Source organism: Protomyctophum parallelum (assembly GCF_964188405.1).
Source record: "Protomyctophum parallelum genome assembly, chromosome: 12".
Taxonomy (NCBI): domain Eukaryota; kingdom Metazoa; phylum Chordata; class Actinopteri; order Myctophiformes; family Myctophidae; genus Protomyctophum; species Protomyctophum parallelum.
In genome coordinates, this window is record NC_139712.1 from 32,176,945 (window position 1) to 32,321,123 (window position 144,179).

The window sequence follows — 144,179 nt, forward strand, 5'->3', positions numbered from 1 at the left end:
AAGGTCATCTTCAAGCTGTGTCGACTTGTTTAGTTGTTTTATTTATTTTTATTGTTCAGTAATTGGTCTGCGTGCCAAATGTAATCCGTCTTGCACAGCTTCATTTGTGGCAAAGAATAATGATTCTCATTTCTCTCTCTCTCTTACTCTCCTGTAATTTTTTCGTCTGTAGAGTGGGAGTGGATGGAGATGACAATCCAGAGGACCACTCTTTTGATCAGGTAAAAACATACCTCTAAGCCAGTTAGTGTAGCCTGGGTTCCAGCCGGATTTGCTGTGTTCCGCTGATCTGAAATGTCACTTCGCAAGTCGAAGTGACATTTCAGATCTGGAACCCAGGGTACAGTTAGTATGCCATCTATGTAACCATAATATCAGCTGTTCCTTAATTAAAGGTAATGACAGTAAGTGTTTACTAGTAGTTTAAAGGACCACTTTACCACTTTTCAACATATCTTCATATAATTGGTCCTCACTAATGTTCATGATAAAATACCACAATTTCTTTCTTTGGTAGTTCAGAAACCTGTCCACCAGTGACATCATCATTAGGCAGATTTATTTTTAAACAACAAGAAGAACTAGATTTTTATTATCGTGAGAACGATGGCTTCCATTTTTGCATTGCAACTTTTCAGGAATAAAAAGCCTGCAGTTTCAATTAGCTTGGATTCCCCATCGATGATGTCACTGGTGGACGGGTTTCTGAACTGCCCACAGCCCTCCTATGAGACACAGACTGAGTAGAAAGAAATTGTGCAATTTTATCATGATCATTAGTGAGAATCAATTATGAATTTGAAAAGTGGTCCTTTAATGTTTATAGCTACTGTATAGATATATTAATATGAATGCCTAAATGTTTTGTATAGGCATGTTAGTGTTTACTAAAGCAGTGGTTCTAAAACCTTTCAGGGCGAGACCCAAAAGAGATTAGATGTTTGGTCCGTGGACCGTGACCCACAGATGGGTCCCGGCCCACTGATTTGGAAACAGTGTACTAAAGAACTGGAGATTCAGGGAGTCCCCTTTTACTGAATAATCACTCAACAATAGTCACTCAGCAAGTCAGCAGCAATGATCAGATTATGGAGGTATTTAACACGTATTGTCACAAAACAGCTTACTGCACCTTGTGGTACGGATTCTTGTGAACAATGGATCAGGTCAGCTGGAAATAATTAGTGGATATTAAACCTCTCATTCCTTTAATCAAGGCTGTTTGCTTTGCTGTGTTAGATAAGCGAGTGCTGATTTCGGCACCGGGTTTGCGCCAAATGGACTACTAAGCTACTATGAGTGACAAATAAGCCCCTAAAACTCTGTGAGATTGTATATTATTTTCTTATCTGTCAATAAATACATTATTCTGACAAAGCCAGTGCATTAAAGTTAATGCACTGGCTTTGTTGTTATCAGTAATTTACTGATAAAGTGTTGAGGTAATTGTTGTGTGTTGTAAATAGGGATGTTAATAGTTAATCTATGTATCGCCCTTCAGAAATTAATCAATTAACTAGATCCTGCCTCAGCGATAAGTCAGGTCCGGAAATATTTGGACAGTGACACAATTTTCATAATTTTGGCCCTGTACGGTACCACAATGGATTTGAAATGAAACACTCGAGATGCAATTGAAGTGCAGAATTCCAGCTTTAATTTGAGGGTATTTACAACAAAATTGAAAGAAGGGTTTAGGAATTGCAACAAATTTCAAACATAATCCCCTCATTTTAAAGGACCTTAAGTAATTGGACAAATGAATATAATCATAAACAAAATGTTCATTCTTAATACTTTGTTGAAAAGCCTTTGCAGGCGATGACTGCCTGAAGTCTAGAACCCATGGACATCACCAAACGCTGGGTTTCCTCCTTTTTGATGCTTTCCCAGGCCTTGACTGCAGCTGTCTTCAGTTGTTGTTTGTTTGCAGGTCTTTCTGCCTTAAGTTTTCTCTTAAGCAAGTGGAATGCATTCTCGATCGGATTCAGATCAGGTGATTGACTCGGCCATTGTAGAATTTTCCATTTCTTTGCCTTGTAAAACTGCTGGGAAGCTTTCGCAGTATGTTTTGGGTCATTGTCCATCTGTATGGTGAAGCGCCGTCCAATCAACTTTGCTGAATTTGGCTGAATCTGAGCAGACAGAATGTTCCTATAGACTTCAGAATTCATGAGGCTGCTTCCGTCTGCTGTCACATCATCAATAAACACTAGTGACCCAGTGCCATTGGAAGCCATGCATGCCCATGCCATCACATTGCCTCCACCATGTTTTACAGATGATGTGGTGTGCTTCGGATCATGAGCCGTTCCAAGCCTTCTCCATACTTTTCTCTTCCCATCATTCTGGAACAGGTTGATCTTAGTTTCATCTGTCCAAAGAATGCTGTTCCAGAATGAAAATTATGAAAATTGTGTCACTGTCCAAATATTTCCGGACCTGACTGTAACCGACTGGATGAGCGCAAACCTATTAAAACTAAACGAAAATAAAACATAGGTGCTACTGGTAGCCCCTAAGATAATTCCGACCTCAACTTCACATCCCACATCAACAAAATAACCAAAATCGCATTTCTTCATCTCAGAAATATAGCCAAGATATCATACGACCCTTCCTATCACAACTGCTGAAAAAAATCATCCACTCACTAGCCGCCTAGATTACGGCAACCCTCTATTATTCACAGGATTACCAAAAATGGATTTCATTTTTGGATTACCAAAAATTACCTGACAGACACAGACTACAACTCATACAAAACTCTGCTGCTAGATTACTAACGAAAACAAAGAAAAGAGAACACATCAAACCAGTCTTGCACATCCTCCACTAGCTTCCGGTCTCCCAGTGAATAGATTTCAAGGTACTACTCATAGTTTACAGAGCACTCAACAGCTTACCATCATACACTCCATCCACTAAGATCCTCCACAGCAGGTTTACTAGCCACAAAAAGAAAAAAGAAACCACGAAAGAAAAAGCCACCAAAATGCACCAAAATTATGGTAATACAATTCCTCAGGAAATCAGAGAGGCCAACTCCACCAACAGTTTCAAACAAAAACTAAAAACACACCTCTTTAGATTGGCCTTCTCCACCCTACCGTAGCTCTTTACTGAGGCTTCCCCAGCATTTATTTTATTATAAATAATTACCCTATGTTGCTGCCCAAATGACATCACTCATGCGACTCCTCCATGTCTCTCACTGCCACTCAAGTGACTACTGACCAATCACAGCGCGTCTTTTCCGGGACTTGCGTTACGCACGCGGAAGCTTGGCAAGCTTCCGCTCATGCTTCCACTATGTTTCGCAAGGAATCTCAGGAAGATTTTGCCCCCTTTCGTGAACACACGCCCCAGAGACGGAAGAGGCGTATACAAATATTATTAACATTGAGTGACTGGAGTTTCTTCCAGCGGTGAAATGTCCCTTTAAGCCCTATGTAATACTTGGGCTATTTGAAAATTGCTGATCTACAAGCTCACAATGTGTCACAATGCGTTGTGAGCTTGTAGATCTGGTTTGACATTTTTGGAAATATTTTTGCACTTTTTCTTTGGCACTGTGCCATGACTAAAAAAAAAAAAAAAAAAAAAAAGATTAGTTTTTCCACTGAAAATGACATATTGCCTTAAGTACAGAATGGCAGCTCGAGGCGTGACTAGTTATTATTTTCCCCATGTACAAACATGACAAGAATGTAACGTAGTTCGCCCTGCGCTGATGTTTTCTGCAAATGTGCAATCGTTTCTGCTTTTTCATCTCTGCTGTTTATTTTAACACCGCATCAAAAATAGATGCAGAGGAAATACGTTTAGCAATAATAACAGTGAGCGGTAGCCTTCTTATCATGCCACTACCACAACCCCCTATGCACACGCACACACACACACACACACACACACACACACACACACACACACACACCCTCGCCTTCCCTTCCCCTCCCCCTTTGCACAAATGCTTCCCACTGTCTCTCCATCTCTTTCTCTCCTTTATCTTTTTGTATTTGACCTGGCCGTTATCTGTGCTCTCTGTGAATGGGGGAAGGTCTGGGCATTGAGAGGCTGCTGTGGGTGGCAGTGAATGGACGGCATGGCTGGGTGAGCTTGCAGGCGAGTCCCAGTGGAGACGGTCAGGTTGGCCTGCCAGACCTTGCCCGGCTCTGTGCCTCTTTCTTATGTAAATGGTAATGGTGAGACCGTGCCCAGGGTCTGTGTGTGGGCGGGGCGGGGGGGGGGGGGGGGGAGTCGCTGCACTGAACGGTAATGCAGCGGACAGTAAAGAAGTATGTTCCGTTGCTGTCGGGCAGATAACCTCTTATCACTATATTTATATTTAACTTTTTGTGTTTTTTTTTTTGTAAAACGACGTTGAACTTCCTCGAGTGTTGTGCAAAAGCAGAAGATCCACAAGCTCGAAATACGGTGCGAAGCGATGTGTTTTGAGCTTGTCTATTTGCTACTGTTGCTATTTTTTTATTTGAATCCTGAAAAGTAACAGTTTTTGACATAGGAGGTTTGCACCCGACAGAGATTATTTACTTGAGTACATTAGGCCTAAGTAAATTATTGGAATACTTGAGTATTTGTATTTTTGGATACTTACTTACTGACGGCCAATTATATTTACTTTACTAACATACTAACATACTAACCCTAAAGCCGAAAATAGCGGACGCGCTGAGCTTGCATACACAACGCATCGCAATTCGCAATACTTTCTTGCTTTTTGGGACAGGATGTTCCATCTTTCCCACTGGAGGCCAGGGTGTCCCGTGTAAACGTATGGGTCATTGGATATACCGGTAGCCTAGCTGGCCCCCCAAGAGAGGTTCCATCGAGGCTGGGTATACGTGGCTCGGCTCAGAGGGCCTTTTGTGCATCACTGGGGTGACATGGTTTTCTCATGGGTCTACAGGTTACTACAGAGAGGCCAGGCACACAGGGAAGGCCCCCAGACACAGCAACACGAGGCCTATGGCACTGTCTGGACCACAAGTATCCTTTCACTGACACTGCTGCCTGGACGGTACGCGGTCACACGCTCAGCATGTACAGCGGCAAACGGTCTGTGGAGCAAGCAGCCTCATCCTTTGACCAGTGCAGAAATGTAGCAGAAAACTGCCATTCATGGAATCTGAAGAGCAGCACAGGTTATCTGTCTAGCTCTCTACTGAATACTGACACATCATAGCTGTCGGGGCAGAAACCTAGTTTCTCTATATTTCATCTTGTTATGTTTCTTCATGAATTAATGCCCTCATCGTACAGTGCCACACTAAAGCAGTGTAAATAGCTGATCTAATACAAGCTAACAATGCGTCACAACACGCATTGTGAGCTTTTATATCAGCTATTTTTTGCAATTTCTTAATATTTTTTTTCAAATATCTGCAAATATTTGTATTTTTACGCCCATAATGCCATGTGCAAAATAGGGATGCCAACATGAAAGTGGTTAAGTCTGTCTTTGGGTTTTATAAATATTTAACCAATGTATCTAAATAATAACTACATTGGGTGAACACAGGAAGGCAGGTTCTTTTCAATATAAATATTAACAGGATACTGTACTGTCCACCCAACAGTGACAATATTAATGCAGCTTGTGGCATACCCACCTAGAGCTGTATAGTGTATGTGTACAGTATATAAACACCTTCATGTACTGTATGTGCTCGTAGCTGTCTCCCCTTGTACATGAATGAAAGTGTGTTGGCATTTACAGTACTGTACTGTATGTGCACAGTCTGCACACATACGCTTGCTTGTGCCTGCATGCATGCATTCGTGTGTATGTGTGTTTGAAGGTGCACGTATGTATGTAAACAATTTGCTACACCAAATGCTTTATAAACAGACTGTAACCATTCACTCACTGTAGAAAGTCATGAAGAGAAGAAAATAAAACAGTGGAGTTTCATGAGCACCAAATTAGGACGAGGCAAACCTAATTTAGCCCAGTAATGGTCTCATGACCTAGCTTGTAGGGAGCAGATAGTTTTATTTTTTTACTTTAAAGGGATAGTTCACCCAAAAAAAGGATTCACCCCATGGAGACTTGAATTCATGGATATTTTCTTGTTTTTGTCGCATTGTTCCTAAGTCAATAATTGGATGACCAGCAGTGGTTCCATACGGAGACACAACCACTGGACATTTCAGGGCGTTAACTGTACCCAGAGCAGTAGTACAGTAGTAGAATCTGCCTTATTGTCACATCACAGATTTATAAGTAAAAATGTGGATGAAATTAGTTTTTGTGCATAGTTCCCAATCGTATCGTTTCTTTTCCCACAGAAAAAAGAAAGGGAATTAGAAGAAGGGAGGGCAAGGGGGAAAGGTAATAATACATCTACATGTTTAAAGTAAACAACCCTGAGATAAGATATAACGGTGCATGAGCATAGCAGCAGATGTATACTGTACATATTATGAACATTAGTTATGGTGCTAGGAAACAAATCACATTTGTGTGCAGTGTGGGGGGCTCTTATCATCATACATCATTATACATCACATTCCGTGCTCAGCCAATCAAATCATTACTATGGGTACACGGTACACACATTGCTCATGCAGCCAATCAAATCAAACACAAATCTGGCCATAGCCCTCAAAACACACACACACACACACACACACACACACACACACACACACACACACACACACACACACACACACGCACACACACACACACAGAGTATAGACACACACACAGAGTACAAATAATAACACCATTGTTGTGTCTCAACTCTAAATCCTCTCCTAAAAACAACACCAGCTCCTTTTATAATGCTGCAGTTCATTTGGCGTATGGACTTGTACGTGTATGGTGGTAACTGGGCCTGTTGGGTCATGTTATAATGGCTGTCAGGTTAGCGATCCATAACAGCAGAGCTCTAATCCACTCTTAATGGAGTTCACCTAAGGAGAAGTGTGATGTAAGGTAACATGAGGAATGTGTTCAAAGGGGAAGCACATGAATTCCGTCACGCTCATGTTTACATAGAGGTCTCAAGTCTTGTCTTATACTGTACCTCTCTGTCTACTTTCATCTATTAAACAGTCGGTGATGTAAAGTAAGGAAGTACAAGTAGGCTACTTTGATACAAATTTTAGATTTTCTGTTTTACACACCATTATAATGTTCTTATTTTGATCATAATACCCAATTACTGAATGTCTAGTCTCCAGGTTTTCTTCGGGAGATGTATAACACTGATTTAATTTGACACTATGGCACATTATGAGTCCATTAGTAGGCTACTAACTAGTGGGTCTCAAGCGTTTTATTTTCAAGGACCCCCTGAACTCTGAGAGTGTACAAATGAAACCAAATTGAACCCGTACAGTTCACTGGGTTCCATTTGTGCACTCTCAGAGTTACGGTTCTGTTATGGTCATTCAGGGCTATCTCTTTGTGTTAAAGAGCTTGGGTTGGCATGATGAGCCTCTTTGTAGTGTACCGCCATGGGATAATCAGGGTTTTCATTCCGTATTGCATATACTTGTGTTCTGCTAATCTATTTTTTAATCTGCGCTTAGTTCATCCTACATATAGTATATAAAAGCAGCCACAGTCACATTCCAATCTGTAGACAACGAAAGTCGTGTTGCAGTTGGCGAAACCTCTAATCTGACTGAAAACATCCACAAAGCTCTTTGTCTTAAAGGTATATTCACGTGATTTCACTTAATTCAAATATCACTTATTTTTTGTTTTGTTGTGATAATCCTCTCTACTATAGAGTGTGCTGACCATATAAGGAGTTCCTCCCTGTCCCCAGTTAACCCCTGGGGGTCAAAAAACCTTAGGTTTCGTTTTTGGCTCTCTATCCTGATTGGATGAAAGGCTTAGATCCCAGCCAAAAACGAAACCTAAGGTTTTTTGAGTGAATTCACTGAATATACCTTTAATTACGTTGGTGCAATAGTAACTACTAACCAACTTGTCTTTAAGGGTGGGGGCACGCCTAAAAGAAAAAGAAGGGGGGTGAGGAAAGGCAGTTTTGAGATCCGGGTCACTCTGTATAATGCTCCAGTAATTATTTATAATGTCCTTCATTTTATGTGCATTGGTACTGTCCAGGGTTGGATTCACGGGTGTTCTTCTGGAACAGATTTGTCCTTTCGTGAGATTTTGCTTTAGTGTATGCCTGTTGCAGTATGTGCTTTGTGTAGCCTCGATGAGTGAACCTGTGATTCATATATCTGTGACTTGTTGGTCCTTAATCTTTGAAACTGTTCACAGGGGATGTTGGAGATAAGACTGGAGAGATGGAAACTCTGCTCGTAGGATCGTATTACGGTCACTACTTTTTCTGTAAATGGATGTATGCAGATTGGATACGAGACTGTTCGCCCCTTTACCAACTCGCCCCCGTGATTTAAAAAAAAAGGTAGTTAACAGTTAATTTACTATTTCCCTCCCCCTCTGAAATCTGAAATTATCTTGTATACAGATTTATTTGATTGCATAGTAGTCGATCTCTATACTCTGTAAAATGTAGAAAGAACAACATGTCACAGAGACGTGGACTGCTTAATTAAGTTAAATTATGACCTTCTAGCAGTTAATTTAGTTTTATTAATCACATTTCTTCCATGTAGCCCATGTTTTGTAATGGCATCATCATGCTATTATGCCCGTGGATATACAGAGTGAACTTAACAATGATAAATTAATATGATAATACCTTTTAAATAATCACAAACATGAATTATGTTTGTTATTTACAGCTAGGTAGAGTAGTGGGGCGAGGTGGAAAAGGGGCGAGATGACCTGTTACCTGCAGATTGCCATTGTCGTCCCTCGATATCTTTAGGTCTAAAAGATTTATTTCCTTTTTACTGTATTCCAAGGACAGTCTCGGATTATCATTAGTTGAATTTATGAAATTATGAAAATCTATGAGGATCTTGTTCAGATCCTGTGTAAATCATGCATGAATCATCAATGTATCTGCCGTACCATTTGATCTTGTCCAAGAAGGGGTTGAGTTGACTATAGATGTATCCATAGTGTTCCATAGTGTTCTGTGCATGGGTCCCAGACTCCCAGGTACTTGTGAGAATAATAGTGGAGGCAGGCTGGCATGGTGAAAGTGTTTACGTGTTCATATGAATGTTCTTTTTCTTTTTTTAATGATTGAGTTGGACTCTTTTTGTGCGTTTGTGCTTTCATGGAACATTAGTTGAGCGGTAGAGCGGTATGCATCCAGGGATGCTATTGAGTGATTGAATGAAAAGTACGACTGTGTGAAAGCTACAAGTGGATGCCTACAAATGGAAGGAGATGGATAATTACGGTATGTCTCTGGTATAATGGAAAGTAAATCCACTCAAAACTAAAAACCATTAGCTGAGAGGTACGTACATCATTCAGCCCACAGTGATATTGTGTGATGGAATCAAAACAAGACCTTGTAAAAGCTACAAGAATTTTTTTTTTCTATCTCAAACATACTGTAGCTACAAATCGATGCGGCGGAGCTTGAACTTGAGGCCAGGGGGTGCGACAGCTTGGCGAGCGACTCCGATTTTTTTTAACCTTTATTTTATTATTTTAGCGTTTTTACAATGCCCAAACCCTAAAAATGAGTTATTTAGGTAGTACAGCAGCGCACACACATGCACTACAGCCGTACAGCGAGTCATCATATCGTGATAAGAGAGATGATTACAAACTACATGCAGTCAGAAGCCAGAAGTTACAACAACAACCGGCATTGACAGGACACTGTAATCCTGGACACTGCAGTTCATTGCAGAGGGGCGGGCTGGCGGGGGCATCTTTGTAATATGTCTCGAATGTCCACACAATGATTATAATCAAAATAGTAAAGTTTACTGAAAAGCTTCGGCAGGATAACAACACAGCAGCATGTACATACGGTAAGAGTCACAACTCACGTTAGTCACCCAGAGACTACCTGCTTTACAGCAGATTTGTAACCATAGTGATGCCGGTCTCTTAACGCAGGGTTTTTTCTTTTATTTTTATTTTTTTGTTGCCAGGGGGTGCAGTGCCCCCCCTGCACCCCCCCAAGCTCCGCCCATTAATTATCTCTTTGATGTGATGGACGAAGTGCACCCAAAACTATAATATACTTTGAAAATTAGTCATTTTTGACAGTCAATTTTGAAGGGGGAAAAAAACACTGTTAGTGCATAAGTAATAGATTTATAAGTTGTAATTCAAACAGGAGGCTCTGAGCAGAAAAGGGTAATGTGACTGTACATTGTGTATCTCCTCACACAAAATCGCTCTCTGAAACAGCAAAAAAAAACTAGAACATCCCTCTGCAACAACATTGGTGTATTCCTTTAAGATGACTTGTTGTGCATAATCACTCTTACGCCTCAGACAGCCTGGTCTAATCACGTTAAAGATGCTCGTCCCCGTGAGAGATGGATGCTGTGCGCCTGCCAAGAGAGCCACTGAGTCAATATCTGGGCAAACGCAAGTCTGCAACACACACACACGCACATACGCACACACAGTGGTGGAAAGTGACTAAGTAATTATTAATTTTAAACTTTTGTTTATACGTTATCATGGTTTTAAAACTTTTTTGTGCCAATGACCCCTAAATCGATTTGACTGCGGACCACCATCTAATAATGTATTGTGTCAGGGACCCTCGGATTGAGAACATTTTCGATATTGTTTCGAAAATGTGACAAAGGTGACACGCTGTGAGCTTGTTTTGCTTGCTTCTAGAGTATTTCTATGTTGTGGTATTGGTGTGGTGGTACACTGCACTTACTGTACACACGTGCACACACATCAAAATTCTGACATCTTGACACATTCATTGACCCTTTATTTGTCAGAGCATGTTATTCTGAGTTTCGTAACCATAGCGACTGCATGAAGTGTATCCGTTTTTTTAAACACAGTGCACAGTCTGTGTGTGTGTGTGTGTGTGTGTGTGTGTGTGTGTGTGTGTGTGTGTACTGCAACTGTTTTACTATGAAAACTTGCATTTCCCGTTGGTTCGTCACGCCCCCATATATGGTCATGCCTCATGACATCACGTGACATCATCAGGTATCGGGCATACTGTATGTATTAGCAACGCATAGACGACATCGCCAGGGGCCCTTCTCCATATATGGGAATGTCAATATATGGCCATATCACACCTCCATATATGGTCACACCTCGTAACATCACGCCTCCACATATGGTCACGCCTCGTGACACCTGTGACATCATGGAGACCCTTAGATCTCCATATATGGTTGTCAGTCCATCAAGCCTCGTGACATCACACGCTCCATATGTCATTCTGACATCATCAAACCCAAAAATGAAGGCCCAGCTCTACCCAGACTTTTACTTGTAACAGAGTATTTCTATATTGCAGTATTGATACTTTTACTTATGTAAAACATTTGAGTACTTTTTCCATCACTTGCAGAATATGAGAGACACATTGTGATGATCATCTTCCTGGTCCTCACAAGAGAAATTGTTGTTTTAACATAATATAGTTTTAGGGTAAAAGCCGTTTCAGATGGTGGTGCACCTTAGTAATACATTTTGCCCCTCGGGACACAGGTCTCCACCAGGATAGGAGTGTTTTTGAAAGAATGCCAAGTGGCATTTCTTCCTCAACCTAGTAGGAATATGCGTGCACAGTTTCGCCGCAAATGGACACTGTGTTAATGATTTGCAGCATTTTCTACAAAACAGGACACTCCTGAAAACATTTATTCACCCAGTGTCAATTATCTAATGTAATCCTGGGCGCTACACTTCCTTTGCCAACCTGGGGGGACAGTAGACATGCTACCTTCTATGCATGAGGACTGAGGAGTCCAAGCTGCTTCTTTTCACCTGACAGGGGAGAGTTTCCTCGGCCGGAATTAGCGGAAGGAACCCGTTATTCTGACCAGTTCCTTTCCCCTCCATCAGGTACCCCGGCTAGCCAGGGGGAGGTAGTTTAGAGACCAGAATTACTGCATGTTTTTTGTGAGGGTACCTACCCTAGGGGACACAGGGAGAACATGCAAACTCCACACAGAAAGGCCCTTTCACCAACCCCGCCTTGGGTATGGGCACTGATGACGCGGAGGAGAGAACACGCCCACAGCGGGAATCGAACCCAGGACCTTCTAGCTGTGAGGCGACAGCACTACCGACTGTGCCACCGTGCCCCCTGATGTGAACATTTTTAATTGGTATTTCTTCCTCAGCCTAGTGGGAATGTGCAATTGTGCATGCGCAATTTCCCTCAAATTGCACTCTGTGTTGAGGCATTTTGTTCAAAATGAACCAATCCTGCAAACTTTGGAAGGCAATCTTATAGCCAATGGGGATTGAATATGGGGAAGCGGACAGGTCCGTGTTGTTGATGATTATTATTGTTCAATTATGGAAAGATTCAGATTGGGGTTAGCATTAGGATTAGACATGTAGGTTGTGCCAGAAGAGAATAGGATTATGTACCTGCACCTGAAAGTTGTAGAACATTTATTCCATTTTATGTTTTATTGGACTCTGTATGATGATTTGAGGGTTCCGTTATTTGATGCATGTGTGTGTGGGTGGGTGTTCGTGTTTGCGTTCGTTCACGTGCACGTGCGAGAGATAATGTGAGATAGAGAGAGAGGGTAGGCGTCGAGCAGTGAGCCTGATATTGTCTCTATCAGGTGGAAACAAACAAAACTGTCCAGTTTTTCAAATTCAAAAAACGTTTCGCTGCTCTACAGCAATGAGATAATATAGACGAATTCAGAAACGGGTCTCATGGCTTATGTAGGCGGACTCGACGTAGCTGCGGGGTTGAAACCCTCACCAGGCGCATCTCTTCTACTACAGTGAACGGTAGAGTGACTAATGTTAGTCTGCCTCAAACGTTACTCTTTTACCTGCTTTTTACTAACACTAACATTACAAAGATGACATCGAGATGAACCTGTGTAGTTTATGGCTGCTCCAACAGTAGTGGCAACATTCCAATAAAATAAAAAACGGAATGTCAAAATATCCACCGCGGTAGCTGAGACCAAAGCCATTGAGTAATGGTTAAGACGAAGCAGTCAGAAGGTCCTGAAAGATACATAACGTCAGTCTTTCCCAATACCCAATCTTTCTGTTTTATGAACACAAGGCTGCCGTACTTTATACCTCATTCTTTAAATGCTTAGTATGAGGTATAAAGTACAGCAGCCTTGTGTTCATAAAACAGAAAGATTGGGTATTGGGTAAGACTGACGTTATGTATCGGTCACTATACCGTTCACTGTAGTAGAAGAGATGCGCCTGGTGAGGGTTTAAACCATAGACTGTAAAAAATATGGACAAAGCGTTCCCCGGGTCTAACATGAACGTAAAATGAAGCCTGTCAGTCCTTGAATTGTACATCGCCATCTTTCTAGATCCGTTTGGGCCCAGCTGGCCCATTGGCTGGCCCAGACAACGAGGCGGGACTTCCCCCCTTCTTCTTAGTTGGTTTTTATTTTGACTCGAGTGGGTGGGGAATCCCGATCATAGACTGTAACGGTAGCCACGCCCCTCAGAACATACGCGACTTTATGGTCATTTTTTTAATAAATGGGACCATAATTTTCCAAAAAGAATATTATGACATTAGAAATGAGACTTTAAACTAGTGACTGGAAGCAGAAAGTATTCATGACCATGTTTATTAAGGTAATACAGTCTAGGTGAAGTTGGGCCCAAATACATGGACTTCTATGGGGCTATGGGTTTTTTTGGGCCCAATGACAGCGCCACAACAGGCCATTATATGAACTTTCAGGAAATCCCGATTTCCTTGTGGCTTCACAAAATATCTGTCTGACTGCCCCCCTGGTTTAAACCCTGCAGCTACGTCGAGTCCGCCTACAGGAAATACATAAGCTGCGACCATGAGACCTGTTTTTGAATTAGTCTAGTATATACACACACAGTTGTGGAGTCCTGGTTGGTGTTACTTATCAACGAGAAGCAGTGCTGCAGAGGCCCCTTTCAAGTTGACCAGCCCTGGGCGTTGGCTGCCAGGTAGTAGGCTATTCTAGCTGAGCTGCAGCTTGGCCTGCCAGTTCTCAAGGCATAACGCCACATAGCTGCTTCCCTAACCAACCCTCCTTGTCATCCTGCCTTTGAGTGCAGTACTTTCATCCGACGGAGCATTGGTCCGAACGACAACCTACCTCCTCCCTCACCCTAACCCTAACCTCCCCCGGGGCAGACACCTAAACCTAACCGCAACCCTCTCCCGACCCGCAGCGCACCTCAGAGCTCTGTCGGATGATAGTATACGCCTCCCCCTGCCTTCAAGGCCCATTTAGAGGAACACTTGGCTCTCTAGGCATCGATTCTGACAGACATCAAAGTGCGTTTCATCTTCCCAGTTCCCAGGTGAAGTGGTTTACAGCCGGTGGTTTGCCCCAGGGAGTGGGGTGGGCTGGGCTGGGGGGGGGGGGGGGGGGCTGGGGATATTGTTGGCAACTGCCAGCCTTTGTTTGGAATCTGTCACAGGGCCACCTGTGTTTAAAATACTGAGGCTGACTCTGTTAGTTGGCTGGGCTGGCTGGCTCTGCTGATGGATCTTCCCCTGTGGCTTGGGGAGATTAACTTTAATCTCTGGGTAGTACTGCCTACATTTGTGCTACCCTGTAATATATGCTGCCAAAATTCCAATTCAAGATCCCCAAAATCAAACACTTGCGCATGAGCAGCTGACATTTAGTTTTGTAATTGCATTGGAGTGGACTTCCGATTGCCCATGATAATGACAGGTTTGCTCACGTATGTGTGCATTATGCAAGTGTAGGAGGATGCAGAGGAAATTACTAAGAAGATGGCAGAAGCAGTAGTTAGGCTGCCATGCACCCCCAGGCACCTGCCCACCACAACTTCTCCACACTGTGTGTGTGTGTGTGTGTGTGTGTGTGTGTGTGTGTGTGTGTGTGTGTGTGTGTGTGTGTGTGTGTGTGTGTGTGTGTGTGTGTGTGTGTGTGTGTGTGTGTGTGTGTGTGTGTGTGTGTCCCACATGCATGTGTGGGACACATGTTCTCACTTCTCACTTTAGTCACTTCACATCCTCTCAGTTACATTGTGTAAACGGCCATGCAGATAGCTTAGCCTAGTGTTATTCTGACGAGTGAGTAGTGACGACCCACCGAAGAAGACATGCGTCGAGACTCCACTCACTCCAGAGGAAACATTGTTTCGTGCCTAAACCTGTGCTCGAGTCCCAGCTGTTGGGAGTTATTTTTTATTTTTCTGGAAACTGGAATTATGCATATAATCCTTACAAATGTGAGTTTACATGATCTACCAATAAATAGACCATATGGGGGAAAAAAGGATATATCGGTTCATCGTGGCTATCATTGCGCTAGTGTTGCATTTTCTGTTATTATAGTGACTTAAGTGAAATAACGTTTAGTTTAGTTTTTTCGATCATCAACAGAATTCATAAACATTATACATCCAAATTTCTTTCTGGTTGATCGAAATGGCTTAGGTCCATCCTAAGCCTTAGGATGAAGCTCAAAGCTTTGATGCCTATCCTACATGTTGGTTTATTTACAAAAGTTTAATTTCCATTTAGCCTACTGTTCATTTACTAAAAATACTATAGGGCCAGTGCATAGGGAGAAGTTTCACTCAGGACAGGTTATTCTGGTTGCCATTTTCCTGCCTACCAGTAGGCTAGTAGGCTATAGTAGTAGGCTGCAAGGCTACATTTTCCAGCCTCACTGTGGAGACATATACAGTGTCAGATGACAAAATGATCCACAACAGTAATGGGTCTGCTGTCCGTTTTTATACCCTAACTTGTCCATTCCAAATTTCCACCGCGGGCCGTCAATGCTACAATGGAATAATTAAATACACGCTGTATGGTTTCTTTGATTTGGGTGTCAGCTGACAAAATATAACCTTCACCAACATTCCAAAACACATGTATGCTCTGCTCTCTACCTGTCCTCAAACGAGCATGACAGTGTAATCAAAATAATAATGGTCAGATCGCACAGACGGATTATTTATTTACTGCAGAGAGAACACATGTTTGACTGATCACTCTCGTGGTGTTTTTCCCCTAGCTCTCCCTGGTTCCATAAGGATGTGTCCACATGTCTTCTCCTCAAGTAAGATGTAAACATTAAGAACTGTTTTGACGTGCGGGGAGAACACCCGAACATTTTCTAACGACAAATAATAATACCACCGTCGATCCAGAGCCATAGAGTAGAAGAGTTATGACAAGTCAAAGATAGTAGAGAGATGGAAGATGGTGTACTGCAGTGACAGTAACAGTAGTATACACATCAACGTCACTGACAAGCAAACTTACGAACTACAGACTGGCAGCCAAGTAGCCTAGCATCCTACTAGCCTACATGTAGGCAGGAAGATGGCGCCCAAAAAAGCCTCAAAACCTGAAACTCACATGGTTCAGTCAGACAACTCAAGGAGGATGTAATATATATATTTATTGAATATAAGATAATCAATGCAATATATTTATTATGGTTTGGCGATGTATTGGATCTGCTTTTCAGGTACTCAGGTCAAGCGCATCAGTCCCGACCATAGGGACTCTGAATCCCCCGTACCTAAACAGTAGATCCAAAACGACAGGTGGTAGCTGGGGTGGAGGTGGGTGAGCACTTTGTATACAGCAGCACGCAGTATACAAAAAGGCAGCAGCAGCAGAATTGAGCGCAGGATGTATGACAGCAGCACGCTGATACAACAGCAGTAGGCAAGCAGAATTGAGCGCAGGTTGTATGACAGCAGCACGCTGATACAACAGCAGTAAGCAAGCAGAATTGAGCGCAGGTTGTATGACAGCAGCACGCTGATACAACAGCAGTAAGCAAGCAAGAAGGCAGAGGAATGCAAACCTCTGGTTCAAGTAGCCGGTATGAGAGATTGGGTGAGCGTGTGATTGGCTGAGTGAATCATGTGGATGAGAGCCTGATGCTGCGGTGGCCCAATTGACGGCCGGCGCGCTGACTGAGGTTCCCTGACTGAACTTGCTCTGCGCATGTCTACGACAGGCGCAAATGCTCATTTCAGTCAGACAACTCAAGGAGGATGTAATATATATATTTATTGAATATAAGATAATCAATGCAATATATTTATTATGGTTTGGCGATGTATTGGATCTGCTTTTCAGGTACTCAGGTCAAGCGCATCAGTCCCGACCATAGGGACTCTGAATCCCCCAACAGCGCAAAACATCCGAAACCCCCAAAAAGCAGATCATCACCAACCCTAAGCTATACATGTGTACAACAGAGCACCTGTTGTTTCCTGAAACAGGAAGACCATACCGATATCCATTCCGCGCAGAGACATGGGTCATAGGACATGGATTCAGACATAGGTCATGCTAGCATTATGTGATGACTAGTCAATGTGTTCGACAGTACAGCGCCTGTTAAACAGTACAGCGCCTGTTCTAGCATTATGTGATGACTAGGTCAATGTGTTCAACAGTACAGCGCCTGTTGATCCCTGAAATCCAGGAGTCCTAAACGGTGTCCTGGTTCGCTGCGCGCTGCAAAACCAACATGACCCACTGCAAAAATAACCCAACCCAACCAGGATCACCGAAAGGGACATTCTATCATTATCATTAATATCTGAAATCAGTACCCAGTAGTCTACCACCTGGAGCTTCAAATTTTAGCTTGCAACATGATCGCATGCATGATCATGATGCGGCAACGCTGCAATGCGGCAAGTTCTGCAACAGTTAAACGCAAAATACGGTTTTAAGAATGAATTGTACTTCTGTAGTAAGTAAGAAAAAACAGTAACAAATAACACACTATTCACGACTAGTTAGTATTTGAGCCTGTAAAATATCTTTCAAGACTAGTCTAACATAGCTTTCGTAAGCAGCAGAGACCACCGGCCTAAGAAACAGAAAGATCATGCAGAAAAACAGTTAAGAGTATTAATAATATCCTGCAGCATAAGGAGCAAAATAATGAAAATATGTAGCAGCAGCAACGTAACCAACATAATTCAGAGCTCATTAGTTCTGAGCCTGAAAAAAGCATCCGAGTTTAGCAGAGCATAGCTTTCATCAGCTGCAGAAACCACCAGCCCAAAGCTTGTAGCATTTGGAACTTTTGGTGTTGCTGCCGATCCTAAAGAGTGTGACGTGTAGCGATTAGGAGGCAGCCCACAGCCTTGACACAGAAGAAGCAGCTTTTGCAGGACCAGCCATGGCTTCCCGGAATCCATCATGAATAGGGGCTCATGACATTGCGGATGGACATCATGGCAGAAAACGAGGCATGGAAGAGAAAGGACAAAGACCAGTGTTAGTTGCTGTCAAAGATATACCTTAATGAAATTAGTTGTTTTGAGTGATTTAATGGTGGGCATCCAAGCAAAGTCAGAAGTGGAAATATCATGCATAGGATTCACCACATAGAAAGTATAAAAAATAATATATATATATTATAGGATGCCAGTAGATTACTCACTGAAGATCTGGAGTAAAGCTGAATGCCAGTTATAATGCCTTTGAGATTTAAAACAATTAACTAAAAGCACTACTATGATAGGATACACAGAAAGCAACTTGGAAAGATGAATAGGACCCTGCAACATACTGTAACCTCATGAGCTTGCAGCTGCATTAAGAGAAGGCAGGAATAATTTACCATGGTTTGATTTAAGGTTACCAGGCAGCTTCGAAACCATCAGCATGGCCTCTGAGCTAGAACATGAAATTAAACAGGACAAGCATCTCTATGTTGACAAACCTGGAATTAGAACAGCTCTTAGAATGAAATAATCCATGACACAGGTCCAAGTTATACCACTGAGTAACGTGTCGATAGATGGAACAGAGGAGCGTCCTTATTGATGGGTGATGCTGATTCCTTCATTATGACTGATCCGTTTCCCATTCCAGGTTTTATCCGACCAAAAGCATGCTACCGCTGCTTATAAGGTAGCCCAAATAACACGGAAGACTTGCATCTGCCGGCAAGTATTAAATTCAGCCATTTATCTGCAACCCATCTCCCTTCATACTCTTCCCCCAAGACCGTAGATGGAGCTGCGTCCATGTAAACATATCAAGGATACAGATGTTTCAACCGAAAACTACTTAGGTGGCTGAGCGACTGCATGTGAATATAGAATTAATAGAACAAAAAGCAGCCTAGGTGAAGATGCGGATTGATTAACTGATGACCTGCCTCATGGTTTCAGTAGCAGCAGATCCACGTATACCACCAATGTGAGCCTATCCGATAATGGCTGCAGCTGCGATGAAGACTGTATGCGGCAACCCACAGGGAGGACCTTCCCAGCATCCAAGGTTCATCTCATCAGTATAAAGGGCTGTCGCTCAGGAAATGGAGACAGAAGCAGCATGAGAACAGCTATGAATCGCTTTAAAATTACATGGATATAGCTAAAGTTGACGTTAAGGCAAATTAGCTTCAGTCACAGTGTAGCATCATCTAAGCTGTAACGCTGATAGAATTCAAATCAATCATTTAGCAGCAGTGTTAGCAGCGTGGTAACGCCATACCTCTTTTCCTGGCTGAGCATAGGAAAAACACCACGCCTCTGTTCCTGGGCTAAGCATAGCAGAAATGTTAGCAATGAGCCAATTCCTGTCTTTAAAGACAGACTGTGCGTTTTATTTAATGTTAAACACTTCCCTGGCGCACCATAAGTACTTACCTGTAAAACAGACCCATAGAGTAAGACAGAGTTACGAAACTCAGTTCACTTCATGGGGCCAGTTCAATGGCGCGGCTCTTCTTCTACAAATGGGTAGAAGGACAGAAGTAGGCAGAAATGCCTGACCCAGGCAACAGCCCAGCTTTAGTATTCTTAAATCCCTTATTTTAGATTGTTTGTAGTAATCGTATGACAAACACATTACAGAGACTTTAGTCGTCCTGAATAATATGTGCATGTTGCACACATGCCTAAATAGCTTCTTATTTGCACTGCCCTCGTTGAAAACAATGTATTCGAAACTCCACTTGTCCGCCTTTCAGGCTGCATGAACAGTGCTCGGTTTCTGCCTGCTCATCGTAACTCTTCTATTAGATGGCTCTGCTGTAACCCATGCCGCCTATTTCTCCAAGCATAGGCATCGAGTCGGGGGTGCTTGAGGCCTGAAGCACCCACTGGCACAATGGGCGCGTTCGGAAATAGCGCACTGTGGTGCAATGCAAACAATGGACGAGTGCGCTCCCGCAATGGGGCCAGTGGGGCACCCACTATCACTAACAATTAGCATCCTAAATACCTCATAATAGGCCTACTAAAAAAAATAGAGATTCCTGAATGTGCAAGCATGCACCTTATAGCCAGGTAAATCATGTATTTGAACAGCAGGATCAATTCGTTTATAGATAGTTAGCATGAATCAATGGCATGATATTGATTCCTCCAGCCAAAATAAAAATAATAATATCCAGCATGACTCTGCCCAACACTAGGTGCATGATACGGTACAATTCACACTGAAATATTCATTGGGACCCAGGTGCCATGTGGGCCTATGCAACCAATAGCAACCTCACTGCTCTCAGTTGCTCTGGTCAACTCCATTTACTTCCAACTGATGCTGCATTGGACGTTTCATTCTGATCAGAGAACTTGTGTTGCCATATTGGAAGAGACAAGCAGCTGGGTCAACGAAAACAAGCCACAAACTATCTTGAATCATTATGAAAACAATCCAACAACGTCAAATAAGTTTATCATATAAAATTGAGGGTGCCTCAAATGAACCGCGGGTTTAAACAACGTTGACGGTTATAATGTGCAGACGTGGTAACATGCCTGACAGACGCGATGCGGACATACTCCGAGTAATCTAGTAATAGTGGCGACATTAGTGTTGACTCACTTGGCAACAAAGGAATGCGGAAGTGCTCGTTCTATCTCAAGGGATAGTTCCAACTTCCAGCCAAAGGAACAATGTTGGAACTATACAAAGCGTGTCGCCACTCTCCTACTCTACACTGTGGACGAATGTATGCTTTTAATCCCGTTGCCTTGAATCTATATTACGTCCACATATTGACTAGTAGCAGCCGAGACAAGAATGCGCACCAAGCGTGACCACCGTCATAAAACTGATTATAAACTTTGCCTGGATTTACATGTGAAGAACGGCGGAAAGCAGAGCAGACGGCAGGTAAGATGCTTCCTTGACTAGTGTTGTGAGCAGGACAGGACCCGACGTGAAATTCATTGGCTAACGCGATCTCGGTGTGATCGAGGCACAACGATAAAAGCAACAGAAGAGAACATTTAAGCAGCAGCTTCAATTTGATCTAGGTTATTTCCGTCGGTGAACAAAAGCAGTGCACGTTCTTCCAACCAATTAAACTCACTGACTTACCAGAATTGTATGAAAGCAACGTTTAGTGCATAGCCTAATCGCCCAGACGCCACAGCAGTGGCGAGACTCGTGACATTAGCAGCAGTAGTAGAATTGAGCACTTTGTATACAGCAGCACGCAGTATACAAAAAGGCAGCAGCAGCAGAATTGAGCGCAGGATGTATGACAGCAGCACGCTGATACAACAGCAGTAGGCAAGCAGAATTGAGCGCAGGTTGTATGACAGCAGCACGCTGATACAACAGCAGTAAGCAAGCAGAATTGAGCGCAGGTTGTATGACAGCAGCACGCTGATACAACAGCAGTAAGCAAGCAAGAAGGCAGAGGAATGCAAACCTCTGGTTCAAGTAGCCGGTATGAGAGATTGGGTGAGCGTGTGATTGGCTGAGTGAATCATGTGGATGAGAGCCTGATGCTGCGGTGGCCCAATTGACGGCCGGCGCGCTGACTGAGGTTCCCTGACTGAACTTGCTCTGCGCATGTCTACGACAGGCGCAAATGCTCATTTATCCCTGACCGTTGTTGGAACTTGTTTTAAAACCACGGTTTTGAAAGCAAAATAATGTAAGGCAGGGTGAGTATACAATGCAAAGGGAGTTTATGTAGAAATAAAAGGAAAATAATTAATTGAAACAAAAATAAAAAACAACAAATTTACAATGGAACTAAATAATAAGAAATATAATTACATTAGAATAGCTGGTTTTCCATCATATAACTAGCACGAGCTGAGTGGCTATGTGCACATGCATGCACATGCATGTGACGTGCACGTGACGTCATTAAAATACAGCCCTACCAGTTAAAAAGTCCACAGCACACCACTGTGTGTGAGAGAGAATATCGCATGGTGCCAGTGTGGAACAGAAGTACATCCTATGTTCCCCAGGTTCTACATTATGTTCCCCACCATGCAAAAAAGGTTCTTTGCTCCCCACTTTTAGTAGCAAATTCTGATTTATGCTCAGTCTTTGAACAATCCATTGAACTTTAGGCCTGCCTAGGCTACTTAAACTATCTAGTCTTAGACAACAAAACATTAACACTGGCATAAAATAAAATAAAACATATAATTGCTCAGACTCTTTAACAAAGATGGCAAAAACAAACATAATTTGTTCTGTACTTACATACAATTGTATAGTACAAAACACTGTAGTCCTTAAACCAGAAACCTATAACACTAACCCTAAACCCTAAGGCAGGGATGTCAAACTCAAATACACGGTGGGCCAAAATAAATAAATTGGTAGAAGTCAAGGGCCGGACTGTGTTTCAACACACGGGCACCGCGGTCAGGAGGACGTCCCAGGCAAATAGCATAAAAGTAAATGCATTTAAAACTGAAAATGCATTATTATTATTAAGCTCAGTTTCCTGTTCTATGATCCTCACAAAGCAGGACTTGTAGTATTATGGTGGTCCGTGCAATATACCAGAGGGCCAGTTCTAATACTAATTAAATATCATCCCGCGGGCCAAAGATAATTCATTCACGGGCCTGATTTGGCCCCCGGGCCTTGAGTTTGACATATATGCCCTAAGGTAAGTGGGGAACATAGAACCTGAGGAACATAGGGATGACCCTCAATTCACTCCTGCGAGCCAGAAGGAAATCATCTTTACACTGTTTCTACCTCCCTTTGTCCCTTTCTCTCATGTCTCTCCATCCTGCTTGTTCTAGACTATTATAAATAAAATCCTGTTATCCGACAGTGTTCCCCCTGTGATTCCCACTTCTTGCATGTTGCTGATAACAGCACAAGAATGGAAAGAAATGGCACCGAGTAACATTAGACTTTCTGTGCTCTGCTTCCAGGCTACTTATGCATGACGTAACGCTCCTTAAAATATAAAAAAGAGGTATGTTTTCTTTTCTTTCTTTCTTTCTTCTTTTTTATTTATTTTTCATTACACAACACTACTAGACACTTTTGTCCTTGTGCAGTTCTGATTGTACCACTCCAGTTGAGAGTCTCTACCCAGAGCACCACCTCGCCCAGTAATGTTTTCCTTTGTGGCACATTGTTGTTTGGTTGACAGTACATTTGGGAGCTTTTAGTAGTGATACTGAGAGACACTGAGAGCCGATATATTAAATATGGTGAGCTTTGAGCAATGTGGAATATGAACGATTAAGTGCCCTAAAGCTTGCGTGAAATTAAACGCCCCCCACTCCCCACAACCTGCACCCCTCTCTTTCTCTCTCTCTCTCTCTCTCTCTGCAGCACATTGTTGTAATTGGAAAACCATGATGTCAGTGGCATTCTTGCTGGAGGAGTCAAGGAAAAATCCTGCAGAGCATTCCCTGACAGTAAGCTGACAGTGGTCTTATGAAAGGAACAATGTGCCCCACGTATTTCTGAATTTATCTTTATCTCCGTTCTAGCAGTAGCCTTCTTCCAGGTGGGAAACTTGAAAAGGCTGTGTCATTGTTCAATTATCTAGCTTTTTTGCTCAGAGTGAGCTTGCTTGCATTTACTACATTTTCTCTTCTGTTGATGCAACAGAAATGTGACTACTTAATTTTAATCATGCGCATCTGATCTGGTGACACCTTCAAGTGTATTACTGTACTGCATGTCTATACGTACAAGCCTGTAGTCTTTATTTTCATGATGTGCCACTGACTGAGCTCTTTAGAGGAAATGCTAATTCGGACAGGCACCTGTTAACAATATGTGGAGGAAAAATGAACCGAATAACAAATATCCCACTGTTCTGTGACTGTCACATCTCTCTATTCTTGTATAAACAGCTACCGTAAATATGAAAGAATGTGCCTGTTTAAGCCCTTACATTTATATAACAAACATATGGAGCGAGACAATGTGCAGTGCACTCTAGTTCTGAATGGGATAACCCACTTATTAAATGTCATCAAATACTGTATTACCTCTGAATTGTGATTCCGTGATGGGAACTACATTTGGCCTGAGGCTGGCCCGAAAACACAATTTCCAATAATTTCCTTCCCTGTCCAAGAGATACACCAAGCACAAGCACACACACGCACGTGCGCGCACGCGCACACACGCACACACACACACACACACACACGCACCATGCCTTAACAAGCTAACAGATATTTAATGCCGGCACTCACACACTCCGGTCCCCCGTTGGCTTTTTCTCTGCCATCGTGGTGTGGGCCCGTGACCAGGCTCTTCAGTAGCTCCCATGCCTTTGAGGTAAGAATTCTCTTAACTCTACTACATTCATCTACCGGTATCTTTTAATCTTGTATTTCATGTAAAAGGAAATGGAAATGAAGGGGGTATTAACCCGACCCCAGAGGGGAATATCTTTTCTGCATGACCCAGCAGTGTGCTGCTCATGTGAGTGCATGATGGTGGAGCAGTTAGGGCAGGCGTAGGCAACCTTTTCAGCCACATGATCACTTGGCCGTTTTCCAAGACTGGCATGATCATCACCCAGTGCCCAGCGGTGAAAACCACCAGCGGTGTAGTAACTAGTACAATTGTGAGGTACTACATTTACTTTACTGGAGTATTTCAATTTTTTTATACTTTTACTTTACATCTCAGAGGCCAATATTATACCTTTACTCAACTATAATTGTTTTAAAACTTCTGTTACTATAGTTACTTTGTAGATTGTGATTATTACGAAACATACATTACCCACTTCAGCCCTATACAGTACATTTCGGCCATTTGAAAATAGCAGATCTACAAGCTTACAAGGTACATTTTGAATTATGGTACTATGGTACTATACTTTAAAAAACCACCATCGCTTTACTTCTTATTGTAGGCTTTATAATAATACATGCATAGCATTCAGCAGACCAAACAAGCCATAGTAAAGTATTTAAAGGGGAATAGGAATACCACTCATTTTCAACATTTTACTATGTCACCTTAGGGCCATTCTGTGTTTTCTAGGAAACACATTAACATGGTGTATCACATCTTGATGATGTCATCAAGATGTGATTCACCATTTTAATGATTTTTTTCAGACCTCCAGTTCTAGGAAACACAGACCACACAAGACCTCTAAGGTATATTAATGACATAGTAAAATGTTGAAAATGAGTGGAATGCCCCTTTTAATAATAAAACCTATAGCAAGAATTGAATCAATAATTTAATATGAATTATAATAAATATAAGTCTGACTGTGGGGAGAAAGGTTTTATGCACATCAAACAATCATTGTTAATAATGATTGTCTTTGATCAACTCAGTTGATCACATCAATCTGATCATCTGGTAGATTAAAGAGTTGGTTGCCCAACCCTGAGCTATGGCTTAATCACATCCCTACTTTGAACAAATCTTTTTTGTATATATATTTTATAACATTAGCAGCTCAAACGGAGGTGCCGATCGGTCCGGGGACCTTCTGAATCCCAGACGGTCACTCAACCTACTGACATTTGCCAATATGTATATTTTTTTAGTACCTTTGCTACTGTAATCCTGACAATAGACAGTTAACACCTTTATCATTTGCCATTCAGGACCAAAAGCAGCTGCAGGAGCCCAAGGTGGAGGTCACCTGTGTCAGGCCAGAGGACCCAGAGGCCCAACGGGGATATGAAGACGGAATCACGGGCCCCAAGCACCTGGAAGATCTGTTGGAGGGAGACCTGGGTCTTGGGAGTGATCCAGCTCTTGCTGGGGAGGTATGAGGCTCCGGGAGACAAGAGTCAACCACCCACCCACCCCACTCTGACTTATCAAAAGACCCTGCTGCAGCCCTCAAGGCCAGCAGTTCCTTTTGAATGGGGTCACTAATCTAGTAATCAGGGTGTCCGGAAGAGCAGACCTGAGCCACTTGATTACAAGAGTCCCAAAAGGTTACTCATTCACTGCCCTGCTCTAGCTTGCACGCATGCACAGTACACAGTCACCATTGCTTTGCTCCATTTAAAAATACAGTATACTGTATATCTTGGGCAAAATACCAACAGCAGCATTGACAGGTACATAAATCCTGTGCTCTGGAAGTCACGACTGTATAGTATTACTACAGTGTGCTGTTGTCCACTGCATCTCAGAAACAGAAGATGAAACGAGGTTGAAACGACGATAGAACTGGGTAAAAAAAAAGAAGTATATATATATATATATATATATAGGCCATAGAAGCCATGGCATTGCTGTATTTTAAAAGCATTTGTTCTGATAAGAATTCAGTGTGTGCGTAAAGTCATCCTTCAATTGCTTAAGTTGTCAGTGAACAATGCTTCAGGGTTTGGTTGATTAGAGTCACGGGTCCTGATTCTAGCTCAAGAGAATTGTCCATGGAAAAGTACTCAATGGACTGCCTCAGATGATAGACCAGGGACATAATATATGCATTTCTTATCTGAGCCGTCTTCCCTTTAATAAACCAAAATGCTATTTTTGTACCAACTCGCTCTGCTCTTCTCTCACTCCTTATTAAACATTTATTTCACTATCCCCTCAATTCCTTTTAACTGATTCAAATGTATTCCATTTAATGCATTAATCTGGATTCATGCTCAGTTGTGCATGACGGTGTAACACACCGAAAATAGCAGATCTACATGCTTACAACACGTTGCAGCATGACACAGTGTGTGAGTGTGCAGATCTGCTATTTTTGGTGTGCTCCACCACATGCAATCAAACCCTTTTAGTATCCCTCTAGTCTACCACATTTTACTTTACTAATGCTTCCCCTTCCCAATCACAACACTGGCGTATATTAGCAGCATTTGCACAAAACAAATGACAATTAGTGCTTGAACTTTGAGCTGGCTTCTATAAATATGGATTGCAATTTGCTACTTTCTCAAGTTCTCAACACATAAATCACAGAGCCCCATTCCGCTCAAGTGAAGCAGAGTGATGGGTACTACTCATTGAAGATAGTAGTGAAGGTTACAGTATGGGGTGCATAATGCAAACTGATTTCTTTTCTCGTTGTAATAAGCCCATTGTCCTTGAAGTGAGTGCTTTTCAGAGGTTACGTCATACGCATGGGTGCATCTATGGAATGTTCCGCTATGCTGGTACTGAACATGCACAAGCGGGAAACTCACTCAACGCAACACCTTGCACTGAAACACTTACATACAACTGTTAACAGATCTGCCCCCTTGTTGCCACATTCACTATTGAATGACGGCAAAAAGCCTTTTTCATGGGATTATTTTAACAGTACCCCCTCTGTGTTATGAGTTAATCTACCTTTTGTCCTTTACCTGTTCAGCTGTTAACATCGTCTTTTATGTTTTCAACTTCTTGAGCATTTTTTGTGTTACTACACTAACTACAGCATTGCCACTGAGCCAAGGTTTCCATATTCTAAAGAGTTTTACTTCAGAAAACGCTGTTATCATCATGAGCTGCAATTGAACTGGCTCTTATACCACAGACGATAGAATATCGCTACCTGTAAAATAATGCCCAGTCTTTTTAACTTTGTTTTTCAGAAAACAAATAACTGAACCAAAACAAACTAGCCTATATGATATTTGAATATGTCTTAATCATTTCACCCAAAAGGTGAAACATAACTAATAAGAGGATGTTGAGATTGGCCATTAAAGAGCGTTGCAGTCCCGTCCACTACCAGGGCCCAGGAAATGATTCCCTGTTCAATTTCCTCAAAGACTTTTCAAAAAGTATTTATTTAAAGACCTTTTAAGCCTCGTACAAAGCCAACTCGAGGCGTAAGAAATCATGACAACAAACACAATTTTTCGGGCCGAACAAATAATTAGAAAGAAGAAGAAAACGGCAGGTTACACTTTTTTTTCTTGTTTTTCTTCTTTGTAATTATTTGTTTGGTCCAAAATATTGTGTTTATTGTCATGATTTGTCACAACTCGAGTTGGCTTTGTACGATGCTTAAAAGGTTTATAAATAAATACTTTTTGAAATGTCTATGGGGAAAATGCATTGGGAATTATTTCCCAATGCATTTTCCTGGACTGCAACGCTCTATACTGGGGTGGGAACAGCACAATCCTTTCAATACGGATATAGGTGATTTTAGCAAGGTGGCCAGTGTCTGATTTAGGCAAAATAAATTACATATTTTAGCAAGCAAGGTGACAATATGAGTGATCCCATAATGTAAGGTAAGGTATAACATCTGTCCAGCAGTGGTTCTCAGTTGACAAAGTGAGGCACAATGGTTTGTATTCAAAACTCAAATATGGCTTAAAAGGTCTGTGCATAAACAAAAATAAGGGCTGAAGGATGGAAACGGAAGCTCTTTGGATACAAAACATTGTCTATACTCACCAAAGTGCAAAAAGTGACATGGTGAAAATAAAGAGTGTTGACATTTCGGTCCTCACACTTTTGTAAGTACAGACTATTTTTTGCATCCAAAGAACCTCAGTTTTCATCCTTCAGTGTGCAAGACCTTTCTTTTTGTTTATGGTCTTTCATGCTGGCCTCTCACACCTGTTATAGTAAGCCTTGAGTTTAGACCACAAACTTCCCTACCTCCTTAAAAAGTCTATGCAAATGTTACATAATTATGTTTCGGTAGGTAATTGTTGCTTGTAAAAAGCCTCAATATATATAGCCAATTCTTGAGCTCTGCTCAAAGTGTGTGGCATTTCTTATTCAATCGTTTATTTGTTCAAGTGTGCATCAGTAGCACCAAAAGGGTTTGAGAACCACCAGGGACAAATTAGCCATTGGGCCAGTGGGGCAGTAGCCCAGGGGCCCTTGGCTCTCAGGGGCCCTTCAGGGAAATTTGACCGCGTGGTACTGGGTTTGACGCCCTGAAAAGGGCTCCTGGGGCCCTTCATTGGCCATTGATTTTGTTAAATTTAGGTCAAAAATATGATAAAAACACGGAAAAACCCTCGTGGGGGTTAATCCGTCCCTGAGAACCACTGGTCTGAGAGTGTTTAAAAAAATGTTGTCTTTGAAGAAACTTAAATGTGGTAGTGTAGGTAATGTGGTAGTTGTGTTGTTCCAAACAGATGCATACATGATCTCATTCACTGTGAACTTTACTTGATGCAATATTCCCAGGCCATGTGATTTCGTAAGAGCAAGCACTTGTAAACAATTGAAATGGTAGAACACACTGCTTACACCAACATTGATATTTGATAGTCATTCAGAGGACTCTCTCTCTCCCTATGGCATCATCTACAGCAACTTCATTGACTATCATCAGTGTGTAAATTCATGTTTTTAGTTCATTTCAAACATTTCACCACTTAAACCTTCCATACGTAGTACTTGATTTGCTCCTTGTCCCCCCTACACCACCAAACCTCTTAGCCAGAAATAGCCAATCTACAAGCTCACAGCGCGAGCTTGTAGATCGGCTATTTTCTGCTAAAATGTTCCTCAGAATAGAGATGCTAGGGTTCAAGTGGTTCATATAAAATAAAACAAATCCTCTCACACAAATATTTGGCAGACCCCCTATAGGGGTCCCAGACCCCCTGTTGAAGACCCCTGGTCTACAGTGTGATATCATCCTGTGATGATTCAGTGACAAAAGTAAAAAACATCACTTTTTCCTAGACGTACTGCTGTTCTGTTATCTACTCTTGACACCTTCCATCTATGGCACATTAACAGACCAATGTAATGATTGTCTCAAACCAGCTGTTACAAAGAAATATTAACAATGCATTTTTTTTTATCAATTATTCTTTTTTTGTTTTGTTTCTTCCATCCACTATTTTCACTTTTACAGACAATATGTACCGTAGACTGGAAAAACCAAATTCTTATTTTTTTCCTCAAGGTTTTGAACATTCAAAAAATAACGCCCAAAAACATCCAAGTGTTTTCATAGCAAGATACATCAAATTCTACATTTGTATTTCATGGTTGCAGCTTCTCTGTTCAAGTCATTTGTTCATAGGCTTGCATTGTCAAACACATCCAGTATTCCTGTTTACAAAATAGCCGTGGTCCCTTCAAATACCACTGCAATTCAAATGAGAGAAACAAAGATACATTCCAAATGTGGCCAGTAGAGCTTGTACAAAACACTGATTTAAAGTAAAGCTTTAATTCCACAATAAGAGGAAACGGCACTCGATGCAAAATTAACATTAATTTAAACGTCTTTGGTGGCAGGAGAGGGGGGGTGTGGCGTTATCACAGTTTGGAGTGAGACAGTAAAGACTTGCTCAAGTCCTTCGCCTCTCCTGCCGTTCTGACTCGATCGTACCCCAGCACGGACATGGAATGGTGGCAATAGTCCTCCACTTGTTTGATCTGCTGAATGCTGAGCACTGTTCTCCATGCACTGGCAGCCTGTGTGGCGTTCCTGGACGAGACTATGAACGGCTTGGAGGACGAGCTGGAGCCGCTGGTCATGTTCAGGGCGAATGTCTCAATGTCGTGATTGGCAGTCAGGTTGGCAAAGCGGTAGATGCTGCGCAGAGTCTTCACCGGGCTCTCCACCAGGTCCTCGTACCGCACGGCCATGTACTTTCCCTTGAGCCAGCTGGGCGGGTTTAAGGCAGTCCTCAACGTCCTGGAGGTGCGGTCACAGATCACCTCCATCGCACCGATCGAGTGGTAGTCTGAGCCGTCCTTCTTGTTGGCTTTGTGGCTGGGGTCCACGAAAGGTATCCGGCGCAGTTTAGGGTCCCTACTCCGGACCACCTGTAAGTTCTCCCTTATCAAGCCGTGTCTGGATTTGATCCTGGAATTGGCCACGGCCCGGGGGTCTCTGACAAGGTGAATCACTTTCAAGTCCAAGGAGGGGTCCTCCATGAGCGGGGCCAACACGTTCACGTCCAGAATGCGAACCCCTTTAATGACTATGGTGTTGTATTTGAGGCACTCCTCCTCTAACAGTCGGAGGCTCTGAGGGGGGCACTTTTTACACAGCTTATCGTCCACCATGCCCACCACCTCCTTCCTGTAGGCCGAACAGAGCGGATAGGAGCAAACCACCTTGTTGAGCGTAGCCCCAAAAAGTCCCAGGGAGGTAAAGTTCTTTCCTCCGGGGCTGTTGTACAACTGAAAAACAGAAAGGTCACAGCGATACAAGGAGCTCAGCATGTCCCGGGCTGCCCCTTGCAAAGAAACGGCATCGCCCGGGTACAGTTTTTGCCAGATGTGCCACATCGGCTCGTACAGGAAGAACACTTCCGGATTTTGGTTAAAAAGCTCCCCGAAAAAGGAGGAGCCCGATCTCCAGGTGGTCAGCACATAGACCAGCTGTCTCTTTTTGGCCAGGGATGGCCTGTACAGGAAGCGGATATCAGATCTGCTCTGATAAGTGGTGCTCCTCATCTGACGATTACACTGCTGGGGCTCTTTAGTCCATTTGTAGTTGGCCAAGTTCAGCATAGTGAGCACCAGCAGTAGGAAATAGGCCATAAATAACACAATCCTCTTTCGGCGTAGGACTTTCATCACGATCCCAGGCTGTGCTATTATCTTAGTATGGTTCCTGTAGGTTTTGAGCTTCCTCCCATAGCCAGCATCCTTTTCCCAGGGTGCTGTCAACTTCAGTTGTTGATGATATTGTTTGCCTCTCATCTGTAACCTCGGGAGAGTGGGTCTTATGGCTTGGTGAAAGCTGCTCACATTTACAGTGCACTAAAACACGCTCTATATAGGAGCTGGCGAGCAGTTGGAATTCCACTTATTAGGTAATACAGTCGCCACCAATTAGATATCGCACTCAAATCTAAAAACACGATAACCCGTATTCACTGCACTGCGCAATGCTCTTCTTCATATACGAAACAGAAACACGTCGGGTTATATTGACGTTGTCCATTCCCGAACGTTACAGTAATTCTGCAACTGGCCCGTGGTCAAAATAATAAAGAAAACAAGCCTTCATCGAAATAACAAGACGCCCTGTTTGTCCATGTTCAGCAGATGCATCTCTGCGCAGTTATCATGAGATGCATCCCTATGAAATGCAGCCTGGAGTCAGATTCAAGCGTTGCGGACAATAGAACCGGGATCATTTCGCTCGTCGGCTGCAACTTACGTTATATGCCGTTTATATGCCACGGGGGAAAGAGATGAATGGCCGCTATATATCCAGAGGGCTGCGGTATTTCATAAAGTATATTCCCTTTCTCCCTGATCTCCCGTGCGTCCAACTACTAATACAAACTGGACTGATTCAATCAGAATACAGGGACTAGTCCCTCCCTCCGAGGGATGCGATTGGCTCCTAGCGTGGCCACGCGCGTCTGCCAGTCGAGCCATTGGCTGTGGCGTGCGTCTGTCAACTCTGTCCTGTCCCCCCCTCCCGACATTACAATGGTAGACGGTGGGAAATGATGCTGTTGTTATGGTACAAAGAGGTCTGACTTAACGCTACAATCTCCATCCTTTAAACTTAATTTTCCATATAAAATACACGTCTACCTACACTATTTTTACATCACGTGTGGCTATTTGGAGACTATTGAAAGATTACGCAACGAGATTCGTCTGTACAGCAACTTATATGTTGATCTTCTTTTCTTTCTTTTTTTTCTCCTTTTTTTTCTAAACAAAAGCGAGCCAAGTTGATGGCAGTCCTCTTTGGACATTGGGATTGGAGGATTTTAGCTCGCCTCTGGTCCATAGCCTTATACCCTTAAGGACTTCTGGTGGATAACTGGATAGGCTATATAGCCTTGGATTAAGGGTATGGCTATCATAGATATAGTTTATCGATTTTGAATTTACATAAAAGTAAAAGTCAGGAAACCAATGTGAAAAGGGTGAAATACCCTACATGTGGTCTTATACTCTGATCCTAAGGCTAGCAGCTAAAGCAATACTGTGTAACATTTTCATTAAAACAAAACTTAAATCTGGTTTTGTCTTATCTGCCTCAATTATAACTTATAGCATGCCACAGATCTATAATAAAAAGGCATAACCTGATTTATATTTTAGCCTACTCCAGTTGCAGTTCCCCAGGCAGTCAACACGCACGGGTCAGCGCGCAGCGCGGTGTAACTGACAATCCTCTCTGCTCAATTGGAATCGGCACTAATCTGACATATGACAGCTGTTCCCTTGGAATCGACAGAGCCTGGGAAGTGATAAACCCATATGTTTGAACGGGTGAACCACATGCTCAACAACATGCAGCAGACTGACAATCATCTCTCTTCAGATGGTTGCCAGTTTTGGATTACAGCCCACACGCACCGTGACGCACGCGCACACCGGGAGAACGAAGCCGGGATATATCTGGGCCAGAAACTGGCGTCGTCACGTAGGCCTATATGTCAAGTAGGACTATAGGTCAATATAATATAGGACTAGTGTAGAACTTAGAGAGATCAGGACAGAATGCGTGTCTCCGTAATCGTATACACTGTATAGGCCGACACTAGCCTAATCAAAGTGATCTCTATAGCTATATGCCTACAATGTTTGACATAATGCCTACTTTTGGTAACCTGTAGTAGTAGCCTATTTATTCACCCATATGCAGATGTTCTATAAGTAATAGCTTTGTACACACCGCCATCTGCTGGAGCTTCATTTTTTGCAACTGCAGGTCTTGGGACTGGGAGGTATACCGTATATGAGGGTTTATGTCTGAGTCTGTCTGTCTGTCTGTTCCCTTAAGCATTTTTAATTAGGCCTATATAAAATTCAAACAGACAGTCACAGACATGAGACATAATATAGTAGGCCTATAGGATAGGGTATATAGGCTACCGTATATATGATTCATTGCTGCCTGCCCTATACATCATTGATCCTAATAAAACCAAACACTGTAAATGTCATATAGTTAGAATTATATATAATTAATCATATAATTCTCATGTGGGCCCCACACACACGGAAAGGAAACGCACACTTTCGCCATAGCACGCCGCCATACGCACTCATAGGCTACACATAGGCCTACATCACAGTTTAATTGTGAATAGCCTATACATGAATTGTCTCATTCTGTGTCTTAATTTCGCCTTTATTTGCAAGGACGCTGGATTAGGCTAAGTATAACACATGTCCTCTTCTTTAAGTTTAGACTCACATAGGCCTACACAGTAGAAAACATTTGAGTCGACTGAGATTCATGCGTTCCTCCAGCAGGCCTCTTTTGTCGACAGGGTCCTGAATCTCTAACATTTGAGTATACGTCATATAGTTTATATCTAGGCCTAGCAGTAGCCTATAAAGAATGTGTTGTCAGTTGTACTGTGCAGCAGTCTGCCATAGAAACATTAAACACAGCCCCAGATCCAAATAGCGCTGTTATGTAATTAGGCTATAACGCACCGAAGGCGAGGGACGAGCGGACAGATGGAGCAGCGAGCATGCGCACTCGTCAGCAGCCAGCCAGTCCAGCAGCATCAGGACCAGAAGGCAGAGGAAGAGGACTGAAAAAAATGGTGCATGTAAACACACTGGACACTATGAGTCGCGTCTCTTGTGGTTTCACCGCGACCGCCGACCCAGAAGAATAAAGTGTTTGGGTATAGCGCTTAAAACCCGCGGACGCACGCCTGGCGGAGAGATGCGAGCGCACAAATAACGGGATCTGATGACATCGGGCTTGTGTCGGACGCGGAGGCAAGAAGAAGAACCAAGGCCTTGTTGTTTCTCCTCTGTGTTTATGACCATCATCATCCCATGTGACGGTGTTTCTTGTGTATAACCGCACGTCGTTTCTAGTGGGATGCACATTAGTGTGTTCTCGCCGTACTCGCTCTCCGTCGTAATGGCAGCTCTGTACCAGGGCACGGACGCGTCCTCCTCTCCGGATACATTTTTGGCCCTGAAAGACGTGAGGGAGGTGAAGGAGGAGACCACGCTGGACGAGAAGCTCTACTTGCTGGCCTGTGAGAAAGGTTAGTTGACTGCTCTGTCAGTCAGTCAGTAGCCTACTACTCAGTAGCCATATTGTGGCTTTACAGATTCATTCACATAATGCATGCAGGCTGTTTATTTGTGAACAGAAAGTAGAACAACCACCTCCACAGTGACACAATGGTGGGTTAGCCTGGCCCTACTGGGTTTAGGCGGTGGTTCACAAACTTGGGGTCCCCAAATTATTTTGAGGGGAGATCCCCAGATGATTAGCTTATGTGATGCGATCTTGTTTTCCCATGCATTCAACAGTAAACAAACCAACAGTAGGCCTAAGCTATACAGTAGACCTATTGATTGAATACTTTATTAACAGTTTTCAAGACAAGCACAGTACAATACAAGGTCTGCTAACTAAAAGTTAATGAAATCAGCTTTTGATTAAATCAGAAAAGCGTTTTGGGGATTGTTTTCATTCAAGTGTCACGTTCCGGTGGTGTGGTGAGGACCCAAATGCAGGACAGCAAGCAGACAGACTTCAAAATCCAAGATTGGGTGGTTTATTACAAAATAACTGGGAAACGTCACTAACACTGAACAAGAAGTGACACTAAACAATGACTGGACAAGGACTGACTGGGGTCACAAGACTAATAGGCCTATACACAAGAGGGCTGATTAGTGATTACACATGAGAAACACCTGAGGAAGACAACATAGAACCAAAACAACTAGAACATAACATAGAAATAAGAGAGCTAGACAGGCAAAGTCTGTGACTGTGACGCATAAGTGTATACTGTAGGGTAGCTGCACATTACACAAAGGTACAATTTAATGATTTTTAAGATCATTTTAATACAGAATTGGCCAAATTGTCAAATGTCCTCCTTATGAAAGAAGGAGCAGCAAACAATGTGAAAACAGGCAATCTGTGGTTTGTCTATTTCACAATATTTATCTGTGGAACTGAGTCAAACTAAACGCATTGCCTACAATTCCAAGTGCTTGGTGGCGGGGGGGGGGGGGGGATTATGATTATTTGTGGGGGTCACATAAGCCTGAAAAGTTTGGGAACCCTTGCATTAGATATCAGATACAGCATTAATGTGAGCAGTATGGGTTAGCGCCCCAGCCTGAGGAAGCCCAACAAACCCTCGGAAAGGCCTTTAGGAGGGCCATTCAAGCAGCAAGCGGAGCCCGCAGCACCACCTTCTCGCTCAGGTGGAGTGTGAGGAACCATTGCCCACCACTCTTAAATGAAGTGTCTGGTGCTGGGACTCTGGTGCAACACACAGGTCCTGGGCCTGATGAGAGCAGGAGTGGACCTGGTGAGACGTAGGAGGGGCCCGGACAGGAGACAACCCACAGAGCCTAGTCCTTCCAAGCGCCAGAAGCATACCTCCCAGCCCTGGCAGAGTAGTTCTGGAGTAGTTCCAACGAATTGTGTGGCCCTGGTTTTGCCCTAGTGGGAATGATTAAGGGTAGCTACTGGGACGTAAGTTGGGACTTGATCACTCCCGGCTGGGTCGCCTGAGTGAGGGGTATGAGACCTGAAACCCCGTTGACCTCAGGATACATCACTGATGTATACCTCAGTGATGTATACCTCAGGATACATCACTGAGGTTACGTCCCAGGTGCATCCATGCAATGTATTTTTCAATCCAAATAGATAAAGCCTGAACACTGCTATATAGGATATCCGCATTTTATAATACTTCCCTAAGGCTTGTAAGCTATCATTTCTGCTTTGCCTTCCAGAGTGATGAATTTTCTGCATGGCCAGCTATCAAGTTGAACATTCAACTTCTCCAACTGCAGTAAAGACTTAAATTGGGCAGCTGCCTACATGTACTCTGGAAGTTTTCCCGCAGGGCTCTTATATTCAGTTTAGCCTGGGCTTTTTGGAAAGTATTCCTGACAGATTCACTGACGCGTCACTGAACAAGGACACTATAGAACAAGCAACGTGAATGGACATGATATGTAATGGTGGATATCCATATATTTGTCAAATAGCTATAGAAATAGTAAATTAGTCAAGTCGGATGCTCCCCCCAAAACACGCTCGCCCCGGGTCAAACCTGCCGACTTTGGAACGGTCACCACGAGGTATTCTAAACATAATCGCAGTAAAACTATGTCTAAACCTAAATATTAACCTCAGTAAAACAGATACATGCTGGGGACGAGCAGTCCGCAAAATAAATTGGGGCGAGCCTTCTGCATGGTTACCCTCTAATAATATTTCACAATTTCTGTAAGTCCTATGAGTTTTGAGCTCCTGTGCCTCTCTCAGGTGACTACTACATGGTGAAGAAGTTGCTGGACGAAAAGCAACACGGCGAGATCAACATCAACTGCATTGACGTACTGGGCAGAGACGCTGTCACCATCTCCATCGAGAATGAGAACCTGGACATACTGCAGCTTCTGTTGGAGCATGGCTGCCAGGTACTGCACACACTATTGCGCCATCACTTCAATATGTATTTATGGATAATGGATTCCAAAAAAGGAGGACGAGATCCGAGCACTCGACATATGTAGAAGGGATGATGTACAGTTAAAACAACATGTTTCGACCAGTTCAGAACATCATCAGGCCTAGAACTGATGAAGGCCTTAACTGGTCTAAACATGTTGGCAATGTTTTTGTTTGTGTGTGTGTGTGTGTGTGTGTGTGTGTGTGTGTGTGTGTGTGTGTGTGTGTGTGTGTGTGTGTGTGTGTGTGTGTGTGTGCGCGTGTGCGTGCGTGCGTGTGCGTGTGCTGTTTTTTTTGCAGGCGACGGATGCCTTGTTAGTGGCCATAGACTCGGAGGTGGTGGGCGCTGTGGACATCCTACTCAACCACCGGCCGAGGAGATCTTGCAAGCCCACAATGGCTGTTAGTCCCATCTTAATACAAAATCCTAAATTATATAGCCTAGGTATAGATCTAACAAATATCTCTTTGTTTTTCTGCGAGCACCGGAGTAGTTTTAAGTATGATTTATAGGCTTTAGTCACCAGCATTTGAGTTTGAACAGAGATACACATCTTGAGCACTTATCTGAGATAAGATAATGATTTATCTGCATGTTTGAATGATGCCAGATTCAGCCTCAACGCAGATGCTGATTGGTACGTTTCCCCGTCTGTCCAGAAACTGATGCAACGGATTCAGAACCCAGAGTACTCCACCACCATGGACGTGGCTCCGGTCATCCTGGCAGCGCACAGGAACAACTATGAGATCCTGACCATGCTGCTCAAACAGGACATCTCGCTGCCCCGGCCACATGCCGTGGGCTGCGAGTGCACGCTTTGCAATGCCAAGAACAAGAAAGACAGCTTACGTCACTCCAGGTATAGGTCAGCTTTGGAATGGGCTGATAGTTAAGAATATTGCCAGTATTTTCCCGTTGCTATACTGGTGTAACATAATCTTAACCACTATACAGTAGGCTATACTTTGTTGTACGATGGATAGATAGATAGATAGATAGACAGATAAGAGTTGGCACAGCAGTTAAGGTTACAGGTAAGGAGTACGGCAATACAAGGCAAAAAGTAAAACAATAAGCATCAACGATACAGAGCAACGGTATACAGAATTAAACCTGTACAACTGTCCTGCACTATGCAGGAAAATAACAGTGCACCAATAGTGAAAATAGACAATATTTCACGCTCTCAACACGTTGCGATGTTGCCTGTTGTGAGCTTGTCTTTTTGCTATTTCTGAAAAAATTGTGATTATGGGGAAGAGAAAGTTTTCCAAATATTATTTTGCCTGGAATTTGTCCCATGAATTTAACCCATCCCAAGCACTATAATCAGTGTTCAGCTCCCAAACAAACACCTGGTGTCAGACCCCAACCAACAGGTCCCTGGCACCAACCTCCCAAGGAGATAGTGGTCTACGCTCAATAGATTCAGGACTGGACATGGCCCCTGCTTGGCCAGCCTTCACAAATGGGGCAGTAGCCCAAGCCCACTGTGTGCGTGTGGTGAGGAGCAAACTATGGAGCACATCATAGAAGTTTGCAGACCAGGAGGCAACCGCTTGGCTTAAGGACTTTGCATTCGCTAAATAAATAAAATAAGTGTTCAGCTATTGAATATATAAACATTCAAGTCTGGGAGGAGCTGGGATCAATTCCCTGGCAACCGTGCTACTTCTTGAGCCACTGTAGTGACACCCATCAAAACAAATCTTCATGGGCAACGTATTTGACAGTGTGTCTGTGTTGCTTCATATAAACTTTGTTTTGGTCTTTGCTCTGGTATGCATTGGTTTAAATTAACAACAGCCATGAATCAGCTTGTCAAACAAAACGTCTTCTTATGGCAAGGTTCTCAGACACTGACCAGGTTTACTGCACATCCTGAATGTCGGTCTGTCCCCTAAACATCTGAATAGAGGTGATTTAGTATCATGCACATGCCTATATATGCAGTGAAGGTTTTATTCAAAGCTTATAGTACCACAAATGGATAGGCTTTTAGCACGGGCACGGCAGTATACCACGAGGTCAATCATTCCTTTAACCCTGCCGACGTTAGAGCCATGCTCAGCACCGGCCAGAATTAGTTATTTAGGACCATTTAATTTATATTTTACTTTATACTTTTAGCAGTAATGTATATTACTATATATATATATATATATAGAGATATCATATCTGTGTTCAAGAGGGGAAACAGCAAACAATCATTAAAAAGTCAAAGGATGTTTTGCTGATATTCGAAAACAGACTTTGCCCGCTAACAGCTTGTTCTCAATCTCTTGAAGCATCCTTTTTTCTGTTTTGTTGCTTTTATCCTCATTTCCACTTTTCTCATCATGACTCCACATCTCTCTTTATATCATTCTGTATTCTCCTCTATCCGTTGCTACCCCTCCATCACCTTTTGTTTCCACCCCCTCTACAATTCTCTTTTTCTACCTCTTTCTTCGTCTTTTTTTTCTCATCTCATAGATGACCATCTCCATCCATCTCCATCCTTTTATCCGGAATCAGGTTGTGGAGGTAACAGTTCTAGCAGAGACATCTCAGCCTTCCCTTATAGATGACTGTCTACCATTTTATATTTGCTCCTGCTCCTGCTGCCCTCCCACTTGTTTAACTCACCCTCACCATACACGTATCCCTGTCTCTCTCTTACCTAGGTTTCGCCTAGACATCTACCGGTGCTTATCCAGTCCCTCTCTGATTATGCTAACTGAAGAGGATCCTATACTCAGGGCGTTTGAGCTGAGCACAGACCTCAAGGAGCTCAGCCTGGTGGAGGTGGAATTCAGGTGAGCAGAGGCAATCTGTACATATCTCTATTATCTATTCTGTCATAGCATGTCTGTCTGATCTGTTGACATGCTGCACACGCAAAATCAAAATCCCCCTGTATCGATGGAGCAGATGACCATCATGTTCGTTTATGGCTAAAACATGTCGTCTGCTGCTGCAGGAATGACTATGATGCGCTGGCCAAGCAGTGTAAGATGTTTGCCAAGGATCTCCTGGCTCAGGCGAGAAACTCCAGAGAGCTAGAGGTCATCCTCAACCACACCTCCAGCGAGGACCCTGTCGACAAGAGAGGCCTGCTGGAGGAACGCATGAATCTCAGTCGACTCAAACTTGCCATCAAGTACAACCAAAAGGAGGTGAGAGAGAGCTTTGTTTTTATTGGACTTGGTCTTGAGTGGTAGACGCTAAACAGCACAGGAGGTTAGTTTAAATATTCATAGACAGATAAAATACAAATCCAGTCCGTAATTATTAATTCTTTATTTATCGTAATTCAGACAGTGTGTCTATCACCACATCTGTTCCTGCACTCCCAGGTCTTCAGGAAATATGAGTTTGGGAGGATAAAGTGCTTCCTCCCGGCAACAACAGCCAGAGACAGACAGTGAGCAATGCTAGTCCTTTTAAGCTGTGAGATAATTTACAACTGGGACAGCTCTGTGTGAAGTGTTTGGGTCATATATCAAATCTTTAGTCTTAGCATACCATTTGCAACTCACGTGGAAGAATAAGGCTAATAACAAGACCATTTCGGCATACAGTAGGTACAAGCATACCTGGCAATAAAAAGTATTCATATTCTTCTAATAAGGAAGCTACTGTATATAGAAGGCTAATCATTTTCCTTAGTTCTATTTATTTCCCATCCACAAAGACATTTGACATGATTTTGGAGGAGCTCTTTAACCAGCTATTTATAGAGCCACTCTGTGAAATATGACACACTAGAATTGCATTTTGCAATCATTTATTTTAAACTGAGAGGTTGCTGTGTTATCAACTTATCACCCAAATCATAAATGGCTTCCACAATGTATTTGGTAGCAGGCCAATTGACTGGCCTTCCTCACACTCTCTCCTTCCCCCACAGTTCGTGGCCCAGTCCAACTGCCAGCAGTTCCTCAACACGGTGTGGTTCGGCGAGACGGCCAGCTACCGCCGCAAGCACACCTGCCTGAAGATGGGCACGGTGCTGAGCGTGGCCGTGCTTTGGCCGCTGCTGTCCGTGTGCTACCTGCTGGTGCCACGCTCCCGCGTGGGCCAGATCATACACACGCCGTTCGTCAAGTTCATCATCCACAGCGCGTCCTACTTCACCTTCCTGCTGCTTCTGAACCTGTACTCGCTGGTCTACAACGAGGACAAGAAGAACACCATGGGCCCCGCGCTGGAGATGATCGACCTGCTGCTCATCCTCTGGATCGTAGGTGAGCTTCTCCCCCCGCCTCGTCTGTCTCTCTCTCGACTCTCACGTGCAGTTAGTTATCGTTGAGACATGTGTGCCTGCTTGGGTTTTTGTATGGTTGTGTGGGTGGATGTCATGGACTCATTATATTTACATAATGACATAATAGCCAATCTTCTGATTCCTCTAAGCCAGGGGTAGGCAACCGTTATTATCAGAAGAAACATTTTTGGCCCAAAAACGTATTACAATTCTATCTGGAGCCGCAAAATATGTTTGCTTTAATAAAGCAAACTTTAATTATTTGGGTCTTTTCTTGTCTTTCAATATTACACTTTATTGTTTGCTAATTTCTCAAAGCATATCAAGTATACTGTACCAGTAAGCCAGCATAGCATTGGTGGTGAAAACAAACTAAGATGTCTTATCATGAATACATTCTTCTATTTTCCTTCATTAAATCAGATTCTTATTTTTATCTGGTGTATAGGCAACATTGATTTGCAATATAAAAATGAAAGAATAACTTTATGCCTGCTACAAATTCAATAATAAATTATGATTAAATGTAAAAAAAAAATCACTCCTGTGTGAAGTGAGTGGTGCAACTTCGTGTGGGGGTTCCCGGGCCCTGCGGCCAAAACGGTAGAGAAATGACAGAGTTACTGTGTGCCGGTCCCTCTACTGTACTGTACTGTCACTGTACTGTACTGGCACACCCGAAATCATTATATATACAGTTAATATGTGCGTGTGTGTGTGTGTGTGTTAGGTTGCGCACAACCATGCTGTTTTCATGCTCATACCCAGCCAGCCAGGCAGGCAGGCACCCACCCAGCCAGCCAGCCAGGCAGGCAGGCAGGCACCCACACACATAAGTACGTAAGGGAGTGGCTTGCAGTCTTGCACCACTCACAAAAAAGATAAGAAAAGAAAAAGAAAACCTCTTATTCCTTTCCATACTTCTTTGCCGTAGCAACTGGGAGACACGGGAGAGGACCTACAGTATAAGAGGCTCTAGAGCCGCAGGTTGCCTACCCCTGCTCTAAGCGATTCTAATAGGCTTGCATATCAGTCTCATCGCATGGAGCCCGGTGCTAAAAAAAAAGCATCCGAACATGATTGCACAGAAGCAGAATCACAGTGCAGATCAGCAGTGATTCCAGTCAGTGGTCCAGCCTTCTGCAGCCGTAATTCTATCAGGCAAAAGGTACCAAATGGGGCTGTTTCTAGACCAGTGTACTGAAAGCCCTGCTTGATTGCATCTGTCAATGCTGCTACTAAATGAGCAGCTTACAAAAACAGCTCCTCCACGGCCACACTCCCAACTAGCCAATCAGCTAAACCTATGGGCTCCATATATACTGTACACACTCATACTCACACGCATACATTTAACACGCACGCACACACTAGTTTATGGCTAAAACATGTCGTCTGCTGCTGCAGGAATGATGCGCTGGCCAAGCACATCTATTCAAATGAGGCCCTCTATGCAGACAGTGAGGAATGGACTGGCTCGGATCTCTGGGGGAGAGTCCTCCTGCATTTCTCTGCCAAGAAACCATTAGCATGATCATTCAATCACTCTAATGGCGCTGCCTTCTCAGCACAGATACTTGTCTCTGCTTGGTCGGTCATCACACTCCCTCCCCCACTGTACACAACACAAAGCATCATGGACGTCGTCCCTGCAGTATTTGATAAATCAGGCAAATAACTGTACCTGGCAGGTAATGAAATGACACCGGCACTATTTATTCACTGTTATGTAGGGAGTGGTTGTGTGAGGCCTATATTACAATGTATTCCGTCCCGTGCAGCCGGGTTCAGCAGTGGAGCATGTTGGGTAGCAGCTAGCAACAATAACGTTGTCTTGCCCCTGTGGCCCCTTTTCCACCGGTTGGGAACTGGTTCAGTTATTTTTGGTTCTTAGTCCATGAGCCAGAGCTCCAAAATTGGAACGTTAATTATGAATTGAGTGGACAAAACCATACCTAGCGGGCCTATATTAAATTGTTATCACCATGAAACTTCCCCAGTTGATTACTTACACAAAGACAATGATTTATTGTATTACTAATCTTACATTTTTAAATATGCAAATTAAGCGTTATTTAGGAAATTATGCAAATAATTTTAAATATGAAAAAGCTACTCCTGTAGAAGGGTTATCATATATTAATTTACTTATATTGATCCTATAAACACTTTAATATATGTATGGTTTTGCCCACTCTGGCTCATGGACTAAGAACCAAAAAGAACTGAACCAGTTCCCAAAGGGGTCACAGAGACAGCCCACTAGAGGGGGGAAAGATTCCTTTAGTAACACGACACATCAGTGAGAGAGCCCATCCAAGCTTTTTGTTGTTGTTGTTTTTCTAATCTGTTCCATCGTTTCAAAGCAGCTTTATTGTTGCAAGTGGTAATGCAGAGGTCCGTGCCGCCGCATCACCACAAGTACCCAGGATGAGTTCAATAACGAGTGGAATATTCCTAATAATGATCAGGCTGCCTCACTCGCCGCACTCTGTGAGATCTCAGATCACTTTGTCAGGATGTGAAGGGGAGCTGTGAGCAGCTGTAAGCTTCTGTGTGTCGGAGAGCGTCACTTAATTCGCTATTTTCCCCATTGTTCCCACTGTTGTCCATTGTCTTCCTCCTGCTGTCTTCCTCCTGCTGTCTCCTGCTGTGTGTGTGTGTGTGTGTGTGTGTGTGTGTGTGTGTGTGTGTGTGTGTGTGTGTGTGTGTGTGTGTGTGTGTGTGTGTGTGTGTGTGTGTGTGTGTGTGTGTGTGTGCGTGCGTGCGTGCGTGCGTGCGTGCCTGGGTGCGTGCGCGCCTGCATGCGTGCCTGGGTGTGCCTCTCTGCATCCACATGCATTGTAGAGTATATGATATTCCTGAATGGCTCCTCCTATCCAATATTTCCGTAGTAAAACAAACCTGATCCCTGGAACACCAGAGTCCAAATCAATGGAAGTCATTCAGAGCCAGACACAATGCCCAGGAGAGATGGGGCCATGAAACTAGGCTTTCAGAACACTGGCCACATTGAAAGGCTGTTGTTGACCTTTCTGTCCTAAACGCCTGTCACTCGTCAGGTTCAACCCCATGTAAGATTTGTTATAACAAACACATTGAGCAGATCTCTTTCAAGGCGGAGACTGCTGTGTGGGTATTTTTACACTGATACCATTGGAGGTCCTGACATTGTGGCATTGTCGTCAACAGATGGAGGCAAACCTCAGTCACACTATATTTAGATGTGTTTAAGCTGTCCCGATCATGACATTTTACTTGATGATGAATTGGCATACAAATAATTGTGTTTTTCCATTAGCAAATTAACATTGGCAAATTACATTTCTGTTGGGCTTTTATTCTTTGTAAACAAAAATTCCATGTGGCAGATATGACAAATAATTTAAAAGAAATTACTGACAATAATAATAAATTATTATATATTATTACCAGTAAGACGCCCTGAAGGCGAGAAGCGACCTCGCTGGGCTTGCCCTAAAGGGCGAGGTCGCATGCACGTGCATATGGAGGCGTGACATCATGCCTGATGATGGAGGCGTGGGGTGGGTGACTAACTGACGGACGGGAGATGCAGGTTTTCATAGTAGATGGAAACGATTATGACGATTATACAGAATAATTGCGATTAACTAAATTAATTATTTTACGTATTAATTTAGCAAATACGTAATAATTGTGACAGTCGTAGATGACTATTTGACCCTTTTGGACACATTCTTTGTGTTTCTTTGTGTTACTACACACATCTGTTCAGATCATTGTGGTATTATAGATGCATGACTAGGCAAACTAGTCACACATCCAAATCCCACAGGTCAGAGGCCATGTAGATTTCACCCAGAAGTTCTCTTTTGTCTAGGGCTAGGCCTATGTCTCACAATAGTAATTTCCCCTTGGGGCGTTTTTGTGGGATGACTGTTGAATCTGGAAAATAGATTGTTAGAATGTCAGAGACGAGAAAATGGAGAAAGGCCTTATCCATCAGCGAGAATGCAGTATACTGTAGTGTATGTGATGGTAATTTCTCTTGTCCTATAGGCATGGTGTGGTCGGATGTGAAGCGGCTTTGGTATGAGGGCCTAGAAGACTTTCTGGAGGAGTCTAGAAACCAGCTGAGTTTTGTCATGAACTCGCTTTATCTCGCCACATTCGCCCTCAAAATAGTGTCACACAGCAAGGTATGCATGCACGCACACACACACACACACACACACACACACACACACACACACACACACACACACACACACACACACACACACACACACACACACACACACACACACACACACACACACACAGTCACACACACACTGTACTAGTGTATACAGTACACTTTATGAGAGAGATAATTACACTCAAAAACACTGTGTGGCAGCATATGTACTGATATTTGTTACAATAAATATGACTTACCGGGAGTACTACAGACGAAAAACTGTTTAAGTCCACACTAATTATCCATAATGTATAAATGATGGATAAGGAGTCAGGACAACGACCTTTTCGTGGAGGGGTAAGAATAAAATTTGGACTTAAACAGTTTTTCGTCAGTAGTATACTCTTAACTGCTCGAGTAGAAGATTAGAATATTCTACTTTGGGATGATTTTTTTCCCCCTGCTATCATTACAGCTGAAATATAAAGTCTAGTCTAGTCTGTTATCATTTATCATGTTATCACCTAAAATCTCTGGCCACTATTGTTTTTGTTTTGTTTTTCTTCTAATTGATATCTCATTATGGAAGGAAATTCTTAATTTGCCCTCTACTTGTCCCACAACATAACATGACATAAAAGTGTGTGATTGTGTAATCAGCGCCAAGTACTTTTTCACGCTGAGTTGAACACATCATCCTCCACTCAACTCGTAACACTCTCAACAATCCCTCCTGAGCCCCTTACCGAGTTGTACGAATCTGCCTTGTGCATTCGAGCGCATGTCTGTATATCAGGAATGTGTTTTGTCTTCTTGTCTTTTGGGCATAGTTCAAGAATGTGGATGAGACGGAGAGGAAGCACTGGGACGCCTTCCATCCCATCCTGGTGGCGGAGGGGCTGTTCGCTTTCGCCAACGTCCTCAGTTACCTGAGGCTCTTCTTCATGTACACCACCAGCTCCATACTGGGACCGCTGCAGGTAGGACGGTAGCTCCATACTGGGACCACTGCAGGGAGGAAGGTAGCTCCATACTGGGACCGCTGCAGGGAGGAAGGTAGCTCCATACTGGGACCACTGCAGGTAGGATGGTAGCTCCATACTGGGGCCGCTGCAGGGAGGACAGTAGCTCCATACTGGGACCACTGCAGGGAGGAAGGTAGCTCCATACTGGGACCGCTGCAGGTAGGACGGTAGCTCCATACTGGGACCACTGCAGGTACGACAGTAGCTCCATGCTGGGGCCGCTGCAGGTAGGAAGGTAGCTTCATACTGGGACCACTGCAGGGAGAACAGTAGCTCCATACTGGGGCCGCTGCAGGGAGGAAGGTAGCTCCATACTGGGATCACTGCAGGGAGAACAGTAGCTCCATACTGGGGCCGCTGCAGGGAGGACAGTAGCTCCATACTGGGACTACTGCAGGGAGGAGGGTGGTTGGCCTTGCAAACTTTTCAGCTTGAGAACCAAAAGGGAGATTAGCAGTTTGCCGCTCAAGACCCAAACTAGTGAAAATATCAGATCTGCAAGCCCACAATGTGCCACGTTGCGAGCCTGTATAGTTTAAAAGAAAAATCTTTTAAAAAATATATATATCTTAATGTAGGAGAAGAAAATGGAAGTCGTGAGCCACAAAAATTGGTTCGTGACCCACAAATGGGTCAGACAAATTAGACCAAAAAAAAACTGGTCTACTAGCTCACAACGCTGAGACACATTATTCTCTCTCTCTCTCTCTCTCTCTCTCCATCTCTTGATTTCCTGTTTCACTAGCTCTCGTCCTCCTACCTAGAAGAGGAAGATAAAGAGAGAAACACGCATACATGCCCACATAATGTTTCTTGTAGAAATGCCATTAAGTGAATTGCAAATTGTCATGGATACCATGATGACACCATCATCATCTCTCTCTGTGAATATCTCTTTCTCTCGCACGCACGCACACACACACACACACGCTCGCGCATACGCATTACGCATCACACCACATGTGCACAAGCATAAACAGAAGCCTCAGACTACAACATAAAGGTTGTAGATGTGTACACAGCTAAATCCAGAGTGTCAGTTGAATTATGTGAGTACAAAATAGGCCTGAAAGGGTCTCAGACACTTAAAAAGAACACTCTGAACATTGGTATCCCCATGTCTACAACCCCCCCCACCCCCCATCCCCAAGCCAGGGTCAGACCTGTGTGACGTGCTGAATTCCTGCAGTGTGTTTGCTCAGTAAAAGCACCTATTAGCTGTCAGGTCTAGTTGAGCTATAGGGAACAACCCAGCTCCTAAATCAGGCAGAGTAACACACTGGGGGATGTTGCGGGGTCTGGCGTCTGGGGTTGTGGGGGGGATTTCGGGTTGTAGACATGGCAAGAGATTGAATCACACCGGACCGGATGCTCACCATAACTTGCTGGCTGGGTTTCAGTTGCCTGGCCTGGTCACCACTCCACTTGAGGTATATGGGCTGCATGGCCGTTTCTCCTCACACTGGACTGTGTACACGTGTGTGTGCGTGCGTGCGTGCATGCGTGATTTTGTCTCTCTCATTCTGCCATTGTTTTCCAAATATCTGGTTTAAATATTCCCCTCACATTCCTTGGACACTCCCTGGCGGGCCAATAGGTGTCCCCTTTTATTGCATCAGGAACACAAGCTGCTTCACTGGCTGCAGCAGTGCAGCCAGCTGGGGGACAGATCATCCTCCTCCCCGGCAATAATTCGCTGGATGCTTTTTTTTTTGCTGGCAGCTCTCTACGAGCTTGCCTCACTCATCTGTGAATATTTGAATGACATAAGGCCGTGTGCAGGTATGTAGTGAGGTCACTCCACTTTAGTCCCATGGACGCCTTCCTGTTATTACGTTAAATAACCGTTTGTGGTTGGCTCATTAAACACTAAGATACTCCTGTGGATTGTTAGACAGTGCTTTTTAGTTACCTACGTACACCCCACTCTGCATTCTGCCTCCTCTCTCTCTCTCTCTCTCTCTCTCTCTCTCTCTCCTATTTCTCAACCTCCCCCTCTGTCTCTCTTTCTCTCTCTCATTTATTCTGTGACATCACTGTCTGGACTGGGCGGATGGAAAAGTTATTAGCCTTGGAAAGAGATGTGGCTGTGTATTCCCGTGTTCCCAGCCACACTCGCGCATACACTCATATGGCAGACACACCTCCTGAACTCATGCACACATAATATTCGCTACACAGACACACAAACATTACCTTAAGCAATCTTATGTGATCTTATGTGCTTTTTGGCCGCATGGGCACGTAAGCCCTGGCTCTCTCTCTCGCACGCACGCACGCACACACGCACGCACGCACGCACGCACACACACACACACACACACACACACACACACACACACACACACACACACACACACACACACACACACACACACACACACACACAGAGTTACTGAGTCAGTGGTTCAGACTGCCTGCACTGTGTGGGCTGCAGTAATGAATGCCTCTCTGATGATTCTGTCTTTCCCAGTGAAGCCAACTCACTGGGCTGCAGGGCAGTACCCCCTACCAAGGTTGGAAAGAGTGACTGAACGCTGTGTGTGCGTGCGTGCAGGCGTGTGGGTGTGCGTGCGGGCGTGGGTGGGAGGCTGGGGGGGGGGGGGGGGGGGGGGGGCGTAGCTATAACCACATGACCAATGTGTGCAGAATGAGCTCACTCATGGCCCAGACCTAACCTCGCTGACACACGGGTTAGTGTACCGTAGCACGTTTGGCTCCAAGCGTGGTCATAATGTGTGTGTGCACAGTATACGATACCATGACCCACCCAATGGCATTGGTATCCCCCCCAAACCCCCCATCCCCAAGGCAGGGTCAAGACCTGTGTGACGTGCTGAATTCCTGCTGTGTGTTTGCTCAGTAAAAGCACCTATTAGCCGTCAGGTCTAGATGAGCTATAGGGAACAACCCAGCTCCTAAATCAGGCAGAGTAACACACTGGGGGGTGTTGCGGGGTGTGGGGTGTGTGTGTGTGTGTGTGTGTGTGTGTGTGTGTGTGTGTGACGTGTGTGTGTGTGTGTGACGTGTGTGTGTGTGTGTGTGTGTGTGTGTGTGTGTGTGTGTGTGTGTGTGTGTGTGGTGGAATAAAAAGTATAATATTATTTTGGCCTCTGCCTCTGAGATGTACAGTGGAGTAGAAGTAAAAGTACAGAAAATTGGAAAAACTGTGTTGGGTCCTAGGTTTGAGCATCCCTAGGTCTCGGTGAACAGATAAGCCACTCACGTCTATAAATAGACCCCTGGACCTCAGAACAGTTCCTCTGTTATTTCGTCCTCTCCCGGATTCCTCTGTGTTTATCTGTCTTCCCGCAGCCAATCTGAGGTCAGAGAACTGACAGAATGGGCTGTTTTTTTCCCACTCTCTGCCAGACAGGAGCATGGTGGCGAGTGCTATCTGCAGCATTTATCTGCCCACCTTTATTTGCTTTTCTGAGAATATATATCGCACAGACATCCAGACTGATGACTAACAGACAAATGTGAATAGACCCCAAGAATTGCTGCCTGAGGGATGTGCTCACCAGGCAGAGATAAAGAAGTCTGACGATTTCCTGAGTAGATTTCCTCTCCATTATTTCCATTAGTCCCATCCCCAATTCACTGGCTCTTTTGAAGATGGCAGACTGTCACATTTGCGGTACACCTGTAATCAGAATCAGAATTGAGCTGCCTGTTTTTCTGAGAGGCCTACAAGCCTGATTTATGCTTTGGCAAAAACAATTGTGTATTTGGCATGTCAACACTGTCAACAGAAGTATAAATCAGGTTTTATAGCAGCTTACAAGGCAATAATCATAGACCCTGGCCTCAACCCATTCTACGATTCTACAATGCCTTCTAAATCCATGCAGCTTTTTGAAAAACGAATGTTGCCATATATCATTGCTGCAGAGCAGAAACCTCTTATCTCCATTTTCTGACTTTTTGTGCATTTCCGTAAATTAACGCCCTACTTGATTATACACAGTGACGCACAACACCATCAAAAGCAGGATATCCACAAGCTTGAAACGCTGTGCTTTGAGCTTGTACATGTGCTGCTTTTTCTATAGAAAAAAGCAGAGATCCGGGCACACTTAATAGTTAAAAAGGAGAAAAACTTTATTAAACCGACATGTTTTGACCTTCATAATTTTTTTCATTTGAATCCTGAAAAGTAACAGTTTTGGACATAATGAGCCGAGGTTTCCACCTGACAGAGATGACATCTAGCTCAAATCTAAAGTGACACAGATTATTTCCCGGCCTAATGGGTCAATGATTCTCTCCCCCACAGATCTCTATGGGTCAGATGCTGCAGGAGTTTGGGAAGTTCCTGGGCCTCTTCATGTTGGTGCTGTTCTCCTTCACTATCGGACTCACGCAGCTTTACGGCAAGGACCAGAAAGAGAAGGAAGACAAGGATCCGGCCATGGACTGCGAAGGCATCTTCTGTCAACAACAGAGCAACGATGCATTCCACTCGTATGGGCCAACCTCAATCTATCAGTTTAGCACAGCGATAATGATGATGAATGTTCAAAACACATGTCTAGAGATGTCATAAAGATGTATATTATTATCATAGCGCTGTCTAAACACAGCTGTTAGCTTGGCTTTGACAGACATTGTCTATATTAGATGTACAGTACAGTATATGCCATTGGTGAATGAATAGTTTGCTCTAAGAGACATTAAAAGCCAAGACAGTCATCATTAATCAATCACACCTGCTCCCTGTCACAGGTTCCTGGGCACCTGCTATGCTCTGTTCTGGTACATCTTCTCCCTGGCACACGTGGCGCTGTTCGTCACCCGCATCGACTACACCGAAGAGCTGCGCTCCTTCGTGGGAGCGATGATCGTGGGCACCTACAACATCGTGGTGGTCATTGTCCTCACCAAGCTGCTGGTGGCCATGCTCCACAAGAGCTTCAGACAAATCGCGGTACGTATTTAACGACAATTTATGCTTTGGCTATAAAAATAGAAGAAAGTGCCTTACAACACGCTGCCCGACAAAAACACTTTCCACCTGAAGAAGTGCTGACACGAGACGTGACACTTTCATGATAAGGATACAGCAGAGCCCAGATAACGGCTTTAGTGGTTTACTCACGGTTCATTAGGCCTATTGTAAGTGTGTACAGTGTAGGTAATTATAGGCTAATAGCAGTATTGAAAGCTTTAAACGACTATACTTTATTGATCAGTTTCCCACTTAAACTTGAGGAGAGAAGGTTTACACTGTATAGGAGAGGAAAAGCTTTAAACCTATACTTAGTTGACCGGAACCCCCCTGGGCTCTGTACTCGGTCCTTACTGTATATAGCCTACTATTTACTCTCTATACCAAATGTCTTTGACGAAAATAGTTTATCTACTGACGTACTGTGAGCACGTATTGTGAGCTTGTAGATAGGCTATTTTCGCTGAATGTTCGGCAAAGTGTTCAATTTGTAGAATCAGCGTCAGATCTTAATGGGTTAAGCCCAAATTAACAGACTTTTTCATGTCACGATTTTAGATGGAAGATCCGTGTTTTGTTGTTTTATGCAACACTGCCATGCGGCGCCGTTTAAAAGAGCCATTATCTTCTTGCTTCCCCCTATTTCCTGGAACTCTGTAGAATCACGAAGACCAGGAGTGGAAATTTGCCCGGGCCAAGCTGTGGCTGAGCTACTTTGATGATAAGTGTACCATGCCACCGCCGTTCAACATCCTGCCCTCCCCGAAGACCGTCTGCTATCTGCTGACCAGCATGAGCAAGTGGGTTTGCTCTCACACCTCCACGGGCAAGATGAAGCGCCAGAACAGCCTCAAGGTCAGTGGTGGAAGAAGTACTGACATATTTTACTTAACAATCCCCGCCAGGATTAATGCATTTATTTATCGCGCATTGCCAAGGCTTTTCCGCCTTTCAACCCTTATTTTGAAGAGCCAAATAACCGTAACCGGATCTTACGATGACGTAATGCTGTGTGTGGTGTCTTGACCGGTTGTTGTTCTCTCGCTCGGTGCAGAAAAAACCAGACTGCGAATATCACAATTCACAGCGCCTGCTGTCGGCCGGCTGCCAGACTAAAGTTTATCTACGTTGTCTACACTTCTGGCGTGCTCCGTGTTAAGTGAAAGTATCAATAACACAATGTAGAAATACTACAAGTAAAAGTCTGGTGTTAAAAATAGTACAAAAGTATTGGCATCAAAATATACTTGAAGACAAGTAAAAGTACCTCAAAATGTTACTTAAGTTACTTTCCACCTGCTCGTGGTTTATCTTAGCCGAATGCTCTTGTCCTTCCAGGAGTGGAAGAACCTGAAGCAGAAGCGTGACCAGAACTACCAGAAGATCATGTGCTGCCTGGTGCACCGCTACCTGACCTCCACACGGCAGAAGATGCAAAGCATGGACCAGGCCACGGTGGAGAACCTCAACGACCTGCGCCAGGACCTCTCCAAGTTCCGCAATGAGATGAGGGACTTGTTGGGCTTCCGGACCTCCAAGTATGCCATGTTCTATCCCAGGAGCTAAAAGACTCTTCTTCCACACAATACTCTCCAAGTGCGCCATGTTTTAGTCCAGGAGCTAAATGGTCCTTCTAAAGATCTTCCCTCGTACTCGCCGTCCCACCCTAGTGCTGACAAAACAATCTCTTGCTTCTCGTTCATCCTGGGACGTCTTTTTGACCCAAGCATGTTGAAAAACTCAAGTCCTCAAAGATGGAGGGCGACTTTTAAAACCTGGATATTAACTGGAAAAATATTGATATATTCCAAAGCACTCATGAAGGGACATAATATTAATATTCAGCCAATTCAACTTGTTTTGTAAGAAAAGAAGGAGGGAAAAAAGACTCAAATAAAGATTTCCAAAAATGAGATGGCTGTTGCCTTGAAAAGAGAAAGTGCTGAATGTTGCGTTGTAGGTTTGTAGATTGCTCTAATGAAAATGGATTGATTGATTTTTGCTAGATGGGTATTCCAAAACAGAATGCAGCCATCTGTTCCAACTTCCACCCCAGCGGTCCAATCCACGTGAGGCTCACATTGTATAGACTTTACCCAGTGTCATGCTTATAGTAGAGCAAAACTGTGCTAACTTTCTTTAATAGATGACAGGACACAGGATTGTTATGAGCTAGGCCAAGTTCGTAACATCAGACTAACATCAGGCAAATGACAATTTTAACTCGAGCCCAAACAAGCAAACAAACATTTATTTTGAAGGCTTTTATTTGGGTAGATGATAAAAGGAATTTAAATATAAATAACATTCACAGACTTTTTCATATGAAAATACTTTTTTTTAAACATTTAATATATCTAGTTTTAAAAACAAGTACACTGAAAGAATGACTGCGCTGACGGGCGTGCTTTTTGCGTCCATTAAATGAATACTTTGATTACTCACCCTGTGTGTTTGTCACCTTCCTCCACAGTGAATGAAGAAAATAGACCTTTCATTTCTTCAATTCATCAAGGATTAACAACAGCAAAAAAAAAAAAGTATCGGGTTTATAAACTCCTACACAGCTCTGACAGTATAATGCTTCTTGTATTCAATCCATGTACAAAACACACACACACACACACACACACACACACACACTTGCACGCCAGGTTTCAAGCGTAAGGTGTATAGTTACAGTCTCATGCACAAACGACACGCACACATCGTTCACACGTGTGTGAACTCAGCTGTGTTGAACACCAGGTAGTCCTTGGTAGTGCATTCCTTGGTAGTGCGAGGCTGTTTATCCCGTAAGACAAGTGTTTTAAATCAGCACAAAAGTGTGTTTGGATGTAATGAGGACACAGACTGGATACAACAATTAAGGCACTTGGATTATACTCTTGAGAACTGTGTTGTTTTAGTTTTCTGTTGTTAATCCCTGCACCATTATTCTCTTGAAGCATTTTCTTTTGTTTCTTGTTTTTGGAGTCTTCATTTCTTCATTCACCGTGTGGAAGAATTACACACACACACACACACACACACGTGCACGTATGCACACGCCCACACACACACACACACACGCATGCGCGCTCGCAAGAACTCAAGGCATCACCGGGTGAGTAATGGATCAATCATTTTGGGGGTGAAGTATTCTTGTAACGACAGAAGCTGAGGCTGAACGAAGGGCCTCTATATGTTCTCATAAAACCACCATGTCAAAAATAAATCCATCAAAGTCCTAGTATATATTATCTATTGCACGTATTTCCACCACATAATTATATGTCCCATGTCTTGTCAAATTCAAATTGAACGCAGGATATTAAAGGCAGATTATACACACTGTCAATGTTCCTACAGAAATCAGTCCACCATCATATGATTCCTGATGCGATTCCTCGAAGCGTCTTGAACAAACATTTCAATTTGTGCTTTCCAAGTAATATCGCTCATCTTTTGCTGCATAAAAATGCATTAAACATGATATGAGATTACACTAATTCTTCACATTTTGCATAATACAGAATCAGCAGCTGAAAGGAGACAACCCCATATGGAAAACAGAACTAGTGGAGCCTGGAAGAATGAATGAATGAGCAACATACACAGTAGCCTACAGTATTGTCACAAGGCATTAGCAGAGGCCAGTGTGACAAGCTGATACATATTATGCATGTCAAACGTGTTCCTGTGTATTGTCATACTCATTCTACATGGAGGATAAAGTACATCTTATCGTTTCTTTCTCTATGGCCATAATGGGCATGAAATAGGGAAGAGTGAGTGGGCCCAGGCTAGAGATGTCAATTGAATTCACTGCCAATCAGTTTAGAGTCTAGTCTCAAAATGGAAAGACATCAACAAAACACAGTAGGTACTGTTACTGTAAGGGAGTGTAAGCCAAAGTAAAGGTACAGCAACAGTGAAAGAAGATGACTTAATTCTCCCCAGTATCTTTAATAAATATAAAGCTACCCATATCTATTCATACCGAAGAGCTATGGACATTTTGCGTATTAGTGCTCTGATAACTTTCATTAACGAGCTAATATCTCCCTTTAGGACCAGGCAGTATATCACCAAGTGATCAACCAACTATTTTGTTCAATCCTTCCCGTTCCTGGCCGACGACGGCAAATCCCAGTGGAGAGAGCTTCGGGTCGAGCAGGAGGCTCAGCAGCGCTTGTTTTTCAGCACATTGAGGGCTTTCTGGTTCTTGGTCTTGAAGGCCATGACGAAGTGGTGCGGGGCGATCTTCCCCCGCCCGTCCTCGTCCACGTGGCCCATGAAGACGTAGTTCAAGCCTGGTGGGGTCACACACACATAGCCTGAATGCAGTGGCGGAGCGGCAGAGACATTCAGGCAAGGCCACACGTCAGCATCTCCTCCACTGAGCAGCACGTCTGCATTCCATATGTTTAGCATGCACGTATCTCTACACGTCGCATGTCATGAACATATGGAACGAGTGACTCAAGTCAATCTGGACAGTGAGTTGTGCCGCTCACCTTCACGCCCCTGGCGTAAGCTTTCCGTGGAAAGAGCTCGACGCCATCGCCGCGACGAAGGCAAACTCAGAGTCCTTACGCTATTCAGAACAGTCTGATTAACACACAGCTTTATTAACATTAGAGATGTAACCATTAACCAATGCCATATATTCCTTCCTGATACTGTTTCCGATATAACTTGCATATCGGTCAATACAGAGTACCGATCCGATACCAGTGTGTAATTTAAACAAATCTAAGACAGTTATAGGGGTCCAGTTTAAATATAACCACTGATCTCAGAATAAATACAAAAGTGCAGCTATAAGTTGGTAAAATCATAAAGTATGAGTATAAAACAGTCAAAATACAAAATAATTCATTACTGTAAATGTGATACATTACGTGGTATCAGACTGGCATAGACTGGCATACTGGTTGATACTAGCATTTTAGGGAGTATCGGCAGCTTTCACATTACTGTTATCTACTTAAAATGGTCTGTTACATAACGACTGTTGCTGTTGGATACGGACAAAAAACTTCCTTCTGGATGAAAACCGAGCAAATTAAATCTGAACAGTTAACCCGGTAAAACTCACCTCGTCTGACGAACGGACACTTCTTGCACAAGATGACAAGTTTGGTGCTCATGGTCTTGCCAGCCTGCTGGATGGCCAAGGTGCCCTCTTTGTAGACGTTGATGATGGAGATAGTGACGTACATACTGCCTCCTCGCATCACTGCTGTGATGACTGTTCCAGTTATTACTGTCACACACACGCACGCACGCACGCACGCACACACGCACGCACGCACACACACACACACACACACACACACACACACACACACACACACACACACACACACACACACACACACACACACACACACATACAGAGAGAGGATGGAGCAGATTTGTGATTGTTTTCATACTATCAGACTTGTTGGCATGAAAGAGAGAATCATCCAGCTAACTGAGAAACAGTCAAGATTAATTACCGGTAATAGTCCCCCCCAGGTGTGTATAATAGCTGCTACAGTCATAGCAGGTTGAATGTAGTTTCAAAGACAGGCTAACACATTGCCAAAGAATAAAGATATCAGAAACTGGTCATGTGAAGGGTTGTGATTATTGCACAGGCATGTATCCATCAACAAATGTATTGTGTAACGGCTGAATGCCTTCGACAGTGTTGAGTAGATTTTTAAATTGCCATATACGGTAGTCTGCTCTCACAACCTGATGATGATGATTTATTTAAAGTGCACAGTAGTCTGATGAACGCATTTCAGCTATTGCGACGTGAGGTGTTGTGAGCTTGTAGGTCCATAAATAGTTCTTCTAGATTTGATAGATACCGGTATATATTTGACACCCTCCTGTAGGCATGTAACGATTCACTCAACTCATGATACGATTCGAATCACGATTTTCACAATACTTTTATTTCTTTTTCTTTTTCTTACACAAATCCAGTATTTTCTTTCTCTTTCAATTTTCTTCTTTATGCTCTTTTCAATACAGTAGTAAATTACTGAAAACAATTTTTTTGATAAATTATTTTACAAAGATCCTTTTTACGCCACTGTGCGATTCAAATTCAAATTTAATCACGATTGAAATTGTCACCAGTTTGCAACGATTTTAATCGATTTATGATACTAGCCCTTACCCGTTGTGAGATATTTGCCCCCCCCCCCCTTGTGGCCGTGGGGGGTACTGCGCCCGGGTGAGTTTGTAATTGACTAATACATTCATTAATAATCATTAATGTGTCAAATCAAAAAAAGGGCTTCGTTACGCCCTCCATATTCATATGGTCAATGCCTGTGTGAAAAGTGGGAGTGATTGGTGCAGGCAGTAAGGAGCTACGGCAGTCACAGTGACACACAGGCAGACAGACATTGTTAGAATTATAGTATGATGATGATGATATCGTTACATGCCTACCCTCTTGCCATTGCAGTCCTTTACCTACAGTAAAATGTGTGATGCAACATAACGTACTTAAAGTACCATATGTTGCATCACACATTTTGGTACCGTACTTTACCGTACCGTACTTTATTGCATCTGCAAACTGCATCACACTAGCTAGCTTGTCCACATCTGCCACCACCACCATTGCCAGCCTGCGCTCATTTCCTAGTCAAATCTGTGTGATCTCTCTTTGAAATGCCAATCTCACAACATGTGGTAAACATCCCCTGCAGGAAAAAAACCTTACAGACGAGAGCAGTGAACCAAGCACTGAATCGACACGTTCATTTGCCAGCCGCTTACCTACAGTCAGAGGGTGTTCGTGTGTGTGTGTCTGTTTGCGTGCGCACGTGTGTGCTATGTGTGTTTACTCTGGGGGTAACTATGTCCTGCACACTCGTACATCTCGTGACAGACTATCAAGGACGCTTTTGAGATGTAAAAAGGCAGATCAAAGCAGCAAAGCCAGCAATGCATGTTGGACTGTCAAAAGAAAACAATATTTTGGACTGTAAGCTGCAAATGCAATGATGGCCAACACTGATGGGAATCTTGGACTATCTGTTCTCCATTTCGGATTCATGCTCCTCACTATACTGCCTGTCTAAGGAGTTACGTTATCTGCAATGTCTAGAAGAGTGAGTAAACTATAAAGTTGAAGAGGTACGGTGTGAGCGATAGCGAGTTCAGGCACTACTGCCAGTTGTAACTGCCAGTGCCGTGGCTTTCTTAGTCTTACCAAAGTTGCTGGAGCAGTAATTGCTCTCCAGAGTTCCTCGTCTCTTGCATTTCTGTTGGCACAGGGCTACGGAATACTTAAGGGCTGTAGAGACACAGAAAAAGAACATCAAGTAACTGAAATTTTTGCCTGCCAGTGATGCAATCAGATCTGGTAATGTTGGACCCACTGTGGTCTTTTGGCGTACTACGTTCGAGGATGTACTGAACGGTACGCGTGTTCCCCATTTAAAACCCGGTTAGCTATTACTTAGGAGAGGCCCTCTCAATGTTAGGCTCTCCATTTTCATAGACACTGACTGTACCACATGTAGCCGATGCTTAAAGTGGAGCATGCGGATAACATCTGTTTTTAGAGCAGAGGATCTTGGAACTCCTATAGGGGAGAACCAAAAATATAATGACCGTTATTCTTAGTGGAGGCAAAGGAGACAAAGATGATAAGCCAACGAAAAAGATCAATCACAGTATATGACATCATTGTGGGTGGGAGGCGCTAAAATAAATAACCAGGCTTGACGAAGGATTTGGGTATAAAGACAAGAAGCTGTGATTCATCTGTTTGATGTGTGCATAACCCCCCCACAACAAACAACAACACTGTGTGTAAGTGTGGGTGGGCAGGAACATCTGCGCGTATATTACATGAGGATACCTAATTGTGCGCACATCGACAGTGGTTGCTAGGCCAAAGACATTACATTTTGCCCTGCCGAACAGAAAATCTGGTACTTTTTAAGTATATTTCGATGTCTTTTGTACTCTTACACCAGACTTTGACTTACTGAGTATTTCTACACTGCAGTATTGATGGTTTTACTTTTTTTTTAAATGCAGTACTTCTTCGACCACTGGTGAGGGGATAAGCGGCGCTACCTACGTATAGGCCTGGTGGTCACTGGCTGTGTGGTGGTTGTGGGGGCCACTGTTGTGATGGGAAACTTCTTGGGTCTGAACTTGTAGTGTCCAATGAAGCCATCTGCCGTCAGGCTGAGGTCAGACAGGAACTGGACCAGAAGGTGGTTCCCCTCTGAAAACACTGGGCTGCAGAGAAAGAGAAACATTCATGGTGAGTTGGTGAGATGAACCCCAATCTGGGAACCCACCTGCAAAAAAACAGCGCCCTCTTTTAGAATCTGTTCTTGAGAGATTACATGAACCTTAGCATTCCTATTCTGGAGCCAACATTCTACTATGGTGTGTAATGTGTATGTGAACAGCACAGTATCACCTACGCTGGGGGACTGTCTCCACAGTATTTCCCAATCCTCTTGGCGTCATTGATTTCTGGCCCATTGAAAATGGAGACGTGATCATAGCGGCAGTAGTTATCTCTTTCCACATCAAACTTCTCAAACTTCACCTCTATAATCTGCAAACAGAGGACAAGCCACAAAAAGGATATCCTGTGTCACAAACAGTTATATTAGTCTAGACTATTTGATTAAAAGGCGTGCCGTATCATTTTCTGGGTGGAGGGTTGTTCCACAACCATTACACACATGGCTCTCTGAAAAAGGAAAATGCAATCTTAGAAAATGATTAATAGAAGGCTACATTATAAGCAAATAATGTAGGCCTATTAGATACATTTAAAACATAGTAACTAACTTCTTCGTTGTCAAAATCCCACTCCTTTGATTAACTGGATTCTCTATGTAGCAACTACTGAATGATATATTTTTCCGATAAATGGACAGCGTTTTAGAATCAAACTCTGCATTTTGCAGACTGATATTGTTGAAATTAGTTACATTCACATGACAATCTCTGACCTGGTTCTTTGGTGCTACTATGTGCCAGGAGCATGTAACCCCAGCGGGATAATCCTTCTCTGGCCAGTTGGGAGTCTTAAAGGACCCTGAGGGCTTGTCCAGGCGACCGCCACAGTACTGGTCCCCTGGAAGAGGAGGAAACATATCATGGTGAAAATCTGGCTAATTGATTAATTAATTGATTGATTGTCTGATTGGATTGTATTTTAATTAATAAAGAAGACAAACAATTCCAAAGGATATGACACTTGATTCCAAAAAGTCCCTGAAGGCATGAGTGATGTGTACGTTTGTAGATGACATAATCCTGTAATTTAACACTTGCCTACCACAATCAGTGCTCTCCTTTTTTATAACGAGCAGCCTAATGAGTTGCTTACTCTCTTTGGTCCCCTGTGTACTGAGCTCGTAAAAAAGCCTTCTGCGTGCCTCTGATCCCATCAAGCATCTGAGAGACATCATTTCAAAACCACATACTGTATGTTGTTTCTACTTTCTACTGGCGAGCACTGAGATCTGTCAGTGGCAGCAAAAAAAACGTGGCAGCATTTACTTTGAAACTTGCACTTTAAATCAATGTTTTTGGGTCTCCGGCAAGTAGGCTACAACCTAACCACAGTGACAGAAATAGATACGTAACAAATGGAGGACTTGTTGTGTTCTGCAGTTTTGACAACTCACTGGGACAGTGTGAACATTCTATGAACTACCATCTGTTGTGTGAGAGACATGGTCCATTACAGCTGTCAACTCCTTGGTCAGTAATGGTTACAGATACTGTAGGAAGGTAATTCCACAGGCACGCCATTAAAATTCCATACAAAACAGTGGGCAAGACTTCTCGACACCGGAGAATGTTACAAAAATGGTTCAACTCTGACTGATACTGACCTGTCCCTTCCACTGTAGCTCAAAAAAAAAAAGAAAAAAAAAGAATTTCCCATGAGAAATTCCACGTCATACTGTGAGAATTGTTGAGATCTTCCTTGCCTTTTCATCCAGATCCTGCACCCTTAAATCAACTCATCTGGTGTAAAAGGGAAGCCATAAACAGGGGGGGGGGGAAATAAACCTATACTTCCACTTTACGGTGCTATTAAGTGATTTATTATGAATAAATGTGAACTTTATAGAAAGATGTAAATGTATGGCCATGATTAGCAGTCCTAAGATGCTATGACCTCTCTGGGCCAGCTCATGTTTAACAGCCTTGTAAATTTGCTGACACGGTCAGGGGGTCAGACTGTATCAGATTGTTTTACTGGCGGCACGTTGTATCTGTGGTTCTGTACAGTGTACAACATGCTTTGTTAGAGGCATAATATACTGTACATATAGTAACTGCAGTTCAGTGTGGAATGCATGCTTTGGATTCATTATCCCTAACAGTTATTGAAAGGAGGGTGGACAATGTCCTTCTGTTTTTAAGCAGGGGAAACGGGGGTCACATTGGTGATTGATCCTGTGCCAGCAGGGGCATACGTGGCTCAGTGTGTATGTGAACCTTGCACCCACACTATTCCAACAGTAACATTTAAGTTAAGTAAATGTCACATTCATTTTCTCTTCTCTACAACCATATCCATGATCCACCTATAGTGCTTACCTCTCTCGTGCGGGTTAGCTGCAGAGTAGACTGCGTAGAAGCCACTCCCAGCAGTGTTGGCATCGGATACCATCTGAATGAGCATCTTGTTGCCCGTGGAAACCAGTGCGCCGGGTCTGAATGTCCCACAGAAGCGTCCGAGTCTCTGACCACTCACATGGCCACTGTAGACATCCACATAATCATAGCGACACATGTTGTCACTCTCCAGGTCAATGTAGCGGAATGATAGCACCACTACTTTGCCCTCAGGGACCTAGACAATGGATTCACAAAGAATATCAAGGTCCTTTCAAGTGGAGTACAAGAGTCATAATAACATGCCAGTTGTATCTAGAATTATTAGTCTACCTAGAAACATGAAGGTAGCCTATTATTGCTGATTGAATAGACTGACCATGTTTACCATGCTTGACTTTTTAACAATAGGTATAGGCTATTTAATAACAAGATCTGCACCTGTGGAGCTATACTTTTCCACTAATCAGTGCAGCCATGTTATCAGCTTGATAAACTAACTACTGCCTTTAGTGGTAACTGTGTGGCAAGGATAAAGTTGGGCTGTTGTTTCATTCCAATTTCCCACATATAGTGCCTTTGACATATTTGTCGAGTGGACTAGGAATTTGATCACATCAAAACATTTCAAGTTGGACTCACAGTAATCCTCCAAACACATTTGGTATTTGGGGGGTACACCCCTGGGTACCCCTGGCTCCCGATGACGCCCGAATCATCCCCTGTGATATTTCCGCCGCACGTGAATGTTTGTCTGGGGGGGAAAGAATGTTTCTATTTTCTTTTCTACATCTCTAAAATGTAACCAGTAGAGTAGACACAAAACAGCTATACACATTTTACAGGCAGCCTTAGAAAACATAATAATTATCCTCGCCATGCGCCATGCGTCTTGAGTAGAAGCAGTGGTGCCAACTGCAGATTCCTCTCTAAATAACTCCAGATTGGACTGACAACTGACGCTGTTCCTCGCTCCGTAGCCTACCTTACAAAATACGATCATTAATTGACACCTTGCTCATTCATAAAGGCTTTAAAGTATATTAAAATATGAATAAAAGTATACCTCCTTTGAGTCTGTGCACAGACCTCTGTCAAAAACAGTAGAATCCATGCGCAAAAAAGACTGCATATCCTCCACATTGTAGGGCTAACGGAGTCCCGTGGCATAGATGACATTGTGTTCAGTATAGCTCAAAACGGTGGGGAAAAGTATCCGGGCCAAAAGTTCCTGGAGTGGAGGGAGTTTCGGTGACTGCAAACTGGAGCAGATGAATATAGCGTTTGTTCTGTGAGGAAGGAGGGAGGGAGCACAGGCAGGCAGCTGCCTTTTCCCAAAAACCTGCGATAAAAGACGCACTGGAGGGGTGTGGGGGGTCTCTACTGTAGACTACTGCACCTGGCATGCACTGTGCAAACCTGCAAGGGCCGGGGTGGCATGAAGAAACTTGACTTTATTAATAGATTATGCCTACTTCAGTTGGAATATGACCAGGTTCGTGGCAGATATAGCCTAATGGGAAATCAAGAGTAGGCCAATTTAAATGTTGGACCAGAAATCCGTAATATGAGGATGTTTAATTAAACTCTTTCAATACAAATAAAATATGTCATCAAATACACTGGCACTGGCCCATTTATGAGCCCATGCCAAGTAATTGGCTTATGCCAAATAATTCTAGAGGCCTGTTGATACAGACAAAAGCAGAGAGAGAGAGAGAGAGAGAGAGAGAGAGAGAGAGAGAGAGAGGTGGCACCACCTGCTGGATCTCAGAGATTAATTATCTATTTACCTAATAATAGGTTGTACTTGTACAGTATCACAGTAGCATGCTTAATTTAATTGAGCCTAAGCATTTATTTTGAGTATGATATTTTATGAAGTAAAAAAACACTGTTAATTATTGATGATCTGCCTGTCAGTGATGATCATGGGTACACCACCAGGGGGAGTCCTTTGACCTTGTTCCATAGAGTAATTGTTCCCCCCAGGTTTGAGATGCTTATTGCTTAAGGGTAGAATGCATGTTTTGGACTTTAATAAACTCGTCCCCTGTCTGGCCTGCCCCCTTGATTACAAATGGGTCACCCTCTCAGTATGCCTGGCTTAAAGTTACAAAAATAGCAGATGTACAAGCATACGTGCATGATACAATGAGCTGTGAGCTTGTAGATCGGCTACTTCACTATATGATTTAAGCATAAACCAGGAAAAGACACATGCCATATCACAATAACGATATCCAAAATTCCAGATGATATTATCTAGTCTCCTTTTTGTCAATACATCACAGGAGATGTAGACCTACCGGTAGTTGAAGATTGGCTATATTCTCTGCAAAGAGCTTTGGTGACTTTGGTGTAGATTAGACTAGGGAAAAAGGAGGGCGCCAAGGATAGATCCCAATCAACAAAGTTAAGGGCTGATGTTGAACTTACATCACAGACAATAGGATAACATACGTATCTTACTCACTCCCAGAACTGATGGCCTTTTCTTTATGTAAGAGGTCAGGTCTGGAGCCTTTATATTCTCAAAATCTGATTAACTAAACAATGCTTCTTTCCAAATATCCCTCCTAATTCAGTATCTTGTACATTCAATCAATCTTACATTAATCGTACATTCCCATCCCATGAATGAGAATGGCTCAATGGACTCACTGAATTTTCCATTATACCATACAGAAGCCTCTCTTGATCAAATTAAATAAAACAAATCACACCTGTGTGAAGTGAGGGGCGCTAATATATTAAAGTCTAACTCATGTTGATTAGGTGATGTAATGGTGATGTAAAACAAACGGTGCCAACACAAACATTAAATGCCATTAACAATAGAGACAATATGACGTAATGAGTTACAAAATGACGTAAGTTTTCCCTTCATTGTCAATGGCGTTTATTAAACAAACATTGAACTAAAGACAAACATTTAACCTGTATAGGAGCCTGGGCCCTCAAAAAGACTGGGGAAATGAACTGGGCAAAGTTATAGATGGCAATGACTGTCTGGGATGGTGCATTAATTAGAGTAAATCAGTAGGCCAGCCTATATAGGCCTACATCTTGTTCCAGGCTCCAGGCTGATTATCACATTTAACGCCAAACTCTCTGTAGGCCTACTTCAGTGTCACAGATGGATCATCTGTAAAATATGTGTCTGTATGGGGCCCTATGATTAATTACATATAATCCAAATGAAAGACAGTATGTGATACATGACAATAAACTCAATAAAATTGATGTCGTACAACTAAGTACCTACCTGCACTGTTTCTCCCCCAGAGTTAGTGTCGAAGTGTCCTTGAGCGAGATACAGGTTGTTGCATTGTTTCCTCTGCCATGTGTGTGTGTGTGTGTACATAGAATTTGATCTATTGAAGATTCCTTCAAATGTACATCATTTTTGTTTTGATTCATGTATTGCTGTATTGTTGTATTGTTCTTTCTGCTTTGGCAATGTAAACGTATGTTTTCTCATGCCAATAAAGCCCTTTGAATTGAATTGAATTGAATTGTGTGTGTGTGTGTGTGTGTGTGTGTGTGTGTGTGTGTGTGTGTGTGTGTGTGTGTGTGTGTGTGTGTGTGTGTGTGTGTGTGTGTGTGTGTGTGTGTGTGCGCGCGCGCGCGCGCGTGTGTGTGTGTGAATGGATGGATGGATGCACAATCTATAAAGCGCTTTGGATAAAAGTCCTATATAAATGTACCATTTTGATTACTAGTCCATGTACCGTTTGGGGTATGTACAGAGTGTGCAGGTTGAGGTGTTGAGTTATAAATTGAATTTAAAGGTGTGTGTGTGTGTGTGTGTGTGTGTGTGTGTGTGTGTGTTCCTTTCTTTTTAGGTTAAAGCACTATTTTCTGATAGAAGTAATAATTTGTTCAGTAAAGTCTCCCTGTCTCTTCAGCTCTTTGATACACAGCTTCCTTTGTTTTGACAGTGTTCCAGTTCCAATTATGTCTGCTCATTCCATTTCCACTCACTTCTTTAATCTACATTGAATAGTTCTCTATCCTGAAGATTAGATAAAATGAGTATCCCGAAGCGAGCTGAAAATAAATTTTGTTTAATAATAAAAATGAGCTGGAGAGACAGGGTGTACTGAACAAACACGCCGTAATGACTATCCGAATAGCAGATTATTTTCACCAAAGAAACCCAACTTGCCCTGCTGTAAAGATCGATGATTCCGCGTTTGATTTGCTTTACTAGTGGGCGTCCAGTTCTTCTCTTCTTATCGGTGATCGATTTTTATTTCAGTAAAACAAAAGATGGCGGACCGAACGTCTGCTGGCTCTCAGAAAGCTAGCGCTAAGGTGAATTAATCTTCAACATGTATACTGCCTTCTACTTATCTGACGTTATAGAGTGAACATTAGCGGTGTTGAGCTCTGTTCATCGCGACAATCTCCGCCTTTGTAGCTCTCAGACTAGAGTTAACAGTAGAAAACCACCGCTGTTAGCCGCTAACATTTAGCCACACTAGCTATGTTAAGCTAAGCTAACGCTCGCTGTAGCAGTCAGGCCATGTCCAATTCCACTGCATGGTTATTAACCCAAGTAGAAAAAGTCAACAGTTCCCACATGGCCTACTGGGAGCGTGTAGCTTTATAGATAATAGATGTATTGTGACATTAGTGAGCTTTTTTGTTTGGGATTTAAAACGTGACAATTGGTTGTTTTTGTGAATGTTAACTGCAGCGCCGCCGTGTCCACAATGCCATTGACCGCCAAGCAGCACAGCAGCAGTTGGCTAATGGCTAGGCCGCTGTCAATGTCTGCATTAACTGCAGTCATGCTGTGTTTATATTTACATGCATACCTGTCTGCCGGGTTATCTGCAGTCAGCAAACATTTTTTGATTAATTGAACAAGGTGGACCCTCTAGTAAACAAGTGTAATGCTTTATTGGGTCGTCCACTCACTGTACTGTAATTCTTCAAACTGTTAATAAATATTTCAATCAATCAAACAAACCATGGTGTGTTTACATGAATTCAGGCGCTGCTGGAGAGCAAGCTCAAGTCCTTCAGCATTGGAAAAATGGCAGTTGCGAAGAGAACCCTGAGTAAAAAGGAACAGGACGAGATTAAGAAAAAGGTAAATCATGTTAGAGTACAGAAAGGAAATGTAAACACAATCTATAAAATATAGATTAGGTCTATATTCAAGCAGACACACATTGACACAAATGCAGCTGGAACACCTCATTTGAATTTGAATGAGTAATCTCTCCTGATTAGCTGAAATTTGACGACCCACCTGCAAATGTATTTTCTGTAATATTATTCTGTTATTGATCACTTTATATAGTAATGATTACTGTCAGAATATAGTGCTTTAACCTTAACAAAATATCACTTGTACCCTACCTTTAAATCTTCAATTTTTCAGTAAAAACCCAACCTAGTACTTGGACCACTTTTGTCCATCTACCATACGGATGCTGGGTTTCAAGTGGTTATCCACTTGAACCCCAGTATCCATATTCTGGCGGGAACATAAGCCAGAATTTGCAGATCTATAAGCTCACATAGTATCACAGCATAATATTTGCTTTAGAAATTAAAGTACAGACCCAACCCACTCCAGTTCACAAAGTCTAGAGGTTTAAGTGGTTCAAAATGCATCCCATTTGTCAAACACATCACTTGCCTGTCAGAGGTTTTGATATTGGTGTCTGTGTGCAGGAGGATGAGCGTGCAGCGGCAGAGATTTATGAAGAGTTTCTTGCTGCCTTTGAGGGAGGAACGGATGGCAAAGTCAAGGCCTTTGTCCGTGGTGGTATTGCAAATGCATCAAAAGGTAAAAGGGCTTCTGATATTTAGGCGACGACACATGGGGAATAATCATGTGTACCATACATAGCAATTTTATGTATTTTCTGCATGTTTTGTCTCTTGCAACCATGTATGTATTTTGGTAAAAAACATATGTCCATTTTGTACAACAAAGATTTGACCTTGAAGTTAATCTGTGTTTGCTTACAGAGGAAGCTGCAGCTGATGAGAAGAAAGGAAAGCTTTACAAGCCCAAGTCACGATTTGAAACCCCAAACAAACAGCAGCAGCAGCAGCAGCAACAACAACAACAACAACAGCAGCAACAAAGTTTTTTGCCACTGGAAACCCCACCCCAGTTTTTACAATTGGATAAAAGACATGTATGTAAAATCAGAACTTGCTGTCAGTACTAATTTCTTGGCGGCTGTGGCTCAGGGGTAGAGTGGCTGGATGGCAACCGCAAGGTTGCTATTTCGAACCCGGGCTCCCCCAGAGTTAGTGTCGAAGTGTCCTTGAGCAAGACACTGAACCCCCAATTGCTCCTGATGTGCTGGTTGGTGCCTTGCATGGTTTCTGCCGCCATCAGTGTATGAATGTGTGTGTGAATGTAATGCACAATTTATGTAAAGCACCTTGAATGCTAAATCAGTGAACGAGTGAATTTCTCATTGCTTATGCTGGCTACTATGTCCATCTTTCAGACACCGAAAAAAGCCACAGAAAAGGAGAAAAAGAAGAGCAACCTGGAGCTTTTCAAAGAAGAACTTAAACAGTAAGCATTGTCATGTCCATCTTTTGGTTTGCTGTTTTGAGTGTTTTCTACACTAGGTTGTATATAAATGCAAATTATACCATTATATAGTTATTGTGTAATTGGTTGGCAGAGTGTAAATATCAACCAGTTTAGCACTCCAAAGGCACCCACCCACCTTATTTATCTTAACTGTAATTTGGCAATGGCCACTGCCAGCAGTTCCTAAAAAGTATTTTCTTCTTCCTCTCTCCCTTATAATCATGAATATTAATAATAAAACTGTGGTATAAAGGAAATCATACGCTCATGGTCATGCTATACAATCTAATATTAGCACGGGTGTGCTGATCTATGACCACCGCACACCAGTGTCAATCTTTCACATAGCACTCCCTGTCATGCATTATTGTTTATTTTACCCGTTTATATACATGTTTGCTGTCTTACAGAATACAGGAAGAAAGGGATGAAAGACACAAGCTGAAAGGCCGCGTCAGTCGCTTTGAACCTCTGTCTGTGGATGGGCGACGCTCGTGTAAGTTTTCACGCTGCATGAACAAACCATCTACCCCAGCCCCGACCATTCTAGTCGGGACTGAAGCTGCATTCACATGGGATCAGGCAAGCGGTAGACGGCAAACCGGAAATCATTTTAGTGGACGGGAGCAGGATGGTAAACGGAACAGGATGGCACGGCAGCCAGAACCAGCAACAATCACGACAGACAGCATCAATGTTAAAATATTTAATCTTTTTACCGTTCCGTGCCGTCCAGCAGGTTTTGCCGTTTGCCGTCTGCCTGATTCCATATTGTGAATGCAGAATTACTGTCCTCCACCTGCTATGCTGCTTAGTGCTTTGCCCCTGGCCCCTTCCCGCCGGGCTTTCGATTGCCCCCGGAAACAAAATTTATACTGCTTTTCTGCTTCTTTTAGCGGATGGTTCTTCAAGAAGAAACCGTCCGTCCAGTGGTAATTTTGAATTAATATGGTGGATTTGAATATCTTCATCTTGCCAAGAATGTGTATTGTTCCATCAGACAGCTTTAAGAAAAGCACGCTCTCTTTTCTGTCTCTGCAGTTCTGGATGACTCCGCACCAGGTTCCCATGATGTCGGCGACCCGTCAACCACTAACCTGTATCTAGGAAACATCAACCCACAGGTGAATTTGTGTTTCATAATGAACAATAAAGGAAACCAGAAAGCACTAGTTTTGATGCCCTTCGCTACACCCCACCCCAAACGAAAGCTGATGTTGGATACTGTTTGGCCCTCTGTCATTTCCTCGTATTTGTAGTTTATTTAAGTTATGTTATAAGTTATGAGTTATGAGGGACTTAGCGAAGGGCTAATTGTAGAGTGGAAGTTTATTTACTGTCCTATAATATATAACTAGACTTTACCCATTCTGAATATATGAACACCAAAGGATGTACAGTGTGGGTAATTCATGCAATGTAATAGATCACATTACTGATTGGGAGGGAATTGTCCTGTCTCTATCCTGAGTATCTATCCTGATGCAAATGGGCGTGGCCATCACCCGTCCAGGGAAAGTGACATTTTATAAGAGTTATAAGGTGAAATGTAAAGTGGGCTGTTATAGCGCCACTATGAGGCCGACTAATTATTTATTACATTTACTTTAATAATTATTATGAACCTCCCCTCAAAGTGTTCCAAGTGCTCCGACGGGGGGACAATATACTTGGGAAAAATACTTGATGTGAGTTTTCGCATTTTCCTATGTAAGTGGATGGGTAATTTTAATGCACTAATAATTTAATTATGAATCAATAATTTGTTAAAGTGAAAAAAGGGCTTCGTAATATTATGGTCAATGCCTGTGTGAAAAGTGTTTGGTGCAGCCAGTGAGGAGATACGACAGTGTTTCTTACAGACATTCAGACATTGAGGGAATTATAGTATGATAGTATGATAATAATAAATAATAGAGGTTCACAGGTAACGATGCATTCATCAGGAAAGATCCCAATTGGATGTCTTCAATGCGCATTCTACCGAACCATAAAACCACTGGATCAAAAACAATGCATGGATTTTGTGAACAATCAAACAACGCTTCCCTCCTAAAATCCTCCCATGTTGCAACACATCTCTGTGTCTGTGTTGTCTGGTAGATGAACGAGGAGATGCTGTGTCAGGAGTTCGGCCGCTACGGCCCCCTGGCCAGCGTGAAGATCATGTGGCCCAGGACGGACGAGGAGAGGGCCCGGGAGAGGAACTGTGGCTTCGTGGCCTTCATGAACAGGAGGGATGCTGAGCGAGCACTCAAGAATCTAAATGGTACCAACTTAGCTGCTCTCGTCTCTATCTCTCTTCTCTATTAATAAAAAGTTTTTACTGACTCCCATTTGTTGTTGAATCTCTCCCAATTAAATGTAATTAACGTGTTCCTCCCTTCCCTACTACTAACTACAGGAAAGATGATTATGAACTTTGAAATGAAGCTCGGATGGGGAAAAGGCGTGCCCATCCCACCGCACCCAATCTACATCCCTCCTGCCATGATGGAGCACACGCTCCCCCCGCCGCCCTCTGGCCTGCCCTTCAACGCACAGCCGCGCGAGAGGCTGAAGAACCCCAACGCGGCCCTTCTCCCGCCGCCCAAAAACAAGGAGGAGTTTGACAAGGTAACTTGGCACCACAGCCTAGGGTTATTTGTTATGGGTTGAGTCAGTGTTCATGTTGATGGTAAGCTGTTAGGTCTTTATAAGGCGAGGTTTCTCTAGCTCTTAGATTCTGTGAGTATTGGCTTTGTATGCTCTTGACTGAACTATAGTAGATGTACACTTTTACTCAAAAGGGTGGGCTGAGTGGATTACTGTAAATGTATGGGGATTGCTTAGTGCAACAGAGAGGTGTGTATGCTTAGTTCATCGATGGTAAGTGTGTGTAATATAGGCTGTTGTGGCCTTGGAATGGCTGATATTCCCTACACTGCAGGTATTCCATACACAGCCATAGAACACTTGCATAGAACTGCTTTATTCATAGGATACTTCCAACTGCTTTATTCATTCAAATTAATTCCTGTGACTGGTGGTCAGCTCTTGCAATACAGTATAAAATCCTTTGCAAACATACATTTTGTAAAAGAAAAGACAAAAAAAAACTCCACTTTTCCACAAGTTTCACACAGGCCACATTCTCTGTACTCGACGGCAATATAGACATTATTTCAGTGAGCACATTAAATTGCCAGGTGCGATTGGCCCACACTAAGCGCAATTCACCTGGCAATTTGTGATTACATATGTGCTCATAAGAAGGAAGTGACTGTGGTCCACATGAAGCTTATGGGAAAAAGTGTTGCGCTTGGAAAAGATCTGACCACGAGTAGCAGCAATTACTGTAACTATTGGGTTACACCGTGACACCGTTAGACCGTGACAAATTAGAATGGGGTGAATCCTCAAGAAAATGGCGTTTTCTATGGCTGTGTATGGAATACATGCAATGTATGTTATATATTAGCCATTCTAGGGTTAGGGTATTACAAATGTTTAGAGTTTTGAGTGAAGGATTTATTGACCATTTTATAAAACTGACAGCAGTAAAGGAAAGTTGTTGTCTCTTTGCAGTTTTCAATGCATTTTTATATTTTTCACCTGTTGCCTTTTAACAATACTCACATATTCTATGTTTATTATCTGATGTGACTTCATATACAGACTCTGTCGCAAGCCATAGTCAAAGTGGTTATCCCAACAGAAAGGTACATGTTTTTCTTTTGTTTTAATTGGTATAAAATTTTAGAAAAACAAAAACCCATAACAAAGCAAAAAGTTTGATCAATTTGATCACTGCATGCTACAGGGGGCTGTTATGTATGGGTGAGCAATAGTTGAGCAAGTGTACACATGTCTGGTTAGGAATACACCCACAGTTCAAGCAGCACTATGTAGTTTGGGGTATCAGTGGCCACTTTGGACAGAAATAACATGGCAGCCGACGTCTTTGACTTCATCACACAAGAGTCTCTGCATGTCCGACTAAGACTAAAGACAGAAGACTAAATAGGACTACGACTAAATGGTGTGTTATTCAAAAGACTAAGACTAAATCAAAATATTGTGAAAATATTAACACTGCTCTCCCCTATTACATATTATTTTAGTCAAGCCCCTGAGTATATATTTATGGAAGGATGATTGTTATTGATTAGACTTGAAATGCTATATAGTTGTTAAAAATGTACATAGTGCCGCTTTAACACAACATCCTGTACTATGTCTAATTTTGTCTATATATTAGGGCTGTCAACAAATAGAAAAAAATCAAACGTATGTATATACTTTTTAAATAAACAGATTCTAAAATGTATGTTAACAAAGAAAGCACCATATAGACAAAAGGTATCCTTCCAAGTTGTACTGCTTGTCAAAGTGTAAATTGCAGACTTGAAAAGAAAATAATCCAAGGAACTCCGTCTTTGGTGAAAAATTAAATAGTTTATTTGATGATGAGCAAGGCAAATAAATAACAGGACCTACGCGTTTCGACCAAAAGGTCTTCGTCAGGGTCTATCTAAAGAAAGCGGAAAAATATTTTTCCTCTTGTACTGCCTTTTGTCCTGCACCTGGGCTAGAGTGGAGGTGCATGCTCTATTTCCTTTGCTATCTAAAGAAAGCACCACTGTCTCTCTGCTTTGTGACGTTGTTGTGTGGCCCTGGGTTACTGTAACCTTGCACAGCAGAGATCAGAGATCACAATGAAAATGTAGGTCAACCTGAAACGAGCAATCGGTGTGATAATGATGGCACAACCCAAGTCGGCCTCAGCGAGTGGAATTTTAACACTGAGCAGTCAAAAAAGACATGGCATACATTTTCTTGTGTATATAGGCCTACTTTAATTAATTTCCGCTTTTATTTAAACCTGTATGAATATTATATTACCCATTATCAAATTAAATTGTTATTACATTGTGAATCATTCAATTGATCTCCGAGAGAACACATTCTCTTAAAATTAGTTTCTTTGACGTATCAGTATTTTATTTGTTTAGTTACCAATATCTAGCTTTGTCAGATCCATTAAAAGACATGTTTGGATAAATATACCTACTTTGTTAAGTGGGTATGTGTCTCATATTGATTTAACCTCTTGTGGTCAAATGCACAAATATTTGAGAAGTTTTTAACGCTTTTAAAAGAAATATCCAGATGTCATTTTTGGCCAATTTTGACAGCCCTACTAATTCAGCTCATAATTATACATTGTTAAATATGAGCGTAGTTGAATGTAGTTGTCAATGTAGTTTTGTTTTTTAAACCAAGATCAAGATAAGATTTCTATATCACAATTACCCCTCCATATGTCCAAAACTCATACTTCTGTCATAGTTTGAACAGCTACATAGTGATATTACACATTCTTAGCCTAGTTGTTCTGAATCCATATATATGAGATGCTGCTCTCTGACTATTGCTCATTCAGACTGTCCGCCCCCATGGCCTCTGTCACTCCATCGGGGGCTCAGTAAACCTGGCCCCTGGCCGCAAATCCCAAAACCGCCCATTATTTAGTCTATATGACCTTTGACATTGGCCTTGGTGAGCAGCACACGTTGAACTGTCTGCAGCAGCGAGGGACCTGAAAAGCAACATGGGATGGATTTGGGAAAGTATACAGAATTTTACACCGCCATTGCATTGGTACGGTCGGCTCCAATACAAGTAAATGTGATCTGTGTTGTCAAATGAAAGACATCCTTGTTTTGTTGGCCACTTTAGCTAATTCTGTCCAACTCGCACCATACCGTTAGTTCTTCCCAGACCTGTCAAAGTCTCTGCGGAGCTGTAGTCATACCATTTGCACAGTCTTCAGTGCAAATGAACCAGTAGATGTCATGTTTAGCCTATTTAGGCCAACAATCCTATACTGCTTGGGTTCTTCACTTCACATTAGTCAGGAATGGAGAGTGGGCATTGAAAAGGTATTGTATTTGTGGACGTGGTCTGTAAATACAATCTCTCAGCAATGTCCCTCATATTCTCCCCCATCTTGTTCAGCTTCACTGTCCCCATTCTGTGTAAATGCATCTTAGGAGGTAGATGCCTAGGAAAGGGGTCCAGGCAGGGCAGAGGAATTGACAATAAATTAGTTGGACTACATTTTATCATTAATATATCTTTTTAATTCTTAAGAATCCAGTTTTTAAGTTCTAGCATTGCAAAATAATATCTCATAATGAAAAGATTTTATTTGTATTCTCTGTACCTTTTTATGTTCTCTGTGTGAAGCTTTAATAGGCCCAGAGGCATAGTCAAGGTTAACAAAGGTTTTGGGTATGAGTCGAGTCCGGCTACTCTGAATCCGTTTGCTTAACTGTGTTTTTCTTATAGGAATTTGCTCTCTCTCATCCACCGAATGATCGAGTTTGTGGTGCGTGAGGGCCCAATGTTTGAAGCTATGATTATGAACAGAGAAATCAACAACCCCATGTACAGGTGAGTGTAACACTGCAGCTCATGTTTCTTTATTATGCTGTTTTCTCACTGGCAGCTACAAAGCGACAGGCTACAAGCCAGTGTCAATGGAAGCCAGCGACATGAGCATATTAACTGACAGACACTTCAAAAGCTTCAAAATAAAGTTGAGCTGGCTTCACCTTTTTCCAGTGCTCGAAAGATGGAGTGAAGCATCAATCATATTTTTCCTTACCCATTTCCATTCACCTTGTCTCCTTCCTCCAAATTCTGGCTTGCAAGTTGTAATGAGTGAAAAACAACGTTTAGTTCCTTATTTTCTATTTTTCTTGCTCGTCGCTCCAACACACATACGTACGCTTGATGACAACAAGCTGTCAACAAGTGTTTGTATCTGCTAGTGTGAACTGTGAACGCAGCACTAATACAGGTTGTCATTTTTTGTTTTGCAAGGTATTGATGAGTCTTTATATTCCAGGTTTCTATTTGAAAACCAGAGTCCAGCACATGTGTACTATCGGTGGAAGCTGTACTCCATATTACAGGTGTGATATCTGTTAAAAAAATTCCCGTGTACATTCGGGGCAAACGTTCATACCAAGTTAGAAACAGATACTTGTATTGTTGCAGCCCAACATGCATCGATTTGGTCTCGTAGACTAATTATCCCTCATGTGTCAACGTGTACAGGGAGAAGCTCCAACCAAATGGCGCACAGAGGACTTCCGGATGTTTAAGAATGGGTCTTTCTGGCGCCCTCCCCCTCTGAACCCATACCTCCATGGACCTTACGACGATGGAGAGGAAGGAGGAGTAGAAGAAGATGAGGAGGATTCTACCAAGAAAGGCTCCTTAAAAGAAGAGTACAGTCCTTTATTATTATTACTAGCCCTTACCCGTTGTGAGATATTTGGCCGTGGAAGGTACTGCGCCCGGGTGCGTTTGTAATTGACTAATAAATAAATAAATAATAATAATGTGTGAAATCGAAAAAAGGGCTTCGTTACGCCCTCCATATTCATATGGTCAATGCCTGTGTGAAAAGTGTGAGTGATTGGTGCAGGCAGTAAAGAGCTACGGCAGTGTTTCTGACACACACAGACACACACTCAGACATTGTTAGAATTATAGTATGATGATTATTATTATTATTGTCAAATACTTGTGTAGCTGCTAGTGTAGCTGTGTAGAATACAATGGGGATGATTTGTATGTCTAGACCACGGTTTCCCAAACAGTGGGTGCAATCCGCAAACAAATCTTAAACGCAACGCGAATAGACTTGTACGCTTGTAGATCTGCTATTGTGTCTAGTTTGGGTCTCGGGCAATCGTCTAATCTCTCTTTTGGGTCTCGACCTGAAAAGTTTGAGAACCACTGATCTAAACTATCCTTGTTTAGTTCCTATTCACTGTCATTTGGTGCTGCTGTTGCTTGACCTCCCTCTCTCATCCGTGCAGTGAGCGTGATAAACTAGAGGAGATGCTGCGGGCTCTGACCCCCAGGAAGGGGGACATCGCAGAGGCCATGCTGTTTTGTCTCACTCATGCCGAAGCCGCAGAGGAGATAGTGGAGTGCATTACGGAGTCCCTTTCCATTCTTAAAACCCCCCTCCCAAAAAAGGCAAGACATTCAACCTTTAGTGTGTTATCTGCCATGGTTTGATAAAGATTTATCACATGAATTATTTGTATATATATTTATATATATTATATATATTTATTTCCCCCCCTCTTCCTCTTTTTCAGATTGCACGGTTATATCTGGTTTCAGATGTGTTGTATAACTCTTCAGCCAAAGTAGCCAATGCATCTTACTACAGAAAATTGTAAGTTATGAAAAATTTAGGAAACGTTGTGTCCAAGATAAAGACAATTGTACTTTTATCTAATTACCTCAAATGTAAACTCTTTTACCTATACCCTCTACAGTTTCGAGGCCAAGCTCTGTCAGATCTTTGCAGACCTCAATTCAACGTACAAATCGATACAGGGTCACCTCCAGTCTGAGAACTTCAAGGTACCAGATACTAGGGCTGCAACTATGAATTATCAACTGTTTTCTTTCTATAGTTTGATTAACGACTTGACTTAAACCCTATTTTATGTTGAGGTACAAGTACAACAGTGTCTCACAACAGTTGCTAAAATAGCAATCTTGCGTTGCAAGCTTGTAGATATTTTGGCTAATTTTTATAATCTTTTTTTAAGTCGACTCCTACCAGATATTCTTAAAATACTGATCATAAGAACAAATATAAACACAATTGACATGTCATTCCTTGTTTCTGAAAATTGCTGTGTCTTCCTCTGCATTGCAGCAACGGGTAATGGCGTGTTTCCGGGCGTGGGAAGACTGGGCTGTTTACCCAGATCCCTTCCTAATCAAACTGCAGAACATCTTCCTGGGTCTGGTCAACCTCGCAGCAGAAAAAGAGCCCCTGCCCCTTCCCATTGTACTAGTGGAGGTCAGTAGCCTTAACCTACCTCAACTTTGTACACTTATTGGGCTTTCAAAGACTGCAGTCACTTGCAGTACATCATAATTTGTGTGCTATGTTGTTGTTTTTTTAGACTGAGCCAACAGAGGACATTGATGGAGCCCCCATTGGGGAGTTTGTAGACGGGGCTCCACTGGAGGATGTAGATGGGATACCCATAGATGCGGTGATCATGGATGGTGCCCCCTTCGATGGAGCCCCACTGGACGATCTAGATGGAGTCCCTATCAAGCCCATGGAGGAGGACATAGATGGAGTACCTTGTAAGTGGTGCTGAGACCAAGCTGCAAATACATTTGAAACGCCTACATTTGGGCTCTATTTTGATGGTAAAAAAAATGGTAAATGGTGCATTTATATAGCGCCTTTATCCAAGGCGCTTTACATAGATTGTGCATTACATTCACCCATTCATACACCGATTGCGGTGGAAGCCATGCAAGGTACCAACCAGCACATCGGGAGCAATTGGGGGTTCAGTGTCTTGCCCAAGGACACTTCGACATGTAGACAGGAGGAGCCGGGATTCGAACCGCCGACCCATGGATCATTGGACGACCTGCTCTACCTCTTGAGCCACAGTCGCCCTATCTCTAAGATGTTGTCTTTGACCAACGAAAACACATATTTTCCCAAACACACTTGAAAATGGATACATTTTAAAACGCTGATCTCACTCGTGCTGTGGTTCGCACGGGGAAAGCGGCCTTTTCAAAAATACTGATGTGACCCAAACTCGAGCTAAATATCCAATATTGTGGAGAAATGTATTTTAATGTTCACCATCTCCTTTGCTACAGTATTCGTGTCTTGGTCTCCTTTGCTACAGTATTCTTGTTTTGGTAGTTCACAGCTTTCAGCAAGGACAACTGCCAAGATTACCAACTGTGCAGAAATCCGTGCGCATGCAACAATGAAAGAGATCTGTCTGTCTGTTCTGGCATTACAGCAAACTTTGTAGGAAAGGACCTGAAAAGGGCTCAAAGTCCACATGGCCTTAGTAGTTGCTTAAACCCATGAAATGTGGTCATATATGGCTGACTGTAGTGAATGGACTTTAATTATGTACATCTTTTTTACAGTGGACCACTCCAAAGAGGCAGCCTTCAAAGTAGCACCCTCTAAGTGGGAGGCAGTGGATGAGGCTGAGTTGGAAGCTCAAGGTGAGACCTTAGCAAATATCCTTTCGATATGAAGATGGGCCTGTATGCCATAACAATTTGAATTCCAATATGTATACATTGTTGCCATCTAGTGCATGTTTCTTGTGGTGCTCATTTTCATCTTTGCCGATTCAGCTGTGACCACTTCAAAATGGGAGATATTTGAGCCACCAGAAGAAACAAAAAAGTGAGTTTAATTGCATATTTCTTTGGCGGAATGGTGTCCCCGGTGAGTCTGTTTTATCGTTTTACATAAACTTGATTTCATCCTCTGCAGGGATGAGGATGAGAGTGATGATGACGACAGGAGTCCGCGCTCCGAGGATCCTCAGAGTTACTTCAACCCCATCAGAGATGACTCGGACACAAAGACCAAGTACTCTGAAATGAACGAAGAGAAACGCACCAAGCTGAGAGAGATAGAGGTAATGTCCCACACTGTTCCAAGTCTCCCGTATTGCACACACATGGGGTGGGCCATTCTTGGCATAGACATACTAGACATACTATTGTAATTGTGTAGCAGACCTGAAGTCCACTTACGCTACGAGTTCTGACAGCAAACTGTGCACAAACGGAGGTTGTGAATGTGTGATAAAACCGCTCCAAATGTGTTTGAAACAATTCCAGTTTCTCGATGTTGGACCCGGTTTCTCTAGATCCCAACCCTAGCCTAAATCACCTTCCCTACACTTCCTCCAAAGCTTAAAGGTCGTTTATTTATTTATTTCACCCAAGGTTAAAGTCATGAAGTTCCAGGATGAGCTGGAGTCGGGGAAGAGGCCGAAGAAGGCAGGCCAAAGCATTCAGGAACAAGTGGAACACTACAGGGACAAACTATTACAGAAGGTACTATCCACTCAGCCTGATGCTATGATTGTATATCGGGGGGGCTGAGAATGTTGCAAGTGGGTCCCCAAATAATTGGCAAAACCCTAGGATTTAAAAAGAAAAATGTTTTATGTAGAAACGATAGCATAGTGTTTTTTGTCTTTAAAACCTAGAAATAGTTTCCATTGTGATACAGATAAATAGGAGATTAGAGTCTTAGTTCCATTTAGCCAAGCTGGAACACAATAATTGAATAATTGATCATTAAAATAAACATGCTCTGAAAAGGCATGCACCCGGTGGGCCTGCAAATGGTCTCTCGAGTAGGCCCTGATCCAGAAACGGTTGAGAACCGCTGCTGTAGATGGGAACCAATCCGCAAGCCACCTCTCACTGTCCTTTCACTGTGTCCCTGGCCTCCTCTCACTGTCATTTCACTGTGTCCCTGGCCTCTCACTGTGTCCCTGGCCTCCACTCACTGTCATGTCACTGTGTCCCTGGCCTCCACTGTGTCCCTCCAGGAAAAAGAGAAGGAGAAACTTGAACGGGAGAAAGAGAGGGAGGAAAAGGAGAAGAAGAAGACGGAGACCCGCCTGAAAGAGCTGAAGAAAGAGAAAGAGAAGGAGGACACGCCGACCAGAAAAGAAAGGTTAGACAAAAATGTTTAATAGAACCTGTCGTACTATAACTGGGACCATCACAGTGCACATGGGGAATTGGCAATGAACAACTGTAAGGGAAGAAAACAGGCCAAAAGAATGATGTTCTCATGACGTATGTTTTTCTTTTGTTGATATATAGTATGACTTATTAGTGAGGCCGCACAACAAAACCAGTCTGTTTTCCAGACAGGGGTATTGTCAAAAGATGAATCAAGATATTTGAAAGATCCCATGCCATCTCTTAAGAAGACAAAGCAGCAACGGTTAAAATGACTTGATTTTTTTTATTTTATTCAATGAAGACAAACGTTTGACATGTTGAAATGCATTATGCTTCTCTTCTTTCAATAAATAAATCAATTCAACAGTGTATTCTTGCAAGTCGCTGTCATCCCATGACATCTTTTTAATATACTACCAACAATTAGCATGTTTCTGACATAGCATGACTGATGATGTAATTATAGTATGACACCATGACTGTGTATGAGTATGAAACATAGCTATGTACGTTTCTGACAACATGACAAATCTTTGATTTATTTCCTCCATGTCATATATATATTTTTATTACATGGAATTATGGCAATCATGACAGCATGAATGTGTAGGATTTCTTTTATTTTTCCGACAATGTGGTATTTCTATTCTGTTCTGGTATATTTTGACACACACGTGTCGCCCTCTGGTTGCTAGGAAACGACGTCACAGTGGGTCTCCCAGCCCAACGCGGAGCGGTACCAGACGAGGCCGTTCGCCTTCACCCCGCTCAGAGAGGTCGGAGCGCTCCAACGAGAGGTCTGAACGCTCCTACTCTAAAGACGTGGTGTCTTCTCGTTCCACCCATAAAGACTCCCCTCGCTCCAGCAACAAAAAGTCCTCCAAGAGGTAAGATGCTCGTTAATCATGGAATCTGAAGTCAAGTTATGCTTTATTTGCAGCAGCTGAACTCACCAAGTAGCAATTAAGAACCAGACCAGAGCCATTATTTTACTTTTTTGACGTTATCTGCATTGGCAATTATGCAGACGATTTGTACCTGGAGTCCCAATTAAAGAAATTTCAGAACCTTTCAGAAGAATTTAAAAATGTCAGATCTATACAAGCACACAACACGTTTCAAACGGATAGAAACTCTTGCACGTTTTGACAAATTATCAGTCAAAACATTAGAAATCGGTGGACTCTGGCGTAGGTTGGGCTGTAGTAGTAATTTCGATTTATCATGTTTGTCCTGCTCAGGTCTCCCTCATCACCCCGCACACCCAAACGGTCCAGGAGGTCGCGGTCCAGGACACCCAAGAAATCAACTAAGAAATCCCGTTCCAAATCCAGGTCGCCACACCGGTCTCACAAAAAATCAAAGAAGAACAAACACTGACTAATCACAACCCTAACCCTCAACGGTCCTCCAAGACCAGCCTATGTCCCTCCCTTCCGTTCTACTTCTCTGCGCCGTGTTGTATAAAGATTGACTGGCTGGGCAGGCCGACGGGACCTGTCTGAATGTTTCTTTCATGTGAAGACGAGGGGAGAGTTTTGGTTGCCATGTTGAGTATGAAATGGATTGCTGTTTTATATTGTAAAAAAAGATAAAAGATATTGCGCCTGTGTGTCCTATCTCTCATCATCGCCCAATGAAATTCATCCACATGGTAGACCACGCCTGTGCAGTGTGACGATGACTCTAGTCTTATAACCATACATGTCATTTTCTGTTTTTGTAGTTCACATTAAAAAATTATTCCTAATAAAATGGGCTCATGTTTTGTAAAAGCTCATCTGATCAGTTAATTTGCTTCCAAATGCACATATTAGAACAGAATGATGTACATATTAAAAGGATTTATTTTTAAAATTTTCTTTGAGATCAAGTAATGCATTGCAATCTGTTTTCATAATTTTATGATTTATCGTCAAACCATGAAAAGCTTCATACTATAGTTATGATGTAAAAAAAAGATACCATGAAAAACCACGTGATTATTTTTAATTGTCAAACCATAAACGACATACTATAGTAAGCCCTTCTTGGTTTTCATCCTTATTTGATTATCAAACCACGAAAAACTACATGTTTTTCATGGATCTATTCCATGAAAACTACATGCTATAGTAGCATATACCAGTAAGTACGACCTCGCCCTTTTTAATTGAGGTTTTCAGGCTGGGTAGGGTGTAAAATGTGTACTAATTATAAGACCAGACGGCCCGCGGGCCAGTCCAGTTAGGGCCCAGGTAGTGCAGGGCCTCAATTTCCGGGCCGGTTGAGAACTAGTTTATGCTGGGTGTGGCTGTGCTAATAACATTAGGGTGGTCTGAGTTTGAATGGACAGGTATCAAGCTTTGGGGTCATATCCATAGTAAGTGATATCCAACATCATCTTACGGTGGATATCATTTCAAAGTTTTAGAAATGTAGTGCTTTAAATTTGAGAAATTCAGAATGGGGTCAATAGCAGGTTTTGGCACGTCAAATCATTTTCACATTGAAACTTCATTCACACTTTATAATTCAGCTTACTGTGGGCACACATGCTGGAGCCCAATGCATTCTCAATGGCAATAGCACAAACTTTGGCATGCTACTAGTCCTACATAACATAACATGCTTACACCTAGAAACACCATTCAAACGTATTTAGGTTAATCTTACGGTGGACATGTTGGCCTGAAAAGGAATATGTTTCATTGTTTTAGAAATATAGTGCTTTCAAATTTACAATGGGGCTCAATGGCAGACATTGGCACGTCAAAAGTCACTTTCACCTAGAAACTCCATTCACACTTTTTATTATTCAGCTTACTGTGGAGACACATGTTGGAACTTTTTTACTTTGAAATGTTTTGTAGTTTGTGAGTTATTTAACTTAAACGCCCAATGCATTCTCTATGGCAATAGCACAAACTTTGGCATGCTACTAGTCCTACATACTTACACCTAGCAACCACATTCTAGCCTACTTAGGGTCATCTTACGGTGGACATGTTTTCCTGAAAAGTAATCTTTGAAATGTTTCATAGTTTTGGAAATATAGTGCTTTCAAATTTGAGACATTTAACATGGGGGGGCTCAATGGCAGCTCTATAGGCACGTCAAAAGTGACTTTCACCTAGAAACTCCATTCACACTTTTTATTATTCAGCTTACTGTGGAGACACATGCTGGAACTTTTTTATTTTGAAATGTTTTGTAGTTTATGAGTTATTTAACTTAAACGCCCAATGCATTCTCTATGGCAATAGCACAAACTTTGGCATGCTACTAGTCCTACATACTTACACCTAGCAACCCCATTCTAGCCTACTTAGGTTCATCTTATGGTGGACATGTTTGCCTAAAAAGGAATCTTTGAAATGTTTCATAGTTTTAGAAATAGGCCTATAGTGCTTTCAAATTTACAATGGGGCTCAATGGCAGACATTGGCATGTCAAAAATCACTTTCACCTAGAAACTCCATTCACACTTTTTATTATTCAGCTTGCTGTGGACTGTGGAGACACATGCTGGGAAAAATAAATCAAAATTTCAAAAAACGATGGGCTATAACCCATCGTTTTTTTTTTTTTCATTCTTTTCAAATCCTCAAAAATGATGAGAAACGGCGTGCTACAGTATGCCGTATGATATGGGCTATTAGACGAGCGTCTAAAAATGGGATAAAAAACGTCTAAAAATAGACGTCTAAAACACGTCTAAAAATAGACGTGTTTTAGACTTCTATTTTTAGACGTCTATTTTTAGACGTTTTTTATCCCATTTTTAGACGCACGTCTAATAGCTATTGCTCATTGGGATGGTCAAAAATGATGAAAAACGAGGATTAAAAAAAAAAAAAAAAAAAAAAAAACGATGGGCTATAACCCATCGGTTTAAAAAACTAAAATTAAAATCCTCAAAAATGATGAAAAACGGCGTGCTATAGTATGCCGTACGGTATGGGCTATAGCCCAATGGTAAAAAATGATGAAAAACGAGGATAAAAAAAACAATCAAAAATTCAAAAAACGATGGGCTATAACCCATCGTTTATTTTTTTCCATTCTTTTCAAATCCTCAAAAATGATGAAAAACGGCGTGCTACAGTATGCTGTATGATGTGGGCTATTAGACGAGCGTCTAAAAATGGGATAAAAAACGTCAAAAAATTGACGTCTAAAACACGTCTAAAAATAGATGTGTTTTAGACGTTTTTTAGACGTCTATTTTTAGACGTTTTTTATCCCATTTTTAGACGCACGTCTAATAGCCGGCTATTGCTCATTGGGATGGTCAAAAATGATGAAAAACGAGGATAAAAAATAAAATCAAAAAACGATGGGCTAAAACCTATAGACAATGGGTTGTGATTTTTTTCTGTACATTTTCTTACCAAATGTGCAGTCACAAAACATCTACAAGTCACTATACAAGGAGTGGAGCGGTCCAAATGTCCCCCCCTACTTAGCTCTAGTGGTATGTTCCAACCACACACACACACACACACACACACACACACACACACACACACCCCCTTTCCGGAAGTTTCCGCTCGCTCAGGAGCCTCAGGGCTCCGTCTTTTGAGCTACATTACATTATTAGTATTATTATTACATTACAGTTATTGTAAAGACACACATTATGTTTCTGTGTAAAAATAAGTAATTAAATAACATCAAAAAGTTATCTAAATGGATAAATGCTATTCACTGGAGTGAATATTCTATTATATTCTAAAAACGACTTATAAATCCTAAAGCCTTGTTTATACTTCACTGTGCAACGGTCCTATGCTGGACAATAGCAGATATGCAAACTCACAGCACATCTCATTCAATACACTGAACTTGCAGATCTGCCATTTTTGAACACACTATAAAGTTAACCATTTATCATGCTGCTCTACGTGGCACTGCATTCTGTGACATTAAACCAAATGGCATTTTCCACTCTATGACACTACTGTTCTACATTTTTGTCTAATAAAATAGGCTATTAATTTAATCAATCAAACTGCATTAACTAACAGAGATACTACTAACCAAGCTATCCATGTCAACATGCTCTATAGGAGTCTCAATAACAGGTATAAGTAACGTTTAATGTTTAGTAATTTTTAATGTAGCAGAAGAGGCCATTCATTTAACAGAGTTTTGCACAATTTTAACATCCCAGATCGATTGAAATATGAATCTACTGTGCTGTGCTACACCATGATATATTAAGAGTACAATAACATTCCATTGTGAATAAAAACGTATTAACCACAGTGTAATGCTAAAGGTTTCATCACAGGGCTGTCTGCTTCATGTAATATCATTAAAAGTGTTGTTGGTGACAGACTGACAGTTATATGAGTTGGAAGCATTAAGACCCATTTTAACCCCCAATGGCTTCCTTTCTGACAAATAACGTTATTGTAAAAGATTCACGCGTTCATATGTAGCTATTTTGCATTTACATTTTTATGAGAAGCGGGTGGGACCAAGGGACCCGGATGTAACGTAGAATGACTACAATATGACTACAATAAATTCACTGTTAAATCTCGCGGGCGTGGCCTCACACCGGAAGGAAGTGCCGCCGTCCTCAAATACGGAAGAGACGCGTGGAGGTCGGCTTGGTCAGTGTTTGTTTGGAATTGCCACGTCACCATCTTCCGGGTCCGTCTTCGGAGCAAGTAAGTGATTAAATGTTATTTAATACTTAACGCTGTTGTTGTTTTTGTGTTCAAACGTCTATCACTTGAAGTTACTTGTTATGATGTTTATATATGATGTTTGTACGAAACCGTAAAACAGTGTTTCAGTAGCCGACTGGTTACTGTTGAAGGTTTATAAACAACGGGCCCGTCGATGACCGAGTGTTTTTCCTTCTTACCAAAACAAACACAATTGTTTTTCCATCTAGTCGAGGTCCATTATTCATTAAGTATTTTAGCCACGGACCACCATGTTACATTTATAGACTCACATTAGAAATGAGCGAGTTATGATTAAAAGAACGTATAAGACGTATGATCTTGGCTCTTTGCTCTTTAACACACGACACAGACGGCTAGCTAACTAGGCTAGCTAGCTTCTAGCCTGTTGTTTGTTGGTGAAAGACTCCAAGCTGGGAAGTGTATTTCAGCGAGTAGCTATACGTGGTTTTGTTTATTTTCTGTAAAGTATAACCCTCGCTGCTACTCGCTGAAATACACTTCCCAGCTTGGAGTAAATAAACAAAACCACGTATAGCTACTCGCTGAAATACACTTCCCAACTTGGAGTCTTTCACCAACAAACAACAGGCTAGAAGCTAGCTAGCCTAGTTAGCTAGCCGTCTGTGTCGCTCATTTCTTGCTCATTTAAAAAAAGGTTATATACTATGTAAACTATGAAATGCAGGCTTTAATTTGGTATATAGAACGTTTGTGTAGGCCGTCTCTATGAAACGGTATCAATTGAAAAGGAAATGTCGGGAAATCGCTTTATTTTTTCCCTCGCGCACCCAGCGCCAAGATCACGCGTCGTGTAGGCCGTCTCTACGAAACGGTATCAATTGACTAATGATCATTATGACTTGCTGTTTGCTGTATCTGTTTTTTTTAAATAGCAAAATACTGGGTCAATTGTCTGACTTTGATTGCTTAAAGTAGACCTGCATAAAATTCTGTACTGCAGCTATTTACAACCAGGTAGTGTATAAGTTAAATTGAATTGTTGTACTTTCAAAAGGGTTTATTGGGGCACCTAAGGTGTTAGATCTCATTCTTCTGCCCTTTGTTTCATTGCACACATGTTAAAGCATTGGTCTAAAACTACATAGCCTATATCCATTGAAAACTCTGTTAGCCTACTAGTTACTTTTTAGATTGTATTATTACAAAATATACACTAAACAACTTCAGTCCTATATTTCTTTACTTTAACTTACTTTTACTTTAACCTAGTGGGGGAGTGGTTAGTGGGTGGGGGAGTGATTATGCAAGAAATTAGGGTTGTGGACAAGTATCTATTGTCACACCCATTCAAGTGGTGCTAAAATTTCAGGATTCTTTGCATGGCTTATTCTCTGCTTTGGGGTTTCTGTTTCAACAAGTTTTAGATGGTCATATCTCCTTCAATTATTGTCCAATTTCATTGGATGATACATCATATGAAAGCTTACATTCTGTACTTTAATAATTTACTGTAATCTGTAAAAATCGAGTTGAGGCATATTCTGCTGGCACTGGTCACAGATTCTAAACGCAACAAGTAACTTAAAAAGTGATAACATGTTTGAGCCACGGACCACCATTTCACATTAATAGACTCTCACAATGGTGGTCAGTGGCTCAAATGGGTCTGAGAGACTAGATGGCGTCAAATGTTGGTCCGTGGTTCAAACGCTGAATAAATAATCGACTAGAGGTGAGAAGAGTATTGTTTGGTAGGTAAAGGACACACATTCTGTGAAAATTGGCGCGAAGCAACAAACATTCTTTGAAATTGGTGGGAAACGATCCCGGGCACTCATGTTAACAAAGCTCAGTCACTAACCACTATGCTACAATCAGCATTATATAATTAAAGGATCAAAAGTAGCAATCTTCTACATTCTCTAATTGTGTAGTTTTTTGGAAATTAAGCAGATGCTTAACAACAATTGAACTATTGAGAGTGTAAAGATCTGCTATTGGGGTCAATTTAGCCTGACCTAAGCAGAGACATTTCTGGCCTAGATGGTTGGGTCACGTCTCAGAAAAGCACGCACCCTGATTGGATCTCATCGATCTGTCCGTCACCCCCGGCCCCTCCTCTCCCCCCTAGTGCAGCGCTACGTCACATCATTTAGAGCGACGCCTACGCGGAAGGGTTGACTCCCACTTTTAGACTGGTTCAGCCCACGGCTTTTTCCAGGCTTTCATCTTTCGCGCAGACGAAATGAAAGCCTGGGTATCGAGGCTAGGGTCAATTTGGTTACCTAAATTAAATTGCTCTGTATTGTGACAGTAATCATTGCTATAGAGTGTGTGTTCAGTAACAGTGTTAAATAGCTCTATAGTGTGACAGAAATCATTGCTATAGTGTGTTCAGTAACAGTGTTAAATAGATATTGTGACAGTAATCATTGCTATAGTGTGTGTTCAGTAACAGTGTTAAATAGCTCTATATTGTGACAGTAATCATTGCTATAGTGTTTGTTCAGTAACAGAGGTCTCCCGGTCTCTCCAGCTTTTTGTTAAACACAGTCCCATAGTCACAGTACCTCCCATTCACTCCCACTCAGTCCCATTCACTTTTATTCACTCCCATTCAGTCACATAGTAACAGTACATCCCATTCAGTCCCATTCACTCCCATAGTAACAATACCTCCCATTCACTCCCATCCACTCCCATGCACTCCCATAGTATCAGTCCCATAGTAACAGTACCTCCCTTTCACTCCCATTCAGTCCCATAGTATCAGTAACTCCCATTATCTTGCAACACAGCAGCCAAGTATATGCAGAACACGTATACACGCATTTGACATAACACAAACAACAAGACAATTTACATACATAAAGACATGAAGACAAGAGCAATATCCACCGCTTTGATTATCCTGTGGCTACTACAACTCCTGATTAAACCCTTTTCTATTTATTAAAGAGCTGGAGAGACAGGAATATTCCTGTTACTGAACACACACTATAGCAATTATTACTGTCACAATAACTTTGTACTTTTGCTACTGATGTTTGTGTGCAACATTTGAGCTGGTGTCAAGTCACCTTAATTCAAGTGATAGATTATATACAGGGGCATGCCATATGGTCTACCTGCACAGCCTTTGTGATTACTGGTAGATCACGATGTACCTTTTGGGCACCCCTGCAATACAGGATTCCTGTCCAGAATTGTTTTTTATTAAATATAGAGGGTTTAAGTGTAGGGTTTGTCATGTTGGTGTTCTCTATAACTTTTCGTCCTGGGCATGACGTTAAACTGTCCAGTGTAACTCCAAGTTACATGGGGTGGGTATGGTTTGAGAGTTTGTGATGCTCAGTTCTTTTTTTGCGTCTCGGTTCCTCAGGTGGAAGCTGCATAGTTGGGTTTTTGATGGGTTGGGTTTCAAGTGGCTGGTCGTTTGTTTAGATATTGAAAAGGAGGGGGGCGAGCGCGCTACCTTGTGGGAGGCCGTTCTTTTCGGCTTTCCATTTACTCCTCTGGTCATTTAACTGAACATAGAAGCGCCTGTTGTTGAGGAGGCTTTTCCTGACCATTGTGCGGTGTTGGACAGTGTCGTAGGCAGCAGAGAGATCTCTGAATGCTGCTCCAGTTATTTGTTTCCCCTCAAACCCATCCTCAATGTGTTGGGTGAGGTTGAGCTCTGTCCAGCACAGGAGCGGCTGGGACGGAAACCAGCTTGGTCTTTAGTCAGCTTGGTATCTATGAGTGGCAACAAGGCGTTGGAGTAGCAGCTTCTCATATAGCCTTGTAGGTGATGCAGAGGGAAATGGGTCGGTAGCTCTTTGTGGATAATGGGTCTATGCCAGGTTTAGGGATTGCAACAACGTTGGCCTTTTCCCAGACAGAAGGGATGGTTTTCTGTGCTATGCATGTGTTCAGCATCCCCACAAGCCAGGTCTTTGCGTTGGGTCCCAGGTGCTGTAACATTTCTGCCAGTAGGTCATCAATCCCTGCTGCTTTTCCGGGTTTCAACTTTCCCATTGCAGTTTCAAGTTCTTCTAGGTCGAAGGGTTTGGTTTGAGGGCTGGCTGATTGTGGTTGGTCTGATACCACTGTGCAATGGTATTCTCCTGTGGGTCGGTGGCGGTCTTGGTCACAACTGGTGGCCAACAGTTGTAACCAACACCGCCACCGACCCACATAGAATACCATCGCACAGTGGTATCAGACCAACCACAATCAGCCAGCCCTCAAACCAAACCCTTCGACTTAGAAGAACGTGAAACTGCAATGGGAAAGTTGAAACCCGGAAAAGCAGCAGGGATTGATGGCATACTGGCAGAAATGATACAGCACCTGGGACCTATCGCAAGGACCTGGCTTGTGGGGATGCTGAACACATGCATAGCACAGAAAACCATCCCTTCTGTTTGGAAAAAGGCTGGAGTAGTTGCAATCCCTAAACCTGGCAAAGACCCATTATCCCCGAAGAGCTACCGACCCATTTCCCTCCTCTGCATCACCTACAAGCTCTATGAGAGGCACTACAATTTCTGAACAGACTATATTTACATCAATATGTCTGGGTCCCCACCTACTCACTCAGGGTTGACGTGTCACACCTGCAGTGATGGGAGGGGCACCAAAATGTGGTATTTTGATTGTTTAATGGGGGCACTCCCTTAGTATAAAAGTGTATGTTTTGTGTACACATGACCTGATGAAGATCAAATGGATCGAAACGCTGTCAGTATTTCAACAAAGAACGTCTTTCTTATACCTGTGGTGTGCGGGCTCCATCCAATACCTACACCAGTTGTGATGCAACAGAGTTTGCTGTGACCATTGTGAATTATGGGTGGTGTGGTTTTTGCCAAGACGGTGGATTGTGGCCCATGCCTTCCTGCTGTTATTTGACATGTTGGTGTTCTCTATATCTTTTCGTCCTGGGCATGACGTTAAACTGTTCCGTTCGAGAGGACCAGCGACCCTCGAATGTAAACGGCCACGAAAGGAAATTATGTGTGTGTGAGGTGTTCTCTATAGGTTGGGTTTCAGGTGGTTGTATTGTAGTAGCTTGACATTTCTTGGAGGGCACTTTCAAGGACAGACTCAATCTTCTGGAAGTCTGCTTGTTGGGTCGTAATGCAGAGGTTGTCGGCGTAGATGAAACGCTGGCATTAGGCATTGGGTAGTGGCTGGTCGTTTGTGTAGATATTGAAAAGGAGGGGGGCGAGCACGCTACCTTGTTGGAGGCCGTTCTTTTGGGCTTTCCATTTACTCCTCTGGTCATTTAACTGGACATAGAAGCGCCTGTTGTTGAGGAGGCTTTTCCTGACCATTGTGCGGTGTTGGACAGTGTCGTAGGCAGCAGAGAGATCTCTGAATGCTGCTCCAGTTATTTGTTTCCCCTCAAACCCATCCTCAATGTGTTGGGTGAGGTTGAGCTCTGTCCAGCACAGGAGCGGCTGGGACGGAAACCAGCTTGGTCTTTAGTCAGCTTGGTATCTATGAGTGGCAACAAGGCGTTGGAGTAGCAGCTTCTCATATAGCCTTGTAGGTGATGCAGAGGGAAATGGGTCGGTAGCTCTTTGTGGATAATGGGTCTTTGCCAGGTTTAGGGATTGCAACCACTTTGGCCTTTTCCCAGACAGAAGGGATGGTTTTCTGTGCTATGCATGTGTTCAGCATCCCCACAAGCCAGGTCTTTGCGTTGGGTCCCAGGTGCTGTAACATTTCTGCCAGTAGGTCATCAATCCCTGCTGCTTTTCCGGGTTTCAACTTTCCCATTGCAGTTTCAAGTTCTTCTAGGTCGAAGGGTTTGGTGTGAGGGCTGGCTGATTGTGGTTGGTCTGATACCACTGTGCGATGGTATTCTCCTGTGGGTCGGTGGCGGTCTTGGTCACAACTGGTGGCCAACAGTTGTAACCAACACCGCCACCGACCCACATAGAATACCATCGCACAGTGGTATCAGACCAACCACAATCAGCCAGCCCTCAAACCAAACCCTTCGACTTAGAAGAACGTGAAACTGGAATGGGAAAGTTGAAACCCGGAAAAGCAGCAGGGATTGATGGCATACTGGCAGAAATGATACAGCACCTGGGACCTATCGCAAGGACCTGGCTTGTGGGGATGCTGAACACATGCATAGCACAGAAAACCATCCCTTCTGTTTGGAAAAAGGCTGGAGTAGTTGCAATCCCTAAACCTGGCAAAGACCCATTATCCCCGAAGAGCTACCGACCCATTTCCCTCCTCTGCATCACCTACAAGCTCTATGAGAGGCACTACAATTTCTGAACAGACTATATTTACATCAATATGTCTGGGTCCCCACCTACTCACTCAGGGTTGACGTGTCACACCTGCAGTGATGGGAGGGGCACCAAAATGTGGTATTTTGATTGTTTAATGGGGGCACTCCCTTAGTATAAAAGTGTATGTTTTGTGTACACATGACCTGATGAAGATCAAATGGATCGAAACGCTGTCAGTATTTCAACAAAGAACGTCTTTCTTATACCTGTGGTGTGCGGGCTCCATCCAATACCTACACCAGTTGTGATGCAACAGAGTTTGCTGTGACCGTTGTGAATTATGGGTGGTGTGGTTTTGCCAAGACGGTGGATTGTGGCCCATGCCTTCCTGCTGTTATTTGACATGTTGGTGTTCTCTATATCTTTTCGTCCTGGGCATGACGTTAAACTGTTCCGTTCGAGAGGACCAGCGACCCTCGAATGTAAACGGCCACGAAAGGAAATTATGTGTGTGTGAGGTGTTCTCTATAGGTTGGGTTTCAGGTGGTTGTATTGTAGTAGCTTGACATTTCTTGGAGGGCACTTTCAAGGACAGACTCAATCTTCTGGAAGTCTGCTTGTTGGGTCGTAATGCAGAGGTTGTCGGCGTAGATGAAACGCTGGCATTAGGCATTGGGTAGTGGCTGGTCGTTTGTGTAGATATTGAAAAGGAGGGGGGCGAGCACGCTACCTTGTTGGAGGCCGTTCTTTTGGGCTTTCCATTTACTCCTCTGGTCATTTAACTGGACATAGAAGCGCCTGTTGTTGAGGAGGCTTTTCCTGACCATTGTGCGGTGTTGGACAGTGTCGTAGGCAGCAGAGAGATCTCTGAATGCTGCTCCAGTTATTTGTTTCCCCTCAAACCCATCCTCAATGTGTTGGGTGAGGTTGAGCTCTGTCCAGCACAGGAGCGGCTGGGACGGAAACCAGCTTGGTCTTTAGTCAGCTTGGTATCTATGAGTGGCAACAAGGCGTTGGAGTAGCAGCTTCTCATATAGCCTTGTAGGTGATGCAGAGGGAAATGGGTCGGTAGCTCTTTGTGGATAATGGGTCTTTGCCAGGTTTAGGGATTGCAACCACTTTGGCCTTTTCCCAGACAGAAGGGATGGTTTTCTGTGCTATGCATGTGTTCAGCATCCCCACAAGCCAGGTCTTTGCGTTGGGTCCCAGGTGCTGTAACATTTCTGCCAGTAGGTCATCAATCCCTGCTGCTTTTCCGGGTTTCAACTTTCCCATTGCAGTTTCAAGTTCTTCTAGGTCGAAGGGTTTGGTTTGAGGGCTGGCTGATTGTGGTTGGTCTGATACCACTGTGCGATGGTATTCTCCTGTGGGTCGGTGGCGGTCTTGGTCACAACTGGTGGCCAACAGTTGTAACCAACACCGCCACCGACCCACATAGAATACCATCGCACAGTGGTATCAGACCAACCACAATCAGCCAGCCCTCAAACCAAACCCTTCGACTTAGAAGAACGTGAAACTGCAATGGGAAAGTTGAAACCCGGAAAAGCAGCAGGGATTGATGGCATACTGGCAGAAATGATACAGCACCTGGGACCTATCGCAAGGACCTGGCTTGTGGGGATGCTGAACACATGCATAGCACAGAAAACCATCCCTTCTGTTTGGAAAAAGGCTGGAGTAGTTGCAATCCCTAAACCTGGCAAAGACCCATTATCCCCGAAGAGCTACCGACCCATTTCCCTCCTCTGCATCACCTACAAGCTCTATGAGAGGCACTACAATTTCTGAACAGACTATATTTACATCAATATGTCTGGGTCCCCACCTACTCACTCAGGGTTGACGTGTCACACCTGCAGTGATGGGAGGGGCACCAAAATGTGGTATTTTGATTGTTTAATGGGGGCACTCCCTTAGTATAAAAGTGTATGTTTTGTGTACACATGACCTGATGAAGATCAAATGGATCGAAACGCTGTCAGTATTTCAACAAAGAACGTCTTTCTTATACCTGTGGTGTGCGGGCTCCATCCAATACCTACACCAGTTGTGATGCAACAGAGTTTGCTGTGACCGTTGTGAATTATGGGTGGTGTGGTTTTTGCCAAGACGGTGGATTGTGGCCCATGCCTTCCTGCTGTTATTTGACATGTTGGTGTTCTCTATATCTTTTCGTCCTGGGCATGACGTTAAACTGTTCCGTTCGAGAGGACCAGCGACCCTCGAATGTAAACGGCCACGAAAGGAAATTATGTGTGTGTGAGGTGTTCTCTATAGGTTGGGTTTCAGGTGGTTGTATTGTAGTAGCTTGACATTTCTTGGAGGGCACTTTCAAGGACAGACTCAATCTTCTGGAAGTCTGCTTGTTGGGTCGTAATGCAGAGGTTGTCGGCGTAGATGAAACGCTGGCATTAGGCATTGGGTAGTGGCTGGTCGTTTGTGTAGATATTGAAAAGGAGGGGGGCGAGCACGCTACCTTGTTGGAGGCCGTTCTTTTGGGCTTTCCATTTACTCCTCTGGTCATTTAACTGGACATAGAAGCGCCTGTTGTTGAGGAGGCTTTTCCTGACCATTGTGCGGTGTTGGACAGTGTCGTAGGCAGCAGAGAGATCTCTGAATGCTGCTCCAGTTATTTGTTTCCCCTCAAACCCATCCTCAATGTGTTGGGTGAGGTTGAGCTCTGTCCAGCACAGGAGCGGCTGGGACGGAAACCAGCTTGGTCTTTAGTCAGCTTGGTATCTATGAGTGGCAACAAGGCGTTGGAGTAGCAGCTTCTCATATAGCCTTGTAGGTGATGCAGAGGGAAATGGGTCGGTAGCTCTTTGTGGATAATGGGTCTTTGCCAGGTTTAGGGATTGCAACCACTTTGGCCTTTTCCCAGACAGAAGGGATGGTTTTCTGTGCTATGCATGTGTTCAGCATCCCCACAAGCCAGGTCTTTGCGTTGGGTCCCAGGTGCTGTAACATTTCTGCCAGTAGGTCATCAATCCCTGCTGCTTTTCCGGGTTTCAACTTTCCCATTGCAGTTTCAAGTTCTTCTAGGTCGAAGGGTTTGGTGTGAGGGCTGGCTGATTGTGGTTGGTCTGATACCACTGTGCGATGGTATTCTCCTGTGGGTCGGTGGCGGTCTTGGTCACAACTGGTGGCCAACAGTTGTAACCAACACCGCCACCGACCCACATAGAATACCATCGCACAGTGGTATCAGACCAACCACAATCAGCCAGCCCTCAAACCAAACCCTTCGACTTAGAAGAACGTGAAACTGGAATGGGAAAGTTGAAACCCGGAAAAGCAGCAGGGATTGATGGCATACTGGCAGAAATGATACAGCACCTGGGACCTATCGCAAGGACCTGGCTTGTGGGGATGCTGAACACATGCATAGCACAGAAAACCATCCCTTCTGTTTGGAAAAAGGCTGGAGTAGTTGCAATCCCTAAACCTGGCAAAGACCCATTATCCCCGAAGAGCTACCGACCCATTTCCCTCCTCTGCATCACCTACAAGCTCTATGAGAGGCACTACAATTTCTGAACAGACTATATTTACATCAATATGTCTGGGTCCCCACCTACTCACTCAGGGTTGACGTGTCACACCTGCAGTGATGGGAGGGGCACCAAAATGTGGTATTTTGATTGTTTAATGGGGGCACTCCCTTAGTATAAAAGTGTATGTTTTGTGTACACATGACCTGATGAAGATCAAATGGATCGAAACGCTGTCAGTATTTCAACAAAGAACGTCTTTCTTATACCTGTGGTGTGCGGGCTCCATCCAATACCTACACCAGTTGTGATGCAACAGAGTTTGCTGTGACCGTTGTGAATTATGGGTGGTGTGGTTTTGCCAAGACGGTGGATTGTGGCCCATGCCTTCCTGCTGTTATTTGACATGTTGGTGTTCTCTATATCTTTTCGTCCTGGGCATGACGTTAAACTGTTCCGTTCGAGAGGACCAGCGACCCTCGAATGTAAACGGCCACGAAAGGAAATTATGTGTGTGTGAGGTGTTCTCTATAGGTTGGGTTTCAGGTGGTTGTATTGTAGTAGCTTGACATTTCTTGGAGGGCACTTTCAAGGACAGACTCAATCTTCTGGAAGTCTGCTTGTTGGGTCGTAATGCAGAGGTTGTCGGCGTAGATGAAACGCTGGCATTAGGCATTGGGTAGTGGCTGGTCGTTTGTGTAGATATTGAAAAGGAGGGGGGCGAGCACGCTACCTTGTTGGAGGCCGTTCTTTTGGGCTTTCCATTTACTCCTCTGGTCATTTAACTGGACATAGAAGCGCCTGTTGTTGAGGAGGCTTTTCCTGACCATTGTGCGGTGTTGGACAGTGTCGTAGGCAGCAGAGAGATCTCTGAATGCTGCTCCAGTTATTTGTTTCCCCTCAAACCCATCCTCAATGTGTTGGGTGAGGTTGAGCTCTGTCCAGCACAGGAGCGGCTGGGACGGAAACCAGCTTGGTCTTTAGTCAGCTTGGTATCTATGAGTGGCAACAAGGCGTTGGAGTAGCAGCTTCTCATATAGCCTTGTAGGTGATGCAGAGGGAAATGGGTCGGTAGCTCTTTGTGGATAATGGGTCTTTGCCAGGTTTAGGGATTGCAACCACTTTGGCCTTTTCCCAGACAGAAGGGATGGTTTTCTGTGCTATGCATGTGTTCAGCATCCCCACAAGCCAGGTCTTTGCGTTGGGTCCCAGGTGCTGTAACATTTCTGCCAGTAGGTCATCAATCCCTGCTGCTTTTCCGGGTTTCAACTTTCCCATTGCAGTTTCAAGTTCTTCTAGGTCGAAGGGTTTGGTTTGAGGGCTGGCTGATTGTGGTTGGTCTGATACCACTGTGCGATGGTATTCTCCTGTGGGTCGGTGGCGGTCTTGGTCACAACTGGTGGCCAACAGTTGTAACCAACACCGCCACCGACCCACATAGAATACCATCGCACAGTGGTATCAGACCAACCACAATCAGCCAGCCCTCAAACCAAACCCTTCGACTTAGAAGAACGTGAAACTGCAATGGGAAAGTTGAAACCCGGAAAAGCAGCAGGGATTGATGGCATACTGGCAGAAATGATACAGCACCTGGGACCTATCGCAAGGACCTGGCTTGTGGGGATGCTGAACACATGCATAGCACAGAAAACCATCCCTTCTGTTTGGAAAAAGGCTGGAGTAGTTGCAATCCCTAAACCTGGCAAAGACCCATTATCCCCGAAGAGCTACCGACCCATTTCCCTCCTCTGCATCACCTACAAGCTCTATGAGAGGCACTACAATTTCTGAACAGACTATATTTACATCAATATGTCTGGGTCCCCACCTACTCACTCAGGGTTGACGTGTCACACCTGCAGTGATGGGAGGGGCACCAAAATGTGGTATTTTGATTGTTTAATGGGGGCACTCCCTTAGTATAAAAGTGTATGTTTTGTGTACACATGACCTGATGAAGATCAAATGGATCGAAACGCTGTCAGTATTTCAACAAAGAACGTCTTTCTTATACCTGTGGTGTGCGGGCTCCATCCAATACCTACACCAGTTGTGATGCAACAGAGTTTGCTGTGACCGTTGTGAATTATGGGTGGTGTGGTTTTTGCCAAGACGGTGGATTGTGGCCCATGCCTTCCTGCTGTTATTTGACATGTTGGTGTTCTCTATATCTTTTCGTCCTGGGCATGACGTTAAACTGTTCCGTTCGAGAGGACCAGCGACCCTCGAATGTAAACGGCCACGAAAGGAAACTGTGTGTGAGGTGTTCTCTATCATTTCATTCCAGACTTCACTGTCTATCTCCTGTGTTTTCCATTCATCTTGAGCGTTACACAGTCGTCTGATGTGCGGGGGGAGGTGCCGGCTAGCGCATAAAGGCACGGACGGGACAGGTGTTGTCTTGACCCATCCCGTGATGATGCGACAGGTGTAATTTAGGGCTGTGTCGACCAATTTGGTGTGACGTGATCGGCTCCAGCTTGAGCAGGCATACTCTGCTGTAGAGAAAGACAGGGCCATGGCAGTTGCACGGATTGTTTGTGGGTCTGCGCCCCACTTGGGAGTTCACTAGTTTTCACAGGATGTTATTGTGGGTGTTGACCGTGGCTTTTGTGTTCTCCAGGTGTTTTTTTGAAGAAGAGTGTCCTGTCCAGTGTAACTCCAAGATACATGGGGTGGTTATGGTTGGAGAGTTTGTGACCATCCCAAGTGACGCTCAGTTCTTTTCTCGCGTCTCGGTTCCTCAGGTGGAAGCTGCATAGTTGGGTTTGTGTGTCTTTCTTTTTCTGTCTTTCTTTCTTAGGACGGAGATCAAGGTAGACGCCATAGGAAGGCTCAACACTAGCCGATGCCCCTAGAGATCCATCCCAAAGCTTCCCTCAGGGAGCACAGCAAGCCAGCTAGCCAGCAAGCCTGCCCAGTCAGCCAACGCAGCCAGTCAGCTCCGCCAGTCAGCCAGTGTAGAAAGTCAGGCTGCCAAGCCAGAGCATATCAGCCCTTGCAGTCAGCCATTGCAGCCATACCAGCCTTGCTCAGTCAGCTCAGCCAGGCCTCTCTTGAGGCCTGGCTCTCTGTCTGCCTGGCCCGGTCTGCCCTGCCCTGCCTTGCAGCAACAGAACCAGCCTTTCTGGAAAGCCAGCCAGCTCAGAATGCGAGCTGAGCAAGCCAGTGCAGCAGCAAGCCCAGACTAGGTTACCGCAGCCTTACTGTGCAGCCACAGCCACTCAGTCTAGACCAGCAGGAGCTGGCCAGGCTCCAACCCTTGCAGCGCAGCCTTAGGCCGGACAGTCCCCCTGCCTGCACTTTGTTGCCTTCCTGGCCTGTCTGCCTGCCTAGGCGCCTCGGTCTTCCTGTCTGTCTGCCTTGGCCTGCCAGTCTGAAACTGGTTTAGACTAACTGCGTGCTTGCCAGCTGCGCTGGCTTGCTGAGCTCGTATTCTGAGCTGGCTGGCTTGCCAGCAAGGCTGGTTCTGTTGCTGCAAGGCAGGGCGGGGCAGACCGGGCCAGGCAGACAGAGAGCCAGGCCTCGAGAGAGGCCTGGCTGAGCTGACTGAGCAAGGCTGGTATGGCTACAATGGTTGACTGCAAGGGCTGATGTGCGCTGGCTTGGCAGCCTGACTTTCTACACTGGCTGACTGGCGGAGCTGGCTGGCTGCGTTGGCTGACTGGGCGGGCTTGCTGGCTAGCTGGCTTGCTGGACTCCCTGAGGGAAGCTTTGGGATGGATCTCTAGGGGCATCGGCTTGTGTTGAGCCTTCCAACGGCGTCTACCTTGATCTTCGTCCTAAGAAAGAAAGACAGAAAAAGAAACACACACACAAACTCAACTTTGCAGCTTCCACATGAGGAAGGCAGGCAGGCACGCAGGCAGGCACAAGCTGCCTGCGTGCTTGCTTCGCCCTCCAGTTGCTGCTCCAGTTATTTGTTTTCCCTCAAACCCATCCTCAATGTGTTGGGTGAGGTTGAGCTCTGTCCAGCACAGGACGGGACGGAAACCAGCTTGGTCTTTAGTCAGCTTGGTGTCTATGAGTGGTATGAGGCGTTGGAGTAGCAGCCTCTCTTGTAGGTGATGCAGAGGAGGGAAATGGGTCGGTAGCTCTTTGAGGATGATGGGTCTTTGCCAGGTTTGGGGATTGCAACCACTTTGGCTTTTCTCCAGACAGAAGGGATGGTTTTCTGTGCCATGCATGTGTTCAGCATCCCCACGAGCCAGGTCTTTGCGTTAGGTTCCAGGTGCTGTATAATTTCTGCCAGTATGTCATCAATCCCTGCTGCTTTTCCGGGTTTCAACTTTCCCATTGCAGTTTTGAGTTCTTCTAGGTCGAAGGGTTTGGTTTGAGGGCTGGCTGATTGTGGTTGGTCTGATACCACTGTGCGATGGTATTCTCCTGTGGGTCGTGGCGGTGTTGGTTACGACTGTTGGCCACCAGTTGTGATGCAACAGAGTTCGCTGTGACCGTTGTGAATTATGGGTGGCTCCCTGAGGTCCTTGATCGCCATTGGGTCCAACAGTGGTCATTGAAGCGTGCACACACATGCACACATGCACCTACACACACAGGGGCACATGCGTATGCACACCTGGACCTTTAAATGAACAACAACACAAAAACTAAGGCACTGGTGTCGGACTTCTGGTTTACCGGAACGGGGTTCAACTCCCTGCAGTGCCCTGCTCAATGTGTTGTATTTCATTCATTGGTCCATGGTCTCAGGTCATTGAGCGGCGCGCTATAGTGTGCGATTCTTCATCATTGTTGAGGATTTTTTAAAGGTGAAAATCAAGGAAAAGCAAAAGGCTATAGTCCATGGTCACGGACCGCATACTGGTCAAGGTCATTTATACTGGTGAAGATCATTTACTAGTCTTCTAAAGGTCATTTATACTGGTGAAGATCATTTACTAGTCTTCTAAAGGTCATTTATACTGGTCAAGGTCAATTACTAGTCTCATGAAGGTAATTCATACTGGTCACAGTCATATACTGGTCACGGTCATTTCTACTGGTGAAGGTCATTTATACTGGTCAAGGTCATTTGTACTTGTCAAGGTCATTTATACTGGTCAAGGTCATTTACTAGTCTTATTGAAGGTAATTTATACTGCTCAAGGTCATTGATATTGGTCAAGGTCATTAAGTGGCACGCTATAGTGCGCGATTCTTCATCATTGTTGAGGATTTGAAAAAAGGTTAAATTGCAGAAAAGCGAAAGGCTAAAGTCCATGGTCACGGAGGGCATACTATAGTATGTTGTTTTTCTTTTTTTTTGTGGTGTGCGGGCTCCATCCAATAACTACACCAGTTGTGATGCAATAGAGTTTGCTGTGACCGTTGTGAATTATGGGTGGTGTGGTCTTTGCCAAGACGGTGGATTGTGGCCCATGCCTTCCTGCTGTTATTTGTCATGTTGGTGTTCTCTATATCTTTTCGTCCTGGGCATGACGTTAAACTGTTCCGTTCGAGAGGACCGGCGACCCTCGAATGTAAACAGGTGTTGGGACAGGGTCAGGTGTTGTCTTGATGCATCCTATGATGATGCCACAGGTGTCATTTAGGGCTGTGTCGACCAATTTGGTGTGACGGGATAGGCTTGTAGGTGATGCAGAGGAGGGAAATGGGTCGGTAGCTCTTTGGGGATAATGGGTCTTTGCCAGGTTTAGGGATTGCAACCACTTTGGCCTTTTTCCAGACAGAAGGGATGGTTTTCTGTGCTATGCATGTGTTCAGCATCCCCACAAGCCAGGTCTTTCCGTTAGGTCCCAGGTGCTGTATCATTTCTGCTAGTAGGTCATCAATCCCTGCTGCTTTTCCGGGTTTCAACTTTCCCATTGCAGTTTCACGTTCTTCTAGGTCGAAGGGTTTGGTTTGAAGGCTGGCTGATTGTGGTTGGTCTGATACCACTGTGCGATGGTATTCTCCTGTGGGTTGGTGGCGGTCTTGGTCACAACTGGTGGCCAACAGTTGTAACCAACACCGCCACCGACCCACATAGAATACCATCGCACAGTGGTATCAGACCAACCATAATCAGCCATCACTCAAACCAAACCCTTCGACCTAGAAGAACTTGAAACTGCAATGGGAAAGTTGAAACCCGGAAAAGCAGCAGGGATTGATGACCTACTGGCAGAAATGATACAGCACCTGGGACCTATCGCAAGGACCTGGCTTGTGGGGATGCTGAACACATGCATAGCACAGAAAACCATCCCTTCTGTTTGGAAAAAGGCTGGAGTAGTTGCAATCCCTAAACCTGGCAAAGACCCATTATCCCCGAAGAGCTACCGACCCATTTCCCTCCTCTGCATCACGTCTTTCTTATACCTGTGGTGTGCGGGCTCCATCCAATACCTACACCAGTTGTGATGCAACAGAGTTTGCTGTGACCGTTGTGAATTATGGGTGGTGTGGTCTTTGCCAAGACGGTGGATTGTGGCCCATGCCTTCCTGCTGTTATTTGTCATTATGGTGTTCTCTATATCTTTTCGTCCTGGGCATGACGTTAAACTGTTCCGTTCGAGAGGACCGGCGACCCTCGAATGTAAACGGCCACGAAAGGAAACTGTGTGTGTGAGGTGTTCTCTATCATTTCATTCCAGACTTCACTGTCTATCTCCTGTGTTTTCCATTCATCTTGAGCGTTACACAGTCGTCTGATGTGCGGGGGGAGGTGCCGGCTAGCGCATAAAGGCACGGACGGGACAGGTGTTGTCTTGACCCATCCCGTGATGATGCGACAGGTGTCATTTAGGGCTGTGTCGACCAATTTGGTGTGACGTGATCGGCTCCAGCTTGAGCAGGCATACTCTGCTGTAGAGAAAGACAGGGCCATGGCAGTTGCACGGATTGTTTGTGGGTCTGCGCCCCACTTGGGAGTTCACTAGTTTTCACAGGATGTTATTGTGGGTGTTGACCGTGGCTTTTGTGTTCTCCAGGTGTTTTTTTGAAGAAGAGTGTCCTGTCCAGTGTAACTCCAAGATACATGGGGTGGTTATGGTTGGAGAGTTTGTGACCATCCCAAGTGACGCTCAGTTATTTTCTCGCGTCTCGGTTCCTCAGGTGGAAGCTGCATAGTTGGGTTTGTGTGTCTTTCTTTTTCTGTCTTTCTTTCTTAGGACGGAGATCAAGGTAGACGCCATAGGAAGGCTCAACACTAGCCGATGCCCCTAGAGATCCATCCCAAAGCTTCCCTCAGGGAGCACAGCAAGCCAGCTAGCCAGCAAGCCTGCCCAGTCAGCCAACGCAGCCAGTCAGCTCCGCCAGTCAGCCAGTGTAGAAAGTCAGGCTGCCAAGCCAGAGCATATCAGCCCTTGCAGTCAGCCATTGCAGCCATACCAGCCTTGCTCAGTCAGCTCAGCCAGGCCTCTCTTGAGGCCTGGCTCTCTGTCTGCCTGGCCCGGTCTGCCCTGCCCTGCCTTGCAGCAACAGAACCAGCCTTTCTGGAAAGCCAGCCAGCTCAGAATGCGAGCTGAGCAAGCCAGTGCAGCAGCAAGCCCAGACTAGGTTACCGCAGCCTTACTGTGCAGCCACAGCCACTCAGTCTAGACCAGCAGGAGCTGGCCAGGCTCCAACCCTTGCAGCGCAGCCTTAGGCCGGACAGTCCCCCTGCCTGCACTTTGTTGCCTTCCTGGCCTGTCTGCCTGCCTAGGCGCCTCGGTCTTCCTGTCTGTCTGCCTTGGCCTGCCAGTCTGAAACTGGTTTAGACTAACTGCGTGCTTGCCAGCTGTGCTGGCTTGCTGAGCTCGTATTCTGAGCTGGCTGGCTTGCCAGCAAGGCTGGTTCTGTTGCTGCAAGGCAGGGCGGGGCAGACCGGGCCAGGCAGACAGAGAGCCAGGCCTCGAGAGAGGCCTGGCTGAGCTGACTGAGCAAGGCTGGTATGGCTACAATGGTTGACTGCAAGGGCTGATGTGCGCTGGCTTGGCAGCCTGACTTTCTACACTGGCTGACTGGCGGAGCTGGCTGACTGCGTTGGCTGACTGGGCGGGCTTGCTGGCTAGCTGGCTTGCTGGACTCCCTGAGGGAAGCTTTGGGATGGATCTCTAGGGGCATCGGCTTGTGTTGAGCCTTCCAACGGCGTCTACCTTGATCTTCGTCCTAAGAAAGAAAGACAGAAAAAGAAACACACACACAAACTCAACTTTGCAGCTTCCACATGAGGAAGGCAGGCAGGCACGCAGGCAGGCACAAGCTGCCTGCGTGCTTGCTTCGCCCTCCAGTTGCTGCTCCAGTTATTTGTTTTCCCTCAAACCCATCCTCAATGTGTTGGGTGAGGTTGAGCTCTGTCCAGCACAGGAGCGGCCGGGACGGAAACCAGCTTGGTCTTTAGTCAGCTTGGTGTCTGAGTGGCATGAGGCGTTGGAGTAGCAGCCTCTCTTGTAGGTGATGCAGAGGAGGGAAATGGGTCGGTAGCTCTTTGGGGATGATGGGTCTTTGCCAGGTTTGGGGATTGCAACCACTGTGGCCTTTCTCCAGACAGAAGGGATGGTTTTCTGTGCCATGCATGTATTCAGCATCCCCACGAGCCAGGTCTTTGCGTTAGGTTCAAGGTGCTGTATAATTTCTGCCAGTATGTCATCAATCCCTGCTGCTTTTCCGGGTTTCAACTTTCCAATTGCAGTTTCGAGTTCTTCTAGGTCGAAGGGTTTGGTTTGAGGGCTGGCTGATTGTGGTTGGTCTGATACCACTGTGCGATGGTATTCTCCTGTGGGTTGGCGGCGGTGTTGGTTACGACTGTTGGCCACCAGTTGTGATGCAACAGAGGTCGCTGTGAGCGTTGTGAATTATGGGTGGCTCCCAGAGGTCCTTGATCCCCATGGGGTCCAACAGTGGTCATTAAAGCGTGCACACACACATGCACACATGCACCTACACACGCACAGGCGCACATGCGTATGCACACCTCGACCTGTAAATGAACAACAACACAAAAACTAAGGCACTGGTGTCGGACTTCTGGTTTACCGGAACGGGGTTCAACTCCCTGCAGTGCTGTGCTCAATGTGTTGTATTTACATGGTTCATTGGTCCATTACTTAGGCCATTAGTTTAATAAGGTGACGATATGATATATATGATATGGTACTTTATTGTCAGTTCACATTGAAATTTATCTTGCAACACAGCAGCCAAGTATGCAGAACACATATACACGCATTTGACATAACGCAAACAACAAGACAATTGACATACATAAAGACATGAAGACAAGAGCAATATCCACCGCTTAGATTATCCTGTGTCTACTACAACTCCCGATTAAACCCTTTTCTATTTATTAAAGAGCTGGAGAGACAGGAATATTCCTGTTACTGAACACTTAACACTGTTACTGAACACACACTATAGCAATTATTACCGTCACAATAACTTTGTAATGCTACTGATGTTATGTTAGACTATATTTACATCAATATGTCTGGGTCCCCACCTACTCGCTCAGGGTTGACGTGTCACACCTGCAGTGATGGGAGGGGCACCAGAATGTGGTGTTTTGATTGGTTAATGGGGGCACTCCCTTAGTATAAAAGTGTATGTTTTGTGTACACATGACCTGATGAAGATCAAATAGATCGAAACGTCGTTAGTATTTCAATAAAGAACGTCTTTCTTATACCTGTGGTGTGCAGGCTCCATCCAATACCTACACCAGTTGTGATGCAACAGAGTTTGCTGTGACCGTTGTGAATAATGGATGGTGTGGTCTTTGCCAAGACGGTGGATTGTGGCCCATGCCTTCCTGCTGTTATTTGTCATGTTGGTGTTCTCTATATCTTTTCGTCCTGGGCATGACGTTAAACTGTTCCGTTTAAGAGGACCGGCGACCCTCGAATGTAAACAGCCACGAAAGGAAACTATGTGTGTGTGAGGTGTTCTCTATGGGTTGGGTTTCAGGTGGTTGTATTGTAGTAGCTTGACATTTCTTGGAGGGCACTTTCAAGGACAGACTCAATCTTCTGGAAGTCTGCTTGTTGGGTCGTAATGCAGAGGTCGTCGGCGTAGATGAAACGCTGGCATTGGGTAGTGGCTAGTCGTTTGTGTAGATTTTGAAAAGGAGGGGGGCGAGCACGCTACCTTGTGGGAGGCCGTTCTTTTGGGCTTTCCATTTACTCCTCTGGTCATTTAACTGGACATAGAAGCGCCTGTAGTTGAGGAGGCTTTTCCTGACCATTGTGCGGTGTTGGACAGTGTCGTAGGCAGCAGAGAGATCTCTGAATGCTGCTCCAGTTATTTGTTTTCCCTCAAACCCATCCTCAATGTGTTGGGTGAGGTTGAGCTATGTCCAGCACAGGAGCGGCCGGGACGGAAACCAGCTTGGTCTTTAGTCAGCTTGGTGTTTATGAGTGGCAACGAGGCGTTGGAGTAGCAGCCTCTCATAGAGCTTGTAGGACAGGTGATGCAGAGGAGGGACATGGGTCGGTTTGGGGATAATGGGTCCCATTATCCCTGAAGAGCTACCGACCCATTTCCCTCCTCTGCATCACCTACAAGCTATATGAGAGGCACTAACATTTCTGAACAGACTATATTTACATCAATATGTCTGGGTCCCCACCTACTCACTCAGGGTTGACGTGTCACACCTGCAGTGATGTGAGGGGCACCAAAATGTGGTGTTTTGATTGGTTAATGGGGGCACTCCCTTAGTATAAAAATGTATGTTTTGTGTACACATGACCTGATGAAGATCAGAACGTCTTTCTTATACCTGTTGTGTGCAGTCTCCATCCAATACCTACACCAGTTGTGATGCAACAGAGTTTGCTGTGACCGTTGTGAATTATGGGTGGTGTGGTCTTTGCCAAGACGGTGGATTGTGGCCCATGCCTTCCTGCTGTTATTTGTCATGTTGGTGTTCTCTATATCTTTTCGTCCTGGGCATGACGTTAAACTGTTCCGTTCGAGAGGACCGGCGACCCTCGAATGTAAACAGCCACGAAAGGAAACTATGTCTGTGTGAGGTGTTCTCTATCATTTCATTCCAGACTTTCCTTCGTTCACCCCCAACTTCACTGTCTATCTCCTGTGTTCTCCATTCATCTTGAGCGATACACAGTCGTCTGATGTGCGGGGTGAGGTGCCGGCTAGCGCATAAAGGCACGGGACAGGTGTTGTCTTGACGCATCAAGTGATGATGCGACAGGTGTCATTTAGGGCTGTGTCAACCAATTTGGTGTGACGTGATCGGCTCCAGGTTGAGCAGGCATACTCTGCTGTAGAGAAAGACAGGGCCATGGCAGTTGCACGGATTGTTTGTGGGTTTGCGCCCCACTTGGAGTTCACTAGTTTTCACAGGATGTTATTGTGGGTGTTGACCGTGGCTTTTGTGTTCTCCAGGTGTTTTTTGAAGAAGAGTGTCCTGTCCAGTGTAACTCCAATATACATGGGGTGTGTATGGTTGGAGAGTTTGTGACCATCCCAAGTGACGCTCAGTTATTTTTTCGCGTCTCGGTTCCTCAGGTGGAAGCTGCATAGTTGGGTTTGTGTGTGTCTTTCCTTTTCTGTCTTTCTTTCTTAGGACGGAGATCAAGGTAGACGCCGTTGGAAGGCTCAACACAAGCTGATGCCCCTAGAGATCCATCCCAAAGCTTCCCTCAGGGAGCCCAGCAAGCCAGCTAGCCAGCAAATCTGCCCAGTCAGCCAACGCAGCCAGTCAGCTCCGCCAGTCAGCCAGTGTAGAAAGTCAGGCTGCCAAGCCAGAGCATATCAGCCTTGCAGTCAGCCATTGCAGCCATACCAGCCTTGCTCAGTCAGCTCAGCCAGGCCTCTCTCGAGGCCTGGCTCTCTGTCTGCCTGGCCCGGTCTGGCCTGCCCTGCCTTGCAGCAACAGAACCAGCCTTTCTGGCAAGCCAGCCAGCTCAGAATGCGAGCTGAGCAAGCCAGTGCAGCAACAAGCCCAGACTAGGTTACTGCAGCCTTACTGTGCAGCCACAGCCACTCAGCCAGATCAGCAGGAGCAAGCCAGGCTCCAACCCTTGCAGCGCAGCCTTTGGCCGGATAGTCCCCCTGCCTGCACTTTGTTGCCTTCCTGGCCTGTCTGCCTGCCTAGGCGCCTCGGTCTTCCTGTCTGTCTGCCTTGGCCTGCCGGTCTGAAACTGGTTAAGACTAACTGCGTGCTTGCCAGCTGCGCTGGCTTGCTGAGCTCGTATTCTGAGCTGGCTGGCTTGCCAGCAAGGCTGGTTCTGTTGCTGCAAGGCAGGGCGGGGCAGACCGGGCCAGGCAGACAGAGAGCCAGGCTTCGAGAGAGGCCTGGCTGAGCTGACTGAGCAAGGCTTCCAACGACGTCTACCTTGATCTTCGTCCTAAGAAAGAAAGACAGAAAAAGAAAGACACACACAAACTCAACTACGCAGCTTCCACATGAGGAAGGCAGGCAGGAAGGCAGGCAGGCACGCACAAGCTGTCTGCGTGCTTGCTTCGCCCTCCAGTTGCTGCTCCAGTTATTTGTTTTCCCTCAAACCCATCCTCAATGTGTTGGGTGAGGTTGAGCTCTGTCCAGCACAGGAGCGGCCGGGACGGAAACCAGCTTGGTCTTTAGTCAGCTTGGTGTCTGAGTGGCATGAGGCGTTGGAGTAGCAGCCTCTCTTGTAGGTGATGCAGAGGAGGGAAAAATGGGTTAGTAGCTCTTTGGGGATGATGGGTTTGGGGATTGCAACCACTTTGGCCTTTCTCCAGACAGAAGGGATGGTTTTCTGTGCCATGCATGTATTCAGCATCCCCACGAGCCAGGTCTTTGCGTTAGGTTCCAGGTGCTGTATAATTTCTGCCAGTATGTCTTCAATCCCTGCTGCTTTTCCGGGTTTCAACTTTCCCATTGCAGTTTCGAGTTCTTCTAGGTCGAAGGGTTTGGTTTGAGGGCTGTCTGATTGTGGTTGGTCTGATACCACTGTGCGATGGTATTCTCCTGTGGGTTGGCGGCGGTGTTGGTTACGACTGTTGGCCACCAATTGTGATGCAACAGAGTTCGCTGTGACCGTTGTGAATTATGGGTGGCTCCCAGAGGTCCTTGATCCCCATGGGGTCCAACAGTGGTCATAAAAGCGTGCACACACACATGCACACATGCACCTACACACGCACAGGCGCACATGCGTATGCACACCTGGACCTGTAAATGAACAACAACACAAAAACGAAGGCACTGGTGTTGGACTTCTGGTTTACCGGAACGGGGTTCAACTCCCTGCAGTGCCCTGCTCAATGTGTTGTATTTACATGGTTCAATGTCCATTACTTAGGCCATTAGTTTAATAAGGTGACGATATGATATATATGATATGGTACTTTATTGTCAGTTCACATTGAAATGTATCTTGCAACACAGCAGCCAAGTATGCAGAACACATACACGCAAAATGATGAAAAACGAGGATTTTTTTTTCTTCAAAAATTCAAATAACATGGGCTATAACCCATCGTTTTTTTTCCATTTTTTTCAAATCCTCAAAAATGATGAAAAACGGCGTGCTATAGTATGCCGTACCATATGGGCTATAGCCCATGGTCCAAAATGATGAAAAACGAGGATATTTTTTTTTTCAAAATTTCAAAAAACATGGGCTATAACCCATCGTTTTTTTAATTTTTTTCAAATCCTCAAAAATGATGAAAAACGGCGTGCTATAGTATGCCTTACGATATGGGCTATAGCCCATGGTCCAAAATGATGAAAAACGAGGATTATTTTTTTTTTTCAAATTTTCAAAAAACATGGGCTATAACCCATCGTTTTTTTCATTATTTCATTTTTTGTCAAATCCTCAAAAATGATGAAAAATGGCGTGCTATAGTATGCCGTACCATATGGGCTATAGCCCATGGTCCAAAATGATGAAAAACGAGGATTTTTTTTTTTTCAAAATTTCAAAAAACATGGGCTATAACCCATCGTTTTTTTCATTTTTTCATTTTTTTCAAATCCTCAAAAATGATGAAAAACTGCGTGCTATAGTATGCCGTACGATATGGGCTATAGCCCATGGTCCAAAATGATGAAAAACGAGGATTTTTATTTTTTTCAAAATTTCAAAAAACATGGGCTATAATCCATCGTTTTTTTCATTATTTCATTTTTTGTCAAATCCTCAAAAATGATGAAAAATGGCGTGCTATAGTATGCCGTACCATATGGGCTATAGCCCATGGTCCAAAATGATGAAAAACGAGGATTTGTTTTTTCTTTCAAAATTTCAAAAAACATGGGCTATAACCCATCGTCTTTTTCATTTTTTCATTTTTTTCAAATCCTCAAAAATGATGAAAAACGGCGTGCCTTAGTATGCCTTACGATATGGGCTATATATAGCCCATGGTCCAAAATGATGAAAAACGAGGATATATTTTTTTTCAAAATTTCAAAAAACATGGGCTATAACCCATCGTTTTTTTTATTTTTTTCAAATCCTCAAAAATGATGAAAAACGGCGTGCTATAGTATGCCGTACGATATGGGCTATAGCCCATGGTCCAAAATGATGAAAAACGAGGATTTTTATTTTTTTCAAAATTTCAAAAAACATGGGCTATAACCCATCGTTTTTTTCATTATTTCATTTTTTGTCAAATCCTCAAAAATGATGAAAAATGGCGTGCTATAGTATGCCGTACCATATGGGCTATAGCCCATGGTCCAAAATGATGAAAAACGAGGATATTTTTTTTTTCAAAATTTCAAAAAACATGGGCTATAACCCATCGTTTTTTCCATTTTTTCATTTTTTGTTAAATCCTCAAAAATGATGAAAAATGGCGTGCTATAGTATGCCGTACCATATGGGCTATAGCCCATGGTCCAAAATGATGAAAAACGAGGATTTTTATTTTTTTCAAAATTTCAAAAAACATGGGCTATAACCCATCGTTTTTTTCATTTTTTCATTTTTTTCAAATCCTCAAAAATGATGAAAAACGGCGTGCTATAGTATGCCTTACGATATGGGCTATAGCCCATGGTCCAAAATGATGAAAAACGAGGATTTAATTTTTTTTCAAAATTTCAAAAAACATGGGCTATAACCCATCGTTTTTTTCATTTTTTTCAAATCCTCAAAAATGATGAAAAACGGCGTGCTATAGTATGCCGTACGATATGGGCTATAGCCCATGGTCCAAAATGATGAAAAACGAGGATTTTTATTTTTTTCAAAACTTCAAAAAACATGGGCTATAACCCATCGTTTTTTTCATTATTTCATTTTTTGTCAAATCCTCAAAAATGATTAAAAATGGCGTGCTATAGTATGCCGTACCATATGGGCTATAGCCCATGGTCCAAAATGATGAAAAACGAGGATATTCTTTTTTTCAAAATTTCAAAAAACATGGGCTATAACCCATCGTTTTTTTTCATTTTTTTCAAATCCTCAAATGATGAAAAACGGCGTGCTATAGTATGCCGTACCATGCCTTACGATATGGGCTATAGCCCATGGTCCAAAATGATGAAAAACGAGGATTTTAATTTTTTTCACAATTTCAAAAAACATGGGCTATAACCCATCGTTTTTTTTTCATTTTTTTTCAAATCCTCAAAAATGATGAAAAACGAGGATTTTAATTTTTTTCAAAATTTCAAAAAACATGGGCTATAACCCATCGTTTTTTTCATTTTTTCATTTTTTGTTAAATCCTCAAAAATGATGAAAAATGGCGTGCTATAGTATGCCGTACCATATGGGCTATAGCCCATGGTCCAAAATGATGAAAAACGAGGATTTTTATTTTTTTCAAAATTTCAAAAAACATGGGCTATAAGCCATCGTTTTTTTCATTTTTTCATTTTTTTCAAATCCTCAAAAATGATGAAAAACGGCGTGCTATAGTATGCCTTACGATATGGGCTATAGCCCATGGTCCAAAATGATGAAAAACGAGGATTTAATTTTTTTTCAAAATTTCAAAAAACATGGGCTATAACCCATCGTTTTTTTCATTATTTCATTTTTTGTCAAATCCTCAAAAATGATGAAAAATGGCGTGCTATAGTATGCCGTACCATATGGGCTATAGCCCATGGTCCAAAATGATGAAAAACGAGGATTTTTTTTCCCAAAATTTCAAAAAACATGGGCTATAACCCATCGTTTTTTTCATTATTTCATTTTTTGTCAAATCCTCAAAAATGATGAAAAATGGCGTGCTATAGTATGCCGTACCATATGGGCTATAGCCCATGGTCCAAAATGATGAAAAACGAGGATATGTTTTTTTTCAAAATTTCAAAAAACATGGGCTATAACCCATCGTTTTTTTCATTTTTTCATTTTTTGTTAAATCCTCAAAAATGATGAAAAATGGCGTGCTATAGTATGCCGTACCATATGGGCTATAGCCCATGGTCCAAAATGATGAAAAACGAGGATTTTTATTTTTTTCAAAATTTCAAAAAACATGGGCTATAACCCATCGATTTTTTCATTTTTCCATTTTTTTCAAATCCTCAAAAATGATGAAAAACGGCGTGCTATAATATGCCTTACGATATGGGCTATAGCCCATGGTCCAAAATGATGAAAAACGAGGATTAATTTTTTTTTCAAAATTTCAAAAAACATGGGCTATAACCCATCGTTTTTTTTCATTATTTCATTTTTTGTCAAATCCTCAAAAATGATGAAAAATGGCGTCCTATAGTATGCCGTACCATATGGGCTATAGCCCATGGTCCAAAATGATGAAAAACGAGGATTTTTTTTTTTTCAAAATTTCAAAAAACATGGGCTATAACCCATCGTTTTTTTCATTTTTTTCATTTTTTTCAAATCCTCAAAAATGATGAAAAACGGCGTGCTATAGTATGCCGTACGATATGGGCTATAGCCCATGGTCCAAAATGATGAAAAACGAGGATTTTTATTTTTTCAAAATTTCAAAAAACATGGGCTATAACCCATCGTTTTTTTCATTATTTCATTTTTTGTCAAATCCTCAAAAATGATGAAAAATGGCGTGCTTTAGTATGCCGTACCATATGGGCTATAGCCCATGGTCCAAAATGATGAAAAACGAGGATTTTTTTTTTCTTTCAAAATTTCAAAAAACATGGGCTATAACCCATCGTCTTTTTCATTTTTTCATTTTTTTCAAATCCTCAAAAATGATGAAAAACGGCGTGCTGTAGTATGCCTTACGATATGGGCTATAGCCCATGGTCCAAAATGATGAAAAACGAGGATTTTTATTTTTTTCAAAATTTCAAAAAACATGGGCTATAACCGATCGTTTTTTTTCATTTTTTCATTTTTTTCAAATCCTCAAAAATGATGAAAAACGGCGTGCTATAGTATGCCGTACGATATGGGCTATAGCCCATGGTCCAAAATGATGAAAAACGAGGATTTTTTTTTTCTTCAAAACTTCAAAAAACATGGGATATAACCCATCGTTTTTTTCATTATTTCATTTTTTGTCAAATCCTCAAAAATGATGAAAAATGGCGTGCTATAGTATGCCGTACCATATGGGCTATAGCCCATGGTCCAAAATAATGAAAAACGAGGATTTTTATTTTTTTCAAAATTTCAAAAAACATGGGCTATAACCCATCGTTTTTTTCATTTTTTCATTTTTTTCAAATCCTCAAAAATGATGAAAAACGGCGTGCTATAGTATGCCTTACGATATGGGCTATAGCCCATGGTCCAAAATGATGAAAAACGAGGATTTTTATTTTTTTCACAATTTAAAAAAACATGGGCTATAACCCATCGTTTTTTTTTTCATTTTTTTCAAATCCTCAAAAATGATGAAAAACGGCGTGCTATAGTATGCCGTACGATATGGGCTATAGCCCATGGTCCAAAATGATGAAAAACGAGGATTTTTATTTTTTTCAAAACTTCAAAAAACATGGGCTATAACCCATCTTTTTTTTCATTTTTTTCAAATCCTCAAAAATGATGAAAAACGGCGTGCTATAGTATGCCTTACGATATGGGCTATAGCCCATGGTCCAAAATGATGAAAAACGAGGATTTTAATTTTTTTCACAATTTCAAAAAACATGGGCTATAACCCATCGTTTTTTTTTCATTTTTTTCAAATCCTCAAAAATGATGAAAAACGAGGATTTTTATTTTTTTCAAAACTTCAAAAAACATGGGCTATAACCCATCGTTTTTTTCATTATTTCATTTTTTGTCAAATCCTCAAAAATGATGAAAAATGGCGTGCTATAGTATGCCGTACCATATGGGCTATAGCCCATGGTCCAAAATGATGAAAAACGAGGATTTTTATTTTTTTCAAAACTTCAAAAAACATGGGCTATAACCCATCTTTTTTTTCATTTTTTTCAAATCCTCAAAAATGATGAAAAACTGCGTGCTATAGTATGCCTTACGATATGGGCTATAGCCCATGGTCCAAAATGATGAAAAACGAGGATTTTAATTTTTTTCACAATTTCAAAAAACATGGGCTATAACCCATCGTTTTTTTTTCATTTTTTTCAAATCCTCAAAAATGATGAAAAACGAGGATTTTTATTTTTTTCAAAACTTCAAAAAACATGGGCTATAACCCATCGTTTTTTTCATTATTTCATTTTTTGTCAAATCCTCAAAAATGATGAAAAATGGCGTGCTATAGTATGCCGTACCATATGGGCTATAGCCCATGGTCCAAAATGATGAAAAACGAGGATATTCTTTTTTTCAAAATTTCAAAAAACATGGGCTATAACCCATCGTTTTTTTTCATTTTTTTCAAATCCTCAAATGATGAAAAACGGCGTGCTATAGTATGCCGTACCATATGGGCTATAGCCCATGGTCCAAAATGATGAAAAACGAGGATATTTTTTTTTTCAAAATTTCAAAAAACGTGGGCTATAACCCATCGTTTTTTTCATTTTTTCATTTTTTGTTAAATCCTCAAAAATGATGAAAAATGGCGTGCTATAGTATGCCGTACCATATGGGCTATAGCCCATGGTCCAAAATGATGAAAAACGAGGATTTTTATTTTTTTCAAAATTTCAAAAAACATGGGCTATAACCCATCGTCTTTTTCATTTTTTCATTTTTTTCAAATCCTCAAAAATGATGAAAAACGGCGTGCTATAGTATGCCGTACGATATGGGCTATAGCCCATGGTCCAAAATGATGAAAAACGAGGATTTTTTTTTTCTTCAAAACTTCAAAAAACATGGGATATAACCCATCGTTTTTTTCATTATTTCATTTTTTGTCAAATCCTCAAAAATGATGAAAAATGGCGTGCTATAGTATGCCGTACCATATGGGCTATAGCCCATGGTCCAAAATAATGAAAAACGAGGATTTTTATTTTTTTCAAAATTTCAAAAAACATGGGCTATAACCCATCGTTTTTTTCATTTTTTCATTTTTTTCAAATCCTCAAAAATGATGAAAAACGGCGTGCTATAGTATGCCTTACGATATGGGCTATAGCCCATGGTCCAAAATGATGAAAAACGAGGATTTTTATTTTTTTCACAATTTAAAAAAACATGGGCTATAACCCATCGTTTTTTTTTTCATTTTTTTCAAATCCTCAAAAATGATGAAAAACGGCGTGCTATAGTATGCCGTACGATATGGGCTATAGCCCATGGTCCAAAATGATGAAAAACGAGGATTTTTATTTTTTTCAAAACTTCAAAAAACATGGGCTATAACCCATCTTTTTTTTCATTTTTTTCAAATCCTCAAAAATGATGAAAAACGGCGTGCTATAGTATGCCTTACGATATGGGCTATAGCCCATGGTCCAAAATGATGAAAAACGAGGATTTTAATTTTTTTCACAATTTCAAAAAACATGGGCTATAACCCATCGTTTTTTTTTCATTTTTTTCAAATCCTCAAAAATGATGAAAAACGAGGATTTTTATTTTTTTCAAAACTTCAAAAAACATGGGCTATAACCCATCGTTTTTTTCATTATTTCATTTTTTGTCAAATCCTCAAAAATGATGAAAAATGGCGTGCTATAGTATGCCGTACCATATGGGCTATAGCCCATGGTCCAAAATGATGAAAAACGAGGATTTTTATTTTTTTCAAAACTTCAAAAAACATGGGCTATAACCCATCTTTTTTTTCATTTTTTTCAAATCCTCAAAAATGATGAAAAACTGCGTGCTATAGTATGCCTTACGATATGGGCTATAGCCCATGGTCCAAAATGATGAAAAACGAGGATTTTAATTTTTTTCACAATTTCAAAAAACATGGGCTATAACCCATCGTTTTTTTTTCATTTTTTTCAAATCCTCAAAAATGATGAAAAACGAGGATTTTTATTTTTTTCAAAACTTCAAAAAACATGGGCTATAACCCATCGTTTTTTTCATTATTTCATTTTTTGTCAAATCCTCAAAAATGATGAAAAATGGCGTGCTATAGTATGCCGTACCATATGGGCTATAGCCCATGGTCCAAAATGATGAAAAACGAGGATATTCTTTTTTTCAAAATTTCAAAAAACATGGGCTATAACCCATCGTTTTTTTTCATTTTTTTCAAATCCTCAAATGATGAAAAACGGCGTGCTATAGTATGCCGTACCATATGGGCTATAGCCCATGGTCCAAAATGATGAAAAACGAGGATATTTTTTTTTTCAAAATTTCAAAAAACGTGGGCTATAACCCATCGTTTTTTTCATTTTTTCATTTTTTGTTAAATCCTCAAAAATGATGAAAAATGGCGTGCTATAGTATGCCGTACCATATGGGCTATAGCCCATGGTCCAAAATGATGAAAAACGAGGATTTTTATTTTTTTCAAAATTTCAAAAAACATGGGCTATAACCCATCGTCTTTTTCATTTTTTCATTTTTTTCAAATCCTCAAAAATGATGAAAAACGGCGTGCTGTAGTATGCCTTACGATATGGGCTATAGCCCATGGTCCAAAATGATGAAAAACGAGGATTTTTATTTTTTTCAAAATTTCAAAAAACATGGGCTATAACCGATCGTTTTTTTTCATTTTTTCATTTTTTTCAAATCCTCAAAAATGATGAAAAACGGCGTGCTATAGTATGCCGTACGATATGGGCTATAGCCCATGGTCCAAAATGATGAAAAACGAGGATTTTTTTTTTCTTCAAAACTTCAAAAAACATGGGATATAACCCATCGTTTTTTTCATTATTTCATTTTTTGTCAAATCCTCAAAAATGATGAAAAATGGCGTGCTATAGTATGCCGTACCATATGGGCTATAGCCCATGGTCCAAAATAATGAAAAACGAGGATTTTTATTTTTTTCAAAATTTCAAAAAACATGGGCTATAACCCATCGTTTTTTTCATTATTTCATTTTTTGTCAAATCCTCAAAAATGATGAAAAATGGCGTGCTATAGTATGCCGTACCATATGGGCTATAGCCCATGGTCCAAAATGATGAAAAACGAGGATATTCTTTTTTTCAAAATTTCAAAAAACATGGGCTATAACCCATCGTTTTTTTTTCATTTTTTTCAAATCCTCAAATGATGAAAAACGGCGTGCTATAGTATGCCGTACCATATGGGCTATAGCCCATGGTCCAAAATGATGAAAAACGAGGATATTTTTTTTTTCAAAATTTCAAAAAACGTGGGCTATAACCCATCGTTTTTTTCATTTTTTCATTTTTTGTTAAATCCTCAAAAATGATGAAAAATGGCGTGCTATAGTATGCCGTACCATATGGGCTATAGCCCATGGTCCAAAATGATGAAAAACGAGGATTTTTATTTTTTTCAAAATTTCAAAAAACATGGGCTATAACCCATCGTCTTTTTCATTTTTTCATTTTTTTCAAATCCTCAAAAATGATGAAAAACGGCGTGCTGTAGTATGCCTTACGATATGGGCTATAGCCCATGGTCCAAAATGATGAAAAACGAGGATTTTTATTTTTTTCAAAATTTCAAAAAACATGGGCTATAACCGATCGTTTTTTTTCATTTTTTCATTTTTTTCAAATCCTCAAAAATGATGAAAAACGGCGTGCTATAGTATGCCGTACGATATGGGCTATAGCCCATGGTCCAAAATGATGAAAAACGAGGATTTTTTTTTTCTTCAAAACTTCGAAAAACATGGGATATAACCCATCGTTTTTTTCATTATTTCATTTTTTGTCAAATCCTCAAAAATGATGAAAAATGGCGTGCTATAGTATGCCGTACCATATGGGCTATAGCCCATGGTCCAAAATAATGAAAAACGAGGATTTTTATTTTTTTCAAAATTTCAAAAAACATGGGCTATAACCCATCGTTTTTTTCATTTTTTCATTTTTTTCAAATCCTCAAAAATGATGAAAAACGGCGTGCTATAGTATGCCTTACGATATGGGCTATAGCCCATGGTCCAAAATGATGAAAAACGAGGATTTTTATTTTTTTCACAATTTCAAAAAACATGGGCTATAACCCATCGTTTTTTTTTTTCATTTTTTTCAAATCCTCAAAAATGATGAAAAACGGCGTGCTATAGTATGCCGTACGATATGGGCTATAGCCCATGGTCCAAAATGATGAAAAACGAGGATTTTAATTTTTTTCACAATTTCAAAAAACATGGGCTATAACCCATCGTTTTTTTCATTTTTTCATTTTTTTCAAATCCTCAAAAATGATGAAAAACGGCGTGCTATAGTATGCCTTACGATATGGGCTATAGCCCATGGTCCAAAATGATGAAAAACGAGGATTTTAATTTTTTTCACAATTTCAAAAAACATGGGCTATAACCCATCGTTTTTTTTTCATTTTTTTCAAATCCTCAAAAATGATGAAAAACGAGGATTTTTATTTTTTTCAAAACTTCAAAAAACATGGGCTATAACCCATCGTTTTTTTCATTATTTCATTTTTTGTCAAATCCTCAAAAATGATGAAAAATGGCGTGCTATAGTATGCCGTACCATATGGGCTATAGCCCATGGTCCAAAATGATGAAAAACGAGGATTTTTATTTTTTTCAAAACTTCAAAAAACATGGGCTATAACCCATCTTTTTTTTCATTTTTTTCAAATCCTCAAAAATGATGAAAAACTGCGTGCTATAGTATGCCTTACGATATGGGCTATAGCCCATGGTCCAAAATGATGAAAAACGAGGATTTTAATTTTTTTCACAATTTCAAAAAACATGGGCTATAACCCATCGTTTTTTTTTCATTTTTTTCAAATCCTCAAAAATGATGAAAAACGAGGATTAGCCCATGGTCCAAAATGATGAAAAACGAGGATATTTTTTTTTTCAAAATTTCAAAAAACGTGGGCTATAACCCATCGTTTTTTTAATTTTTTCATTTTTTTCAAATCCTCAAAAATGATGAAAAACGGCGTGTTATAGTATGCCTTACGATATGGGCTATAGCCCATGGTCCAAAATGATGAAAAACGAGGATTTTAATTTTTTTCACAATTTCAAAAAACATGGGCTATAACCCATCGTTTTTTTTTCATTTTTTTCAAATCCTCAAAAATGATGAAAAACGAGGATTTTTATTTTTTTCAAAACTTCAAAAAACATGGGCTATAACCCATCGTTTTTTTCATTATTTAATTTTTTGTCAAATCCTCAAAAATGATGAAAAATGGCGTGCTATAGTATGCCGTACCATATGGGCTATAGCCCATGGTCCAAAATGATGAAAAACGAGGATTTTTATTTTTTTCAAAACTTCAAAAAACATGGGCTATAACCCATCTTTTTTTTCTTTTTTTTCAAATCCTCAAAAATGATGAAAAACTGCGTGCTATAGTATGCCTTACGATATGGGCTATAGCCCATGGTCCAAAATGATGAAAAACGAGGATTTTAATTTTTTTCACAATTTCAAAAAACATGGGCTATAACCCATCGTTTTTTTTTCATTTTTTTCAAATCCTCAAAAATGATGAAAAACGAGGATATTCTTTTTTTCAAAATTTCAAAAAACATGGGCTATAACCCATCGTTTTTTTTTCATTTTTTTCGAATCCTCAAAAATGATGAAAAACGGCGTGCTATAGTATGCCGTACGATATGGGCTATAGCCCATGGTCCAAAATGATGAAAAACGAGGATTTTTATTTTTTTCAAAACTTCAAAAAACATGGGCTATAACCCATCTTTTTTTTCTTTTTTTTCAAATCCTCAAAAATGATGAAAAACGGCGTGCTATAGTATGCCTTACGATATGGGCTATAGCCCATGGTCCAAAATGATGAAAAACGAGGATTTTAATTTTTTCACAATTTCAAAAAACATGGGCTATAACCCATCGTTTTTTTTTCATTTTTTTCAAATCCTCAAAAATGATGAAAAACGAGGATTTTTATTTTTTTCAAAACTTCAAAAAACATGGGCTATAACCCATCGTTTTTTTCATTATTTCATTTTTTGTCAAATCCTCAAAAATGATGAAAAATGGCGTGCTATAGTATGCCGTACCATATGGGCTATAGCCCATGGTCCAAAATGATGAAAAACGAGGATATTCTTTTTTTCAAAATTTCAAAAAACATGGGCTATAACCCATCGTTTTTTTTTCATTTTTTTCAAATCCTCAAATGATGAAAAACGGCGTGCTATAGTATGCCGTACCATATGGGCTATAGCCCATGGTCCAAAATGATGAAAAACGAGGATATTTTTTTTTTCAAAATTTAAAAAAACGTGGGCTATAACCCATCGTTTTTTTCATTTTTTTCATTTTTTGTTAAATCCTCAAAAATGATGAAAAATGGCGTGCTATAGTATGCCGTACCATATGGGCTATAGCCCATGGTCCAAAATGATGAAAAACGAGGATTTTTATTTTTTTCAAAACTTCAAAAAACATGGGCTATAACCCATCTTTTTTTTCATTTTTTTCAAATCCTCAAAAATGATGAAAAACTGCGTGCTATAGTATGCCTTACGATATGGGCTATAGCCCATGGTCCAAAATGATGAAAAACGAGGATTTTAATTTTTTTCACAATTTCAAAAAACATGGGCTATAACCCATCGTTTTTTTTTCATTTTTTTCAAATCCTCAAAAATGATGAAAAACGAGGATTAGCCCATGGTCCAAAATGATGAAAAACGAGGATATTTTTTTTTTCAAAATTTCAAAAAACGTGGGCTATAACCCATCGTTTTTTTCATTTTTTCATTTTTTGTTAAATCCTCAAAAATGATGAAAAATGGCGTGCTATAGTATGCCGTACCATATGGGCTATAGCCCATGGTCCAAAATGATGAAAAACGAGGATTTTTATTTTTTTCAAAATTTCAAAAAACATGGGCTATAACCCATCGTTTTTTTAATTTTTTCATTTTTTTCAAATCCTCAAAAATGATGAAAAACGGCGTGTTATAGTATGCCTTACGATATGGGCTATAGCCCATGGTCCAAAATGATGAAAAACGAGGATTTTAATTTTTTTCACAATTTCAAAAAACATGGGCTATAACCCATCGTTTTTTTTTCATTTTTTTCAAATCCTCAAAAATGATGAAAAACGAGGATTTTTATTTTTTTCAAAACTTCAAAAAACATGGGCTATAACCCATCGTTTTTTTCATTATTTAATTTTTTGTCAAATCCTCAAAAATGATGAAAAATGGCGTGCTATAGTATGCCGTACCATATGGGCTATAGCCCATGGTCCAAAATGATGAAAAACGAGGATTTTTATTTTTTTCAAAACTTCAAAAAACATGGGCTATAACCCATCTTTTTTTTCTTTTTTTTCAAATCCTCAAAAATGATGAAAAACTGCGTGCTATAGTATGCCTTACGATATGGGCTATAGCCCATGGTCCAAAATGATGAAAAACGAGGATTTTAATTTTTTTCACAATTTCAAAAAACATGGGCTATAACCCATCGTTTTTTTTTCATTTTTTTCAAATCCTCAAAAATGATGAAAAACGAGGATATTCTTTTTTTCAAAATTTCAAAAAACATGGGCTATAACCCATCGTTTTTTTTTCATTTTTTTCGAATCCTCAAAAATGATGAAAAACGGCGTGCTATAGTATGCCGTACGATATGGGCTATAGCCCATGGTCCAAAATGATGAAAAACGAGGATTTTTATTTTTTTCAAAACTTCAAAAAACATGGGCTATAACCCATCTTTTTTTTCTTTTTTTTCAAATCCTCAAAAATGATGAAAAACGGCGTGCTATAGTATGCCTTACGATATGGGCTATAGCCCATGGTCCAAAATGATGAAAAACGAGGATTTTAATTTTTTCACAATTTCAAAAAACATGGGCTATAACCCATCGTTTTTTTTTCATTTTTTTCAAATCCTCAAAAATGATGAAAAACGAGGATTTTTATTTTTTTCAAAACTTCAAAAAACATGGGCTATAACCCATCGTTTTTTTCATTATTTCATTTTTTGTCAAATCCTCAAAAATGATGAAAAATGGCGTGCTATAGTATGCCGTACCATATGGGCTATAGCCCATGGTCCAAAATGATGAAAAACGAGGATATTCTTTTTTTCAAAATTTCAAAAAACATGGGCTATAACCCATCGTTTTTTTTTCATTTTTTTCAAATCCTCAAATGATGAAAAACGGCGTGCTATAGTATGCCGTACCATATGGGCTATAGCCCATGGTCCAAAATGATGAAAAACGAGGATATTTTTTTTTTCAAAATTTAAAAAAACGTGGGCTATAACCCATCGTTTTTTTCATTTTTTCATTTTTTGTTAAATCCTCAAAAATGATGAAAAATGGCGTGCTATAGTATGCCGTACCATATGGGCTATAGCCCATGGTCCAAAATGATGAAAAACGAGGATTTTTATTTTTTTCAAAATTTCAAAAAACATGGGCTATAACCCATCGTTTTTTTCATTTTTTAATTTTTTTCAAATCCTCAAAAATGATGAAAAACTGCGTGTTATAGTATGCCTTACGATATGGGCTATAGCCCATGGTCCAAAATGATGAAAAACGAGGATTTAATTTTTTTTCAAAATTTCAAAAAACATGGGCTATAACCCATCGTTTTTTTCATTATTTCATTTTTTGTCAAATCCTCAAAAATGATGAAAAATGGCGTGCTATAGTATGTCGTACCATATGGGCTATAGCCCATGGTCCAAAATGATGAAAAACGAGGATTTTTTTTTTTTCAAAATTTCAAAAAACATGGGCTATAACCCATCATTTTTTTCATTATTTCATTTTTTGTCAAATCCTCAAAAATGATGAAAAATGGCGTGCTATAGTATGCCGTACCATATGGGCTATAGCCCATGGTCCAAAATGATGAAAAACGAGGATATTCTTCTTTTCAAAATTTCAAAAAACATGGGATATAACCCATCGTTTTTTTTTCATTTTTTTCAAATCCTCAAAAATGATGAAAAACGGCGTGCTATAGTATGCCGTACGATATGGGCTATAGCCCATGGTCCAAAATGATGAAAAACGAGGATTTTTATTTTTTTCAAAACTTCAAAAAACATGGGCTATAACCCATCTTTTTTTTCATTTTTTTCAAATCCTCAAAAATGATGAAAAACGGCGTGCTATAGTATGCCTTACGATATGGGCTATAGCCCATGGTCCAAAATGATGAAAAACGAGGATTTTAATTTTTTTCACAATTTCAAAAAACATGGGCTATAACCCATCGTTTTTTTTTCATTTTTTTCAAATCCTCAAAAATGATGAAAAACGAGGATTTTTATTTTTTTCAAAACTTCAAAAAACATGGGCTATAACCCATCGTTTTTTTCATTATTTCATTTTTTGTCAAATCCTCAAAAATGATGAAAAATGGCGTGCTATAGTATGCCGTACCATATGGGCTATAGCCCATGGTCCAAAATGATGAAAAACGAGGATTTTTATTTTTTTCAAAACTTCAAAAAACATGGGCTATAACCCATCTTTTTTTTCATTTTTTTCAAATCCTCAAAAATGATGAAAAACTGCGTGCTATAGTATGCCTTACGATATGGGCTATAGCCCATGGTCCAAAATGATGAAAAACGAGGATTTTAATTTTTTTCACAATTTCAAAAAACATGGGCTATAACCCATCGTTTTTTTTTCATTTTTTTCAAATCCTCAAAAATGATGAAAAACGAGGATTAGCCCATGGTCCAAAATGATGAAAAACGAGGATATTTTTTTTTTCAAAATTTCAAAAAACGTGGGCTATAACCCATCGTTTTTTTCATTTTTTCATTTTTTGTTAAATCCTCAAAAATGATGAAAAATGGCGTGCTATAGTATGCCGTACCATATGGGCTATAGCCCATGGTCCAAAATGATGAAAAACGAGGATTTTTATTTTTTTCAAAATTTCAAAAAACATGGGCTATAACCCATCGTTTTTTTAATTTTTTCATTTTTTTCAAATCCTCAAAAATGATGAAAAACGGCGTGTTATAGTATGCCTTACGATATGGGCTATAGCCCATGGTCCAAAATGATGAAAAACGAGGATTTTAATTTTTTTCACAATTTCAAAAAACATGGGCTATAACCCATCGTTTTTTTTTCATTTTTTTCAAATCCTCAAAAATGATGAAAAACGAGGATTTTTATTTTTTTCAAAACTTCAAAAAACATGGGCTATAACCCATCGTTTTTTTCATTATTTAATTTTTTGTCAAATCCTCAAAAATGATGAAAAATGGCGTGCTATAGTATGCCGTACCATATGGGCTATAGCCCATGGTCCAAAATGATGAAAAACGAGGATTTTTATTTTTTTCAAAACTTCAAAAAACATGGGCTATAACCCATCTTTTTTTTCATTTTTTTCAAATCCTCAAAAATGATGAAAAACTGCGTGCTATAGTATGCCTTACGATATGGGCTATAGCCCATGGTCCAAAATGATGAAAAACGAGGATTTTAATTTTTTTCACAATTTCAAAAAACATGGGCTATAACCCATCGTTTTTTTTTCATTTTTTTCAAATCCTCAAAAATGATGAAAAACGAGGATATTCTTTTTTTCAAAATTTCAAAAAACATGGGCTATAACCCATCGTTTTTTTTTCATTTTTTTCGAATCCTCAAAAATGATGAAAAACGGCGTGCTATAGTATGCCGTACGATATGGGCTATAGCCCATGGTCCAAAATGATGAAAAACGAGGATTTTTATTTTTTTCAAAACTTCAAAAAACATGGGCTATAACCCATCTTTTTTTTCTTTTTTTTCAAATCCTCAAAAATGATGAAAAACGGCGTGCTATAGTATGCCTTACGATATGGGCTATAGCCCATGGTCCAAAATGATGAAAAACGAGGATTTTAATTTTTTCACAATTTCAAAAAACATGGGCTATAACCCATCGTTTTTTTTTCATTTTTTTCAAATCCTCAAAAATGATGAAAAACGAGGATTTTTATTTTTTTCAAAACTTCAAAAAACATGGGCTATAACCCATCGTTTTTTTCATTATTTCATTTTTTGTCAAATCCTCAAAAATGATGAAAAATGGCGTGCTATAGTATGCCGTACCATATGGGCTATAGCCCATGGTCCAAAATGATGAAAAACGAGGATATTCTTTTTTTCAAAATTTCAAAAAACATGGGCTATAACCCATCGTTTTTTTTTCATTTTTTTCAAATCCTCAAATGATGAAAAACGGCGTGCTATAGTATGCCGTACCATATGGGCTATAGCCCATGGTCCAAAATGATGAAAAACGAGGATATTTTTTTTTTCAAAATTTAAAAAAACGTGGGCTATAACCCATCGTTTTTTTCATTTTTTCATTTTTTGTTAAATCCTCAAAAATGATGAAAAATGGCGTGCTATAGTATGCCGTACCATATGGGCTATAGCCCATGGTCCAAAATGATGAAAAACGAGGATTTTTATTTTTTTCAAAATTTCAAAAAACATGGGCTATAACCCATCGTTTTTTTCATTTTTTCATTTTTTTCAAATCCTCAAAAATGATGAAAAACGGCGTGTTATAGTATGCCTTACGATATGGGCTATAGCCCATGGTCCAAAATGATGAAAAACGAGGATTTAATTTTTTTTCAAAATTTCAAAAAACATGGGCTATAACCCATCGTTTTTTTCATTATTTCATTTTTTGTCAAATCCTCAAAAATGATGAAAAATGGCGTGCTATAGTATGTCGTACCATATGGGCTATAGCCCATGGTCCAAAATGATGAAAAACGAGGATTTTTTTTTTTTCAAAATTTCAAAAAACATGGGCTATAACCCATCGTTTTTTTCATTATTTCATTTTTTGTCAAATCCTCAAAAATGATGAAAAATGGCGTGCTATAGTATGCCGTACCATATGGGCTATAGCCCATGGTCCAAAATGATGAAAAACGAGGATATTCTTCTTTTCAAAATTTCAAAAAACATGGGATATAACCCATCGTTTTTTTTTCATTTTTTTCAAATCCTCAAAAATGATGAAAAACGGCGTGCTATAGTATGCCGTACCATATGGGCTATAGCCCATGGTCCAAAATGATGAAAAACGAGGATATTTTTTTTTCCAAAATTTCAAAAAACATGGGCTATAACCCATCGTTTTTTTTCATTTTTTCATTTTTTGTTAAATCCTCAAAAATGATGAAAAATGGCGTGCTATAGTATGCCGTACCATATGGGCTATAGCCCATGGTCCAAAATGATGAAAAACGAGGATTTTTATTTTTTTCAAAATTTCAAAAAACATGGGCTATAACCCATCGTTTTTTTCATTTTTTCATTTTTTTCAAATCCTCAAAAATGATGAAAAACGGCGTGCTATAGTATGCCTTACGATATGGGCCCATGGTCCAAAATGATGAAGAACGAGGATTTAATTTTTTTTCAAAATTTCAAAAAACATGGGCTATAACCCATCGTTTTTTTCATTATTTCATTTTTTGTCAAATCCTCAAAAATGATGAAAAATGGCGTGCTATAGTATGCCGTACCATATGGGCTATAGCCCATGGTCCAAAATGATGAAAAACGAGGATTTTTTTTTTTCAAAATTTCAAAAAACATGGGCTATAACCCATCGTTTTTTTCATTTTTTTCATTTTTTTCAAATCCTCAAAAATGATGAAAAACGGCGTGCTATAGTATGCCGTACGATATGGGCTATAGCCCATGGTCCAAAATGATGAAAAACGAGGATTTTTCTTTTTTTCAAAATTTCAAAAAACATGGGCTATAACCCATCGTTTTTTTCTTTTTTTCATTTTTTTCAAATCCTCAAAAATGATGAAAAATGGCGTGCTATAGTATGCCGTACCATATGGGCTATAGCCCATGGTCCAAAATGATGAAAAACGAGGATTTCTTTTTTTTTCAAAAATTCAAAAAACATGGGCTATAACCCATGGTTTTTTTCATTCTTTCATTTTTTTCAAATCCTCAAAAATGATGAAAAACGGCGTGCTATAGTATGCCGTACCATATGGGCTATAGCCCATGGTCCAAAATGATGAAAAACGAGGATTTTCTTTTTTTCAAAATTTCAAAAAACATGGGCTATAACCCATCGTTTTTTTTCATTTTTTCATTTTTTTCAAATCCTCAAAAATGATGAAAAATGGCGTGCTATAGTATGCCTTACGATATGGGCTATAGCCCATGGTCCAAAATGATGAAAAACGAGGATTTTTATTTTTTTCAAAATTTCAAAAAACATGGGCTATAACCCATGGTTTTTTTCATTTTTTCATTTTTTTCAAATCCTCAAAAATGATGAAAAACGGCGTGCTATAGTATGCCGTACGATATGGGCTATAGCCCATGGTCCAAAATGATGAAAAACGAGGATTATTATTTTTTTTCAAAATTTCAAAAAACATGGGCTATAACCCATGGTTTTTTTTTCATTTTTTCATTTTTTTCAAATCCTCAAAAATGATGAAAAACGGCGTGCTATAGTATGCCTTACGATATGGGCTATAGCCCATGGTCCAAAATGATGAAAAACGAGGATTTTTTTTTTTTTCAAAATTTCAAAAAACATGGGCTATAACCCATCGTTTTTTTTCATTTTTTCATTTTTTTCAAATCCTCAAAAATGATGAAAAATGGCGTGCTATAGTATGCCTTACGATATGGGCTATAGCCCATGGTCCAAAATGATGAAAAACGAGGATTTTTATTTTTTTCAAAATTTCAAAAAACATGGGCTATAACCCATCGTTTTTTTTATTTTTTCATTTTTTTCAAATCCTCAAAAATGATGAAAAACGGCGTGCTGTAGTATGCCTTACGATATGGGCTATAGCCCATGGTCCAAATTGATGAAAAACAAGGATTTTTATTTTTTTCTAAATTTCAAAAAACATGGGCTATAACCCATCGTTTTTTTCATTTTTTGTCAAATCCTCAAAAATGATGAAAAATGGCGTGCTATAGTATGCCGTACCATATGGGCTATAGCCCATGGTCCAAAATGATGAAAAACGAGGATTTCTTTTTTTTTCAAAAATTCAAAAAACATGGGCTATAACCCATGGTTTTTTTCATTCTTTCATTTTTTTCAAATCCTCAAAAATGATGAAAAACGGCGTGGTATAGTATGCCTTACGATATGGGCTATAGCCCATGGTCCAAAATGATGAAAAACGAGGATTTTTATTTTTTTCAAAATTTCAAAAAACATGGGCTATAACCCATCGTTTTTTTTCATTTTTTCATTTTTTTCAAATCCTCAAAAATGATGAAAAACGGCGTGCTATAGTATGCCGTACGATATGGGCTATAGCCCATGGTCCAAAATGATGAAAAACGAGGATTTTTTTTTCTTCAAAATTTCAAAAAACATGGGCTATAACCCATCGTTTTTTTTCATTTTTTCATTTTTTTCAAATCCTCAAAAATGATGAAAAACGGCGTGCTATAGTATGCCGTACGATATGGGCTATAGCCCATGGTCCAAAATGATGAAAAACGAGGATTTTTTTTTTTTCAAAAATTCAAAAAACATGGGCTATAACCCATGGTTTTTTTCATTCTTTCATTTTTTTCAAATCCTCAAAAATGATGAAAAACGGCGTGGTATAGTATGCCTTACGATATGGGCTATAGCCCATGGTCCAAAATGATGAAAAACGAGGATTTTTATTTTTTTCAAAATTTCAAAAAACATGGGCTATAACCCATCGTTTTTTTTCATTTTTTCATTTTTTTCAAATCCTCAAAAATGATGAAAAACGGCGTGCTATAGTATGCCGTACGATATGGGCTATAGCCCATGGTCCAAAATGATGAAAAACGAGGATTTTTTTTCTTCAAAATTTCAAAAAACATGGGCTATAACCCATCGTTTTTTTTCATTTTTTCATTTTTTTCAAATCCTCAAAAATGATGAAAAACGGCGTGCTATAGTATGCCGTACCATATGGGCTATAACCCATCGTTTTTTTCATTTTTTCATTTTTTGTCAAATCCTCAAAAATGATGAAAAATGGCGTGCTATAGTATGCCGTACCATATGGGCTATAGCCCATGGTCCAAAATGATGAAAAACGAGGATTTTTATTTTTTTCAAAATTTAAAAAAACATGGGCTATAACCCATCGTTTTTTTTTTCATTTTTTCATTTTTTTCAAATCCTCAAAAATGATGAAAAATGGCGTGCTATAGTATGCCGTACAATATGGGCTATAGCCCATGGTCCAAAATGATGAAAAACGAGTATTTTTTTTTTCTTCAAAATTTCAAAAAACATGGGCTATAACCCATCGTTTTTTTTTCTTCATTTTTTCATTTTTTTCAAATCCTCAAAAATGATGAAAAACGGCGTGCTATAGTATGCCGTGCGATATGGGCTATAGCCCATGGTCCAAAATAATGAAAAACGAGGATTTTTATTTTTTTCAAAATTTCAAAAAACATGGGCTATAACCCATCGTTTTTTTCATTTTTTGTCAAATCCTCAAAAATGATGAAAATGGCGTGCTATAGTATGCCGTACCATATGGGCTATAGCCCATGGTCCAAAATGATGAAAAACGAGGATTTTTATTTTTTTCAAAATTTCAAAAAACATGGGCTATAACCCATGGTTTTTTTTAATTTTTTCATTTTTTTCAAATCCTCAAAAATGATGAAAAACGGCGTGCTATAGTATGCCTTACGATATGGGCTATAGCCCATGGTCCAAATTGATGAAAAACGAGGATTTTTTATTTTTTTCAAAATTTCAAAAAACATGGGCTATAACCCATGGTTTTTTTTTCATTTTTTCATTTTTTTCAAATCCTCAAAAATGATGAAAAACGGCGTGCTATAGTATGCCTTACGATATGGGCTATAGCCCATGGTCCAAAATGATGAAAAACGAGGATTTTTTTTTTTTCAAAATTTCAAAAAACATGGGCTATAACGCATCGTTTTTTTTCATTTTTTCATTTTTTTCAAATCCTCAAAAATGATGAAAAATGGCGTGCTATAGTATGCCTTACGATATGGGCTATAGCCCATGGTCCAAAATGATGAAAAACGAGGATTTTTATTTTTTTCAAAATTTCAAAAAACATGGGCTATAACCCATCGTTTTTTTCATTTTTTCATTTTTTTCAAATCCTCAAAAATGATGAAAAACGGCGTGCTGTAGTATGCCTTACGATATGGGCTATAGCCCATGGTCCAAATTGATGAAAAACAAGGATTTTTATTTTTTTCTAAATTTCAAAAAACATGGGCTATAACCCATCGTTTTTTTCATTTTTTCATTTTTTGTCAAATCCTCAAAAATGATGAAAAATGGCGTGCTATAGTATGCCGTACCATATGGGCTATAGCCCATGGTCCAAAATGATGAAAAACGAGGATTTCTTTTTTTTTCAAAAATTCAAAAAACATGGGCTATAACCCATGGTTTTTTTCATTCTTTCATTTTTTTCAAATCCTCAAAAATGATGAAAAACGGCGTGGTATAGTATGCCTTACGATATGGGCTATAGCCCATGGTCCAAAATGATGAAAAACGAGGATTTTTATTTTTTTCAAAATTTCAAAAAACATGGGCTATAACCCATCGTTTTTTTTCATTTTTTCATTTTTTTCAAATCCTCAAAAATGATGAAAAACGGCGTGCTATAGTATGCCGTACGATATGGGCTATAGCCCATGGTCCAAAATGATGAAAAACGAGGATTTTTTTTTCTTCAAAATTTCAAAAAACATGGGCTATAACCCATCGTTTTTTTCATTTTTTCATTTTTTTCAAATCCTCAAAAATGATGAAAAACGGCGTGCTGTAGTATGCCTTACGATATGGGCTATAGCCCATGGTCCAAAATGATGAAAAACGAGGATTTTTTTTTTTTTCAAAATTTCAAAAAACATGGGCTATAACCCATCGTTTTTTTCAGTTTTTCATTTTTTTCAAATCCTCAAAAATGATGAAAAACGGCGTGCTATAGTATGCCGTACCATATGGGCTATAACCCATCGTTTTTTTTATTTTTTCATTTTTTGTCAAATCCTCAAAAATGATGAAAAATGGCGTGCTATAGTATGCCGTACCATATGGGCTATAGCCCATGGTCCAAAATGATGAAAAACGAGGATTTTTATTTTTTTCAAAATTTAAAAAAACATGGGCTATAACCCATCGTTTTTTTTTTCATTTTTTCATTTTTTTCAAATCCTCAAAAATGATGAAAAATGGCGTGCTATAGTATGCCGTACAATATGGGCTATAGCCCATGGTCCAAAATGATGAAAAACGAGTATTTTTTTTTCTTCAAAATTTCAAAAAACATGGGCTATAACCCATCGTTTTTTTTTCTTCATTTTTTCATTTTTTTCAAATCCTCAAAAATGATGAAAAACGGCGTGCTATAGTATGCCGTGCGATATGGGCTATAGCCCATGGTCCAAAATAATGAAAAACGAGGATTTTTATTTTTTTCAAAATTTCAAAAAACATGGGCTATAACCCATCGTTTTTTTCATTTTTTGTCAAATCCTCAAAAATGATGAAAATGGCGTGCTATAGTATGCCGTACCATATGGGCTATAGCCCATGGTCCAAAATGATGAAAAACGAGGATTTTTTTTTTTTCAAAAATTCAAAAAACATGGGCTATAACCCATGGTTTTTTTCATTCTTTCATTTTTTTCAAATCCTCAAAAATGATGAAAAACGGCGTGGTATAGTATGCCTTACGATATGGGCTATAGCCCATGGTCCAAAATGATGAAAAACGAGGATTTTTATTTTTTTCAAAATTTCAAAAAACATGGGCTATAACCCATCGTTTTTTTTCATTTTTTCATTTTTTTCAAATCCTCAAAAATGATGAAAAACGGCGTGCTATAGTATGCCGTACGATATGGGCTATAGCCCATGGTCCAAAATGATGAAAAACGAGGATTTTTTTTCTTCAAAATTTCAAAAAACATGGGCTATAACCCATCGTTTTTTTTCATTTTTTCATTTTTTTCAAATCCTCAAAAATGATGAAAAACGGCGTGCTATAGTATGCCGTACCATATGGGCTATAACCCATCGTTTTTTTCATTTTTTCATTTTTTGTCAAATCCTCAAAAATGATGAAAAATGGCGTGCTATAGTATGCCGTACCATATGGGCTATAGCCCATGGTCCAAAATGATGAAAAACGAGGATTTTTATTTTTTTCAAAATTTAAAAAAACATGGGCTATAACCCATCGTTTTTTTTTTCATTTTTTCATTTTTTTCAAATCCTCAAAAATGATGAAAAATGGCGTGCTATAGTATGCCGTACAATATGGGCTATAGCCCATGGTCCAAAATGATGAAAAACGAGTATTTTTTTTTTCTTCAAAATTTCAAAAAACATGGGCTATAACCCATCGTTTTTTTTTCTTCATTTTTTCATTTTTTTCAAATCCTCAAAAATGATGAAAAACGGCGTGCTATAGTATGCCGTGCGATATGGGCTATAGCCCATGGTCCAAAATAATGAAAAACGAGGATTTTTATTTTTTTCAAAATTTCAAAAAACATGGGCTATAACCCATCGTTTTTTTCATTTTTTGTCAAATCCTCAAAAATGATGAAAATGGCGTGCTATAGTATGCCGTACCATATGGGCTATAGCCCATGGTCCAAAATGATGAAAAACGAGGATTTTTATTTTTTTCAAAATTTCAAAAAACATGGGCTATAACCCATGGTTTTTTTTAATTTTTTCATTTTTTTCAAATCCTCAAAAATGATGAAAAACGGCGTGCTATAGTATGCCTTACGATATGGGCTATAGCCCATGGTCCAAATTGATGAAAAACGAGGATTTTTTATTTTTTTCAAAATTTCAAAAAACATGGGCTATAACCCATGGTTTTTTTTTCATTTTTTCATTTTTTTCAAATCCTCAAAAATGATGAAAAACGGCGTGCTATAGTATGCCTTACGATATGGGCTATAGCCCATGGTCCAAAATGATGAAAAACGAGGATTTTTTTTTTTTTCAAAATTTCAAAAAACATGGGCTATAACGCATCGTTTTTTTTCATTTTTTCATTTTTTTCAAATCCTCAAAAATGATGAAAAATGGCGTGCTATAGTATGCCTTACGATATGGGCTATAGCCCATGGTCCAAAATGATGAAAAACGAGGATTTTTATTTTTTTCAAAATTTCAAAAAACATGGGCTATAACCCATCGTTTTTTTCATTTTTTTATTTTTTTCAAATCCTCAAAAATGATGAAAAACGGCGTGCTGTAGTATGCCTTACGATATGGGCTATAGCCCATGGTCCAAATTGATGAAAAACAAGGATTTTTATTTTTTTCTAAATTTCAAAAAACATGGGCTATAACCCATCGTTTTTTTCATTTTTTCATTTTTTGTCAAATCCTCAAAAATGATGAAAAATGGCGTGCTATAGTATGCCGTACCATATGGGCTATAGCCCATGGTCCAAAATGATGAAAAACGAGGATTTCTTTTTTTTTCAAAAATTCAAAAAACATGGGCTATAACCCATGGTTTTTTTCATTCTTTCATTTTTTTCAAATCCTCAAAAATGATGAAAAACGGCGTGGTATAGTATGCCTTACGATATGGGCTATAGCCCATGGTCCAAAATGATGAAAAACGAGGATTTTTATTTTTTTCAAAATTTCAAAAAACATGGGCTATAACCCATCGTTTTTTTTCATTTTTTCATTTTTTTCAAATCCTCAAAAATGATGAAAAACGGCGTGCTATAGTATGCCGTACGATATGGGCTATAGCCCATGGTCCAAAATGATGAAAAACAAGGATTTTTTTTTCTTCAAAATTTCAAAAAACATGGGCTATAACCCATCGTTTTTTTCATTTTTTCATTTTTTTCAAATCCTCAAAAATGATGAAAAACGGCGTGCTGTAGTATGCCTTACGATATGGGCTATAGCCCATGGTCCAAAATGATGAAAAACGAGGATTTTTTTTTTTTTCAAAATTTCAAAAAACATGGGCTATAACCCATCGTTTTTTTCAGTTTTTCATTTTTTTCAAATCCTCAAAAATGATGAAAAACGGCGTGCTATAGTATGCCGTACCATATGGGCTATAACCCATCGTTTTTTTTATTTTTTCATTTTTTGTCAAATCCTCAAAAATGATGAAAAATGGCGTGCTATAGTATGCCGTACCATATGGGCTATAGCCCATGGTCCAAAATGATGAAAAACGAGGATTTTTATTTTTTTCAAAATTTAAAAAAACATGGGCTATAACCCATCGTTTTTTTTTTCATTTTTTCATTTTTTTCAAATCCTCAAAAATGATGAAAAATGGCGTGCTATAGTATGCCGTACAATATGGGCTATAGCCCATGGTCCAAAATGATGAAAAACGAGTATTTTTTTTTCTTCAAAATTTCAAAAAACATGGGCTATAACCCATCGTTTTTTTTTCTTCATTTTTTCATTTTTTTCAAATCCTCAAAAATGATGAAAAACGGCGTGCTATAGTATGCCGTGCGATATGGGCTATAGCCCATGGTCCAAAATAATGAAAAACGAGGATTTTTATTTTTTTCAAAATTTCAAAAAACATGGGCTATAACCCATCGTTTTTTTCATTTTTTGTCAAATCCTCAAAAATGATGAAAATGGCGTGCTATAGTATGCCGTACCATATGGGCTATAGCCCATGGTCCAAAATGATGAAAAACGAGGATTTTTATTTTTTTCAAAATTTCAAAAAACATGGGCTATAACCCATGTTTTTTTTTAATTTTTTATTTTTTTTCAAATCCTCAAAAATGATGAAAAACGGCGTGCTATAGTATGCCTTACGATATGGTCCAAATTGATGAAAAACGAGGATTTTTTATTTTTTTCAAAATTTCAAAAAACATGGGCTATAACCCATCGTTTTTTTCATTTTTTCATTTTTTTCAAATCCTCAAAAATGATGAAAAACGGCGTGCTATAGTATGCCTTACGATATGGGCTATAGCCCATGGTCCAAAATGATGAAAAACGAGGATTTTTATTTTTTTCAAAATTTCAAAAAACATGGGCTATAACCCATCGTTTTTTTTTTCATTTTTTCATTTTTTGTCAAATCCTCAAACATGATGAAAAATGGCGTGCTATAGTATGCCGTACGATATGGGCTATAGCCCATGGTCCAAAATGATGAAAAACGAGGATTTTTTCTTTTCAAAATTTCCAAAAACATGGGCTATAACCCATCGTTTTTTTCATTTTTTCATTTTTTTCAAATCCTCAAAAATGATGAAAAACGGCGTGCTATAGTATGCCGTACGATATGGGCTATAGCCCATGGTCCAAAAAGATGAAAAACGAGGATTTTTTTTTTTTTCAAAATTTCAAAAAACATGGGCTATAACCCATGGTTTTTTTTCATTTTTTCATTTTTTTCAAATCCTCAAAAATGATGAAAAACGGCGTGCTATAGTATGCCTTACGATATGGGCTATAGCCCATGGTCCAAAATGATGAAAAACGAGGATTTTTTTTTTTTTTCAAAATTTCAAAAAACATGGGCTATAACCCATCGTTTTTTTCATTTTTTTATTTTTTTCAAATCCTCAAAAATGATGAAAAACGGCGTGCTGTAGTATGCCTTACGATATGGGCTATAGCCCATGGTCCAAATTGATGAAAAACAAGGATTTTTATTTTTTTCTAAATTTCAAAAAACATGGGCTATAACCCATCGTTTTTTTCATTTTTTCATTTTTTGTCAAATCCTCAAAAATGATGAAAAATGGCGTGCTATAGTATGCCGTACCATATGGGCTATAGCCCATGGTCCAAAATGATGAAAAACGAGGATTTCTTTTTTTTTCAAAAATTCAAAAAACATGGGCTATAACCCATGGTTTTTTTCATTCTTTCATTTTTTTCAAATCCTCAAAAATGATGAAAAACGGCGTGGTATAGTATGCCTTACGATATGGGCTATAGCCCATGGTCCAAAATGATGAAAAACGAGGATTTTTATTTTTTTCAAAATTTCAAAAAACATGGGCTATAACCCATCGTTTTTTTTCATTTTTTCATTTTTTTCAAATCCTCAAAAATGATGAAAAACGGCGTGCTATAGTATGCCGTACGATATGGGCTATAGCCCATGGTCCAAAATGATGAAAAACGAGGATTTTTTTTTCTTCAAAATTTCAAAAAACATGGGCTATAACCCATCGTTTTTTTCATTTTTTCATTTTTTTCAAATCCTCAAAAATGATGAAAAACGGCGTGCTGTAGTATGCCTTACGATATGGGCTATAGCCCATGGTCCAAAATGATGAAAAACGAGGATTTTTTTTTTTTTCAAAATTTCAAAAAACATGGGCTATAACCCATCGTTTTTTTCAGTTTTTCATTTTTTTCAAATCCTCAAAAATGATGAAAAACGGCGTGCTATAGTATGCCGTACCATATGGGCTATAACCCATCGTTTTTTTTATTTTTTCATTTTTTGTCAAATCCTCAAAAATGATGAAAAATGGCGTGCTATAGTATGCCGTACCATATGGGCTATAGCCCATGGTCCAAAATGATGAAAAACGAGGATTTTTATTTTTTTCAAAATTTAAAAAAACATGGGCTATAACCCATCGTTTTTTTTTTCATTTTTTCATTTTTTTCAAATCCTCAAAAATGATGAAAAATGGCGTGCTATAGTATGCCGTACAATATGGGCTATAGCCCATGGTCCAAAATGATGAAAAACGAGTATTTTTTTTTCTTCAAAATTTCAAAAAACATGGGCTATAACCCATCGTTTTTTTTTCTTCATTTTTTCATTTTTTTCAAATCCTCAAAAATGATGAAAAACGGCGTGCTATAGTATGCCGTGCGATATGGGCTATAGCCCATGGTCCAAAATAATGAAAAACGAGGATTTTTATTTTTTTCAAAATTTCAAAAAACATGGGCTATAACCCATCGTTTTTTTCATTTTTTGTCAAATCCTCAAAAATGATGAAAATGGCGTGCTATAGTATGCCGTACCATATGGGCTATAGCCCATGGTCCAAAATGATGAAAAACGAGGATTTTTATTTTTTTCAAAATTTCAAAAAACATGGGCTATAACCCATGTTTTTTTTTAATTTTTTATTTTTTTTCAAATCCTCAAAAATGATGAAAAACGGCGTGCTATAGTATGCCTTACGATATGGTCCAAATTGATGAAAAACGAGGATTTTTTATTTTTTTCAAAATTTCAAAAAACATGGGCTATAACCCATCGTTTTTTTCATTTTTTCATTTTTTTCAAATCCTCAAAAATGATGAAAAACGGCGTGCTATAGTATGCCTTACGATATGGGCTATAGCCCATGGTCCAAAATGATGAAAAACGAGGATTTTTATTTTTTTCAAAATTTCAAAAAACATGGGCTATAACCCATCGTTTTTTTTTTCATTTTTTCATTTTTTGTCAAATCCTCAAACATGATGAAAAATGGCGTGCTATAGTATGCCGTACGATATGGGCTATAGCCCATGGTCCAAAATGATGAAAAACGAGGATTTTTTCTTTTCAAAATTTCCAAAAACATGGGCTATAACCCATCGTTTTTTTCATTTTTTCATTTTTTTCAAATCCTCAAAAATGATGAAAAACGGCGTGCTATAGTATGCCGTACGATATGGGCTATAGCCCATGGTCCAAAAAGATGAAAAACGAGGATTTTTTTTTTTTTCAAAATTTCAAAAAACATGGGCTATAACCCATGGTTTTTTTTCATTTTTTCATTTTTTTCAAATCCTCAAAAATGATGAAAAACGGCGTGCTATAGTATGCCTTACGATATGGGCTATAGCCCATGGTCCAAAATGATGAAAAACGAGGATTTTTTATTTTTTTCAAAATTTCAAAAAACATGGGCTATAACCCATCGTTTTTTTCATTTTTTCATTTTTTTCAAATCCTCAAAAATGATGAAAAACGGCGTGCTATATATAGTATGCCTTACGATATGGGCTATAGCCCATGGTCCAAAATGATGAAAAACGAGGATTTTTATTTTTTTCAAAATTTCAAAAAACATGGGCTATAACCCATCGTTTTTTTTCATTTTTTCATTTTTTTCAAATCCTCAAAAATGATGAAAAACGGCGTGCTATAGTATGCCGTACGATATGGGCTATAGCCCATGGTCCAAAATAATGAAAAACGAGGATTTTTATTTTTTTCAAAATTTCAAAAAACATGGGCTATAACCCATCGTTTTTTTCATTTTTTCATTTTTTGTCAAATCCTCAAAAATGATGAAAAATGGCGTGCTATAGTATGCCGTACGATATGGGCTATAGCCCATGGTCCAAAATAATGAAAAACGAGGATTTTTTTTTTTTTCAAAATTTCAAAAAACATGGGCTATAACCCATCGTTCTTTTTTTCATTTTTTCATTTTTTGTCAAATCCTCAAACATGATGAAAAATGGCGTGCTATAGTATGCCGTACCATATGGGCTATAGCCCATGGTCCAAAATGATGAAAAACGAGGATTTTTTTTTTCAAAATTTCAAAAAACATGGGCTATAACCCATCGTTTTTTTTTTTTTTCAAATCCTCAAAAATGATGAAAAACGGCGTGCTATAGTATGCCTTACGATATGGGCTATAGCCCATGGTCCAAAATGATGAAAAACGAGGATTTTTATTTTTTTCAAAATTTCAAAAAACATGGGCTATAAGTTATAACCCATCGTTTTTTTTTTCATTTTTTCATTTTTTGTCAAATCCTCAAACATGATGAAAAATGGCGTGCTATAGTATGCCGTACCATATGGGCTATAGCCCATGGTCCAAAATGATGAAAAACGAGGATTTTTTTTTTTTTCAAAATAAAAAAAAACATGGGCTATAACCCATCGTTTTTTTTTTTTTCAAATCCTCAAAAATGATGAAAAACGGCGTGCTATAGTATGCCTTACGATATGGGCTATAGCCCATGGTCCAAAATGATGAAAAACGAGGATTTTTATTTTTTTCAAAATTTCAAAAAACATGGACTATAACCCATCGTTTTTTTTTCATTTTTTCATTTTTTGTCAAATCCTCAAAAATGATGAAAAATGGCGTGCTATAGTATGCCGTACCATATGGGCTATAGCCCATGGTCCAAAATGATGAAAAACGAGGATTTTTCTTTTTTTCAAAATTTCTAAAAACATGGGCTATAACCCATGGTTTTTTTCATTTTTTCATTTTTTTCAAATCCTCAAAAATGATGAAAAACGGCGTGCTGTAGTATGCCTTACGATATGGGCTATAGCCCATGGTCCAAAATGATGAAAAACGAGGATTTTTATTTTTTTCAAAATTTCAAAAAACATGGGCTATAACCCATCGTTTTTTTCATTTTTTGTCAAATCCTCAAAAATGATGAAAATGGCGTGCTATAGTATGCCGTACGATATGGGCTATAGCCCATGGTCCAAAATAATGAAAAACGAGGATTTTTTTTTTTTTCAAAATTTCAAAAAACATGGGCTATAACCCATCGTTTTTTTTTTCATTTTTTCATTTTTTGTCAAATCCTCAAACATGATGAAAAATGGCGTGCTATAGTATGCCGTACCATATGGGCTATAGCCCATGGTCCAAAATGATGAAAAACGAGGATTTTTTTTTTCTTCAAAATTTCAAAAAACATGGGCTATAACCCATCGTTTTTTTCATTTTTTCATTTTTTTCAAATCCTCAAAAATGATGAAAAACGGCGTGCTGTAGTATGCCTTACGATATGGGCTATAGCCCATGGTCCAAAATGATGAAAAACGAGGATTTTTATTTTTTTCAAAATTTCAAAAAACATGGGCTATAACCCATCGTTTTTTTCATTTTTTGTCAAATCCTCAAAAATGATGAAAATGGCGTGCTATAGTATGCCGTACGATATGGGCTATAGCCCATGGTCCAAAATAATGAAAAACGAGGATTTTTTTTTTTTCAAAATTTCAAAAAACATGGGCTATAACCCATCGTTTTTTTTTTCATTTTTTCATTTTTTGTCAAATCCTCAAACATGATGAAAAATGGCGTGCTATAGTATGCCGTACCATATGGGCTATAGCCCATGGTCCAAAATGATGAAAAACGAGGATTTTTTTTTTCAAAATTTCAAAAAACATGGGCTATAACCCATCGTTTTTTTTTTTTCAAATCCTCAAAAATGATGAAAAACGGCGTGCTATAGTATGCCTTACGATATGGGCTATAGCCCATGGTCCAAAATGATGAAAAACGAGGATTTTTATTTTTTTCAAAATTTCAAAAAACATGGGCTATAAGTTATAACCCATCGTTTTTTTTTTCATTTTTTCATTTTTTGTCAAATCCTCAAACATGATGAAAAATGGCGTGCTATAGTATGCCGTACCATATGGGCTATAGCCCATGGTCCAAAATGATGAAAAACGAGGATTTATTTATTTTTCAAAAAAAAACAAAACATGGGCTATAACCCATCGTTTTTTTTTTTTCAAATCCTCAAAAATGATGAAAAACGGCGTGCTATAGTATGCCTTACGATATGGGCTATAGCCCATGGCCCAAAATGATGAAAAACGAGGATTTTAATTTTTTTCAAAATTTCAAAAAACATGGGCTATAACCCATCGTTTTTTTTTCATTTTTTCATTTTTTGTCAAATCCTCAAAAATGATGAAAAATGGCGTGCTATAGTATGCCGTACCATATGGGCTATAGCCCATGGTCCAAAATGATGAAAAACGAGGATTTTTCTTTTTTTCAAAATTTCTAAAAACATGGGCTATAACCCATGGTTTTTTTCATTTTTTCCTTTTTTTCAAATCCTCAAAAATGATGAAAAACGGCGTGCTGTAGTATGCCTTACGATATGGGCTATAGCCCATGGTCCAAAATGATGAAAAACGAGGATTTTTATTTTTTTCAAAATTTCAAAAAACATGGGCTATAACCCATCGTTTTTTTCATTTTTTGTCAAATCCTCAAAAATGATGAAAATGGCGTGCTATAGTATGCCGTACCATATGGGCTATAGCCCATGGTCCAAAATGATGAAAAACGAGGATTTTTATTTTTTTCAAAATTTCAAAAAACATGGGCTATAACCCATGTTTTTTTTTAATTTTTTCATTTTTTTTCAAATCCTCAAAAATGATGAAAAACGGCGTGCTATAGTATGCCTTACGATATGGGCTATAGCCCATGGTCCAAATTGATGAAAAACGAGGATCTTTTATTTTTTTCAAAATTTCAAAAAACATGGGCTATAACCCATCGTTTTTTTCATTTTTTCATTTTTTTCAAATCCTCAAAAATGATGAAAAACGGCGTGCTATAGTATGCCTTACGATATGGGCTATAGCCCATGGTCCAAAATGATGAAAAACGAGGATTTTTATTTTTTTCAAAATTTCAAAGAACATGGGCTATAACCCATCGTTTTTTTTTTTCATTTTTTCATTTTTTGTCAAATCCTCAAACATGATGAAAAATGGCGTGCTATAGTATGCCGTACGATATGGGCTATAGCCCATGGTCCAAAATGATGAAAAACGAGGATTTTTTCTTTTCAAAATTTCCAAAAACATGGGCTATAACCCATCGTTTTTTTCATTTTTTCATTTTTTTCAAATCCTCAAAAATGATGAAAAACGGCGTGCTATAGTATGCCTTACGATATGGGCTATAGCCCATGGTCCAAAATGATGAAAAACGAGGATTTTTATTTTTTTCAAAATTTCAAAAAACATGGGCTATAACCCATCGTTTTTTTTCATTTTTTCATTTTTGTCAAATCCTCAAAAATGATGAAAAATGGCGTGCTATAGTATGCCGTACCATATGGGCTATAGCCCATGGTCCAAAATGATGAAAAACGAGGATTTTTCTTTTTTTCAAAATTTCTAAAAACATGGGCTATAACCCATGGTTTTTTTCATTTTTTCATTTTTTTCAAATCCTCAAAAATGATGAAAAACGGCGTGCTGTAGTATGCCTTACGATATGGGCTATAGCCCATGGTCCAAAATGATGAAAAACGAGGAATTTTTCCTTTTTTCAAAATTTCAAAAAACATGGGCTATAACCCATCGTTTTTTTTCATTTTTTCATTTTTTTCAAATCCTCAAAAATGATGAAAAACTGCGTGCTATAGTATGCCGTACGATATGGGCTATAGCCCATGGTCCAAAATAATGAAAAACGAGGATTTTTATTTTTTTCAAAATTTCAAAAAACATGGGCTATAACCCATCGTTTTTTTCATTTTTTGTCAAATCCTCAAAAATGATGAAAAATGGCGTGCTATAGTATGCCGTACCATATGGGCTATAGCCCATGGTCCAAATTGATGAAAAACGAGGATCTTTTATTTTTTTCAAAATTTCAAAAAACATGGGCTATAACCCATCGTTTTTTTCATTTTTTCATTTTTTTCAAATCCTCAAAAATGATGAAAAACGGCGTGCTATAGTATGCCTTACGATATGGGCTATAGCCCATGGTCCAAAATGATGAAAAACGAGGATTTTTATTTTTTTCAAAATTTCAAAGAACATGGGCTATAACCCATCGTTTTTTTTTTTCATTTTTTCATTTTTTGTCAAATCCTCAAACATGATGAAAAATGGCGTGCTATAGTATGCCGTACGATATGGGCTATAGCCCATGGTCCAAAATGATGAAAAACGAGGATTTTTTCTTTTCAAAATTTCCAAAAACATGGGCTATAACCCATCGTTTTTTTCATTTTTTCATTTTTTTCAAATCCTCAAAAATGATGAAAAACGGCGTGCTATAGTATGCCGTACGATATGGGCTATAGCCCATGGTCCAAAAAGATGAAAAACGAGGATTTTTTTTTTTTTCAAAATTTCAAAAAACATGGGCTATAACCCATGGTTTTTTTCATTTTTTCATTTTTTTCAAATCCTCAAAAATGATGAAAAACGGCGTGCTATAGTATGCCTTACGATATGGGCTATAGCCCATGGTCCAAAATGATGAAAAACAAGGATTTTTTATTTTTTTCAAAATTTCAAAAAACATGGGCTATAACCCATCGTTTTTTTCATTTTTTCATTTTTTTCAAATCCTCAAAAATGATGAAAAACGGCGTGCTATAGTATGCCTTACGATATGGGCTATAGCCCATGGTCCAAAATGATGAAAAACGAGGATTTTTATTTTTTTCAAAATTTCAAAAAACATGGGCTATAACCCATCGTTTTTTTTCATTTTTTCATTTTTTTCAAATCCTCAAAAATGATGAAAAACGGCGTGCTATAGTATGCCGTACGATATGGGCTATAGCCCATGGTCCAAAATAATGAAAAACGAGGATTTTTATTTTTTTCAAAATTTCAAAAAACATGGGCTATAACCCATCGTTTTTTTCATTTTTTCATTTTTTGTCAAATCCTCAAAAATGATGAAAAATGGCGTGCTATAGTATGCCGTACGATATGGGCTATATCCCATGGTCCAAAATAATGAAAAACGAGGATTTTTTTTTTTTCAAAATTTCAAAAAACATGGGCTATAACCCATCGTTTTTTTTTTCATTTTTTCATTTTTTGTCAAATCCTCAAACATGATGAAAAATGGCGTGCTATAGTATGCCGTACCATATGGGCTATAGCCCATGGTCCAAA

At 40.9% G+C, this 144,179-nt stretch overlaps 4 protein-coding genes across 6 annotated transcripts; 2 read left to right on the top strand and 2 right to left on the bottom strand.

The window, feature by feature from the left end:
- Positions 1–29,703: 29,703 nt before the first annotated feature.
- chst2b (carbohydrate (N-acetylglucosamine-6-O) sulfotransferase 2b) lies at positions 29,704–32,457 on the bottom strand. The gene has a single exon (XM_083778779.1). The coding sequence runs from the start codon at positions 31,875–31,877 to the stop codon at positions 30,480–30,482; it is 1,398 nt and encodes a 465-aa protein (XP_083634905.1). The 5' UTR covers positions 31,878–32,457; the 3' UTR covers positions 29,704–30,479.
- A 2,268-nt stretch (positions 32,458–34,725) lies between these two features.
- On the top strand, positions 34,726–53,574 carry trpc1 (transient receptor potential cation channel, subfamily C, member 1). The gene is made up of 13 exons (XM_083778176.1): positions 34,726–35,164; positions 37,426–37,580; positions 37,912–38,013; positions 38,272–38,474; positions 40,282–40,413; positions 40,578–40,773; positions 41,508–41,844; positions 45,906–46,045; positions 46,857–47,006; positions 51,331–51,518; positions 51,780–51,981; positions 52,663–52,857; positions 53,341–53,574. Exons 1-13 carry the CDS (start codon positions 34,993–34,995, stop codon positions 53,566–53,568), a joined length of 2,400 nt encoding a protein of 799 aa, XP_083634302.1. The 5' UTR covers positions 34,726–34,992; the 3' UTR covers positions 53,569–53,574.
- Positions 53,575–54,251: 677 nt separating this feature from the next.
- Positions 54,252–63,897, bottom strand: pcolce2b (procollagen C-endopeptidase enhancer 2b). Its single transcript, XM_083777847.1, has 9 exons — positions 63,674–63,897; positions 63,250–63,361; positions 62,590–62,845; positions 60,984–61,108; positions 60,444–60,580; positions 60,089–60,252; positions 59,210–59,293; positions 57,086–57,253; positions 54,252–56,297 (listed from the first exon to the last, which is right to left on the bottom strand). Exons 1-9 carry the CDS (start codon positions 63,784–63,786, stop codon positions 56,167–56,169), a joined length of 1,290 nt encoding a protein of 429 aa, XP_083633973.1. The 5' UTR covers positions 63,787–63,897; the 3' UTR covers positions 54,252–56,166.
- A 2,985-nt stretch (positions 63,898–66,882) lies between these two features.
- Positions 66,883–82,777, top strand: u2surp (U2 snRNP-associated SURP domain containing; the record flags this gene model as incomplete). Of its 3 annotated transcripts, XM_083778489.1 has the most annotated exons (26): positions 66,883–66,927; positions 67,613–67,711; positions 68,302–68,416; positions 68,602–68,774; positions 69,096–69,166; positions 69,598–69,683; positions 70,084–70,119; positions 70,229–70,311; positions 71,291–71,456; positions 71,592–71,803; positions 72,845–72,888; positions 75,521–75,625; positions 76,083–76,149; positions 76,295–76,467; positions 77,065–77,227; positions 77,353–77,432; positions 77,536–77,623; positions 77,925–78,071; positions 78,178–78,367; positions 79,187–79,267; positions 79,403–79,454; positions 79,545–79,692; positions 80,006–80,116; positions 80,620–80,747; positions 81,457–81,648; positions 82,003–82,777. In XM_083778489.1, the coding sequence occupies 26 exons, from the start codon at positions 66,883–66,885 to the stop codon at positions 82,139–82,141; spliced, it is 2,994 nt and encodes a 997-aa protein (XP_083634615.1). In that variant the 3' UTR covers positions 82,142–82,777. The 3 variants fall into 3 exon arrangements, with proteins under 3 accessions (XP_083634615.1, XP_083634616.1, XP_083634617.1); XM_083778490.1 differs by lacking the exon at positions 70,084–70,119; XM_083778491.1 differs by lacking the exons at positions 66,883–66,927; positions 67,613–67,711; positions 68,302–68,416; ... (5 more) ...; positions 71,291–71,456; positions 72,845–72,888 and having other exon boundaries at positions 71,675–71,803; positions 82,003–82,775.
- Positions 82,778–144,179: the final 61,402 nt, after the last annotated feature.

What these genes read in the sequence shown, in the direction of transcription:
- chst2b (XM_083778779.1), bottom strand. Translation starts at nt 31,877, where the DNA reads ATGAGAGGCAAACAATATCATCAACAACTGAAGTTGACAGCACCCTGG.
- trpc1 (XM_083778176.1), top strand. Translation starts at nt 34,993, where the DNA reads ATGCACATTAGTGTGTTCTCGCCGTACTCGCTCTCCGTCGTAATGGCA. An exon ending in TCAAGTACAACCAAAAGGAG is followed by an intron (nt 40,774 to 41,507) that starts GTGAGAGAGAGC and finishes CTTCCCCCACAG; the next exon opens with TTCGTGGCCCAGTCCAACTG. An exon ending in AGAGCTTCAGACAAATCGCG is followed by an intron (nt 51,982 to 52,662) that starts GTACGTATTTAA and finishes GGAACTCTGTAG; the next exon opens with AATCACGAAGACCAGGAGTG.
- pcolce2b (XM_083777847.1), bottom strand. Translation starts at nt 63,786, where the DNA reads ATGTCATCTATGCCACGGGACTCCGTTAGCCCTACAATGTGGAGGATA. An exon ending in AGTGACCACCAGGCCTATAC is followed by an intron (nt 59,294 to 60,088) that starts GTAGGTAGCGCC and finishes GTGTCTCTACAG; the next exon opens with CCCTTAAGTATTCCGTAGCC. An exon ending in TTACTGCTCCAGCAACTTTG is followed by an intron (nt 57,254 to 59,209) that starts GTAAGACTAAGA and finishes TGTGTGTGACAG; the next exon opens with TAATAACTGGAACAGTCATC.